The sequence below is a fragment of the Chrysemys picta genome, chromosome 4 (genome assembly GCF_011386835.1).
Source record: "Chrysemys picta bellii isolate R12L10 chromosome 4, ASM1138683v2, whole genome shotgun sequence".
NCBI classification, from domain to species: domain Eukaryota; kingdom Metazoa; phylum Chordata; order Testudines; family Emydidae; genus Chrysemys; species Chrysemys picta.
Window position 1 is genome coordinate 57,383,961 of NC_088794.1, and position 141,387 is coordinate 57,525,347.

General features: G+C 53.3%; 2 protein-coding genes across 2 annotated transcripts; one reads left to right on the forward strand and one right to left on the reverse strand.

The window, feature by feature from the left end:
* Positions 1–5,076: 5,076 nt before the first annotated feature.
* Positions 5,077–7,603, reverse strand: LOC135983040 (uncharacterized). Its single transcript, XM_065592345.1, has 2 exons — positions 6,633–7,603; positions 5,077–5,638 (listed from the first exon to the last, which is right to left on the reverse strand). The coding sequence occupies exons 1-2, from the start codon at positions 7,207–7,209 to the stop codon at positions 5,163–5,165; spliced, it is 1,053 nt and encodes a 350-aa protein (XP_065448417.1). The 5' UTR covers positions 7,210–7,603; the 3' UTR covers positions 5,077–5,162.
* Positions 7,604–28,010: 20,407 nt separating this feature from the next.
* Positions 28,011–73,304, forward strand: LOC135983263 (kinesin-like protein KIF21B). The gene is made up of 31 exons (XM_065594072.1): positions 28,011–28,069; positions 29,751–29,973; positions 30,336–30,518; positions 35,814–35,963; positions 37,895–38,029; positions 38,253–38,408; positions 38,830–38,945; positions 39,688–39,883; positions 41,519–41,708; positions 41,873–41,936; positions 43,148–43,369; positions 43,834–43,909; positions 44,613–44,712; positions 45,186–45,377; positions 46,387–46,586; positions 46,729–46,839; positions 48,126–48,194; positions 48,916–49,145; positions 49,434–49,581; positions 49,712–49,906; positions 52,257–52,355; positions 52,722–52,887; positions 53,354–53,412; positions 54,001–54,146; positions 57,290–57,426; positions 57,924–58,104; positions 59,157–59,321; positions 60,143–60,260; positions 61,328–61,498; positions 63,028–63,227; positions 64,590–73,304. Exons 1-31 carry the CDS (start codon positions 28,011–28,013, stop codon positions 64,642–64,644), a joined length of 4,512 nt encoding a protein of 1,503 aa, XP_065450144.1. The 3' UTR covers positions 64,645–73,304.
* The last annotated feature ends 68,083 nt before the right edge of the window (positions 73,305–141,387 follow it).

The following is a 141,387-nucleotide window of genomic DNA, read 5'->3' on the forward strand; positions in this document are numbered from 1 at the left end:
TGGCCCAGCGCCGTATTATTGCCTACGCCAACAAGGCCTAGGCCTAGGGCGGCAAATTTGCAGGGGCGGAAGTTCCCTTCCGCGCCCCGCCCCCCTGCTGCAGCCCACCTCCACCTCCTCTGCAAGCACACCGCCGCGTCCTGTTTCTCTCCCCTCCCAGCGCTTGGTCAGGGAGGGAGGGGGGAGGAGGGGGAACGCCGCGTGCTGGGGGAAGAGGCGGGGCTGGGGATTTGGGGAAGGGATCCAATAGGGTAAGGGAGGGGGCAGAGTTGGGGCGGGGACTTTGGGGAGGGTGTTGGAATGGGGGCGGGAAAAGGGCGGAGTCGGGGCAGGACCAGGGCGGCAATTATTTCCTGGCCTAGGGGCGGCAAAATTATTGATCTGACACTGGAGTGGCCACATTTTGGGATGGCGCTAGGAAGTCTGGGATATGGGTGGTTGGAGTCAGGCCCGCATAATGCAGTATAGATGCTGGAGCCCCAGGTTGGGACCTAGAGTTCAGCACTTCCTAAACTGGGGTTAGCAATGAATGTCGATGCTCCAGCCCTAGGTTAACAAACCCAGCATCTGCTAACTCAAGTTCTACTAACCCTGGGTTTATATTACAGTGTAGACATAGATCATATGTCCTGGTTTTTCATCTGAGTCCCTGGAACACCTGGGATGGATGTGTCTGTGTCTCAGTGAAGGTTTTCCCCCTACTTGTTTTTGTTTTACATTAGATATTCAGGGTTTTTTTAAACCCAGAAACTCTCTTGGAGATTGGAGGGCTATTGGCCTTGTAGAATCTATGGAACTCAAATGTGGGAGAAACACTTGGGACATCTTTGTTAAAGATCCCACACCTTTCCATTGAGGAGTGGGGAAGGAAGAGACACTTCACATTACACAGTTGAGATCTCCAAAGAGTTATCCACCAAAAGCAGGAAGGAACTTTCCATTGCTGCTATTGCCAAGGTTAAAAAACAAGCAGAGCCAAACCTCCCCCAACACCCCATGCTCCGTGCACTCCCCCACTTTTTTTTTCCCTAAAGGGGGAAAATGTTCTGAATGTGAATGTGTGATATAAGTGACATGTTGATCTCCCCTCCCCTGTCCTGCAGAGCGGGGGTGCGAGTACCGACGATAGAGCTGAGAGGGTTTCGTTTTTAGGTGGGTTTGGGCTTTATGGCTGCTTCTCCAAGGAGCGGATCAGCCAGGGGGTTTACTCCACTTGTGCTGAATCTGCTGTTGAGGGAAGGGAAGAAGGCTTTCTGCTCTACGGGAGGGGTGAAGTTAGAGGCTGTGCATGGGACCCTGCAGCAAAAGTTTGCCAGCCCCAGGGAACTTGCTGGGGTGCTGACTTTAGCCTGGCAGTTCCTACGTGGTGCTGGCTGCCTCCAGCGGGGATGCAACAATTGCCAGCCATGCCAGCTAACAGGTACTTGAGCAGAGAGGCCAGTTCCTAGACTGGACCATCTTTCATAGAATCATAGAATCATAGAATATCAGAGTTGGAAGGGACCTCAAGAGGTCATCTAGTCCAACCCCCTGCTCAAAGCAGGACCAATTCCCAGCTAAATCATCCCAGCCAGGGCTTTGTCAAGCCGGGCCTTAAAAACCTCCAAGGAAGGAGACTCCACCACCTCCCTAGGTAACGCATTCCAGTGTTTCACCACCCTCCTAGTGAAATAGTTTTTCCTGATATCCAACCTGGACTTCCCCCACCGCAACTTGAGACCATTGCTCCTTGTTCTGTCATCTGCCACCACTGAGAACAGCCGAGCTCCATCCTCTTTGGAACCCCCCTTCAGGTAGTTGAAGGCTGCTATCAAATCCCCCCTCATTCTTCTCTTCTGGAGACTAAACAATCCCAGTTCTCTCAGCCTCTCCTCATAAGTCATATGCTCCAGACCCCTAATCATTTTTGTTGCCCTCCGCTGGACTCTTTCCAATTTTTCCACATCCTTCTTGTAGTGTGGGGCCCAAAACTGGACACAGTATTCCAGATGAGGCCTCACCAATGTCGAATAAAGGGTAACGATCACGTTCCTCGATCTGCTGGCAATGCCCCTACTTATACAGCCCAAAATGCCGTTAGCCTTCTTGGCAACAAGAGCACACTGTTGACTCATATCCAGCTTCTCGTCCACTGTGACCCCTAGGTCCTTTTCAGCAGAACTGCTACCTAGCCATTCGGTCCCTAGTCTGTAGCAGTGCATGGGATTCTTCCGTCCTAAGTGCAGGACTCTGCACTTGTCCTTGTTGAACCTCATCAGGTTTTTTTCTGCCCAATCCTCTAATTTGTCTAGGTCCCTCTGTATCCGATCCCTACCCTCTAGTGTATCTACCACGCCTCCTAGTTTAGTGTCATCTGCAAACTTGCTGAGAGTGCAGTCCACACCATCCTCCAGATCATTAATAAAGATATTAAACAAAACCGGCCCCAGGACCGACCCTTGGGGCACTCCACTTGAAACCGGCTGCCAACTAGACATGGAGCCATTGATCACTACCCGTTGAGCCCGACGATCTAGCCAGCTTTCTATCCACCTTACAGTCCATTCATCCAGCCCATACTTCTTTAACTTGGTGGCAAGAATACTGTGGGAGACAGTATCAAAAGCTTTGCTAAAGTCAAGAAATAAATAAAGTCTCTGATGACTTTGGATCAGGACCTTTGTCCAGGACACTACACTTTACCATTGTCCAGCAAGTAGTTCCACATTATGGAATTTCTCTTCTGTATCAATTTTCTTTTCCTCTCTCTCTCAGGCCTTGTCTACACTACGAGAGTAGTTCGATTTTACTTGCATCGAATTTTTGTAATCGATATTGCAAAGTCGAACGTGTGTGTCCACACTAAGGACAGTAATTCGACTTTGTGCGTCCACACTAACGGTGAAAGCGTCGACATTCGTCGACATTCGAAGCGGTGCACTGTGGTCAGCTATCCCACAGTTCCCGCAGTCCCCTCTGCCCATTGGAATTCTGGGTGTAGCCGGCAATGCCTTCTGGGTAACAAAATGAGTCGAGGGTGCTTTTGGGAAACTGTCGTCATCCGTCCATCACTCCCGCCCTCCCTCCCTGAAAGCGCCGGCGGGAAATCAGTTCGCGCGCTTTTCCAGTCATTGACAGCGCGGACGCCACTGTACTCCGAGCATGGAGCCCGCTGCGACCATCGCTGCAGTTGTGGCCGCTCTCAACGCCTCGCAGCTTATCATAAAGGTTTCCCTGAGGCAGATGCAGAAAAGTCAGGCGAGGAGGCTACGGCACCGCGGTGATGTCCTGAAGTCTGAGAGTAGCACAGACCTGTCAGAAAGCAGGGGACCCAGCGCCGAGGACATCACAGTGGCAATGGGTCATGTTGATGCCGTGGAACGGCGATTCTGGGCACGGGAAACAAGCACTGAGTGGTGGGACCGCATAGTGCTGCAGGTCTGGGATGAATCCCAGTGGCTGCGAAACTTTCGCATGCGGAAGGGAACTTTCCTGGAACTTTGTGAGTTGCTGTCCCCTGCCCTGAAGCGCAGTGACACCCGGTTGCGAGCTGCACTGAGTGTACAGAAGCGAGTGGCCATAGCCCTCTGGAAGCTTGCAACGCCAGACAGCTACCGGTCAGTCGCGAACCAGTTTGGGGTGGGCAAATCTACCGTGGGGGTTGTTGTGATGCAAGTAGCGAAGGCAATCGTTGATGTACTGCTGCCAAAGGTAGTGACCCTGGGAAACGTGGAGGCGATCATAGATGGCTTCGCAGCGATGGGATTCCCAAACTGATGGAACTCACATCCCTATCCTGGCACCGGACCACCAGGCCACCCAGTACATTAACCGAAAGGGCTACTTTTCCATGGTGCTGCAAGCACTGGTGGACCACAGGGGATGTTTTACCAACATCTACGTCGGATGGCCGGGCAAGGTTCATGACGCTCGTGTTTTCAGGAACTCTGGTCTGTTTAGACGGCTGCAGCAAGGTATTTACTTCCCGGACCACAAAATAACTGTTGGGGATGTGGAGATGCCTATAGTCATCCTCGGGGACCCAGCCTACCCGCTAATGCCCTGGCTCATGAAGCCCTATACTGGCGCCCTGGACACTGAAAAAGAACTCTTCAACTACCGGCTGAGCAAGTGCAGAATGGTGGTGGAGTGTGCTTTTGGCCGTCTCAAGGGGAGATGGAGAAGCTTACTGACTCGCTGTGATCTCAGCGAAACCAATATCCCCATTGTTATAGCAGCTTGCTGTGTGCTCCATAATCTCTGTGAGAGCAAGGGGGAGACCTTTATGGCGGGGTGGGAGGTTGAGGAAAATAGCCTGGCTGGTGATTACTCACAGCCAGACAGCCGGGCGATTAGAAGAGACCAGCGGGAAGCGCTGTGCATCCGGGAGGCTTTGAAAGCAAAGTTCCTGAGTGAGCAGGGTAACCTGTGACTTTAAAGTTTGTGTACTGAGAAGCTAAACCTGCCCCCGTTTCTTTACCCAGTTAATGTTGACTATCCTATCCAGTTACATAACCCCTTCACCCCCCCCCTCCAACACACGTGTCGAAATAAAAATAGTTCTACTTTGTTAAAGCACACCGTTTTCTTTAATACTGTTTTCGCGGGAATTTTTTAAAACTGGGACGCAGACTGTGGTGCGGAGCGGGTGTAGTGTTGTGACGCGAATGCAGCTTCTAAACTCAAGGATTGACAGGCTCCGCTGCGGTGGGATGCTTGTTTCAACGGAGCCTGTCACCCCTCCTGATCGGGACTGTGTGTATGGGGGGGTCTATGTGACTTTGTGGCAGGGGGAGGACGGTTACAGATCCCATGCTGTGTGGCTCTGTGATCCTGCCTAAGGACCGGCACTTAAGATCTGTAACTGCCCTCCCCCGCCACAAAGTCACAGAGCAACCCCCCCCCCCAACATTACATCAAAACAACCTCCCAGACTAACCAGGGTAACTAGTCACTGCATCACTGCACTGTGTATGTGCCCTGCTGCTGTGCCTGCCCCCGACTATGTACCCTGCCAAAGGAGACTGTCCTGTCCAATTACCAACCCCCTTTCCCCTCCTCCTCCAAAAGAACATGATTGAAACAGTAGTTAACAGAAACAAATTTTTTATTATCAACTACACATGGCATTGGGAGGTGAAACTTGGACGTGGGCTTGTGTCAGGCGGGAAGGAAAGAACTTTTCAAATTTTGGGAAATGAGAGCCTTCTGCTACTAGAGCTCTCTGCAGGGGTGGAGTGAGACTTAGCAGGGACTCTGCCGCCTCTCCTTCTTTGCACTTTGGGTGAGGTGGGTATGGGACTTGGTGGCGGGGGAGGGCGGTTAGAGATGGACTGCAGCGGGGCTCTGTCCTCCTGCCTCCGTTCCTGCAGAACATCCACAAGGCGCCGGAGCGTGTCCGTTTGCTCCCTCAGTAGTCCAAGCAGCGTTTGAGTCGCCTGCTGGTCTTCCTGCCGCCACCTCTCCTCCCGATCCATGTTGGCTTGGTGCATTCGGGTCAAGTTCTCCCGCCACTGGGTCTGCTGTGCTGCCTGGGCTTGGGAACAGGCCATAAGCTCAGAGAACATGTCCTCCCGTGTCCTCTTCTTCCTACGCCTAATCCGCGCTAGCCTCTGGGAGTGTGATTCCAGGCTAGGTTGTGAGACAGTCGCAGATGGGGCTGTGGAAATGGGAAAAAGGGAGTGAATTCCTCAGAAAGATAAATGTAGTTGTGAACAAAGAACATAGTCTTTCTCTGTGAACAAGACCATGCACAGCACCTTTCACATGCGCACTCAGCACAAGGTCGAATTCTCGGCCTTCGCATTCAGTGCCTGGGGTCTTGAACAGCACATTTGAGAAGCGAGGCAGCACAACGGAATTTCTGTTGCAGGCAGACATGGTAAGCCGTACACTTGTGGCAGTTTAAAACTTTTATATTACCACTGGCCTCATTTCACATTTAAAGCAATGTCAGTCCCTGCTGCCAGCAATCCGGCAAGCGGGAACTCTGCCCCTGTCCCACCCCCTCGCGGCTGTCCCCGGGAACGATCCCTTTCGGCTGCCCCTCTCCCGCCTCCACCGCGTGGCTGCAAACCAGCGGTTACAGTTCTGTAAAGGAACGGGAAAGCAGTCCCAACACTAACATTCCCCTACCTAATTAAAAGCAGGTCACCATGGCCGACATCACCCTGATGAGGATCTCCGAGAGCGACAAAGAGAGAATGCTCCGGGAAAGCCTCCAAAGACCAGGGCCGTATGCCGCCCTGCTGTGCAGAGCAATGATCCCCGAGTACTTGATAATCTTGTGGCGCGGCAACATGTCGTACTTCGGAGGACCCAATAAGGCCGCTCTCCCCAAGAACCTCATGCAACGGCTTTCAAATTACCTCCAGGAGAGCTTCATCGAGATGTCCCAGGAGGATTACTGCTCTATCCCCGGACACATAGACCGCATTTTACTGTAGCTGCAGTAGCAGGGAATAAACAGTAGAGCGGCTTGTGCAGGACAATCACTGAAAACCGGACATTGCTAGATTTCTTTTCAAAACTTGCACTGCCCATTACTAAACCGTTAAGCGCCTAGGGCACACTAATCATGAACAACCCATTCTTTTAATTGTTAATATTCCTGTTTTGTTAAAAATAAATGTTTAGATGTTTACAACACTTACTGGCTGATCCTTCACCAGATTCTGTGTCCGGGGTAACAGCTGGGGACGCTTCGTAGGGGATCTCTGTAAGGGTGATGAAGAGATCCTGGCTGTCGGGGAAATCAGCGTTGTGAGCGCTGCCGACTGCCTCGCCCTCCTCATCTCCTTCCTCATCTTCCCCGTCCCCTAACATGTCCGAGGAACCGGCCGTGGACAGTATCCCATCCTCAGAGTCCACGGTCACTGGTGGGGTAGTGGTGGCGGCCGCACCGAGGATGGAATGCAGTGCCTCGTAGAAACGGGATGTCTGGGGATGGGATCCGGAGCGTCCGTTTGCCTCTTTGGTCTTCTGGTAGCCTTGTCTCAGCTCCTTGATTTTCACGCGGCACTGCGTTGCATCCCGGCTGTATCCTCTCTCTGCCATGTCTTTAGAGATCTTCTCGTAGATCTTTGCATTCCTTCTTTTGGATCGCAGCTCGGAAAGCACGGACTCATCGCCCCACACAGCGATGAGATCCAAGACTTCACGATCAGTCCATGCTGGGGCTCTCTTTCTATTCACAGACTGCACGGCCATCACTGCTGGAGAGCTCTGCATCGTTGCCAGTGCTGCTGTGCTCGCCACGATGTCCAGACAGGAAATGAGATTCAAACTGGCCAGACAGGAAAAGGAATTCAAATTCAAATTTTCCCAGGGCTTTTCCTGTGTGGCTGGTCAGAGCATCCGAGCTCGCACTGCTGTCCAGAGCGTCAACAGAGTGGTGCACTGTGGGATAGCTCCCGGAGCTATTAGCGTCGATTTCCATCCACACCTAGCCTAATTCGACATGGCCATGTCGAATTTAGTGCTACTCCCCTCGTCGGGGAGGAGTACAGAAGTCGAATTAAAGAGACCTCTATGTCGAACTAAATAGCATCGCAGTGTGGACGGGTGCAGGGTTAATTCGATGTAACGGCGCTAACTTCGACATAAACGCCTAGTGTAGACCAGGCCTCAGAATAACAACAAAACCCAACACTGTAAACATTGCATTACAATCTCTGTGTTCACGAAGAGAACACAAATGCTGCAAAGCCAGGCACCCAACGCCGGGGCATGCCAAAGTGAAAGTTTCCTAGGCACCCTTAACGCTGTCCCTGGCCTGGCTGCATTATTCGCCAGCTTTTCAAGCCCCCAGCACTCACGATGGGTGCCAAAGTTTCCTGAGAGCTCAGCTCCCGTGTAGACATCTAAGGAGGGGGCCAGGTTTGCAGACATGCTCAGTGCCTGGCAGCTCCCATTGAGAACCATGGCCTCTGCTTTTGGGTGTCTAAATAGAAGCTGAGCTCCTTTGAAAATGGACCCTGTTATACGATGTTTAATTACATGATCCCCTTGTGGGAGCTCAGAGCCGCTAAAAATCAGGTCCTAAGTCTCCCAAGGTGGCCACTTTTGAAAATTTGGACCCAGGTTTATTTCTCCTACCTCGTTTTGTAAGTAAATGAGAAGGGGTGGTTTGGCTACTAAAGCAAAAAGCTGGCCGCTGGGCCTCCGGGGCTCTCTGTCATAACCTTCATCTGTGCACTGGCCTCGAGTTTGTTCCTTTGAGTCAATCAAGTGTCAAAGTTAGACTCAGGACTCATAGTTTGTCAGACCACTCTGTTTTATTAGCACAGCGCTCTGCTAATACATTCAGATACTGTGAGCCCCCATGCAAGATTCAAACAGTCTTATTTATACAGATAAAAGGGTGCGAACTAAACAAAGGGACAGAGAGAGCAAAATTGTAAAATTTGCATAGGGCACAATATGCATATCCTGCTTCCTTATTAACTCTTATCGATCTAAGGCTAATGCTTCACCAATTGCCCTTAAGTGGGGCAATTCATTAAGCAGTTAATGTCTGCTTTCCTGCCCCCCTGGCTTGCAGCATTTCTCATTTCTACTTAAACGTACATACAGCATTCTTTAATTCATTCTATTTCTTTAATATAATTCATTTCACTTTCACAATCCCTCCTTTTGGTCAAGCTTACGCAAAGACCAACAATTACTGGGTTCCACATATTAATCGTTCTTTATCTCTTCGTTCATCAGTGATATTTCAAAATCATATTAGTACTCTCTTTTGGGGCAGTCACTTGGGTGGCATACCTTACACAATTCTGGATACAACAGGAGATTAGCTGAAAGCATACAAAAATCATTAGGATTTCAAACAGGATAGTTAGGGCTCCCTGAAACAACCAGTTTCCTATGCCAGAGAAATTTAACAGGTTACTTAGCCACTTCCATAAAGAACTCAGCTCTTCATGGGGAAGATATGCGATTTGTTCTAAGTGACTAGCACGATCTATTACTTCCTTGGGTTCGTCAGGTATGAACACACAACATTATTTTCCAATGAGAGCACAGGTCCCTCCTTTGGCCGCCAGCACAATGTCCAATGCCTGACCGTTTTGGAGGGCCATCTGTCAGATCGCCCCTGTTTCTTTGGCCAGCGTTTTTTAAACTCTCTCCGATTTCATTTGCCATTATTTCAACTACTGCTTGTAACCTTAGGAGCCTTTTTGCATGGTGTTGAAAGATTGTATTGTTTTCACTAAGGTTACTGTAGGGGGAACATGAAATTGATTTTTTTCTGTTTGATCCTCAGGTCAAGAAAAAAATTAATATCCCCATACCCAGCCCGCCACTTTTTAGTTTTATTCGAATAATCCCATACACTATTGGCCACAATATGCTGAAGGCAACGGCTTTTTCCCAGATCCAGCCCTGTCCATTACACACTCAACACCAATGACCTTTTCCCTCCATCACACTTATCCATTTAGATACATTTATTCCCACTGCTTCCCAAGTGTCATTATTGTTCCATGTTTTGTTAAACGGACAAGGTCCTCCAGGAATTGAGTGGGATTGCCAGGACAGGAACACCAGCTTGAGAGTGGGCTGGGATGTGGCTGCAGACCCAGCAATTAGAAATATTAAGAGTCTGAGCTATCCACACTTGCTGCTGGATAAAAGAATTGTCATTGTGGACTCCCCAGACCTTAAGACACCAGCAGCTGAGGAACAGGCGCCACCAGAGGCTCATGTTGGAGGCAAGGCCCTTCCGGTTCTGACAACCTCAACTGAGGGAACCGCAGTCACGGTTTTACATCCACCGGGCAGCAGGCGCTAGGCTCACTACTGCTTCTTTTTGGGCCTTGCTTTAGGTCCTCGTCTGCTTCTGGCAACCCTTACGAGAGCGTGGATGGTAAGGTATTGCAGGCTGTTCCTCTACGTCTTCTTCTGGAGTCAAAATTGACTCTGCGTGGTCCTGAGGTGATTGGTTTGCTGGGGGGTGCTTTCTTACACTGCGAAGCATGTATGCACGCTGTGATGCCAGACAGTTTAACAGCCATCTGGATAGTAAGCAGTACCTGATGATTCTTTGATGTCCTTTAAGTCTCTTTACTTCTTCTTCCTTGACTCTGGCTATAACAATGGCCTTCACACCTTATCTTTTCCTGATGCATACATTCCTTATTCACACAGATTGAGAATACAAACAGTAGTATTTTATATGGAGCAAAAAGGCATTGCAAATTAAACATTGCTAAGTTTTACAATCAATAACCAAGACAATTTACATTGAGACCCAGGCCTTCAATGTTCCTCTAATCTACTTAACATAGACACAATAGAGAATCCTGTTTCTTACTTACTAAACCTTAAAACAAAGAAATGTATATTTAACTAGAGGCCTACTTTGTAATACATATAGGAAACCATAGTAGACATTATAACTTATTCTAAAACAAAAGGGTGACCATAATCAGTCATAAGGATTGTTCTGGTCTGTCATTCCTTTCTGCTATTCAAAAAGGGTGGCTGACAGGGATGAAATCAAATCATACATTAATTCTTATGGGACATTATAAAATCCTGCTCCTACATATCCCCCTTTTGACACCAAGATTATTAATCGCCAGTGTCACTTCTTATTTAGTCCACGTAATAGAAAATACAGGCAGGTGATTTGGGCCTGTGGCTCTAGCTTTGCATACATTTGTTTTATCCAACAGCACATTTCAAACGTTACAATTAAACACGCACAATTTAAAATAAAAAACAATTAGGGTTAGTAACATTAGTATGCCAGTAGTTGTGGGAGACCATTCAGAAAATATATTATACCAATGGTAAGCTGTTATGTCTTTCTGCAGTGGCAATTCTTAACATGTTGCCATTTGCGTGTATAATATGAATGGGTTGGTTTCCCACATTGCCTTTTTGTTTGTTTTAGGAACTATGTTACCTTTTTACCTTTTTGTAAACACATTACTTACATTACATTTACATTTGTCTATTGGAAGGTTGCTAACACTTCCATTTTTTTAAAACACTTTCCCCCCCAAGAATTAACACATACACATAGCCCATTATACAGTACTTTGGTCTCATTATTCATTTTATCCCACATACAGGATCCTAGTGAGATGTCTTTACTACAGGGCTTTGGAGCAACAGGCATGGATAAGCATACCCACTTTTATTTGTTTCTTATTAGGTTGTCCTGTAGCTGATATTAGCTTTTTCTGAAAGACAAAAATAACATTTTTCTACCCCTTTTGGGGTGGCATTCATTATTGCTTAAAATATTCCTTTCTTTTACAAATACCCTTGCTGATTGCAGGCAAAACAAGAGAAATTACCTCCATATTTTCCTGTGTTTTTGTTCTATAGGCAGGCCAGGTTTTAATGGCTTCTATCTTTTAAGAGTTATGGGGAAATTATCCCACTGTTCAGTCATTAAATCCATGAGGTGGTGTACCTCAGTTTTCCCTTTACAGCAGACCAAGGTTACAATGTCTTTCCTGCTGTGTTAAGCTTTAAGTTTGTTCACAGGTAACAGCTGAAAAGCATCATTACCATAAAGGATTTCCCCCCCCCAAAATCATACACACTATACATTGTTACAGGGGTACTTATTAACATTAAATTTATTTTAATTAAAGGTATCTTGTTATACGTGCCTTTTATTTAGATAATTTGTTTGCTGACCAGGTATGGTCTTTATCTGCAACTTCTTTGTGCTGGCAGTTCTCTCACTTCCTTTATCAGTTAGATAATTTGCATCAACACTGGCTTGGCTTTTGGATTCAAAACCATTAGCAGAGCTCAGAGACTCTGTCTTAAAAGGAACACAATTAACTTTTACCAGAGTTTTGATTACATTTAACTCTTGCTTCCAAAACACACACAGATCTGAAAAAGAAAACACAATCTATTGTGGCTCCTTTGGAGCCCTAATAGGATTTTAATTAAGTAGCATGTTTCGTTTGCATTTCTTTTACCCCCTCTATAATATACACTGCACACGTCTGCACATTCCTTCTATACTTTAACTTTTAAAACATTAGCCATATTAATTTTTACATAAGGTGTAACTGTTTCTTTTGTTCTTAGAGTTTTATGTACCCTTATCAAAGTGACAGTCTGATTACACAGAGCCATTTTAAGGCTCAGTGTTTCTAACATTGCTTCTTTTTGTTTTGTGCACCTCACCCCTGCTGTTGCTTCAGAGGGCCACTGTCTTTATTCTTTTCCTACAGCTTTCATTTGCTATTTTGTTACAAAAACAAACAAATAAACAGAATCCAGAATCTCTCCCTATTTTTCTGATTTTGACTGTCCTGCTGCAGTCATGACTTGGTCTTTATTTGAAAACATTTAAATTTTGTAAAGAATCAAGTTACCCCGTAAGGGTTAAATACCAAATCTCAAAGTCAACCAACACTGATTACCTGTGTCTGGCAAAAAGGTCTGTCAGTTTTGCAACTTTGAATTAAAGAGTCAAATGGATTTTTAGTGGCATTATAAACAAAACAAAACCAATTTATCTTAAACTTACAAAACAGGAGTTTTACAAACCTCACATATTCCCACAGACAGACAGATACATACACATTTTCTTTCCCTTAACATCCCTCTTACACTGCTTTGTTTTTACATAGCTGTACATAGATTACATTACCTTTATACATTTGGGGCAGTTAAGTTCCAATAGAACCCCCCCTATGTTCTTTTAGCAAATTTGACTCAATTGTTCATAGTCAAATTATTTTAATTAGATAGTCTCTTTACCTGGATTATTTACAGACATTCCTCTGGAAAAGGGCCCATTTTTCCTTTAGAATGGCTGCAAAGAAACCAAGAATTCTTTTAACAAGATCCTTTTTAACATTTTCACAAAGTTTAACTGTTTAATTCTCTCCAGCCTCTGTAGAGTTAACTTTTCACTCTCTTTCCTTAAATCACTTGTTTATTTCCCAAAATGACACCTTTATCAACTCAGATTTCACCATTTTAAGTATTGTTCCAGGAGTTCATACTTGCACTTACTCCTGACACTATGCCCTTAGGGCTTCCAACCTGTTTTTTTTTTTTTTTTTTTTTTTTTAGTTTCTTTATCTGTTGCTTGCCTGCTTGTCTGGGCCCAATCCTGCTTTTTCCAATGAACCATTTTTGTGAGTGATATTGTGGTCATTTCACAATTTTGAAAGAAATGCTTAAGGAAAGGGACCAGGAAGGGTGGGGGCTAGTTGAGGAGCCCACCCTCCTTGCTGAATTGGTAATGGAACACTAAAGAATCAGTTTCTGAGGCAGACAACTAAGGGGAACACAACAAGGGGCATTTTATCCTTTTTACAATGAGAGGGGAGTATGAAGGGAGTTGGGATCGATCCAGGGTTGTTTTTTTGTCAGAGAACAGGGTGAAGGGGAGCACTAAGTCTGGTGGTGGGAGAGGAGGCTTTTAATAAAGCTTTTAACTTATTATTTGAATATTTGAGAGAGGCGAGTTTTGATTTTGTCCACCTACGATTTGCCTCTTCCCACCACTGCATGAAACAATTAACCTCTCCTTTAGCCAATTTAGTTTTAGGCTGGCCGAGTTTGTTTTTTAAGATGTCCACTCGGTCCTTGTTCCGGGGTTTTAACAGTGGCCACTGAGTTTTGGGATCTCCCTGAGTTAGCCTAGACTATTTTTCCAGAAATTTACAGGAGTCCGGACCCTTCCTAAAACTGAGCCAGCGTTCCTTTAGGGAACTGTCCCGACTTAGACGTCTGGTTACCAATACAGGAGGACTTTACACACATCAATCACACAAGAAGGAAATTCGGGTTCGTCAGGGCGATGCCCGGTGCAACACACAAAAGAGCCCAGAGGCTACTGACTCAATCGCCCTTGCTTTCACACCAAGAGTTTTACCCAAGGTGCGGTGCGGCTGCGATTGTGCAGATTTCACTCACTCAGACCGCGGGGACAGGAACCCCTTGGTCGGCCGATCCCCGGACGGAGATGGCACCCAGACTCAAACACTCCACAGGAGGACAGATAGACACAGAGACACAGAGATAGTCCACAGTCCGGACAAAACACAGAAATAATTACCTGACCAGATTCCTCATATCAGATCCCGGGATCCCTACCAGAACAGAGTGGGAACCAACAGGTTCGATGGCGTAGACCTCACTGTGGTCGTGCACCCTTCCGTTCAGGAGGAGGACCGCTCGGGCCAAATGCCCAGGTGCCGGCTACCACAGTCGTCCTACAAAAACGGTCAGGAATCACACAGCCCCAGTGAAGACGGTTGCCATCTCGGTGGAACCTCCAAATTGTCAAAGTTAGACTCAGGACTCATAGTTTGTCAGACCACTCTGTTTTATTAGCACAGCGCTCTGCTAATACATTCAGATACTGTGAGCCCCCATGCAAGATTCAAACAGTCTTATTTATACAGATAAAAGGGTGCGAACTAAACAAAGGGACAGAGAGAGCAAAATTGTAAAATTTGCATAGGGCACAATATGCATATCCTGCTTCCTTATTAACTCTTATCGATCTAAGGCTAATGCTTCACCAATTGCCCTTAAGTGGGGCAATTCATTAAGCAGTTAATGTCTGCTTTCCTGCCCCCCTGGCTTGCAGCATTTCTCATTTCTACTTAAAGGTACATACAGCATTCTTTAATTCATTCTATTTCTTTAATATAATTCATTTCACTTTCACACAAGGCAGCTAAGACCTTTGCGAAGGCCAGTCTGGACCCTCCCTAAACCAGTGAGACTCAGACTAAGGCTTGCAAGCCACAGGTGATTCTTTAATGGGTCTCCCGCGGCTCTTTGCAGCACATGATGTTAAAACACTGTGTGATTGAATTATTAGTCAATCTAAGTTATTAACGAGTCAGGATGCTTTTACTATGTTATTAACCTATTGAGTTATTGACATGCACTAAGTTATTTGCTGTGAGAATAATATATATATTTCCGCATCATTCACACAACTGTGGCTCTTTTGGGTAATGTTGATTGCTAATTTGGCTTCTGAACTACTGAGGTCTGAGTATCACTGCCCTAAACTTTTGTTACAGGCTGATAACAAACTCTACAGTAAACAAACATTTGCAATTCTGGAACATGTATTTGGGGAGCATTCAAACTAGCCTGTGCAGACATATATTAATTACTGTGATATAATTAGCAATCAATTTATTCAAGGTTAAAACTCAAGTGTCAACTTGTCCGTCTGACTGTGGGCAAGTCACTTCCCTGCCTTGTGCCTCAGTTTCCCCATCTGTAAAGTGGGGATAATAGTACAGACCTGTGCCCAGAGAAGTCGAGAAGATTCCTTCAATACTCTCAAAAGTGCTGTGAAGACCTGAGAAGGAAGGTGTTCTAGGTGGGCAAAATACTATTATTTGTGTAAAAATTCAAGAAGAGAATGGGTCTGATTCTAGATTTCCCTGCACCATGCGTGGTCACTTACACCAGGGCTAAGTGAGCAGAAAGTCAGTATAAACTGCTGGCAGGCTGCTTTGCTTGCATCGTTTGCCCACTGTGCGTGAGTCTGAATGATTTACACAAGGTGTAAGGTGAAGGAGAATGGCCCCCAGTGTTTCTCTTTAACATTCAAGTGAGGCGAGGACGTGTCTTTTTTAAAGTTAGACAGAGATTCCTAGGACCAGATTTTCTAGGGCTCAGCAGACACGACTGGGGTCAGATTTTCAGAAGAGCCAAGCACTGAGCACATGAAAATCTGGCTCTTACTTTCGGTGCCTAAACGGGACATGCTAACACCAGAGGGCAGTACAATTCTACAGCTGATAAGAAGCCAGGCCACCTACACCACCCTGCGTTACACCTTACAGAGCTTCTCTTTTCTCCTGAACCAGCCACCCCCTAGGTGCCAGCAGGAGCCTCCCAGCTGGAAGTGGGCCAAAGTCAAAGGCTAACTTTCGATTCTGAACAAGACTGAAAGTGAAGTGACAAGAATCAGTTCTCCCTCCTGTGCCCAGCCAAGCAGGGGAAGGAATTTAAAGCCAAGTGAAAGTTGAAAGTTAATTTTGAGGCTCTCAGCTGCAGCGAGATCAGCCCGTCCAAGGCAGGGGCAAAGTGGGGGGCACGCGTGCTGTCTCTTGAGTCCTATTAGAACAGAAAGGTTCAGAGTTTCATACTTCCATAGCCTTTAAAGTCAGAAGGGACCATTAGATTACCCAGTCCAGTGGTTCTCAAACTTTTGTACCGGTGACCCCTTTCAGATAGCAAGTCTCTGAGTGTGACCCCCCTTATAAATTAAAAACACTTTTTATATATATTTAACACCATTCTAAATGCTGGAGGCGAAGCAGGGTTTGGGATGGAGGCTGACAGCTCGCGACCCCCCATGTAATAACCTCGCGACCTCCTGAGGGGTCCCGACCCCCAGTTTGAGACCCCCTGACCTAGTCTGACCTCCTCTATATCATGAGTTCACAACTTTTTTCTTTCTGAGGCCCCCACAACATGCTATAAAAACTCCTCGGCCCACCTGTGCCGCAGAGGTACAAAAATAAAAAAAGGGAATATTATTTTTGTTTTACTTACTTGGTGTGAAACGCGTTGCTGGTGCTGACCCACAGGCTGGGTGGCCCGCTGAGTTGAGTAAAAGGGTGGAGGTAGCGCTCCCTCCCCCGAGTCCCGCCGCCTGGGGCAGATCCCCTTGAAACCTGCTCACGGCTCCCCAGGGGGCTGCAGATCCCTAGTTGGGAATCACTGCCCAGAGAATTGCAGTTACTCTTGTACTGATCCATTAACTTGTGTTTGGCTAAAGCATGTCTTCCAGAAGGCACCCAGGCCTGATTGGACAACATCAAGAGATGGAAAATCCATCCCGTCCCTTGGCCGTTTGTACCAATGATTAATCACCCGCATTGTAACAAATGCGTGCCTTAATTCTAACGTGCCTCGTTCCTAATGGGACAGGTCCCGATTCGTGACGTGGCTCACAGGCACTAGCAGCAATCATCATCGTGATGTCTTACATAGAGGTCAGCCTGAGTCACTGGCCCCCGCCTCCAAAACCCCAACATCTGGCAGTCTGCATCTCACTTTCATAAATGGCCCTTCTCTTTACAATGGGCTGGAAAAGACTTAAGATCAAAACGCATCCCCCCCTCCAAAGATTAGGTTGATCAAAATCTGCAACCAGCTTTTGCAGCTGGAGCTCAGCTTTCTCTTCCATCCGGTTAGCAAACTCCCAATGCACCGTAACACAAATCATGTCACCGAGAGACAACACAGCTTTGCTCCAGTAGCAGAGGCGCTCATAGCCCTTGGCAAACCACGAATGCACTAAACCTCACAACTTCACAATCAGCAGGAGGTCAGATCAATATCACTAGTCCTGGTTTGCAGAGGGGGAAACTCTGGCACAGCGAGTCCAAAGGTCAATGTTTTCTAAAGCGGCGAACGATTTGGGGCACCTCCAGTTATGGGACACCTTGGTGCCTGACTTTCAGAAGCATGAAGTGCCTCTAAGTGCAGCAGAAGCCAATGGGGGCTGTGAATGCTCAGCATCTCTGCAAATCAGGCCTACTTACTCTGGCCCGGGGAACTGAGCCACCCTGAATCTGTGGACATGCTTGAAAATCTGGTCTAAGTGCTCAGGGTCTGCTCCAACTCCCACTGAAGTCTGTGGAAAGATTCCTTTCCATGTCAGCGGTCACTGGATTGGGTCCTTCACAATCCATCTGTTCCATCCAGGCCTCAGGATAAGGAGATAGAGAAAATTCCCTCTCCCTGGGCATTTTACCTCTGGCTTCTTCACAGATTGGCCCCACAGGCTTTGTTCCTTGGGGAAATTGTTTGGGAATGACTCAGATGAAATCAGCCCTAGTTACAAGACATTCCCCTCCTCCCTGATGGGCTAAGCCAGCATCCCAATTACTGCCCCCCAAAGAAAGGTGAAGCCCAGGTTTTAACCCCTTACTTGCCATCTCGCAGTGGGGTGGGAGAGGAAAAGTTTGACTTTAAGGTTTTATTCTGCCCAAATCATGGTTTTCCCATGAAAGGTGAAATGCACCCCAGGGCAGAGGGTCCACATGGGGCTAGACCAGCAAATGAACGCAGGGACAGATAGTCAAGGACTGAGTACCTGCAACTGGGACATGGTTTTCCAATAAGCTCATTCAGGCACCTAAGTTAGGGTCAGATTTCAGCAGTCCCCAGTCCCCAGTGCGCAAACGTGTCGGAAAGTCCTGCCCTTAAGGCCTATTTTGAGGACTTAAGTAGTGCCAAGGCCTCGGACGAATGTCACTCTAAAATGATAGCTATGGAGTCCCGCTAGCATGTGCCAATGACGCACATAGAGGAAGGCATGAGCCAAGCAGGACAAATATAGGGCAATACACAGACTGAGGGAGGGGATGAAATGCCATCTGCTGCCTGAGGGGACTGTCTATTCACTCAATAAATAGTCAGCAAGCTGAGGAAAGGCACCAATCAGCAAAGGGAGCCAGGATCCAGCTCTCTGAGGCCAGCTCCCTATTCCTGTGTGACATGAGTTTGGTGGGACTCAGCCCAACTCCCAGCAGCCAGGTATTCACCTCACACAAGCATCACAACCAGCAGTGACTCAGGCCGCCTGGTCAGCAGCCTCAGCGGAGAAGGCAAGGCCCTATTGAGACTAAATCCCCCCATCAGGCCCTCCACAGCTGAGTCTCATTGACAGAGTAGGATGGGAGGAAGCTGGCCATGGGCCGAAGCAGAGCAAGAGGGACGGGAGGAAGCCCCCATTAAAAGAACCAGAAGTCCTAGAGATGACTCCAGCCATCAGCTCAAAAGCCTCACAGAACCCTGAGGGCGTTCGTCTCCAGCCCAGGTCTGTCACTAGTAAGCACAGAGCAGGGAGGGAATACTACAAAGTTTATGGTAATACTGGTTCTGGGGGTAACCATGGTAGGGAGTGATGGGACAGAATAAAAAGTGTGCGAGCGGTTAGGGAGCTCCCACTGGGGTCAGGTATCTACGGCTGGGGGTGGGGTTTGCAAGGGCCAATGGAGGAGTATTTAGGGAAACTGGTGCTGCTCACCCAGTGTGGCAGGGATGGGTATGCTAGGCCCGATTGTGCTTTCAGTGCCGCTGGTATAAACCTACAGGTGAAGAGGAGCTCTGGCTTACATACTATGTAAGGCGAGAAGGCTCCAGCACAGCGCGACGCCAGCGAAGTTAAGAGTTACTCCGGGCTCACGCTGGCCCAGGGTTTGCATTGAGAAGGATTCTGAGACGAAGCTGACGAGACATGGTCCGGGAGCTAAGGGAGCACAGGTGCGAGTGAGCGCACGTCCGCTCATGATTATTAGTTATTATTGGTACTGTGGGCGGGGGCGCACCCAGGGAGCAGGGCCCCCCTGTGCTAGGCGCTGTACTAGGGTTACCATCTGTCTGGGTTTCCCCGGAAATGTCTGGCTTTTTCAGTGTTAAATGGCCGTCCGGAGGAGATTTCTAATCAAGAAGAAATGTCCAGGATTTCCCCCTTCCCCTCCTGCGGAGTGTGGCGCAGCTGATTGGACGCCTGGCCTGATTGAAAGCCGCTCGCAGCCACTAGGGCCTCTAGCAGCCAGAGTCCCTCCCCCTCCCCCTCTCCCTCCTCCCACACAGAGCAGCCGGCAGTGTTTGATTCCACGTGGAGCCTGCATTTCTCCCTCTGCCGGGTGAGCGGGGGGAGCAGGGCAGGCGGCGGGGGGCCGGTGTGTGTAGAGGCTGCAGGGGCAGGGCAGGCAGGGGGCACAGAGGCTGCAGGGCGAGTGGGGAGCAGGCGGCACAGAGGCTGCAAGGGTGGGGGGACACAGAGGCTGCAGGGTGAGGAGGAGCAGGGCAGGCAAGAGCATAGAGGCTGCAGAGGCTGCGGGGCGAGTGGGGAGCAGGGAAGCACTTAGCAACCCCCAACCAAGATCAGAGCGGGAGGGAGGAGGGGTGCTCAGAGGAGGGGGCAGAGTTGGGGCAGGGACTTTGAGGAAGGGGTTGGAATGGCGGTGGAGAAGGGGTGGGGTTGGGGCGGGGAAGGGGCGGAGTTGGGGCAGGGCCGGGGGTGGGACCAGGGCCCCGTGGAGTGTCCTCTTTTTTAAATGTTTGAATATGGTAACCCTATTTTATTTAATGATTCTGTCACTCTGCCTGCCCTGCTGTCCAGTGCAGGGTGACCCTTGGACCTCTACAGCCTCATCCATACAGCAGCTGCTCTGGGCAACTGTGCAAACAGCATTAGCAGGCCCTAGCTTGAGCTACAGGTTACCAAGCCCCCGTGTGGACGTGTGACCAGACAGCATGGCAAACTCTAATGCTACTAGTGGGCACAGCTCGGTGGGTGTCTCGGAGGGTTTTGGGGTGAGATCTTAAAAACTGTCTGCTTTGCGTGGGTGATAAATAATTCTTCCCCCTGTGATAAATGGGGGGTAGCTCCCTTTTATGAACACCCAGTCACTTAGTTATAAAATCCCTCATAGTAGTTGTTCTCTACTTGCTTTACCTGTAAAGGGTGAAAAAGTCTCCCTGCATAGGTAAAAGGAAGGGAGTGGGCACCTGACCAAAAGAGCCAATGGGAGGGCTAGAACTTTTTAAAATTGGGGAAAACTTTCCCTTTGTCTGTCTGTTCTCCAGAGAGAGGGGACAGAGCAGAGACAGGGCTGGAGCTATGCTGTAAAAAGCTGTGGGCCAGGTATGGAAATCACCAGATCATACCTAGAAACTTACTTATTTGAAACCCCAGATATGTAAGTGGATCAGGAAATGTCTAGGAAGATGCAATCAGGTTTATCACTTTTTATTTCTTTATGGCTTGTGGACAGCTCTGTGCTAACTCCAGGTGCTTTTGTTTTGCTTGTAACCTTTAATCTGGACCTCAGGAGAGCTATCTTGATGCTTAATCCTTATAATAGGCTTTTTGCTAGATTAAACAACAAAGTTCCAAATGTATTTTCTTTCTTGTTTGTTTTTAATAAAATTTACCTTTTTTAAGAATAGAATTGGATTATTGTGTCCTAAGAGGTTTGTGCACATGTTGTTTAATTAGCTGGTGGAAACAGCTGATTTCCTTTGTTTTCTTTCTCAGCTCTTTCCTGAAGGGGGGGTGACAGGGCTTGAGGGTACCTCACAGGAAGGAATTTCCAAGTGCGCCTTCCTGGGTTCCAAAAGTGGGGTGGAGGTTTGCACTTGGGTGGTGGCAGCATCTACCCATCCAAGGTCAGAGAGAAGCTGTAACCTTGGGAGTTTAATACAAGCCTGGAGTGGCCAGTATTCCTTTTTAGAATCCTTGCGGGCCCCGACCTTCTGCACTTGACATGCCAGAGTGGGGAAACAGCCTTGACACCCCCCCATGTCACCTGCCTGGTGGGATACTTCTCATAAGAGCAGAGGGTTTGCCCAAGTGTCCAAGGTTGTGTTTTTTCTCTTCCCCCGTTCATGCTGCATGCAGTCTAATGGTGCCTCTGCCCCAGAAGTGGCTGCATTTCCATGTTGCTGTACACTTACCATGCTGGGGTTGGGGGAGAGGGAGGAGGAGGAGGCAGTGGAGATTTAATTTAGTGCCAGATTTTCAAAACTGCTCAGCTCCCAGTGGGTGGTGGGGACTGTTGGGAGCTGAGATCTCTTGAAAGCCTAGGCCAGGTCTGTGATGGACTGTTCAAGTGTTAATTGGCAAAGTACTGTGGGCAGAACGGAGTCTGATAGATGTGAAATATTCCCATAGAGAGAATTTAGCAATGGAAGGGGAAAGGTGACTGGAGAGGTGACTGGACAGCACCCTTTCTAGAACTTCGGCAGATCATCTGGGTTTGTGCCCTGAGCTTCAGGGGACCCAAGTCCTAGGGTCTGAGTTGCACAGACTTCATCTGCAATGATGCTGTGCGCGAACACGGCTTCAAAAGACTCGTATCAAATCAAACGCTTCTTAGTGGCTGCTGATCAGCTGTGTACGGCGAGACAAGGGGACATACCCTTTTTTAAATGCTGGTTTCCTTCCCTGTCTGGTCCATGGTGCGGTTGGGTTATTGATTGACACCTGGAGTGCTAGGTGCCATACAGAACATTTGGGGAATGAACCCCTGATCTTCCAGACTATCCCATGGAGCCTGGGACCCGTCTGACGCGGTTCTGCGGAATCATAGTATCTTTCTGGACTAGCTATTTCTCTGCAGTGGGTCGCTGAGGCCTCTTACTAGGAGGAAGAGAGGCGGGGGAAGGCTCCCTGAATCGCTCGCTGCTGGCGTGGGGACTGCGCACTCGCTCTTAGGCCAGTGCCCATTTAAGACTTTGGACGCCAGCCCAATTGGTTCCCCCTCTGTAAATGTTGGCTTATGGTGACGGAACTGAACAAGCCGGCCATTGTGCGTCTCCGGGCCACTGAAGAAATTGACCGGAGATTTTTATAAGTGTGTGTGCGTCAGTGTCAGTCAAAGCTTTTCACCCTTTCGGGTTCAGTGTCCCGCTCCCTCCTCCTCTCCCAGCAGATGCTTGGTTGCCATGACAATCTTGCCATGGTGACAGCTGCTTTCACATCCTACCAGCAAAGAAAGAAAAGACAGAGGCTCCCAGTCGGGGAGCCCCCTGTGCCACCTCTCTTGCTTTATAAACTGCTCTGTCTCTCTCTTTCCTTGTCTAGTCTGGCTCCGGCGCAGCCCGGATGCAGGATAGGGGCTCCCTGGCACACAGTGCCACTTTGCGAGGCAGCAGCCTTCTGGCTCTGGGGGCTGTCTGTCAGTCATTGGCCCAGCGAGAGTTCCCAGTTGGAAAGGGCACGATCTCTCGCCCTGCCCATGTCTCTGTCTCTACCAGTGTGTCTGTCAGCCTGCAGTTCTCTGCCTTGTGTGTTCCTGGCTCTCTCAGCTGGCCCAAGCCTAGGTTTGCAAATAGACCAGCCCTGCAGGAAGGATCTGCAGCTCCGTCCGGCCATGTCAGTCAGCCCTGGTGCTCCAATGATCCTTGCTTGGACCAGATCTATTTGCTGCCTTCCCATCACCCTCGCCTCCAAACAGTTCAGCCAACTGGATGTGCCTTAGTGGGGCGGGGGACTCTTGTCCTCTCCTCTTCCCCCAACCCCTCTTGCACCCAGCTTTGGCATCCGTCACACCCCCTCCTCTTCCCTCCGGAGGGTCAGGAAGGCTCCAGCTGGAGTGTCGTGCAGGACTGTTTGCTAACAGTGAACGCTGTGCGGTCCTTTGTGTCCATCTCCTTTCCCTCTCCCCCTCCCTGAACCCCCGGCACCGGTGATCCCACAGTGAACAGGTCTGTCTATGGGCTTGTCGGCCAGTTTGACTGCACCCAGCCCCAAGAGTTGCTGTACTCCCAGAATGCACTGGCAGCGCCTCCTGGATGCTGTTGGTGTCATGTCTCCTGTGGGGCCATCAGCAGGAGGGAGCAGGTGCTGAGCCAGGGCTGGTCTCACACCCCACTCCTAATAGGGCTCTGGGATCTTTCAAGCCCCTTCTACCCTAGAAAAGTGGCTGACAGCTGTTGTGCCCCTGAAATAGAGACTGGAAGCGGCTCGTGTGGCCGGAACAAGCCCCGTCCTGTGTTCCGGTGTAGAAGGTGCAACTGGCAGTAAAACCATTCTCAGCACCAGTGCAGATGGGGCTTGGGTCCGATCATTTCTGGGCAGTGCCTGCAGGAGGCTGCCTCCCCTCCGGCCCGATGGATGATTTCCCTGCCTGTGAAGCCCTGGTCTGTTTTAGGTGCCACTTTGTGACCACTGGGTAACTCCCTAACTGACAAAGGGGCTTAGGCATCTGGGCGGACAAGTGTGATGCTTGATGCATTTTGGAGCAGCCCCTGCAGTTACTGGAAGTCTTGACTCTGACTCCTGTGGGGTTGGGAGCAAAGTCCCCGCCCCGCTTTGCTGTTTGGGCTGCATGGATTCTGACGGGACTTCTCCAACGTCCGTAGCATCCCGCCACTCCTCAGCACAGCTTTAATAACCAAGAGGGAGCCGCATGGAGGCCTCACGCCACTCAGTGGGCCAAATTCACCTCTGGTGCAACTTCGCTGCTTTCATTACGAACACTTTCCTGGCCTGGGGTCTCAGTGTGCTTTGCAAACACTGCTGGATCCAATTTCCTGGCTCTGTGTGAGGCTGGTCAGTGTGATTAGCCCCATTGAGCGGGTGGGGAAACTGAGGCATAGCGAGGTTGAGGCAAGGTCACATGATGGGTCAGTGGGATTATAACCCTGAGTGTTGATTTGTAAGGGTCTAGTCTTGTCCCTGGCTTTATTTTAATCTTCTGTGAACATAGATCTGCCGGGCCTTATCCTACCCACCTGAGGCATGACAGTAACTGACTAGAATGGCACCATCTGTCTGGCCTCATTAGTGCTGTAATACTGTAACCGTTAGACACATGATCAGGCAAGTTCGTTAGTTATACAGGGTAATCGTGTGGCTATTTCCGTCTCTAATTTGTTATTGGGAGCTCTCAAGAATGCAGCTGAGACAGGCATGGAGTGAGCATTACAGGGGCTGTGCAAGGTGGACAAATCTGTGCTCTGCTAATCCTATTGGAGGTTTCTTCCATCTCTAATGTCAGTAGGTCTGGTCCCATCCATCTGCCTGCTCTCCGGCCAGCACAGGTTTAGGAACTGGCATAGTCCAGTTTCCCATTTCCAATAGGGGGCAGCTCCAGCTGCTTCAGAGGAAGGTAGAAGTTGGAAATTAAGGAATAACCTGCCCACAGAAAGTTTCTTCCTGACCCTCATCGCTTAGAAGTTGGCTCATGCCCTGAAGCATGAGGATTTATAAAAAAAATTTAAAGAACCTTCTCAAATTATCACTATCTTTGTAAATATCCAGCCCTCTTTTGGGTCCAACTAAACTCTTGGCATCTGGGCTATGTGATAGCCTGTGGAACTCATTGCTAACTCTGTGCTGGGTAATAAAGGGTTATTCTTATATTCTTCATGACTTTTGTTCTGCATTTCCTGATGTTCAGTCTCGATTTTCTTTGCTCAGTTTTATCCCAGTGCTCCTAGCTCTCATGCCTTTGCCCCATCCTTCCCTGTCACACTGAACACATCCCCTGCCTCTTCATTTTACACCACCTTTCAGGTCCCCTTGGTTTAAAAGATCTCTGGTATGGGGTGCTGTGCTAAGTGCATTTGCCTGGTGAAGTTGTGCAGCACCTGCCTCTGTAAGGTTGTCACCCGTCCGGTTTTTGGCTTCTGTGTCTGGGTGCCATTTGACAAGCCCTGGTGGTTTTTTGTTTTTTAATCTGGGGAAGAGACGGAGAAGGGGGCGGGGCCTCGTGGAAGAGGCGGAGAAGGGGGCGGGGCCTCAGGGATCCGGTTACCAGCCATTAGAAAGGTGGCAACTCTGCAGTCACTACAGGGTCTCTATCCTGACTTGTACCTCTAGGCACTCCCAGAACTTCAGTGTTAGCTGACACCAGGCATTGGCCTGAGGCAGGATTCTGAGTGGTTGGGTATCTAGGGTGACCAGATGTCCCGATTTTATAGGGACAGTCCTGATTTTTGGGTCTTTTTCTTATATAGGCTCCTATTTCCCCCCCCCCCCCCCCCCCCACCGTCCCGATTTTTCACATTTGCTGTCTGGTCACCCTACGGGTATGTGGTGGGATCAGGTCTGAGGACTCAGCCAGGAATACCTTGCCTAGCTCAGACCCTCTGGCTCTGCTTATTGGTTTAAGCTTGAGCCCTGCAACACTGTGGGTCCTGTCTGCCTCCCTTAGCACAGAAGCAGAGCAGCGAACAGCAGGCATGGTGCCAGCTGTACGGGGTGGCATAGGGAAGCAGGGCAGGGGAGGGGAAGAGCAGGGTGCTACTGGGCATTAGGGTGAAAGCCAAAGCATTTAACAGTAGCTTCTTGTGACTCAGGAGAGATCTCAGGGGGGTGCAGCTGTCCATGCAAAGTTGCTGTCGGCCAGAACATTCAGAAGAGCTCGGCAGCCACAGCTGGGGCTAGCTATTCCTGCTGCTCCCATTGTGACACTTACAACCAGGCTTTCACGCAAGTTGTGCATGTTGGGTGCTGGTTGAAAGCTACCCATTCTTTTTGCAAGAAATATTTGAAAACATTTTACTACTCTCCCCCCCCCCAACCCCCAAGAAACAATGAAAATGTTGACCAAAAATGTTTCTCTCTCTCTCTCACACACACACACACACACACACACACACACACACACACACAGCCCCTCCACCCCCATCATTTTTGTCAAAAAGCCTTTTTTTGTTGTTTTTGGTCCAAGGGGACAGGGAAGGAAACGTCTTTGGGGAGAAGGAACCCGAGCGGCCCCAGTGCTGAGCCCTTCTGAAAATCTGAACCTTGCTGTGGTCGCTGAGCTCTGTCTGGAAATTCTGGCCCAAAGGGCCCAGTTGAGCCTTCTGCTGTTTGTAGGCTTTAAACAAAGTGCCAGCCTGGGAACCCTGGAGAAAAGCCCCCACTTAGTGAGACTCTTGTGCTGGCATAATCTGATACCCTTTCCCATCCTTCAGTGATACACAAACTATCCACAGAGGATTCTTTCCCAGGTGTCTGGCTCGTGGGTCTTGCCCACATGCTCAGGGTCTACCTGGTCACCAGATTTGGGGTTTAGAGGGAATTTTCCCCGGGTCAGATTGGCAGAGACCCTGGGAGGTTTTTGCCTTCCTCTGGAGCATGGGGCACTTGCAGGTTTAAACTAGTGTAAATAGTGGATTCTCTAACTTGAAGTCTTTAAACCATGATTTGAGGACTTCAGTAACTCAGCCAGTGGTTAGGGGTCTATTACAGGAGTGGGTGGGGTTTTGCGGCCTGCGATGTGCGGGAGGCCAGGTGAGATGATCAAGATGGCCCCTTCTGGCCTTAAAGTCTGAGGCTACATCTTCACTACAGGAGGGGGGGGAGGTCGATTTAAGATACGCAAATTCAGCTACGCGAATAGCATAGCTGAATTCGACGTATCGCAGCCGACTTACCCCGCTGTAGGGACGGCGGCAAAATCGACTTCTGCGGCTTCCCGTTGACGGTGCTTACTCCCACCTCCGCTGGTGGAGTAAGAGCGTCGATTTGGGGATCGATTGTCGCGTCCCAACGGGACGCGATAAATCGATCCCCAAGAGGTCGATCGGCGGGTAGTGTAGATCCAGCCTGAGTCTATAACACCTAGCGCTTACACAGTGTCTTTCATCCAGAGATTTCAAAGAGCTTTACAAAGGTATTTGATATCATTATCCCTGCTTTACAGATGGGGAAACTGAGGCACAGAGTGGCCATGCAGGATTTGCTTCACCTGTGGCTAAAGTAAATTAAACAGTAGCTGAGGATAATATCGGACACTATTTGATAAGCCCCACTTAGTGAGAGGGTGGTGGTATTAATCATGTGGTCCATTCTATTGGCTTCCATGGCTTTAAAGGAATTAATATAAGTATTTATAAAACAGCCAATGTGGGAAGTTTTGTCAACAAGTCTCCAAAAAGAGTTTTTATCAGGGTATTTGGTGTCATGTTTTTTCTCCCTGATTCTTCCCAGGCAAGCCAGCTTCAGAGCTGCCAGGCCGATCCCCTGAAAATAGGAGACTTTAAAATCTCAGCAAAAGCAGCTGTTTTGCCAAGCAAAGCTGCAGGTCATTTTGTTAGCAGTACGTTTCTCTTTGTTGATTCCCGTGTAACAGCAGAATTTTAGGTGTGTGTGTGAAATTACGACTAATTGATCTGATTTGGGTTGTGCGGATGCTGGGGTGGTGCTGATGGCCCGTGAGCTACAGAGGTCAGACTGGCTCATGGTCTCTTCCGGCCTTCAGCACTGTGATTTAGAAGGTAATCAAGAACTTGAGAGTGAGTACTGAAAAGACCCATAGCAGAGCTCTTCCCTTCCTGGCTCAGATTGGGTTGATTTTCATCTCTGGCTTCCCCGGTCTCGCTCGTGTGGGGTTTGTATTGTCTCTTTCCCTTGTCTGTTTTGATTAGCAATATTCGGATTACCCCGGGGTTTATTTTTAATGACTCTTTTTGGGCAAAAATGTTTAAGCCTCGAATTTGTACGATGGGAAACTGCGTCAAGGGAGCTTTTAATGATGTGGATTGAACATGTGCACTGCAGTAGTCTATCTGACAAAGGAACCATGAGTTATTCAGGCTGGGAGCTGACATCAGATGAATTCAGGCTGGACATAAAGCACAGGTTTGTGTTTTATTTGAACAGTGAGGGTAAGTAGACACCAGAACCACTTACCCAGGGCTGTGGTGAATATTCCATCCCTTGAAACTTTGAAATCAAGAATGTGCATCTCCAGTACATCTGCTTTAGCTCACCCACATGTCATGGGATTGATTCCGAAGTTACTGGGGAAAGCCTGTGTTATGCTGGAGATGAAACTGTATGATCAGAATGGTCCCTCTAGGAATTTATAACGAACATTTTAAATGAGTGAGCATGCATTCTTCTAGATCCCTGAATTGGGTATGCAGTCTGGGGCTGTGCACAGATGTGGGGGCTACGTACCTATGCCTTGCAGATTGAGGAGCTGCATGTCTAAACCAGGTGTCACCCGTCCTAGTAGTTTGTATGTGCCCAGGTCATCCAAACCCGCATTCCAGTTAGGACTCTCGGATGCACCCACTGCCATAAATTAGCAGCTGGAACCCCTACGTCTCTAATGGGGTGAGGGGTTGCAAGCAGTAAAGGAGTGGGAGAGAGCTCTGGAAGGAGAAATAATCCACCCGAGGGCTCAAGTTGCCCTGGGAACAGTCTTTAGGGAGCATCCAGCATCTTCTGACCTGACCCACTTATTGTGCAAATGAAAATGGGAGCTGGTCAACACAAACTTGCAATAGCAGCCACGGATTTGGGGTGCCTCTGCTTCTGGGGGGCCCAGCCTGAGACACAGTGGGCCTTGATTATTTTTTTTTCCAGAAGGTTTGAGCACAAGGAAATCCAGCTGACGTCAGTGGGAGCTGCGGGACAGTCAGTACCTCTGGGAATTGGGCCCCAATTGTCTCAAAATGGGCTCCCCAGAAAGAGAAGCCTCCAGAATCAGAGGCCAGTGCTGAAAACATGGGTCTTGCTCTTTCTAGCAGAATGTGAGGAGGAGGAGGGAGAAAGGCGTCTGACTAGGCCAGGGAGCCATTAATAAATAGGAAAGGTGCTTCTAAGACTTCTGTTAGCCTTGGGCAGGGCTTCTGTTTCCTTGTGCTCGTCGTCTGTCAGCCGCCGCCTGTGGTCTCTTGTCTCACAATTGATCATCAGCTCTTTGGGGCAGGGACCCTCTTCTTGTTCTGTGTTTGTACAGCGCCTGGCCCCAGGGGGTCATGATCCATAACTTGGGCTCCTATGAGCTACTGCAAGACCAATAATCATAAGGAACTATTTTTGTAATAGCAGAAGGATATTTTCCATAAAACTTCCCCCACAATTTACTGTCCCTCATATACCGGTGTGTGTATATTGGGGCCCACCAATATCACTTGCTACGGGCCAAGCAACCATCACATGGGAATTGCTGTCAGTAGCTACTGACCGGGGGGATTTGAACCAGCAACATTGAGGTGACAGTAACACCTCGGTCCCTACCCTTTGTGTGGTCTCTAAGTATCTCACTGCATTAGTCTCAAGAGTCAGGGGGCCACCCTGACCAAATTCCAGCTGCCTTTCTAAAGCCTGCATCCCGCAGGTTCACCTGGGTGTGGTATTCCTGTTCCAGACTGTTACTTTGTGTGGTTAAGCAGCTGTTGCCAGGTTGCAGCCCAGAGGTGGCTGCATTTCACTGGTGGGCAAGGTGGTCCCCCTTGCTGCAGGGATGCAGGGTGCTCTGGGAGAAGTAAGATTGTTGTGTCCTCAGTTGTCTGTCTTCTCCCGCTGGCAGGATCCATCCCCAGCTGTCAAAGGAGAAGATTGAGGGATGCCACATCTGCACTTCAGTGACGCCTGGGGAGCCCCAGGTGCTGCTGGGAAAGGACAAGGCGTTCACCTATGACTTTGTGTTCGACCTGGACACGTGGCAGGAGCGGATCTACACCACCTGCGTCAGCAAACTCATCGAGGGCTGCTTCGAAGGCTACAATGCCACTGTGCTGGCGTATGGCCAGGTACCGGCTGTCCCCATCCTGTGTCTCGGCGGTAAACCTGGGCTGTTGCACTGAAGCCAGGCTCGGCTGTTAGTAGTTGTGGGCTATCTGGCTGCACCAGCAAAGCCATGCGGGAAGGTGCTTGGCTGGGCCTGCAGGTTGGAGTTGAGGCTCGTTGGTAGGGTGCAGGGGAAGAGGCCCAGGGCTGGAATATTGGGGGGGCTGTGGGTTGGGATTTTGGGGTATCAACAGAGCTGTTGGGGAATAGTCAGGGAGGGGTGGGGGCAGGTTGGGTTTGGCAGCCCAGGGCTGGAGCTGCAGGGGGCTGCTCTTAGGCTGATGCGCCCTGGGGCTGTCTAAGTGCCCGTCCTGTGCCCTTTCAGACCGGCGCTGGGAAGACGTACACCATGGGCACCGGCTTTGACACAAACATCTCGGAGGAGGAGCACGGGATCATCCCGCGGGCCATCTCCCACCTCTTCAGCGGCATCGAGCAGCGCAAGCGGGCAGCGCAGGAGCGTGGCACAGCCGTGCCAGAGTTTAAAGTCAGCGCCCAGTTCCTGGAGGTGGGTGTGAGCGAGGGGGGAGCAAGCTGGGGCCCCGGAACATGAGGAGCTGCCATTCCCGCACCCTGGAACAGGGTATGGGTGGGGGTGTCTGTCCCAGCAATCGCAAGCCACAACTACTCATGCACTGCTTCAGGGGGGCACGTGCTGTGGGCCCTACATAAAATGGTGCTGACTGTTTATGTTCTGGCTTCTCTGGGAGGCAGTGGTGCTGGTTATCTGTGCCCCCTCTGTGTCTGGGAGCTGGAGGGCTGGCTCCACTGCAGTCCGTGTACTCTGCATCCACTTGTCTGCATCCAGATTTGGGCCAAAGTCCAGTTGCTGTACAAAGGATGTAGGTTTTCCCAGCCTTCCCCAGCTGAGCAGGAATTCTCAAGCGCCTTCCACCCCATCTATTGCTTCAGGCTTTCTCATCACCTTGAAAGTAACGTACTGGCCCTTCCCACCTCTTTGCCCTGTTTCTCAGTCTCCAGAGCCTGCTTTTAGCATGTTCCTATCATTACCCAAACCTTTCTTATTGCACCTTTCACCTAGAACGATCCCATCATGCCTTGCAGACTGTGTACTTTGTGATTGCTTCAGCTCTTACCCACATGCAGCTAGTTCTGGGGTGGAATGTGAAAAAAACAAATGCAGCTTCCATCAGCAGTTCAGGACAGGAATGGGTTTAGAATGACTTATCCGGGCGAATGCAGGAAGGCTGTATATAGCTAGCCCCACTGTTCTGACAAAGTTTCTATTTTGGTAATGCCACAAACGCATGTGGAAAAGCCAGGAGCTTTTCAAAGGGTTGGCTTTTTCAGATCATGTTGATAGAGAAACGTGTGCTGTGGTATAATCGATCCAGACTATGCCATCCTTGGGTTTAGTGACTAGAGCTGGCTGAGAGGGATTTTTGTGAAATCTCGGAAAACCACCGTGACACTATTTGGCAAATCACTTTTGAGTAATTTCATGGAATCCTGAAACTTGAGCTTTTTTTTAGAATATATTCCACTCGATATGCATCCGAAGAAGTGGGCTGTAGCCCACGAAAGCTTATGCTCTAATAAATTTGTTGTCTCTAAAGTGCCACAAGTCCTCCTGTTCTGTTTTTAGAATGTGTAACATCTCAAGTGATCTGAAAACTAGTCCCACTTCAACATAGAAATGCCTCCCCTGTTGGAAAAGTGTAGAGGAGAAAGCATCTGCTGTAAGGCTATATAGCCTAGAAAGGACTGAAAGACTGGGAGCACGGAGGTCCTGAGTCTAATCCCACTGCTGACACAGTGCCCTCAATGATCCTTGTATATCTATCCCTTCAGAGGAGTATTTTCTTGGGCTTCACACCACCTTGATGAATTAGATAAATACCAATGGTCCATTTTACAATGGAGGTACAGATAGTGACTGGCCAAAGATCAGGCAAGCCTGGGTCCGAACCAGAAGTGGATTGCACATCTCCAGATGATCAGGCCCAAACCACTAGAGCACAGAGTTCCCCCTGGAAAGTCTCTGAGCTCCATTTTCTCCATCTGGGCAAAGAGTTGAGACCCGTATGACTTCAGACCCCTATACCTGGCTGGGTAAGTTACCCCAATAGGAAACCTTCCCGGCTTCCATGACGCCCTCCTCATCTCTTCTGCCCCAGATCTGAAGCAGCCGGAAGCGTGACCGTGTTCCCAAGGATCTCTAGCCTTGGCAGGGCTTTGGCTCTTCCCTGAGTCCCTGTGAGCTGGCACGGAAGCAGGACACAGGAGGACTTCCTGCTCATTGGCACCTCCTTTGAAATCCCTTTGTCAGGGCGAGGCTATTCTGAGTGGTGGTTAACCCTGCTTCTCGTTCAGTACGGCGGGGAGTGCCCCTCCGCCAGCAGTGTTGTGTGACTGCCCAGCCCCGGGCGTGAGCTATAGGATCAGACACAAGTGCTGCAGTGAACCCTGTGAGATCCCGTCTCCCCCTCCTATAACATCTTCCCCAGAGCCAGCCAGTCCTGCTTGTGAATGCCACAGGGTGCCGGGACTCCCACCGCGTAAGTCGCCAAAGGAGATCTCCCTGTTGTCGAAACCTCCTGCTATTCAGCCTACGTTTCCCTTTGCTCGATCCCTTTCCTCCCAGCGACACCCACTTTGGGAACGCCCTGTTAGAGTTTATGGGCTTGGGTAACTCCAGTGACTTCAATGAAGCTATGTCTGAGGATCTGGCCCCACTGCACTGGCATGTGGAGAGTTTGTGCAAACTTGGCCATCGCCGTGGCTGCCCCGGGGTGCCTGGTGGACCCTTTACGTGGACTGAACCATCCCACCTAGGCTAAGAGGAGCTACATCTGAAAACCCTTCTCCTTGGCCTTGCTGCAGCTCTGTAGGTTCAGCACCAGAAGCCGTCCAGTCTGAAGGCCGGGCTGGCAGATGCTAGCTTCTTGGCTATAGAGAAGCTTTGACAAAGCCCAGAGGCTGCTGGGGCGACAGCAGAGACTCCAGCACTGCAAGGGTTAATGACACTGGCAGTGCTGGAGCTGGGGGCTGCCTGCTGAGTTTATTGTGTCCTGTCTGTTTTCCCGTCAGGATATTTTTGCCTGTTAAATAGTTTCAGAAACTTAGATGTCTGGGCTTCTGGAGCCTCCAGTCCCAGCATGAGGCAGGAGTTTCCTCCAGACAAACCCCTCTGGTCTATTTCAGAGTCGCCCGTTCGTATTCCCCCGGCAGGCTGTGTCCAGCCTTGCTCGCTCCAGGCGATCCGCAGAATCACAGTGACCGCGAAGGCCCTAGTGTAAGCAGAGCTCAGGCTTTACTGTCGCATCATCAAGACCCAGCTGGTATCTAGCGCTTTGCCTCAGGAGAGCTCAAGGTGCTTTACGAAGGAAGATCAGTATCATGATCCCATTTTACAGATGGGCAAACTGAGGCACTGAGAGGGGGAGTCACTCACCCAGCAGGCCAGTGGCAGAGCTGGGAACAGACCAGAACCCAGGTCTCTGGAGTCCTAGGCCCGTGCTCTAGCCACTAGGCCACACTGCCGGCTCCTGTGCAGCTGCAGCCAGCCAGCAGGAGATGGCCAGGGTAGATAAGGCCTTCTTTAGCTGCCTGCTTGGCTGCTTTGCCAGTACATCACTACGCATGCAGGGACTGGCTCAGCTGGCCTATAGCCCTGTCGTCTCCACGCTGAACACCCATGCTCCCTGCAAACCCAGCAGGGCAGCGCAGTCCTGTGGGAACTGGTTTGCCCCAATGTCTCCTCTCCCCCAGTGGGGTGTGCTGATAGCTGCCCCCCACCCCAGAGGTGGCTGCATCTCGGCGCCGTGGTCTGCACAGCTGGAATAAAAGGTGCTCTCGTTGGGGGGTGATAGTGGGGATCCGTTAAAGCTCCCGAGGCTGCCAGCATGCAAGGTAATTACCTGGGCTGCTGTTACTGCTGTGCTCTTCCCCGTGCCCTGGGACCTCTCCGGGCAGGTTCATTAGAGGGGAGGCTTTACTGCTCTGGAGCTAACTTCCAGGGACAGTGGAACGGATTAGCCTTCTCTTCAGAGCCGCTCTGCGGTGCTTTCCTGCTAGCCCCTGAGCTGGGATCCTTGCAATGAACTGCGTACGGGCCTAATGCCAGCCAGGTGCCAGGACTCCTGGCTTCTACCCCTGGTTCTGCCCCAGACTTGGCATGTGGCCTTGGTGAACTCACTGCTCCACTCTGTGTCCTGGGCCAGGGCCCAGACCCTGTGATTGGAACATGGCCTCACAGCACCTCTGGCGAAGGCCGGGTGGGCGAGAGGCCCAGGTTGAGATCTGCAGCCTGTCTAGCACCACAAGCAGTGAGGCCCCAGCCCAGCTTCCTTCTGGGACTTCAGTGCACCACCCACCCTGTTAATGATTCGCTGGATTCTCGTCACTTACGCAAATGGGCAGGTCCCAGCCTGTGCCACCCATAGAACTGTCAGCCAGCCGGGCCAAGGAATGGGAGGCCAGGCACGCCCACCACCCCAGGGCAGGATCCCATCTGCAGGTGGTGACTGGGGAAGGGGGACGGCCGGGTCACTTTACCTATCCCTCGTGTAGGGTCACAGCCTGGATCAGCCCTACGGCGGGATTTCGGAGACCTGGGTTTTTCCTCCCTGCTCTGCCATGCACGCCCAGGGTAACTCTGGGAACGTCCCTTGGTCTCTCTGGCCTCCGTTCCCCATCTGTACAATGAGGCGTGAGGATAAATACGGTAGATTGTTAGGTGCTTGCATATTAGGGTAAAGAGGGGCCTGTTAATATCGTAGATGGGGTGAAGCCTGTCCGTTCTACGCTGCTCTGCCAAGGAGGAGCCACTGCATAGCCCCTCTGGACCTGGGCCTTCAGGGGGCTCCCTCTGAGCCCACCCGTTCTCCTGCCCTGTAGTGACTGGGCTGGGCTCAATGCACCTGCCCTTCTGTTCTTGCCCCTTCCCCCGACTAGCCACCGGCACTAAATCCATTTCTCCTCCGCCGCCGCCTTCTGCTCAGTGCTTGCCCCTTCCATGCTGCACCCGCTCCCGGCAGGGGAGCAGTAGCTGGGCTGGCAATACACGGCTTGCTTGCAAAGCTAATCCAGGGCAAGGTGCAGAATTGGCTCTGGCTTCCCTGCCTTTGGGGACCTCCCGGCTCGGAGCCCTAATTAGCCCCTTTCTCCACTGGGGCAGGTCAATCTGTCAGTGACGACATCCCCCCGCCCACCCGGGCCAGGACTGACTTGCTGGGCTCTGGATAATTACCCTGCTTGGACTCTAGTCCCAGATAACTAGGGGGACAGCAGGGTCCCCAGACGTACGGACAGTGCTGGGTGACTGACGGACATGGCGATGGGGGGAACGCCAAGTGCGGTGAGCTGGCTCCTCGGCCTCCTGTCTGCTCTCTGAGAGCTTTTAAGGAGAGAGCAAGGCCTAGTGGGCATGGCCCAGAGCTAGGATGCCTGGGTTCTTTCTATTCCTGGTTCTGCCACTGGTTTGGTGCATGGCCTTGGGGAACTCACTGCTCCAGTCTGTGCCCTTAGCTAGGGATCATTGGGACAGCACGCTGGCACTGTGCTGCTCTGCGTGTGCTGGGGAGGGGAGGCCTTGAGGAGGGGGGGACCCAAGAGGCATTGGGGGGAGGTTGGGAGTACCTGGAGGAGAGGTAGGGGGACGACCCAGGAGGCATATGGGGGAGGTTGGGTTACCTGGAGTGAGCCAGGAGGTCCCAGGGGTCTGAGCACGGCCCCTGTGCACCCCGCAGTGGCGGGAGGTAAGTTGTGAAGCCCCGTGCCAGGCTCTGCAGCAAGCCTTGTGCCGCCCAGTAACCCGCTGCCCTGTCTCCCTCCCCCACAGCTCTACAACGAGGAGATCCTGGACCTGTTCGACAGTGCCCGAGACCCTGACTCCCGCCACCGCAAGTCCAACATCAAAATCCATGAGGATGCCAGCGGCAGCATCTACACCACAGGCGTCACCTCCCGCCTCATCAGCTCCCAGGATGAGGTGGGCGACGCCCGGGACCTGGCTGCTGCGGGGGGGTCGGCTGCTCTGGATCGCCGGAGAGCGGGCAGGGGCACAATGGAGGGGCCGGGTGCTGTGAGGGGCAGAGCCCCCAGTGACAACAAGGGGAGTCAGGTGCTAGCGTGCCCCAGCCCCAGGGCAGAAGCTCTCCTAGCCAGCTCTCCGAGGCTCTGGCTGCTGCCGCCCTGGGACAGACACACTCAGGGTGTGGCATTGACATGTGCCCGGCTGATGCGCCCCTGGGTGGCATCAGGGCACTGCACCAGGATGCCGAGCGCTTTAGATTTTCCTGTGGCGGCTTCGCGGTACAACTGTGCCCCTGGTCCCAAAGCTGGTCTGGAGTTGCGGAGGGGGATGGACTGTGAATGGATTTTCCCTCCCGCCCCCCCCAAACTGCTCTACTAGCCCCCCCCCCCTCGAAGGAGAATTGTCCCCCTGCTGATCCCAGCCTTCTCCTCTTGCCCACATTCAGCAGCCCCCCTTGCAGCAAGAAGGGAGCCCAGCTTGGACAGAGTTAACTGTCTCCTAGCAAGTCCACAGAGGGGAGGGATAGCTCAGTGGTTTGAGCATTGGCCTGCTAATCCCAGGGTTGTGAGTTCAATCCTTGAGGGAGTCATTTAGGAAACTGGGGTAAAAATCTTTCTGGGGATTGGTCCTGCTTTGAGCAGGGGGTTGGACTAGATGACCTCCTGAGGTCCCTTCCAACCCTGATATTCTATTATTCACTCCCCACCCCTTCAATCTGTGTGCTTGGATCCTTCCTTCTCTCCAGGCCCCCGCTTCTGCCCTCTGTGCCATATGGTGCAGGGCCTAGCGAGAGCCATCCCACTGGCATCCTCAGTGCCCATGTGCTCATCCCCTGCTACCCGAGGGCAGGTGTCTGGGCTCTATGCCCAGCCCTCCCATGCCCCCTTGTGTCGTTGGCACGTGGTACCTGTCTCCCATGGGAGCAGCGTCCTGGGGCGAAGGGGGGGTGGGAATGCAGCCCCCATCCTGTAGCGCCAGGGTGAGGGAAGCGCTCGCCTAGCACGCAGTACGAGACGTTAGTTAACCACGCGTCGCTGCAGGAGGCTCTGGTCCCGGGGGAGACGAGTCAGGCCCAAAGGCAGGACTGTGAGCACGTGAAGCCGGGACGCGTCTCTACTGCTGCCTCAAGCGGGTATCTCCTGGCACAAGCGCATGGAGGGGGTTGGTCCTGGAGAAGCCCTTGCCCCGTGCGTTGTCTGTGAGTGGGAATGTCTCCCAGCCATTGGGGATAGTAGAAACGACCCTCAGGACCTGGAGGTCAAATGCCTCCTCTGCTGCCCCTGGACACTTCGTGTGCAGCAGAGAGCACGGGGGGCAGCATGGATCAGTGCTTAGGACTCTGGGCTGGGCCCTGGGAGAGTTGGGTTGTTACCCACCGGGCCACTTGCTGCGGCGTAACCTTTGCAAGTCCCTTCTCTGTCAGCTGCGTGGGGCTGGGGCTGGGGTGGTCTCTCAGCGTTTGTACAGCACCTAGCACACCAGGGCCTCAGTCTGTAGAGTGTCACGTTACTCGCCATGGCTGTGCACGGATGGGTTCCCAATCCCTTCTCCGAGCACACAGACTCTGAGTTAGCCTCTGCCCTGGCCTCTTGCCTGGGGTTTGGCTTTCCTGGTAACTCGTGAGCGGGGCTGTTCCAGGGTCTCCCTGCAGTGCCTGCTCCCTTGTTCTCTGTGGCCACTGGGCAGGGATCTCCCACCGCGGGGCCCTGGCACCCAGGCCTGGATGGCTCGGCAGGAGAGCCTGCATGCCATGCAGGGGCTCGGCGGCCCCCATCCCAGGGTGACTATGGCACATTGACCTAGGGGGCCTTCCCCACTCTGGCATCTCCCCCCCTCCCAGCAGGCTGGGGTGGAAATTTCTTGGAACCCTTTCCTTGTTGTTGCAGCTGATCCAGTGCCTGAAGCAGGGAGCTCTGTCCCGCACAACCGCCAGCACCCAGATGAATGTCCAGAGCTCCCGCTCCCACGCCATCTTCACCATCCACCTGTGCCAAATGCGAGTCTGTGCCCAGCCCGACCTGGTGAGACTGCGCGAGAGGGACAGGGGAGCGCCCTTCGCCGCACAGCACGGCAGACGTGAGCCGCTGTCAGGCTAGTTCCTACATCTCCCTGCCACGTGCTGGTTGACAGCGGAGCCGCAGCGGGATGCTCTGCGAGGGGGCGGGTTGGGATCTATCTTAGCAGAGGGATAAAGCCCTGTTCCCCTGCGGGAGGCACTGACGCTGCAGCGTGTCTGCTTGCCAGGTGACCGGCCTTCCAGAGGGATCCCAGGCCACCAGCGAGTACGAGACCCTCACCGCCAAGTTCCACTTCGTCGACCTGGCTGGCTCGGAGAGGCTGAAGCGGACGGGAGCTACGGGCGAGAGAGCCAAGGAGGGCATCTCCATCAACTGCGGCCTGGTAGGCTCTTAGCGGGCAGAGGAGACTGGGACAGGCTGCAGTGGATATAAAGGGGCTGCTGGACACAGACAGACCCTGCCTGGCTCACTAGCTCCCAGACTGAACCACCATGGGTCACCACTAGGGGTCGCGCGGTGGACTCGGTGGTGAGGGATGGGACCACTAGCTGCGCTACCCAGCACTGTCCCCAGTAGGGGTAGATTCCTGGGTCTGGGGGCTCTGGAATAACGTGGAGGCAGGAGAGGGGCTGCACACTGGCTGGCTGGTATAGCTGCACTGACTGGCTGCTAGTGCATTGGTCCAGAGCCCCCCCGCTCCCTGGAAAGAGGTGGCTCTGATCACCCTGAGCTTTGTTTTCTACAGGGAGGGGCTCTCCCCAGCACGGGGGGAAAACTTAGTCCCTTCCATTTTTTGTTGGCAGCTGGCATTGGGAAACGTCATAAGCGCCCTTGGAGACCAGAGCAAGAAAGCGGTGCACGTACCCTACCGAGACTCCAAACTGACCCGGCTCCTCCAGGACTCCCTTGGGGGGAACAGGTAACAGGCACCCTGAGCCAGGGCGTGGGGTCACCCAGCGGGTGTCAGCTTCAGCTGGGTGTGTGTGACCCAGAATGGAAGAGCTGTGCCCTCGCTGGGTCTGCACCCTGGGAGTGTCGCCTGAGGCGGGTGGGGGATTTCTGAGTAACAGGAGGGCCGGTCGGGCTCAGGGATGGACCTGAAGTGCCGTGTGGGTTTCCTGGGGTGGTGCGTTGCTGAGGGTCCGGTGGAGTTTCCATGGTGACTTTTCGAAGGTAATTATCTCGGCTCTCTTGGTCCTGGGCCCCAGACGCAATTAGGCAGCTTTCGTGGAATTAGCTCTTGCAAAATGCGTCTGAGCCCTTCGTGATCTGGGACTTGGCAGCTGAGTTTCCCAGCACGGGATTGCTCTAATCCCTCCCCCTTCCTGTCTCAGTGATGCCCCGAATGCCCTGCCATGGGCTGCCCGGGGTGGCGACTCCCTGAACACCACTTTGTAATGAGCAGGGGAGGCCACCCAGGGTTCTCTTTGCCAGCGCAAAGCAGGCTGCTGCCTGAGCCACACTCCCAGCCTGTGCCGGCCCAGGGTGGAAGGGGCCAACGCCCCGTTTATAAAGTAAATAAAGGCCAAAGGGGGTTGTGGCTGGAGCTGCCAATAGGCACCCATGTGCCAGTGTTGGAAGTGGCTGATCTGACGTGGCCCAGGTGCTGCATTGTTTGATGGCAGCTCCAGCTGACCCCGTTGGCTCTCCGTCCTCCCTAGCCAAACCATCATGATCGCCTGCATCAGCCCCTCTGACCGGGACTTCATGGAGACCTTAAACACGCTCAAGTACACCAACCGGGCTCGCAACATCAAGAACAAGGTGGTGGTGAACCAGGACAAAACCAGCCAGCAGATCAGCGCCCTGCGGGCCGAGATCGCCCGCCTCCAGATGGAGCTCATGGAGTACAAGGCGGTAAGGGGCGGCTGAGCAGGTGAAGCCTCGTGTGTGTACGGCCCACTCGGGTCACCAGCGAGGATCGAACCCAGGACCTTCCACGCCGGCCCCTGCCGCTTGGGCTAATGGAGTAACTCCACTAACTGAGTTTGTGGCAGGCTGTTGTGGTTGCTGGGGCTGGCTGCTAGAGGGAGACCTACTTGCATGTACAAAGCCTGGGTATGACCTGGACTCCTTGCCGTCACAGGTTCAAATCCCAGCTGCAGCAACACCACCTCGAATGGCATGGGGAAAGTATTCCTGCCTCCCCTGCACAGATCTGGCCCCATGCTGTGTGTACAGCTACTCCTCTGCTGGCCTTGGCCAGCTCCATGCCCTCCTGGGTGCAGTGTATGCTGTGGCACTGGGCTCCACCCCAGAGATGACTGTGTTTCAGTGGTGCTGTAGTTTGTGGGTAGGATGCAAGGGACTATGGCGAGGTAGGCTGTTAAAGGGCTGTATGTCATGTCTGAACAGGGAGAAGGCTTCAGGGTATCTTTCGGAGCTGGGAAGGCACCTCCTGCTTTATATCCCTGTCCTGTGCGGCATATCCGACATCCTGCTTCATGCTGAGCTTGGCTGGACTGGTTTCCCAGGAGCACCAGCCCTTAGGCAGCCAGAGGTTGCTATTGAGCTGAGTCATGTATCTCCCCAGCCCGAGAGGAAGGATGGCCCAGTGGTCATGGCACTGGCCTGGGACTTGGGAGCCCTGTGGTCAAGTCCTTGCTCTGCCACAGACTCCCCGTGTGACCTTGGGCAACTCCCTTAGCCTCAGGGCCTCAATCCCCATCTGCCCAGCCGGGGTCAGAGCACTGCCCTGCCCCCTGGGGGTGCATGAGGGTAAATGCATTAAACTGGGAGGTGCTCAGCTCCTGCCATCATGGGGCTCAGATCAGTACCTTACCTGAGTAAAAGGCACTTACAGCATGTCAGCTGCTCCCTGTTTCTGCCTTCCCACGGGCACGCCTGCCATTTTTTGAGTCTCTGCCTTTTCCCTGCTCCTCTTGCTGTGACCCATCTTTAAGGTGACCATATTTCCCAAAGGGAAAACAGAACACCCCGTGGGGCTGGCCTGAGCCCCTCCTCCTCCGCACCCCCCACGGGGCTGCCTCGAGCCACTCGCCTGAGTCCCTCCCCCCATGTGGGGCTGGCCTGAGCCGCTCACGCGAGCCCCCCTCCCTATGTAGAGGGTAGACAGGGCTGGGGCGAGCAGCAAAGCACATACGGGATAGGCCGACTATTTCCCAAAGGCTGGGGCCAGCGTCACTGCTCACCCGAGCCCTGCCTGCCCCCCCGCTGGATCCCGGCCTCTCCCCCACTGCATGGGGCTGCTCGCCTCCCCCACGTTCCTCTGCACCCCACTACCTTGACAAAACTGGGTGTTTGTCCCGTTTGCCCTTGGAGACAAATGCCCACTTTCGCCAAAAAAAGAGTCAGGACGCCCGGGACATGGCTTAAAAAAAGGACTTGTCCCAGCCGAAACGGGACGTCGGGTTACCCTACCCATCTTTCTCAGTGTGGCACCATTGAGCGCGTGGCCGGCTGGGTTCCGCCAGGGCTGATGGACTCTGTGGCTTTGCCCTCTCTGCATCTCCCTTTCTCCTCTCCCCGCAGGGCAAGCGTGTGATCGGGGAGGACGGCGCCGAGGGCTACAGTGACTTGTTCCAGGAGAACGCCATGCTCCAGAAGGAGAACACCACCTTGCGCATGAGGGTGAAGGCCATGCAGGAGGCCATTGATGCCATCAACAGCCGGGTCACCCACCTGATGAGCCAGGAGGCTAATTTGATACTGGCTAAGGCAGGTGAGGATGGGCATCTCCGGAGAACGTGTATGCGAGGTGGGGCATGAGGATCGGTCCCACAAAAATTACAGCCACCCCAGAGCTCAGGTCCAAGGGCAGCTGAGTGGCAGCCCAGCTGCTAGGTGTTTCTGATCTAGTCCGTGATCCTAATTCTGTCCCTCCAGGTGATGGCAACGAGGCCATCGGCGCCCTGATTCAGAACTACATCCGGGAGATCGAGGAGCTCAGGTGGGTGTGGGTCACGTTCTCTCCTTCCGCCCATCTGGGGGGGCCGCGTATCGCGTGCAGCTTGAGAGGACCTGCAAAGAGGCAGTGCGGGCTAGCGGGGGGGGGCTGCTGACCTGGGGCTCTGGAGGCCCAGATTCCCTCTCTGGCTCTGCCGCTCCCGGCTGGGTGACTGGTGCCGCGGGCACTGGGTTCAAATAGTAGGCTGGCATCGCAGCTCTGCCAATGACCTCGGGCAAGTCACTTCCCCCTCTCTTGCCTTTGGTCTGATGCGACCATTTAGATTGTCGGTGCTTTGGGGCAGCGCCCGTCTCACGGGTGTGTGCAGCACCTGGCACAACAGGGACTCGATCCCGTCTCTCTCGGTGCTGCTGAAATATAAATAAAAGCCCACATTCGAGATGGAAATGTCTCCATCCTGTAGGGCATCCTGTCCGGCCCTTGTGCTCCCAAGCTTTCTCTGGAGCCTTGGCTGATCCAGACTTAAATGCCTCCCAGGGGTACATTGAAATGCAGTCTGATAGCTAGTGCTGCTCATAAATGTGGATTTCGTGCTGGAGAAACTGACAACCCTGGAGACAGGAATCCCCTTGCTCGTTCTGGGCCAGATTCTCAGCTGGTGTAAAATCAGCGTTGTCCCACTGGGGTCCCTGGAGCAATGCCGATTTACGCCCCTCCCGCTGAGGATCCAGACCCCCGTCCGTAATGCTAGAAAACAGAGGTTCCCCACCATGTCTAGCGCAGCCGCTGCTGAAGATTAACCCTTAGGCTGCCATGTCAGCGTATCACCGTGGCTGTTGAGAACTGGCTGTCGGCCATAGGGTTGCTTCTCTCCCGTTAGCGTTCAGACCTGGTGGGAAGCCCTGGGGCCTTTGTGACGTGGCCTGGGCTGCATTGCCATCTAAGTGAAGGCACTAAATCCGTGAAGTGGCATCTGCTGTGACTCTTTGCTCCCACGAGAGGCATGCAGATGGTTAGTGGTGGCCATGCCAGCTTTCCTTCCCTGCGATGTCCTTCTGCAGCACCCCTCCCCGGGAGCAGAGCCCTGAGCCCCTTTGACCGAGCTGAGCGAGGGCAGTTTAGGTTCCAGAAACACACTCTCCCGGTCACCCCTCCTTAGAGGTTGGCGGGCAGGGGGTGTATTTTCCCCTGGGGTGTTTGGACATCTGCCCAGGGCAGCAGATCTCGTAGCCAAAAGCCCCTCCGATCTCCAGGACAAAGCTCTTGGAGAGCGAAGCCATGAACGAGTCGCTCCGCCGGAGTCTGTCGCGGGTCTCCTCCAGGCCCCCGTACTCCCTGGGCTCGTCTCCAGGCCCAGGCCTGGGGGCGCTCAGCAGCCCCGTGGTCTCCATGGAGGCAGAGGCCACTGAAGTCCTCCGGCGGGCCAAGCAGGACCTGGAGCGGCTGAAGAAGGAGACCAAGCAGCGGAGGAAGAGGTGATGGCCAACTCCTTGCTGGGAACAGAGCGGGGAGGGGGGCTGTTGTGGGTGCTCCCACCCCTGGCTCTTCATTATTATGGCAGGACCATAGTTATTGGGATGCCCACTTCTCCCTTGGCTTCCAGCCCTGGCACCCTCCAGCCCCCATCAGCCCTGCTGGTCCAGACATTGTCCTGCCCCATCCCTAGGGGAAGCCAAAGCCATACAGCAGAGAATCAGGACTCCTGGGTTCTTTTCTCAGCTCTGCCTCTGACGTGCCACCTGACCTTGGGTGAGTCCCTTCCCCTCCTTGTGCCTCAGTCTCCCCATCTGGTAACACTGCCTGGCCCGTCTCTCTGGAGGGCAGTGAAGCTGGGTTCCTGAAGGGCTCTGAGATGGAGGGTGTTGGGGATGTATGGTCTAAGGGGACCGTGTGCCAGGGCTCCCCTGTCACCGGGGTTCATCCCGTCTCTTCCTGGCAGCCCGGAGAAGGAGGCCTTTAAGAAGAGGCCAAAGCTGCAGCAGGAGAACGGGGAGGAGACGGACGAGAACGAGGAGGTGAGGGAGGCTTCCCTCGTGGAGTGGGGGGTGGGAGCCCGATTGCTAGCCAGAATGCCAGCGACCTTCTCTGTGCCTCGCCGGCACTTGGGGCAGCTGTGTCCTGCCGCACCCTGGGAGGTGGGGCAAAGCCCAGCCTGTTTGTGGTAGTCGCAGGGGATCCGGGGGGCAGGGGCAGGGTTCATGACCACCCCCCATAGGGCAGCCAGTCTGCTGCTGTTTGGCCCCGCCTAGGTGTGGAGAGTGGGGGCAGGGCATGGCCGAGGATGGCGGGTAAGACAGTCCCCTCTGCCCCCTGGCAGTGCCCTGTGCCATCTGACACCCTGGCAACAGGTGGGGCAGGGCAATTAGCCACAGGCCTTTCCATGCAGCTGGGCTTTGTCCCGTGAACCGTGTCCCCTCTGCCCCAGCCGTCCCGGAGGTTCTCATCAGGTCCTTCATTTTCAGCTGCCATCTCAGTGGGGAGGGTGGGGGGAGCTCCCCAGACATGGCCCATTCCCTTTGCACACAGGGATCAGCCCTGCCCCTGGCCCCGGGTCAAACGTCCTCTCTCCTGCCTCTGCCTGGCACTGGTTTCCGAGGCAATCGCTTTAATTCACCCACATCTGGGGGTGGCGGATGGGGAGAGGCCTGAGCCCCTGCGACAATAGGAGAGGGGCCGAAGGCTCCTGATCTCTGCCCTAACCCTGCGCTTGTTTCCCAGGAGGAGGAGGAGCGGGAGGAGAGTGGCTGTGAGGATGAGGACGAGGATTCGGGCAGCGAGGAGAGCCTGGTGGACTCGGACTCCGATGCGGAGGAGAAGGGTAACTCGGAGGGCACGGCGCCCAGTTCTGTGCTTAGGCTGGGGCAGGGGATATCTGCAGTGACTCAGGGCTGTGCCCCTTTTGGGGAGGCGGGAGGCGGCTGCAGTGGGCCTGTAGGGTGAGCTGGGCAGGTCTTGGCTGGAGGTGCACGAGGTGCCAGTCAGGGTGCTAAGGTGGTCCGGCTCAGCTGGTGCTCAGTGGCACAGGCCTGGCTGCCAAGCTCTGTCCCTTCCTCCTCAGCCCCCCGCATTCGCCTCTGGGTACCCAGGCAAGGCTAAGACCGCAGGAGCGAGATGCCATCCCCTCTGAGTCCTGCCTCATCTGCCTCCTTTCCTCTGCAATGCCAGAGTCCATAGGGGACCCGTGAGCCAGGCACTGCCCCTCCCCTCTCCAGGCTGGCCCAGGGCTGCCTGGCTCTCTCCTCCTGACCTCCCGGGGGCTGCCTGGCTGACTGACTCTCCCCCCACCTCTAGTGGTGAATTTCCAGGCTGATCTGGCCGACCTGACCTGCGAGATCGAGATCAAGCAGAAGCTGATTGAGGAGCTGGAGAACAGCCAGCGGCGCCTGCAGACCCTCAAGCACCAGTACGAGGAGAAGCTAATCCTGCTGCAGAACAAGATCCGCGACACCCAGCTGGAGAGGGACCGGGTGCTGCAGAACCTCAGTACGGGCAGTGCCCCCTCCACCTCCCGGCTCATCCCACCGCACGGGTCCTCTGAGCCAGCGCTGGCAGGAGAAACCCTGGGGTTCTCCCGGCGCCCAGTGAGGCCCAAACTGGGCTGCTGCCCCCTGCATTCCATGTCCCTCTTGTGGTCCCCAGAGATTCCCGCTGGCTGCTCAGTGTCTGGCTTCCCAGCTCCTGGGATCAATCCTTCTCCTCGGCTGTGTGCCACTTGTCCCGCCTCTTGATCAGGGCTGGGCCTGGTGACCCCGTGACCTCCCAGCTGTGCAGCCCTGTGGGGAGACAGTGGGTGTAGGGTCCAGGGAAATTCCCTTCTCTCGGAGGAGCTCCAAGCTCTGACACACGTTAATGAGCTCTGCCCCCTTGCGAGACTGGGCCAGGCAAAGAGGCAAAACCATCTGGCATCTGCGGCCAAGCTCCCAGCTGCTCCCGACTTCCTCCCAGTGAGGAAACTGTGGCTCTCCAATGCAGGAGCAGCAGCGTAGCCTGCCCATGCAGAGAGCTCCATCTCGAGGGCTTTTCAGTCCTGGGCATCTTCCCCGAGTGGGGCAGCTGATGCTATAACTGAGACTTTAGTGATTGAGACACCTGCCCCCAGCTGAGTCCCACCAAACTCCTCTCAGCAGCATCCCCCTCTGGGCTGAACAGCAATGGCTGCCTGGAGGAGAACAGTGTGCACCCAGTCCCTGGAGCGGTGTGGTCCCTGGCACATGCCTGGCACTGCTCTGCTACCGGGGTTATTGGTCTAAAATAGGCCCATGGTTCTGGCTTGCAGGCAATGACTGGTCTGGGCTACTCGGCCATTGAACATCTCCTGAGCTGCTGGACCAGGCAGGCTTGTCCCTGGAGGCCAAGAGTTAATCTAAAGTGCCCCCCACTGAGGGTGCTTTCCCTGGGGGCCTGGTGGGTCCAGGGGGCAGCTGGGTGGGATGGAGCGTGATGGGCTTGGCCTAGCCTGGCACTCTGAGCGTCTCTGCGCCACCCCCTTCAGGCACCATGGAATGCTACACGGAGGAGAAGGCCAACAAGATCAAGGCGGACTACGAGAAGCGGCTGAAGGAGATGAATCGGGACCTGCAGAAGCTGCAGGCAGCCCAGAAGGAACATGCTCGCCTGCTCAAGAACCAGTCGCGCTATGAGCGGGAGCTCAAGAAGCTGCAGGCTGAGGTGGCAGAGATGAAGAAGGCGAAGGTACCTGGCTGGGCAGAGGAGGAGGGGGCTGGAGGGGCATGGCCTGCTTGTGCTAGCTCTTCAAACTGGGGAGGGACGGTGGATGGGCACAGCCCCTTGTGCACACTCCTTATGCTGGGTGTGGCTGTCGGGGGGCCCGCAGGTGGCACTGATGAAGCAGATGCGGGAGGAGCAGCAGCAGCGGAGGCGGCTGGTGGAGACCAAGCGGAATCGGGAGATCGCCCAGCTGAAGAAGGAGCAGCGCAGGCAGGAGGTGAGAACCCAGCTCCTCACCAGGGCTCTGCAGATAGGGCAGCTCTGGCTGGGGCCTGCGCCCCTCACTCGGCTCTGAGCTCCCACACCGGCTGGCCAGGGTGCAGTGGGGAGTGCGGGTTCTCCAAGGGGTCTGGGCCTTTCCTGGGGAGATGCCCCAAGCCAGGCTCCTTGGGACCAGATGGGGAGGGTGCTGGAGAGCCCTCGCTAATGCATGATGTGTCAGGTCCCCTCTCCTGTGCACAGGTGAGCAGTTACCTGGGTGAGCCAGCCTGCACCCAGAGTCCCTGACGCAGGGTGGGGCAGGGGCAGGGGAGCCCCTGTGACGGGGCAGGGCTGAGACAGGGAGTGGGGCCATTCAGGATATGGGGCAGCAGGGGAGCCCTGCAAAGCTGGGGCTGAGCCGCAGGGATGGCTGAGCAAGGCGATGGGAAATCTGGAGCAAGCGCTGCACCAACAGAGGACCGGATTCCACTCTCTATTACGCTCGTTGTAAATCTGGAGTAACTGCATTGACATTAGCGGAGTCGCTCCAGATTTGCACTGCTGCTGCTGCGATGTGAATCCAGCCGTCACCTGCATCAAGAACATTCCACGTTCAGTCCTGCCCTACCTCTGCTCGACAGTGTGTTAGAGCTCTTCCGGGTGCCTGGCCGCTGGGATCAGTGCCCGGCTTGGCCCCCAGGCCCGCTCCTCTCAGAGCCCGTGTTGGGCCACTGGCCGGCCAAGGCCTGCAGGTCAAGCCAGGAATGGGGCCGGCAGCATAGAACAGCGTAAAACCCTGCCTGGTTGGGGAGCTGCGTGCTGAGCACCCTGTGCGGAAACCAGCCACCCCACCGACTGTCTGGGGACTCCTCCTCCTGCTGAAGGCGCAGCATGTCCCCTCTCCCAACCACTGTCCATCTGTCTGTCTATCCCTTGAGATCAGCACCTGGTGGGGTGGCAGGTTCCGCCTTCCCCAGGTCAGAGGAGGTGATTGCTTCCTCTTGCATCTCTGGTTGCTGCTCAGGGCAGGTACAAATGCCACAGTGCTGCCATCGGTTACAGCAGAATAAATCCCGATTAGCCCCAGTTGCTCCAGGTTTTATACCGCTGCTGGTGAGATCAAAATCTGGCCCATGGCCTGCACTGAGAACATGCCATGTGCTGGCCCCAGGCAAGGGGGTGGGGGAGCCCTGGGTCCCCTCCCCTTCCCCCATTGCTGCCATGACCCCAGAACCTGGGTTCCTCTTTAGCGGCTCATGCCCGCTCAGGACTCGACTGAGGCTCGGCTTCTCTCCTGCGCAGTTTCAGATCCGGGCGCTGGAGTCTCAGAAGCGGCAGCAGGAAATCGTGCTGCGAAGGAAAACCCAGGAGGTGAGTGCCAGCCCCTGCACCTGCGGGCGTCTGGAGAGCCGCTCGTGGGGCTGTGACTGGGTGGGCGCTGAGGCCTGGCTCCTGGATCGGGCCGTTGACAGTGCAGGGCCCTGGGGCCTCTCCAGACGGAATAGTCCCCTCCGCTGTCCCAGTGGGTTGTGCTCCGCCAATGCTGGGTTGTTCCCAAAGCGCTGGCCCTGGGTGGGGTGGATTTCCCACAGAGCCTGGTGGTTTTATGGCCAGGAGTAACCAGGCAGGAGATGACAGTGATTGTGGGGGAGGAAACGCCTGCCTCCGGGGGCAGCTGATCTTCTGGGGTCACGAAGGAGGAATTCTCTGCATGCCATGTGCGACCGTGCACAACAGGCTGTGTCCCCCTCCCTCCTTCCTGGAGCTGGGTCCTGGCAGCCGAGTTGGTCACGTGACTCGTCCAGGCTGCCTCCTGCCCCAGCACCCGTACAGCTTGTGGGACGGTGCGGTGCTTCGATCCCAGCCTCTTCCCAGCCCCTCCTGATGCATGGTGGGAAACTGCTATCCACGGGTACCGGACCTTCACCCAGCCCAGATAGGCTCAGCTCTCTTGAAAGGTGCTCAGCTGCTCCCAGGCTCACTTTGCCACCTGAGAAGCGTTGGAGTCGCTCTGCCACTGGGGTGGCTGGGGGGCGATGCCCCCTGCGGGTGTTCCCAGGAGGCCCAGCCCTCAGGCACTGCTCTCACCCAGGTCTCTGCTCTGCGCCGCCTGGCCAAGCCCATGTCGGACCGGGTCTCTGGGAGGCTGAGTCAGAAGCCAGCCATGCTGGACTCAGGTGCGGAGGTGTCCGCCAGCACCACCTCCTCGGAACCGGAGTCCGGCTCTCGCTCAGTCTCCAGCATCGTGCGCCAGTGGAACCGGAAAATTGACCACTTCCTGGGAGACCCTTCGCCCTCCATGAATGAGGCTCGGCCCATCAGGTCAGACCAGTGCTTCCGAATCAGTGTCCCCCGTGGCCTCGTTCCCTGCTTGGCCCTCAGGTCCCGGGCTCCTGGGTGTTAGATGGGAGCGGAGTTCTGTGGGAACACGGGAAACAATCGCTCTATCATCGTGGGCGACTCTGCCATGTGATTTGACACGTGAGACTCTCCATATTGGCTGGAGGCAGACCTGATGTGTAAATGCCCCTCTGTCCTGAGCACTAGCGGGCGTGATGGCCGAGCGCCCGCCTGGTGGAAGCCCCCTGACCATGTCCCATCCCACTGCAGGAAGAAGTTCCCAAAGAAGGGGATGAGCCAGACCTTCAGCAAGGCGGCCCGGATCAAGTGGCAGTCGCTGGAGCGGTGCATCTTTGACGTCGTCATGCAGAGGATGACCATCGTCAACCTGGAGGTAGACATGGAGCGGCTGATCAAGGTGAGGTGTGGCGGGCAGTGCCCTGGTGGGGATTGGGCGGCCTGAGCATGACCGAGGGCCAGGAGTGCTGGGAGGCTGCTGGCACCTGGACAGCGCCGGCTGAGGCGTTTCCTTCCCACCCGCCCCCCAGAAACGCGAGGAGTTGGCGCTGCTGCAGGAGGCGCTGCAGGGGAAGAGGGGAAAGCTGCAGGCGGAGAGCCCGGAGGAGCAGAAGGGCCTGCAGGAGCTGAACGAGGAGATCGAGGTGCTGACAGCCAACATTGACTACATCAACGACAGCATCGCCGACTGCCAGGCCACCATCATGCAGCTGGAGGAGACCAAGGTGCCAGGGGAGGGGGCCTGCGGGCGGGGGTGAGGTGCAGGGGGTCTGTATATGGGGAGTTGGTCTCACGGGAGGGGGAGCAGGGGAGATCACCCCAAGGCATTGTATGCTGTAAGGGAAAGGGGGTGCTCTGGGGGCTGGTTGATAGTTGGGGTGGGGACTGGGCGTGAGCAGGAGGCTGGCTGGCTGGACTCTTCCTCTAGGCAGTTTAAGCATAAGGGGTGCAGGAGGCAGGTTTGCAGGGTCCTCTTGCTTTCTAAGCTCCAACTTCTGGGCTGAAACGTTGTGTCGTGGGTCACGCAGGGAGTCAGGGCCGAGCTGGCTCCCTGCTCTTAGCCCCCAGAGCTTGCCCCCTCCCTACAGAAACGTCACAGAGCAGCTGTTGCAGTCTGGCTGCTTTCTCTGCTTGTTTGCTGATGACGGCTGTATAAGGCCCAGTTCAGCAGGTGCCTGAGCACTCATGGGGCTGGTGCGATGGGCTGCTGTAGGCCCATGGGCGCCAGGCTAACGGACATGGCTGTGGCTTGGCTTGGACCAGCAGAGGCCAAGAATCAGCCGTCTTCAGCTGCACGGTCTGCAAGGCCGGGGCCAGGATTTAGGAAGCCCCTTATATATTGGTCCGTCACCGTCAGGGTCTCCATCGGTGCTGGATGGTTTATTTGTGGAAGGGACGGCTGCGGAGAGCATGATGTCCACCACCAGCTGCTAGGCCCAACAGCCCTGATGGGAGTTCTGCACATGCTGGAGTCAGTGGAAGCCCTGTCCGTACCATGGGACAAATGTACCCATGGTGTATCCAGTGCTGCGGGCAAGGCGTGGTCTAGCCACGCTCAATCCTGTCTGTGTGCACAGAAAAAACCAGGTCAGCACCAGGCTCCAGCCTGGGTCGCCGCCAGGCTCCAAACATGCTTAGAACATGGGCTTTCTCCATTCCCTGCGTATACGGCAACACAACCTCCTGTGAGAAACTGCCTCGACCCAGCCCAGTTCCACAGTGGCGTTCCTGTAGCCTAGACCGAAGCCAAGCACGGGGGGCAGCCCGGTATTCAGAGCCAACTCCAGGTGTAGCCAGGAGAGAGGGTTGAATATGCTGTTTGCTTTTGTAGGAAATCTCAAACCCTTTTAGTTTTTCTTTTGAAATTTCCCAGGGGGAAGAAAAAATCAGTTTCTCTCTCTCCCCGCCCCGCCCCCTGAGAAACTGGAATTTTTGTGGTTTTTGAAAATCAGTTTTGATGGTTTAAGGCGAAAAAATTGAGGGTCTTGGGAAAGAGTTTCCCTTTTCTGAAACCGCGAAGTTGTGCTGAAAGCTGTTGTCAAACATTGAGTCTCTTTTCTGATGTCAAATTTTTGTAAAGGGAGGGTGGGATTTTGACCAAAAAGGAAATTTTTGTTTAATCAAATATTTCCACAGAGAAACAATAGCCTAATAATGAGGCCTTTCTCCCTGGCACCTGTCGGGTGTCTGTGCTGCAAGGCAAACCCCACAGTACAAGTCTCAGAGCCTGGATCCATTGCCTTGGCTCGCAGGGCTACGGGGCTAAAAGGAAGAGTGTAGACATTCACACAAGGGCTGGAGCCTGGGCTCTGGAGGGTCTTGGAGCCCATGAGCGGGAATGTCTACACTGCTACTTTTAGCCCCGTAGTGCAAGCCCGAATCCTTTGGCCAGAGGCTCGCTGCTGTGGGTTTTTCTTTGCTGTGTGGACGCACCGTTAATGACATGGGGGGTCTGACCCAGGTTCAGCACAGTGTAGCTCTCTGCTCCTCTCCTAGCAGCTGGAGGTCATAAACAGGTTTTTAGTATATGTCTACGCTTAAAACCTTGCAGCTGTAGCAGATTAGGTGTAGACGCTCCCCGTCGGAGTAGGTAATCCACCTCCCAAGGAGGTGGCTGTTTAGTTTGGTCAGCAGAGCTACACTCTCCGGGATGGGGGCGGGGGGCGGGGGGGCAGGATTTTCATATCCTGGAGAGACATAGCTATGCTGGTATAAGTTCCCAGTGTAAACCTGCCCTTGGTCTGCTCTGGTCACCTGGCTAGCGAGCAGCTCCTGCCGTCCAGGCGGTAGAAGCTCCTCTTCTTTAGATCCGCAGGTGTGTGGTTCAGTCCCCATAGATGGCCCAATCAGGGGCCTGGTTCCAGGCACACATCCAGTGCGAGTGCTCATGCACAATATTGGCATGCAAGTCGTCGTCCCCGCCGCCTGCTCGCAGAGCGCCGGCGTCAGCCAGTCAAGAAACGCCCCCTGGTTCCATGGCGCTGGTGTCTCTCCTGGCCTTCTGCTTTCTGCCCTTCACCGCCCTCAGCGCCGTTCTAATTCCCCTCCCTCGGGGTCTCTCCTGCACCGTGGGAGGAGCTGGACTCCACCGACACCTCCGTGGTGATCAGCTCCTGCTCCTTGGCCGAGGCGCGCCTCCTGCTGGACAACTTCCTCAAGGCATCCATCGATAAGGTCAGGCAAAGGGCCTTCCAGTGGGGGTGCAGCTCTGGAGGGCGGGTCGCAGAACATGGGATCCCAGGAGGCCCCCTGTTAGGGTGGGATCACAATTGCTGCAGGTCAGGTTTGGAGCCAGAGCTATTTGGCTGCGCCTGGGGCATCCTTTGTGCGTGGGTGAGGGAGACTGAGAGGCCTGCCTGGCCTGTGTGCTGCTGGACCCAGGGAGGGGAATGGGGTACAAGCAGCAGCTGAGTGAGGCTGGTGTGGAACCTGCATCTGTGCCCAGGGACAGGGACTGAAGCCAGGAGCTGATTTCCCGTCCCACCCACTGGCCCGTCCTGTGTGCTGGACGGAAGGTAACCTCCTGCTCCCGCCAAACAGGGGCTGCAGGTGGCTCAGAAAGAAGCCCAGATTCGCCTGCTGGAAGAGCGCCTGAGACAAACGGATGTGACCGGCTCCTCCCAGAACCATGTGATCCTGGATGCCCTGCGGGAGAAAGCGGAGTCCCACCCCGAGCTGCAGGCGCTCATCCACAACATGCAGCAAGGTGGGTGCTGGGCTTTTCCCTCCTGGGGACCCCCGTGAGTACTGGGCATTGGCTGGCAAAGCAGCCAGCAGCGCTGATGTGGGGCCTGGGGCTGGCAGCAGCTGGGAAGGCTTGGGGTGTTTCCCTGCCCATACAGATGGCACGTCTGCCCATTGGGACAGATGGAGCCCACCCCAGGGCTCTTGGCATTGCTCTGACCCTGTGGGCAGGAGTGATAGGCCCGCTTCATCCAGACGTATCAGCCCACATGGTCACAGCCTGTCCAGCCGTGAGGATGCACTGATGGCGCTTTGGTGGCAAAGAGTTAATGATACGATAGCAGTGGTCTGGGGGAGTCCCAAGGACCTAAAGGGCCACACGCTGATTGGCGACCGCCTGCTGGCTGGCTCTGATCAGACCAGCCCAGTGCGGTGCCCTCCCACCCTCTGTCGTGTTGACGCACCCTTGTTGGCCGTTCCTTGTGCAGAGAACGGCTACGCCAGCACGGATGAGGAGATCTCGGAGTTCAGCCTGGCCTCGGAGCGGGTAGGGGGGTGAAGCTCCAGGGAGCCCAGCCCCAAGAGCAGTGAATGGCAGACGGTGACTCCCATGGCTGTCCCCAGGTACCGTCCCCGCTCTGCCTCAGGCCCGGCAGTCCCAGCTGGAGTCAGCCCCAGGCTCCTGCTGGGCTCGTGAAGCGACCAGGGCGAAGGCAGAGAGCTGCGATACCGGTGCAGTAGAACTTCACATGGGGCAGCATCTCCCTGGGCAGGGGCCCTATGCCAGACCTGTCTATAACCCCATTGATATGGAGGGGGGGTCTTTGGTCCCCCTCTACTGGCTGGACTTTGTCTCGGGGCTGCCCCTGAGCTGCCAAGCCTGGGCCTTTAGCTCAGGCAGAAGCAGCTGCTGTTGAGAGCCTGGGGTGGCAGATGCCCTCCCTGTAGGTGATCCAGCTGGAGGCTCGTCGTTACATTGCACTGCTAGAGCCCTCAGAACAGGCATGAAGCGGTGCCCTGGCCTTTAGCGTTGTGTGCGCACACGTGGCAGTGCCCGGTCCCCCGCTGGGCCCGTGGGGATCCCCTGGGGGGCTGGGTCTGTCACAGGCCCCACTAGCGGCCCTGGGCTCTTTAGCTCCTGCTGCTAGCTCTGGAGGGCCCTGGTTCAGGCCCCAGTGTGTTGGCCAAGATGGCGGCTGTCACACTGGCTGCCGGCAGAGGAGAATTTCACCTGCAGGGACGCTGCTGGGTGGGTTTGGCTGCAGTTATAAAGCGGGTCAGGTGAGTCCAGGGGGCTGCTAGCTGAGGACACTAAGCGGTCCCCAGGCGGTGGGGAAGCCATTTCCCAGTTGGCCCTACCCCAGTTCTGTGTGGCACTGGCTGTGCCATCGCACCTGCCCCTTCTGGGCCCTGCTCCCTCTCCCACTGTGCTCTGTGGGGAGATGCTGGCTGCTCACAGGTCCCGGTCCCCCTCAGGAGGTGACATGGCTGCTCTGGGTGGGGTGAGCTTTCTGCCAGGGGCCCGTAGGTGCTCCGATTGCTCCTGGTGCCAAGGGCTGTGACCCTTTGGAGGTGGGGTGGGGGTGCTCTCCAGTGGCAGCCTGTGGTTTCTATGGAGGAACGAGCCCACCTTAGGACTGCCTTTGATCGTCACGGGCCAGCCCCTGCACGGGTGCAAATTGGCCTAGCTGCCGTGGGGGCAGCAGAGCGGCTTTGATTTACAGCCCCCGAGGGCCTGGCCCTGTGGGAGCTGGTAGCAACCACCTCCCATCTGCCTCCCTGCAGAATCCCAGTTTGGCAGCGATGTTCTAACCTGGGGGAGCCCATGGCGCTGCCTGCAGCTCAGGACCAGCCTCTGGTCCCCATCCCGCCTGCTATCAGACCGCACGATAGCACAGAGCCGGACCGTGTCAGAACGCCCCAGCCGTACCCCAAAACCAGGAGTGCGGAACCTGAGGGGCTAGGTTGGATGGCTGGTGGCAGTGATGACAGGGGGGACCATGGGAAGATTAAATGAAGACTGGATGCAGGAATCCCCGGGCGAGGCCTCAGGCGTGCACTGTACTGGTCAGACTGGGTGATTGTAGCAGTCCCTTCTGGCTGAATGACTCCAGTCCAGCCTGAAAGATCTTGTGTTCGAGCCACGTGTCCCTTCCTGCTCCTCTGCCCCTTTCCTCTCTGGTTTTCTGTGTCCGCTCCTCCCTCTCTACCCCGCTAGCTTGGATGCAATAACAACACTCCACTCTCTGACTCCGCTGCTGCCTCTCTCATCCGGGATTTTTTCTCCCGTAATCCTGCTAATTTTCTGTCCCTAGGTCTGACGACAGCGATTCCTCTGTCTCGGAGGTACATACAACTTTCTATTGATTAGAACTCTCCTGCTTCTCGCATTTCCCTCCCCCTGCCCTGCATGCTGAATCCGTGCTGGCCAAACTCTGGGCCTTGCTTCTTTGCTAAATCTATTGGGACTCTGTCCTGGTGTTGCTCTTGCTCGCTGTGTGTCCCTCTTTCCTTCTCTCTGCTTCCCTGCATGGCCCTGGCATGCCGTGTCCGGCTGTGGAAGTCCCTTTCTGCCTCTGGTCTCCAGTGCCTTAAGGTCTGAGCCATCGTCTTGAAATGCAGTGCTGGGGGTTTAAGCGGATAGCGTACGGTGCTTTCACTGAATGGGGGCAGCTGCATGCTCTATTCTGCCTCGAGGGCAGGGCGGGTAGTGATGATATCTCGCGCTGTGTCTGGCCTAGCTGCAAGAGGCAGGGCAGGCCAGCTGTTGGAGCCGGTGGATGCTTGGAGGGTCCAGGCTATGATGCGCTTTTTTTTTTTTTTTTTTTTTTTTTGTCTTCTCTCGCACCTTCAGTTCAGACATCTCCAAGCACTTGACAAACGTGGCTTCAGCCTCCTAGCACCCATGGCGAGGCTGGTCAGGATTGTTATCCCTGGCTTGTGCCTCAGTTTCCCCATCTGCAAAGAGTAAACACCTGGGGTGCAGCCTCTTGGCACCGAGGATCCTGTGGCTGCTGCTGAGGCCTGTGCAGCCTCCCAGATATATTAGAGCAGCCTTGGGGTTGCTCTAACTCACTGCAACCTCCCAAAGGGCTGCTTGCCGGCTATGCCACAACCCAGAGTTCCCCTAATGGGGTGTGCTAAGGCCCTGGCTCTGCCCCCAGCATGCCTGGGTTTGCAACACGAGCCACATAGAACCAATTACGCTAGCCCAAGGCAGTGTCTGTGCCAGGACAACTCTCCTTCCCCCATTCCCTGCACATCAAAAGGGCCAGGCTGGCAGAGGAGCATCTCCCCACTGGCCTTTGGGTGCCTATTTGAGACACTGTGGGCCTGACTCTGACACCCTGAGCACCATCAGCTGGAGTAGTGGGTGCTCAGCGCCCCTCAAAAAATCCATTCCAACCATGCCACAAATGTGCCGTGTGACCCTGGGCTAGCCCTTTCCCCTCCCTTTGCCTCAGTGTCCCCACCTGTAATCCAACCCTGCTGGGAGGAGGGGAGGTGCTTAGAGATCCTGGCTGGGAAGCTGCTTTGGGGCTATCAACCCTCTCCATGATGGGCTCTTCCACCTGGGCTCTTTCCTCAGGGGTGTCGATTCTCATGTGCTCAGCGCTCTAGAACCTCCCTCTGAACTCTGCTCACAGCCCCATTGGCTGTTGCTGGGGCAAAGCCTAGAACTGGTTTGAGACAGGATTGTCTCCTGGCCAGGGAGCCAGGATTCCTGGGTTCTCTCCCTGTTCTCGGGGGATTGAGAACTCCTGGGCTCCGTTCCCAGCTCTGCCATTGATTCGATTGTGACCTGTTAAAAAGCCCTTCCCCATCTGCCAAAACAGGGTGAAGTTCATTGCAAAACTGGAATGGGTCAGATGGAGAGAGGGCGCTTCCCCCCCCGCTGGTCACAGGGTGGTGCCCTTATGCCCCACATAGCACGGCTGGAGCAGGGCCCCAGTTTGTTCAAGCCTGGAGGTTCGGTCCGGAGCCAGCCTGTCCCTGCTAGTCTCTGACTCCACAGGGGATGGGGCAGCGTGTGCCATGCAGCAGCCTGGACTCTGTTGGCTTCGGGATCTTGCCTGGATGGGGCACAGGGGCCACCCACAGCTCTCACGGCGGGAGGGGGGTAGCTCATCTGTGCCAGCAGCGAGATGGCCAGGGGGTGAAGCCCGTTTCGTTTCCAAGCCCCTGCCCCAAGCCAAGGCAGGGTCTGCACGAGTCCCTGAGCCCTTAGCACCAACGGGGTGTGACCTGCCCCGGGGGACCTGTCTGGGGAGCAGGCTGCCCGGCAGCTTCTGTCTGTGGTTTGCTTTGCTCCGGAGCCCCACTAGCAGGCCCTGGCAGCCTCGTGGGGCGGGATCTGGCTTCGTCCTGGGTCACCCAGCCAGCACCCTCCTGCTGACGCCCTTGCTCTCTCTCTCCCATGGAAGGGGCCTCATTAACCCCGTGGGCGGTGCCAGGAGCACCCGGACAGCCCCGCTGCAGTGCATCTCCGTGGCGGAAGGACACTCCAAGCCCGTTCTCTGCGTGGACGCCACCGACGAGCTGCTCTTCTCCGGATCCAAAGGTGCGCGCCTCAGGGGCGGGCCGGCTCCTGAGCTCTGGGTGTGATCGTTGGGGAGTGAGCCTGTTACCCAGGGGAGGGGCTGAGCCACCCCAAACTGCGGGGGCAGGACAGGAGCCTCTTGCTCAGACGGCACCGGCCTGCCTGAAAGCCACAACGGGCCGGTGCAGTTCTGGGTCCGCCCAGAAGAGTGCAGCAATGCTGCACGAGTCATTAGGCTGAACAGCTGTGTGGTGACATCCCTGAAGCGAGTTGTTGGGGCCTCTGCCCGGTTCCTAGTGGCCGAATGTTCACCTCGCACCTGGCACTAATAGACCCTCCCCCCGTTGGCAGGTCTGGCAGAGGTGCCAGGGGCTGGATGGGCCACAGGGACTGAGCTCCCCTGGGGCACTTGTGGGAGCAGGGGGAGGTGGGGTGGGGGGATAGAGGAAGCCATGAGGGTCCTTTGCTGAGGACGGGAAGGGTCCTGCAGTGTCATGTGCTCCTGCCTCCTCCCGCAGACCGGAGCTGCAAAATGTGGAACCTGGTGACGGGCCAGGAAATCGCCTCGCTGAAGGGCCACCCCAATAATGTGGTATCCATCAAGTACTGCAGCCACTCAGGGTTGGTCTTCACTGTCTCCACCTCCTACATCAAGGTGTGGGACATCCGGGACTCAGCCAAGTGCGTCCGCACCCTCACGTAAGTACCTGACGCACCGAGCTCAACGTGCTGCCCTGCCAGCGTTCTGCACTCAGGGCAGCATTGCAAAGGCCAGGAGGCCGGGCCGGTCTGCAGGGCTGAGTCTAGGAATGCTGCAATGCTGGTCGCTGTAGCCTGGCCTGGCTTGTGGAGGCTCCGTGGCTTGGTGCTCTGCTCTCAGGGCAGTTGCTCCTCTCGTCTGTTTCGGGGGGCACTGTGCACCCTACAGTTGCTTTGATCAGGGATGGGTAATGACCCATCTGCAGCTGCCAGCACCGTTTCCAGACCCCAGCAAATCAGCCCCTCTCTCTGGTGCCCAGCCACAGACTGAGACTTCTCTTTTAGGCCTCCCCAGGCCTAAAATCTGACTGGCGGGATCAGGAGCGGCGCCAGGGTTTTTGGCGCCCTAGGCGGGGGTCCTTCCCTGCTCCTGGTCGTCGTTGGCAATTCAGCGGTCGGGGGGGTCCTTCCACGCTCCCGGTCTTCGGGGCACTTCGGTGGCGGGTCCTGGAACGAGTGAAGGACCCACCGCAGAATTGCCGCCAAACACCCAGAGCGCGGAAGGACCCCCTGCCACAAAATTGCCACCCCCCCAAATCCTGGTGCCCTAGGCGACCGCCTAGGTAGCCTAAATGGAAGCGCCAGCCCTTGGCGGGAACATGCCTGGGCTGCCTGTCAACATCAACTCCAGGCCAGGGGTGAGGTTTGTGACGCTGGCACACCTGCTGGTATGGGTCTGGCTGGCTGCGTGGCAAGGCACCTCCCTTGGGAGCACCCCCCGAAAGCTGCTGCCTGGGTCACCCTTGCTGTGCCATTGCTCCTGGCTTGAGGGAACATGGGGCTGAGCGGGGATCTCATCCTGGCACCACTGGCACTGCATGTGGCCAGGAAGGGGCGTTGCTTCCCCCTATAGATGGCTGGGGACAGACGCTGTCCAGCCTTCTAATCAGTCCACAACGGGCTAGATCTTCCATTCAACACTGTGTAAATTGCCCCCTCCCTCCCCCGAGGGTCTCTGCCTTGAGGCTCACCTGTTTGTCTCTTCGGCTTAGCTCTTCGGGTCAGGTGATCTCCGGGGACGCCTGTGCCGGGACCACCACCCGCACCATCGCCAGCCTGCAGGGCGAGCACCAGATCAACCAGATCGCGCTCAACCCCAACGGCACCATGCTCTACGCTGCCGCCGGGAACTCCGTCCGCATCTGGGAGCTCAACAGGTCCGGGCGGGGCTAACTTGGGCCTCCAGGCGAGGGCAGCTCTTGTGGGGAGGCAGACGGGTGCTGCGTAGGCAGAGGGAGCAGTCGTTCTGGGCTGAGCGGGGGCCCGCTCCCTCCCAGCTGGAAGTTGTGTTATTGAGGCAGGGGCGGATTTGGACTGGCACCGGGGGAAGCTGCATTGGCACAAACCCCAGCGTGGAGCAGCTTAGCCTGTTTGCTCCTGGGCTTTGCACTACATCAGCCTCAGCAGCTGCTGATCACGCCCAAGGGTGGCTGAAAGCAGGACCCAGTGCTCCTCTCCCAGCTGCAGCCCCTAGGGCAGGGGTGGGGAACCTTTTCTCTGTCACTGGCCATTGACCCACAGAAAAAATCAATCACGGGCCACTCACCTGCCAGGGGGGCGCGGAGGCTTGGGGCTTCCCCTGCAGCGGGTGGTGGGAGAGGGCGCCACGGGCCAGATGAAATTAACCAACGGGCTGGATCCAGCCTGCGAGCCGTAGCTCTCCCCGCTCCTGCCTTAGGGACTCAGAGGACAAGCCGGTCACCCCCTGACACTGCACCTGAGCCCAGCTCCCCGCCCCTAGCCCAAGGCCACGATCACGGCCCATGGTGCTGAGGGGTGTGGTATCCCCAAGATTGCTCCGTGCTCTGCACCCCGGAGCCCGAGGTTCCCACTTCTGCTTGGGATGGTGGAGAGGGGCCTGGGGCTGGGAGGGTCCCTGCTGGGAGCCTTGGAGACTGGGCCAGCGAAGGGCCTGCAGGAACAAGCGCCTCCTGCTGAGCGCACCCCAGACCCTGACGCCCCGGGCTCCTGCTTGTAGGTTGCAGCCTATCGGGAAGCTGACCGGCCACATCGGGCCTGTGATGTGTCTCACTGTGAACCAGACTGCGAGCAACCATGACCTGGTCGTCACCGGCTCCAAGGATCACTACGTCAAGGTACCCTGGGACCCTCCCTCCCTCCCGCTCACAGGCAGCACAAGGGGCCTTTGAGCCCAGGAACTGCTGCTTGTGCCAGCCCTCCCCACCCCCATGCATAGCCGCTCTCCCGTAGGTGCCAGCTACAGGGGCTCGCTGCCCACCAAAGGCCTGGCGAGGAGGGGACATGCTGGGTGGGGTTGTCCAGAGCGCCCAGCGTCGGCCTAACTCTGCTCCCATGGGGGGCGGGAAGGAGCCGTCCCGTTGATCTCAACGGGTGCAGAGGGAGGCCAGTACTGAGCACATTTGCAAATGCCACCAGGGTCTGAGAAATGCCATGAGCCCCCCAGCGCTCGTGGCCTGAAGGACCTGGTGGCTTTGCAGCTGGCCAGCGTTCCTGTCCCCACACCTGCCAGGTGTGTCTGTGGGTCACGGGGAGCAGGGTCTGTGCACTGCCCCTAAGAGCGTCCTGGAACCCAGATCCGGGAAATGCTGGAGGAGCTGCCATGTCTCAAAGTGCTGGGCAGCTCGGCAGCCGTGGAGACCAGAATTCCAGGTGCCCGGCCCAGGCCTTCCCTCGCACCCCCCGCTTCCTCCTGACGCCTCACGCGTGGAAGGTGGAACCCACCTCCTCCTGCCCTCTGTGGCCTCTGCTGAACCTGCTGCCAAGGAGGCTATTTTGTTTTTGCAACGTGGCCCCTGCCAGCCGGATGCTGAGCTGCGTCCGCATGTTGGCCACCAAACCATTGGAGGAGGCGGAGATTTCCAGTCCCAGCTGAGCCGGGCGAGGTTCGAACCCACGACCTGTATCTCAGCCCTAGTGCTGAGCCATCGTGTCCCCACATGGCCTCTGCCCAAGGATCCCAGCGTGGCGTAAGCAGGCAGAACCCTGCCGCTGCCAATCCATCCCTGTCTCATTTCACTGGGCCGTGGCTCAGCATCCCAGTGGTAGCTGTGTGGTCGGACGCTCTCGCCATCCCCCTGCCTTGCTGAAAGGGCTGTTGCTGGCCTAATGACCTGAGAGCGGCTGGTCTCCTCCTTTGCCACCGGGGTTCACAGCAGCTGCCCTCCTGGCTGTTGCCTTGCAGATGTTTGAGATTGCAGACAGCGTGGTGGGGAACGTCGGTCCCACCCATAACTTCGAGCCCCCGCACTACGACGGCATCGAGTGTCTGGCCATCCAGGGCGACGTGCTCTTCAGCGGCTCCAGGGACAACGGGATCAAGAAGTGGGACTTGGAGCAGCAGGAGCTCCTCCAGGTACGGAGGGGGACGAGCAGGAAGGCCCTGCTGCTGGGCGGGGGGCAGAGAGATGGGCTAGACCCGCAGCGTGCCGTTTTGAGGGCCGGTGCCAGGGTCTGGAGCGAGGACTTAGAACCTGCTGGAGAGTCACTGTCCAGTCTGGAGCGTGCTCCCGCCATGCTGGGGGCAGAGGATCAGAGAGCAGACACAGGGACCCCATGCCTACGTTGCACATGGGGCCTCCAGGCAATGGAAGAGCCCCGGGGGTTGCAAACGACAGTGGCTGGCAGGGTGGGTCCCGAAGGCAGTTTGCAGCCGTGGGCAATGCACGGTAGCCAGTTCTATAGGGCTGGGCCCCACCTGCTGTGGCTAAAGGGCTCAGTGGCCTATGGGGAAGGGGGACAGGTTGGTCTGGGGGGTAGATAGCGCTCGGCGTTGTCCCTGTTTCTGACCCCGGTGAGTGTGGCTGTCTGGTCTCCGGGCCCCACAGGCCGCGGTGCCTGGCTCTCCAGGTCAGTGGTGGCGCGCAGCAGTGCCGGGACGGCCTCCGGTGGGTCTGGGATAGAGCAGCAGCCGAAGGGGGCGTGCAGGCCAGTGCTGGGAGGCAGGAGGTCTGGCTCTGCCATGAGACTTGGCTAACATTTCAGAGGCCTCCATTGATTTTTTTTTTTTTTTTTGGTGGCGGGGGGGAGCCTCTGTTGTGGAGAACCTACCGTGTGCCCGCCCAGGGCCGGGTTGTTCAGAGGAGCTGGGCACTGTGGGAGTCAAGGGGAGCGGTGGGGGCTCCACCCCTCTGAAAATGGGGTGGTCGGGGTGTCCCCCAAAATGGAGCTGCCCAGAGCTAGTCACCATTTGTGGCTGTGTGACCCTCCCCCACAGTCTCTCCCCTATGAAATGAGGCTAACGCTCATTTTTCTTCCCACTGGAGCGCTGAGGATTGATGGCAGACAAATAATTAGAGAGATGGGGGGGTGGAGGGGAAATCTCTTTTATTGGACCAGCTCCTGTGGGTGGAAGGGACAAGCTTTCAAGCCCCACCCTGGAAGAAGAGCTGAGTTTGCAGACTTGTCCCTTCCACCCTCCCTCCCCCCACACACACAGAAATTGGTCCAATCAAAGAGATTCTCTCCCCCATCTTGTGTGTCTCGTATCCGGGTTGCCAGCACGGCTTGGATTGATCAGAGCTTGGAGATCCCCTGGTCAATCCCAATGAGCAATTGTCTCCTGGGGCGGAGCCCTCTTCTCTCCTGCTGAGCTGCTTCTGTAGCTCACCAGAGTCCCCTTGTCTTGAATTCAAATCCTCGGCTGCTGCTTGATGAGAAATCGAGCGGAGCTTAAAAATTCCAGCTCTCAGCCACGGTACAGATGTGGGGGGTTTGCATCAGCCCATTACAGAGCCAGCAGCCAGCTGCAAACCCAGCATCTGGCTCTGGCTGCTGGCCTGACCCTGCCCTGGAGCTCAGGGGGCGGTTTGGGTCTTGATGGCCCCGGCTGGCAGCGTGGCTCGTGGGCGCTCACTGGCTCTGCCCTGTCTCTGTGCCTGCCAGCAAATCCCCAACACGCACAAGGACTGGGTCTGCGCTCTGGCCTTCGTCCCCGGCCGCCCCATGCTGCTGAGCACCTGCCGCGGGGGCGTGGTGAAGGTCTGGAACGTGGAGAACTTCACGCCCGTTGGGGAGATCAAGGGCCACGACAGCCCCATCAATGCCATCTGCACCAATTCCAAGCACATATTCACTGCTTCCAGGTGAGGGCAGTGGGCTGGGCTAGGCCCCTGAGGCATGGGGGAGGGAGGTCTGACCCCTAACTCACCCCAGTGCAGCAGAGCTGCAGGAGCTCTCCAAACCCACTGTTGCTCCCCCCATGTGGCAGGGCCTGGAATGGCACAGGGAGCGAGGGACGGGAACAGCCCTGAGCTGGGCTGCAGGCGGTTTGGTGTGGGGCAGCAGTCGGCTGCAGGGCCCCCAACCCCTCCCCATCTAGCCTCTCGTCTCCTCCATCTCTAAGCCATTGTTAGGCTGCCCCACGGTGAGGCTCTTCTGCCCCATCCCATTATGCCAAGCGCTGGTCATGCTTTTGGGATGCTCTTGCCAGTTCCGTCGATGTGCCGGGACTAGCCAGACCTGGTGCTGCTGGCCCTGCCACCCTCCGCGCAGAGAACGGGCTTCCTGCCAGCCGGGCACCAGCTCCTCCTTGAGGGCACCTTGTGCATCTCCAATGAGAGCGCCACCACCCCTCCTTCCGCTCCCTGGCCCCTGCGCACAGCCCTGGCCCCTAGAGAGGGTCCCCGGGCTCACAATGTCTCTGGCACCGTCTCTGATCTCCTCTTTTCCGACCATGTCCCTTTTCTCCTTTCCTTTCTCTTCCCCCCCCCCCCCCCCCCCCCGTTTCTCTCTGTGCCGCAGTGACTGCCGGGTAAAGCTATGGACTTACGTGCCTGGGCTCACCCCCTGCCTTCCTCGCCGCGTCCTTGCCATAAAGGGGCGTGCCACTAGCCTGCCTTGACCCTCCTCCTGCTCTCTCTGGCTCTCACCCCCTCTCCGGCTCTCTCTCCTTTTCTCTCTCTGTCTCTTCTCTCTCCGCTCTGGTCTCAGCTGCTTCTTAACGGTATGAGATTCTTTTGGATTTTCCCCCCATGTAGAGCTCTCTGCAAGAGGAGACTGTCCTCTTGGCCCTCCCCGGCCCCCAGGTGATTGGATCCAGCGGCCAGCTTGGTGCTGCTTTGGGTTTGCCCATCTGACTACTGCTCCTCCTGGGCCACTGCTGGGGGGATCCCCGCCCCATCCCCACCCCCCACTGCGTCACTGGCCACTGCCAGTGAGGTGCCACTGGCTGAGCCTGCGCTCTGTCCGAGTGCCCCGTTACTGGCGCTCTGGGGGATTATCCCGCTGGCGGGCAGCTGGGTGCATCTGCTCCCTCCTTGCGCCGGTGCCCGCCTGCCTGGGGCACAGCGGTCTTGCTCTCCTGCGCTGCAGCGTTATGCATTTTGGGGTGGGGGAATTGGGGGCAGGGCGTGGCCCGTAGCTGATTGTACTCACTATGCTGCCTCTCCCAGCTGGGGTGGGGGCAGCCCCTGGCCTCACTTCCCCTCTCTCTCTTCCTTCCCCAGCGACCTGACGGTGAAGCTCTGGAGCCGGAGAAGATTCCTGAACGGCCCGACCTAGGCACTGGAAAGGCCGGAGCCAGGGCAACTCTCAGGCTCCCTGCCAGGCCCAGGCCCCAGCCCCTCTCCCTGGCTGTGAAGAGCTGGGAGCGGCCTGGCCTGTGTGTGCTCCAGTTTCCAGGACTCTGTGGTCACGGCATCTCAGCTGGGGCTTTGTGAACTCCCAGCTCCCACAGCTAGGGGGCGTCGTTCCCGTCCAGCCCCACGCTGGGTTTCCATGATGCAGAGGGCTTTCTGCTGACCGGGGCGTGGCCAGGCAGTGCTTCGGGACATGGCCTTGCCAGCCACGGGGAGGACCCCAAGCTGAGAGACTCAACGGGATCATTCCAGTCTGTCCCACAGCCGGTTCAGCACTCCCCACGCCCCAGAGCCTGGATGTGTGAGAGGGATACTGCCACCTGCATCCTGCTGCTGGCCTCTGCACCTCCCGGGTGCCAGGGGTCTCCTTCCCTCTGGAAGCAGCTGCAGGCCCCGCTCCACACCTCGTCGTTCAGCAGAGCTGGGTTCTGCCGGCCGGTACCGAAATATGGAGAGGGCTTGTGTGCTGCCCGAAGATCACCCCAGTGCCACGCTCAGGGCCGACCCCAGCCTGGCACCAGCAGGGTGCATGGAGCACCGCTGGGGAATGACCCGCTCCCAAAGACAGCTTTCCAACCCCGGCACTGCACTGGGGCTCCTTGCAAGGGGTCTCTTGACCAAATCTGCATGCTGCTTGGCAATTGTTGACCTCTGCATCTGACCCACCTTGTTCAGAGCCAGGATGCCCCCCCCTTCTGCCCCGGGGGTGGAGAGAAGGAAGCTGGCACATCAGGAAAATCCCTGTGGGCGTCTCCAAGGAAAAGTGAAATTTCTGGATCTGTTCACTCTAGGTACCCCCTGACCTGACTGAGCCTTAATCCCGCACTGGTCGGTTAGCTCTTCCCTGTGGTCCCCTCACTGCCCATTTGGACACCCGGCTTGGTGCCATCTCTGCTGTGCATGGGACAAGCTCGTTCCCAGCTGCTGCGGGAAGGGATCGAAGCTTTTAGAGTGGGGTTTTAAAGAATGTTTTAAGCACCCTTGAGAACGGATTGGGACCTGGGGATTTTTAATAGCTGGGAAAGGCTTTAATGCTGGGAAAAGGGCTAAGCTCTTTGCACCATCACAGAGGAGGGGTTTAGGTTTGCTTGGGGCAGTTCCCTGCCTGCCGGCCTGTGGGTCCTGGCTTGGGAGAGGTCTGGGATTAGAGTAGTGGGTGGAAGGGCGGGTAGGGAGCGGTTATGTAGTCAGGAGAGAGGTGCGTTGGCAAAGGCAGAGGGCATGGGGCGCTCTGGACGGGATCGGTAGCAGGGAGCGGGGCAGGGCTAGAATGGAGCTGGATGAAGGGGAGGATGGGATTAGCGGGAGGGGCCCACATGAGACTTGAGGTGCATTAGCAGAGCTGGGGGGGGGGCAATGAGGGGTTGCCCATGGCCTGCCCATGCTCTGCTTGCCACCCATCTGCACTTCCAGTCTGGCACAAGACACTAAATCACCAAGGTCACCCCAGATTTGGGTTTTATAAAGGTCAAAATTCCGTAAGGTCTCTCACCACCATCTTCCGCCATGCTTGGGTGCCCCCCTTCCTCCGGGGCATCTGCAGCCAAGTGCCTGCGGCTGCCAGAGCCACGTGGGCACCCCACAGCGCTGCAGTCCCCAGAGCACATGGACTCACTTTCACTGGGGTCTTTCGCTACCTTCACTCCCTCCTCCCCTAAGGACTGGCTAAGGCATCCCAGTCCCACGCAGCCAACGCCCAGTGCAGTCGCACCCTTGGTCAGCCAGCTTCTCGCTGCTGCTTAATGCCCTGGGGGTGCATAACTTGCCGCGAAACGGACCTGAGGGAACCGCAGCAGGCTGGCCGTTTTCCCCAGGTGCATTTCTTGTGTCGCTCCACACATCACGTAGGAAGCGGCGGTTGGAGTCTGGTGATATGGATTGATTCCCGTTGATGTGCTGGGGGCGGTGAAGTGTTGGCTCTTCAGCTAACTCCATCAGCCATGGATTGTTTGTTCTCTGGGATCCAAGAGCGTCAGTATCTTTGGTTAACAGGTGATTTCCCCTGGTGTCCTTCTACACGGCAGCTCGAAGGACAACACCAAGGGGTTCTTACCCCAGATTTGACTTCCTTTCAAACTTATAAACTGGATGGGAAATGTTTCCACTTTCTAAACATCAGCAGCCTCTTTATTTATTTGTTTTGCCTTTTGATAATCCAGCCGCCCTGTCTTGCAGTAGCAAACCCTACAAAAACTGATTGATCGCCCCCTGCTGGACAAAGTAAAAATTGCCTCCAATCGCTGCTACTCTGTGGAAACAAAGCAGTGTTTCTGAGGTGGGAAAACGTGTTCATTTCCATCATGCCTCTGAGCATCTGGCTACTCACCGGGATGGGGAGCTCGGAAGTCCTGCCAGGGTGCTGGCTCTGGGGGATCCAAACACAGTGACTTGGTTTGCTCAGCTACGCATGACAACCACCCATCATTCTCCCACTCCTGCCACCAACGAAAGGAGAAGCATCCCCAGGGCTCTGCCGATGCCATGGGGGAGGGGACCGCAGGTTAAAGTGATGCGTTCCAGCCACCAAGAGAGTGGGTTATATCCAAGATCTCCCCCCCCCCCCCCCCATGGAACAGGATTAAACTGGCTGGGAGAGAAAAGATGGATTTTTTTTCCATTTGGCAACAAGAGGGACAAGCAAACGTGAATTGTCTGAAATGAAGAGGATGGGAGCTCATGTCACTGGTGCGTGGGTGGGGGGTCTGTACCCTGGAGGAGGATGTCTGAGTCTCTGCTTGTCACAAGGGCTGTTGAATGCAGCTGCTGTCATGGGGTAACACTTGACATCCGCTCTGCCCTGGCAGGTGTGACTGGCTCTGGGGGCAGGAGGCAGCCAGGGCAGTGGTGTCTCTGCTTTAATGGGGCTTCATCTGCTCTTTAAGAGCCTGATCCGAAGCCAGCCGAAAGTCTCCCATTGACCTCCATGGAGTTTGGATCAGGCGCTCAGTGGGGGTCGCTGCATGAGAAGGGAAGATTTCACTGGCATGTAGCCCAGTGGCCACTTCTTGGGATTCCCCGATTCTTTCCCTCGGGGCTTATCCCAGGCAACGCCGCTCCAGTGACCCGCAGCACGTTGCAAGACCGAGCGCTCATGGGGGCTGGGCCTCTGTCTCGCACCAAGCGATTGCATCTCGTGGCGTTCCCGGCCAGCAAAACCCCACAGGAGGTCAATAGGAACAAGCAGGTTGAAAGATGGAAATTTCCTCCTAAGTTGTCCCGAGGCCATGGCTGGCGCCCAGCCAGCCGGCATCATATGATCCAGTTCAAAGCACCTGGCGTGTGTCCACTGTCAGCTCCCGTGTGCTGGGCAAAGCCCTTCCCCTGAGGTGCCCCTGCCGGCTCCTCTCCCTGTGTGGCAGGGAGAGCAGGCGGGGGCTGTGTTGTACTGTAGTTGTGTGTGCACCTGCGGTCTTTTTTCATTTGGGGGGGGGGTGTCATATGGGGGGTTCTTTTGGTTAAGCTACCTCACGGTCTGAGCCTTTTTTTTTTTTAATGATTTTGAAACTTGAATTTGTCCTGGAAACGCACAGTCTGCTGACACCTGCGTTGCTGAACCGCTCGGGTCCTGGCGGCTTGTCCTGCCTTAGAATCGCAGTGTGACATACCGCACCTTGCTCTGCTTGAAAAATGCCCCCCTTGGCCTTTGAAAAAGGGCTTCTGATTGTTGGAGGGCCCAACTTGACACTTGATGGGGCCTGACCTCCAGACAGGGGGTGCTCAGGGCTTTCTCTTTAAGGGGTCATGGGCTGGGCCCCTGAAACAACTAGCCGCTCTTGAAAATCATGACCCTGACTCTTACATGGGGACCCTGTCTGCAGGTTGTCAAGAGGAGTCCGAATGCCACCCTGAGCCAGCGTGGGCCGGGCGGACATCGGAATGCCTCTCGAACCCACAATAACCCTGCTGTGAGCCCAGAAGGGCCTGGGCCAAGCCCCCGGCTGCCTGTTCTTGAAAGCACTGACGTAGCCTGACGCTGATTCGGCTGAAGCTGAGGACCTGGGAAGTGGGGCCCTCTGAGATTTAGTGAAATCGATATGCGCCCTCATGACCCTCCTGGTCCTGATGCTGGCTGTGGCCACCTGGGAATGGCTCCTTGTCTGGAACCATGCAGTGACCGATTTTACCATGATCTGGCTGCACTTAACCCTAATTTAACAAGAGCCTCCTGTGGCATCATATTCAGGACCCATGGGAGAGCAGGGGTATGGCGTTTCCCCTAAGCTCATGTTGTATACAGCTTGTGTTTGGCTGAAATGGCCCCTAACAGGGACTCTTTCCCAGCCGCTGGATTAATGTCCATTTCTTTCTGAATCCAAAGGCCCTCGGGTCAGATTCTCAGCTGGTGAAAATGGTCACAGCTTCATGGATGGAGCGAGGATGGTTTACAGCAGCTGAGGATCTGCTCCCTGGATTTTTAGCCACAAAACTATCCTTTCTCGTAACCAGGGAGCAAATCCTGGACCAGCCCCAGCTGAAAGCACAATGCCACTTAATCATGGGAATAAGGGGCAGCTTTGTAACGTACAATCAAAGAGGAAGCACATTCCCCTAAACTATATATGCTGCACCCCTTCTGGGGGCCAGTAACTCAAAGCACACCCCCGATGTACCCCTGCTGTCTTTGGTAGCTGGGCGCATTAGCCTCTTGGAAGAACTAAGGAGTCATATTTTGTTCCTTGTCTTCAAAATCTGCCTGCTCGTGATTGCACGTGGTTGTGCTTTCAGGCAGCAGCACAGGCAAAAGAACAGTACAAATCAAGAGGTCCCTTTGGATACAATCATCCTGATGTTACCATGTAAGGTGGGGAGATGGGGAACAAATGCCTCCATGCAGGGGCAGTGGGTGACAATAATGGTGACCGTGTGTGAGCTGGGAGAGTTTAATTGGGTGTGTATTCTGGGAAGCAGCTAACAGGGCAGGACAGCGAGGGCTCAGGAGATAAATTCACCCCCACAAGTCTCCTTGGTGTTGGCACCAGCACCCGGGGGTGGGGAGTGAGCGGGGCTGTAGCCCAGTAACTCAGGGGCTGAAAGGAGCCCAGCGTGGATGCAGGCCTGGGAACTGCAGTCAGCTGCGTCTCCCTAGCCCTGATTCTGATTCTGCCCTGTCACTGCAGAGTCTGTGGGGCCACCAGAGTCAGGCCCAGAGACACACACTCATTTATGGATGCGTAACCTACACCCTTACAAATGGCGTCTGCATCTGACCACCAACCTCTCTCCACCCTGCTCCCACCTCCTCTCTCTCCATTCCCCTTTCTGGCCCTGAAACCATCCAAGACTTGACAGGCCATTGGCTGCCTTCCCCTACGCACTGCACATGAAGGGGGTTTGAATTCAGGGAGTGGCTCCACTGGCCTTCAATGGGAGGGACAGGTCAGCACAGGTAGCCCTCAAGGCCACTGCAGCAATGGTGCCTCCTGCAGACGGATGGTGAAATTGACCACTGGGGAGATGATGTAAGTTAAAGTCTGAGCTGCCTGGAATGACTTTCCTTTTTGTTTACACTGCAGGGCACTGCATGTACCCCTAGCGTGGCACCCAGGGGCCCTGTTCCCTCACCTGCTGTCGGTGCAGCCTCTGCTCATGCAGATCTCTCCAGGGGGGCCAGGCCCTGACAGTGGAGACAATTGAACTCGCTGTTGCTGCACTATTTGCTCTGCTTTCTCGCTAGACTCCTGCCAGATTCTCCCCACCTCCCCCCCTGCCCCCAAATGCTCCACCCTTGTCCTCTCCCGGCTGTACGGGCCATGCAGCCCCGTTCGCAGCACTGGCTGCGGTACCCTCCTGGAGCTGGGACTCACTCTGTCCCATCTGCTACCATGTGTGCTGCAGGGGCAGGGCTGACTAAGGTCTAGCACCCCACGGCTCACCCCTTTCAGGCCCCCAATTAGCTGTTAGCACTGTAGAGCCAGAGTGCTAGCCCGGTTCCCACTAATCACTGGTGACAGGGCACAGTGTCCAGTTCAGAAGCCGACTCCTTTAGCCCCCAAAGCCTTGGGGGAAGCCTGTGATTCCGACAGGTCCCATCCCTTATGCTCCTCAGGACACAGTAGTAACCCCCCTGCTGGGGGCTCCATTCTGCAGCCCTTATGTTGGGCAGGGATGGGTGCCTGAGGCAGGGGCCTTCACTTGTCAGTGCTCCCCAGCGTAAGGGTTACAGACCTGGAGCCGTACTACTTGGAAGGTGGAGTCTCATGAGCAACGGGATGGCCTGGCACTGACCCTCTCCCAGGACCCTGCTTCCTTCCTGGTCCTTTACAATCAGCCCTTCCACCCCATCGCACTGCCGACCGCATTCCCATCATGCCTGCCGCTGACCCCCGTTTCAGGTACGATTCCCCCAAAGAGCACAAGGGTCAGATTTCTCTCTGTTGACTGGTGCCATCACATGGTCAGTGTCTCCCCTTCCCTTCTCACCCTTAACAGCAAAGTTGCTTGCTATAATGTTCCTGGGCAAAGCTTCTCTCCTGGGGGAGCTGGGTTGCGAGACCCAGGGGAGTAGGACGAACAGCCTTCATCAGTGGCCTCGTGTCTCTGCAAAGGCAGTGGGCCATTGGCACTGGGACTGACCCAGAGCAGGGATCCTGCCACCCCTCCCTGCCATGCCCCAAAGTTCCACCAGGAGATTCTTCTGGTGCCCAGCCCTGCAACTCCTAGCTGTATTGTCCCATGCCTCACCCTGTTCATCCAGGGTGTGACAATGCGGTTCTGGCGGAACCCAACTGAGAGTGCCAACTCAGGACAAATTGCTCAAATAGGGCAGTTACAGCCCAAGGCTGGGGTTTTTCCACCTCTAAGGCAAACCAAACCAGCCAGACTAAGACTTCGGTCTCACCCCACTGGCTAACCGCAAGTCTCACAAGCAATCTCCTTAGACACTCCAGTTTCCCAGTATTACCACCAGTGCCACACGTTATGGGGACAAATGGTTATAAAAACCAATACCCCAGTAAAAGAAAAAGGTTCTCCTGATCCCAAAGGACCAAGCCCCAGACCCAGGTCAATGTACAAGTCAGACCTTACCCACAAATCACGCTACTGCCAATCCTTTAGAATCTAAAATCTAAAGGTTTATTCATAAAAGGAAAAAGATAGAGATGAGAGTTAGAATTGGTTAAATGGAATCAATTACATACAGTAATGGCAAAGTTCTTGGTTCAGGCTTGCAGCAGCGATGGAATAAACTGCAGGTTCAAATCAAGTCTCTGGAATACATCCCCAGCTGGGATGGGTCATTCAGTCCTTTGTTCAGAGCTTCAGTTTGTAGCAAAGTCCCTCCAGAGGTAAGAAGCAGGACTGAAGACAAGATGGAGATCAGGCATCAGCCTTATATAGTCTTTTCCAGGTGTAAGATCACCTCTTTGTTCTTACTGTGGAAAATTACAGCAAAATGGAGTCTGGAGTCACATGGGCCAGTCCCTGCATACTTTGCTGAGGTACAAGGCGTATCTGCCTTCTCTCAATGGGTCCATTGTATAGCTGATGGTCCTTAATGGGCCATCAAGCAGGCTAGGCAGAGCTAATCTCAGCTTGTCTGGGATGTCACCCAGAAGCATAGCATAAGTTTGCCATACAGACAGTATAGAGCCAATATTCATAACTTCAACTACAAAACTGATACATACATATAGACAGCATAATCATAACCAGTAAACCATAACCTTGTCCTAGACACCCCATTTGACCCCCTTTATACAAGATTTGGGTGCCACTACAGGACCTTGGTTGCAACAATGATCTATATGGTCCCAGTTTATGTCAATAACGTCACACAGGGGCTCCTCCATATTACACTACAGCACTGCTTTACCCTGGGATGATACCTGGCCTTTAGTGTAGCCATCTGCGTGATTTCTCCCCCATCCTAGGCACAGGAAGGAGCACTGCTTTACATTGAGGTTCTTTTGGTGATGGGATAGTAACTTTATCCCTACCCTGCATTTTGAGGGTGAACAGCTGTGTATGGAACCTCAGACAGTAGAGATGGAGCAGACCTAACACTGGTCACTGAGTCTCGCCCTCACCCTGTGTCTATACTGTACAAGTGTTGCAAACAGCAGGTGCCTTTTCTTGCCCTGAGATGTTTTTAGAGATGTCAATGCTTGCTGAGGCTTTTCTGTGTATGGGTTGTGGGACCCAGCGGCGCGTTCTGTGTTCTGGGTATAGGACAAGGTGTGTATAGATTTTATACCTCGATGTATTACTGTAACTGGGGTTATTTAAGCCTCATGCAGTACATGTTTTTTTCCAATGGATGTGTCTGTTCCTTGCGCTATCTTCATAAATAAACGCATCAAAATGAAATTGAGGATTGGGGCTGCTCTGTATGAGGAGGGATTGCACACAGTGGGGCAGGTGGCCAATGGGGAAGAAGCCAGAGTGGTGGGGTGGTGGGAAGAGCCTCCCCCCTAGACACCATGTGTTTCACCCTGCTCAGGCAGGCTCACGAAGCCCCAAAGGAGGGAGGCTGGCTTTTAGCGGAGCAGGGGCAGCCGGCAGCTCCAGTGACTGGGCTCTACCTAGCACACATCCTTCTGATCCTGCGGGCGAAGGTCTGTAGTTGCAGCCGGAGGGGGGTTGGTCCCTGAAGGCATCTAGGATCAGGATGGTCTGAGAAGCCAGGCAGCAGACCTAGGACTTGCTGTCCTGTTGCAAGCCTTTGAGGACTACGATTGAAAGGAAGGAAGCAGAGGTCAGAGCCGTGGCGCTCAGGAGAGCCCCGGCAGACCAGGCCAGTGCTGTACCTCTCGGCCCACGACAAGGAGGCAGCAGGCTGGGATGGCAGGAGGCAGCAGACTAGTAGGAACAACCAGCAACCCTCGTTAAATGTCCCCTCCACAGCTGAGGGGGGGCCTCAAGCCACAGTCAAGAAGTCACAACAAATCCCATTCACTCACTATTTGTAGGACTCCCCCATCACTGCAGTATCTGAGTGCCTTATCCCTGCCTGTATTTACCTGTAACCCACACACCTTCTGGGTGTGGTGTTCTGTCCGCTCTAGTGACACTGAGACCAGTTAGAGACAGAGAGGTAAGCTAAGGCTGTAGCGCAGACTTGAGAACCATACACTAAGCTCCACAGGTCCCAGGTTCAATCCCGCCTGCTGACGACCGGGGTCTGTCACCGTTACACATGGGGGCTTGTCCGGGATGGAACCTGGGACCTTGGAAGCTTAGTGCATGAGCTAAAAGCCAACTGGCTCTTAGCTAAGGCTGTAGAGCAGACTCATTTCCACACACACACCCCACCTTCTAAGTGGGCTCAGTGTCACTAGCTGGGCCAGAACTCCACACCAGAAGGTGTGTGGGTTACATACCCTCCCCCTGCCCCCCAGTGCACAGATGGGCACTTAGGTGCAGCCTGACAACACCTGAGCCCCCTTTGTAGATCTCCCCCTCCCTGGGCCTAAGTGTAGGTGCCCTCCTGCTGCCACCCAGGCTCCGGGGAGGCCAGCCTGCTGAGCGACCCCTCAGAAATGCCATGGGGAGGGCATGCGCTAAGCCCGGCCTGCCCGGGGAGCTCTGCCCTTATCTAGCTCCAGTTGGGAGGCCCAGCTGTGAACCTGCTCCAGGAGTCAGGAGACTGAGCTATATCATCCCCTGATTTCTCCAACAAATGTGGAGGAGACGCTGGCCCAGGGCTCCGGGCACACAGCAGGGAGGTGGGAGATCGGCTGTCACCTTGTGGCCTCATTTGGAGCAGTGGCTTGACCCCAGGCACCCCACATGGAGGTGACTGCTCCAACCACTGGGCTAGTGAGTGCAAGGGGGGAGGCAGCACCCCACCTCGGCTGTGTTTTGGAGGGACCCAATTGTGTGCAAAGGCCAAGCAGCTGAGGCCCAGTTTGGGGATCTGTCAGGCCGCAGGCTTTGAGGTCAGGACTCAGGTGCCTGGGCACATGCCCACACACGCAGGCATCTACAGGGTGAGGGGGCAGCTGATCAGGGAGCTTGGGGGATTTACTTTTGCAGTTAGGTACCTTAATCCCTCTGTGGTTTCTTCTATCCTGGGTGATGGATAGGCATCCTTTCTGGTAATGCTGTTCAGTTTTCTATAATCCACCACTATCCCAAGGGCTCCGGTCTTCTTACGCACCAGCACGTGTTGTTTGTTAGTCCCACAGCCGAACTTTGGGAATCATATCTTCAAGGTTATGTATCCCAGGTATGGAACCATTTGCCCTCCTGCCCCTTCTATCTGAACTATACTGCCAATTGCCTGTAACTTTCGATAAGATGAATGCTCATTACGGAAAGTTTCACATATGCAAGTAACTTGAGAACCAGTATCTGTTAGGCAGGTACTCTTTACTCCACCTAGGTATACAGAGCCATGACCAGCAGGTCCCCCTAACTGCCGGATGGCCTCACTGACACCCATTTGGGTAACATCTGTCTCCTGAACCCATTGACTAGCAGCCTTGCTCTGAGAGGAGTTAGTTTCTTTTCTTGCTGGCTCAAACTTGCTCTGATTTGAATGTCTACCAGTCAGCTCCTGATGTGTTAAATGGGGGTTAGGAGAATTCTGACATTCATTTTGAAAATGTCCTATTTGCCCACAGTTAAAACATAAAGGATTTCTTCTGTTAAATCTTGGTATTGCTTGTTTATTAAATTCTTTGGGTCTTTGAGGAGTATATCGTGTATCTGCAATGGACATTTCAGAACTTGGCTGGGTCAACTGCAGTCCTTCCAACTGCTGCTCAGCCTGCAGATATTTCTTCTTCCAGTCTATTGCAGTGACTTCTTCATGGGCACTGGGAGTATTTTCATAGGCTTTCATCAACTGCAAACTACTCCTACTCAAAGGCCTTCCTTTTTCGTCTAGTTCTTGTTGAAGTTCTCTCTTCTGTTTATCAGAGTGCTCCCTTTCAATGGATCTCACCTCAAAAAGGAGTGTGGCATAAGAGATGCTCTTTTTTCTACCACTACAATTAATCCCTTTTAATAAGAGTGCATTTAATAAGGATTCATGCCAACCACCACGGAAAAATTGATTTTGTATATGAGTCCAATTCAGTATCTTTTACCCCACTGGCCTCCAAAACTTCTTGGACTAATGTGTGTAGTCCAGTCAGGTACGTAGAAGGTGGTTCTCTAGTGAGTCTCAGAAAATTGAGCCTTAAGCTCAGATGCGTTTGACACTTCCATATGCCTTTAAAATATCAAAGCATTCTACACCGGATGCCTTGTTACCAGCTCCTAAAGCCACCTTCAATGCTGGAGGGTAATAAACTTTCAATAATCTTCCTCCTTTTGACTTTGTCAGAAATCTCACTGTCTTCCGTCGTCTCTTTGGCTTGTGCTCGCCAAGTAGGATAATCTTCTTCTCCACTGGGTCTGGGTGAACTACCCAAAACCATATGTAACCCTTCTGCCCATCTAAGTTGGCAGCAACAAGGGCCGGGTTCTGTATCTAGGGGTTCCGTTTCAATAACGCAATGCAAAACCGGCTCGAGCCCCCACCCAGTGACCTGGGACAATTACATACCACCCCCTGGGCGCCTCTAAGAGGCAATACTTCCCCTCTCGCAAGCACGGAGTCTGAGTGTAACAGAAAATGTTTAATAACATGAAGTAGACGACATCAGCATTAAATTGGAAAAACACCACAAACAGGCTTCATGAGCAAAAAACCCACCCCAGCAAATTGGGCTGTGTCCTTTCCCTTTGGTTCTTGAAACCAGCAACCCAAGAATCACCAAAGTCCCAAAAGTCCAACAACCCCCCAAAGTCTCTGTCCCTGGTCAGTGCAGCCCCAGAGTTCAAGCAGGGGGCGGGGGAAGGCACGCAGGGTGTTAAGGGGCACCTTACGTGATCCGAGGCTGACCGGCTGCCTCTCCGTGGGGTTCTGCCGCAGCCTTCTCCACGAGCCACTCCACTCCACCAGCTGTCCCGTGAGCCGCTCCCGCCGTCCACAAACTGCTCTGGCAGCTGCTCCGCTCTGCTCACCGACCTGTGAGTCACTCAGCTCCGCTCCAACCGTCCCCGTGAGGCTCCACTCTGCTCGCTGCTCCACCAGCCGCTTAGCAATATAGCTTCAAGTTCCCCCACTAGTTAACACAGTCTCAGTGATCTCAGCTCTTAGTAACTTTAGCTCTTTTGTGATTTCAGCTCTTAGCAATTTCAGCTCATAGTAGGGAGCCCCAGTGCTAGTGCACCATTGGCCCAAAGTGAATTCAGCTCAGCAGCCTGTAACTAGACTCCTAAGGGAATCAAAGTTAGCTCTGACATTCAACAGTGGAGAGAGGAGGTAGTGCAATTGGTGTTTCATCCTCTCTCAATTCACTGGGTTTTGTAACCCATGCCCCTTGTCAAGCAAGTGCTACTTAGGTAATGGTGAAGGACTCACTCAGTCCTTCTGTCATACAACAGTTCCACTGGCCTTGATTCACAGAATCAGGGTGTGACAATGCGGTTCTGGCGGAACCCAACTGAGAGCACCAATTCAGGACAAATTGCTAAAACAGGGCAGTTACAGCTCAAGGCTGGGGTTTTTCCACCTCTAAGGCAAACCAAACCAGCCAGAATAGGACTTCGGTCTCATCCCACTGGCTAACCGCAAGTCTCACAAGCAATCTCCTTAGACACTCCAGTTTCCCAGTATTACCACCAGTGCCACTCGTTATGGGGACAAATGGTTATGAAGACCAATACCCCAGTAAAAGAAAAAGGTTCTCCTGATCCCAAAGGACCAAGCCCCAGACCCAGGTCAATATACAAATCAGATCTTACCCACAAATCACGCTGCTGCCAATTCTTTAGAATCTAAAATCTAAAGGTTTATTCATAAAAGGAAAAAGATAGAGATGAGAGTTAGGATTGGTTAAATGGAATCAATTACATACAGTAATGGCAAAGTTCTTGGTTCAGGCTTGCAGCAGTGATGGAATAAACTGCAGGTTCAAATCAAGTCTCTGGAATACATCCCCAGCTGGGATGGGTCCTCAGTCCTTTGTTCAGAGCTTCAGTTTGTAGCAAAGTTCCTCCAGAGGTAAGAAGCAGGATTGAAGACCTGATGGAGATGAGGCATCAGCCTTATATAGTCTTTTCCAGGTGTAAGAACACCTCTTTGTTCTTACTGTGGAAAATTACAGCAAAATGGAGTCTGGAGTCACATGGGCCAGTCCCTGCATACTTTGCTGAGGTACAAGGCGTATCTGCCTTCTCTCAATGGGTCCATTGTATAGCTGATGGTCCTTAATGGGCCATCAAGCAGGCTAGGCAGAGCTAATCTCAGCTTGTCTGGGATGTCACCCAGAAGCATAGCATAAGTTTGCCATACAGACAGTATAGAGCCAATATTCATAACTTCGACTACAAAACTGATACACACATATAGACAGCATAATCATAACCAGTAAACCATAACCTTGTCCTAGACACCCCATTTGACCCCCTTTATACAAGATTTGGGTGCCACTACAGGACCTTGGTTGCAACAATGATCTATCCGGTCCCTGTTTATGTCAATAACATCACACAGGGTAACAAAACTTTATTCTTCCTGCCCCCAATAATAGAGAAACTGGGGATCCCACACCAGCCAAAGTAACCACTTTCAGTTGCTGTTGTTTCATGCCAGGCGAGTGGGTGTGCCTATGCAAACCAGATCAGCCCCTGGAGTTCTTTTCCACACTCCCCATAATTCACCACCAGATGTCAGGATAGAGCTCATCTGACTCTGCTTACACATATTTCAGTTTAATTTTCACATCAGTCACAATTTCATTGGCAGATTTCAGCACCCTCTCTAACAAAAACTGTTGTGTGTCAGGAGGGAAACTCACAGCAGGAATAGAGGCTTCTACTGGATCGTGGTCTATAACTGGTGTAGCATCAGGCTCTCCAGAACCAAGAACACTGCACCCGGAAAAGACAGCATCCCCTACAGCCTCCTCAAGAAGCGAGACCCCGGCTGCCTCCTGCTCTCCAACATCTTTAACTTGTGCAAGCGATTCGGCCGATCCCCCACCTCCTGGAAGAAGGCCATGACCATCCTGATCCACAAGAAGGGCGAGCGGGATGACCCCAGCAACTGGAGACCCATCTCCCTCTGCTCCACCATGTACAAACTGTACGCCAGCTGCCTGGCAGCCAGGATCACGGAATGGGCGACGACCGGGGGAGCCATCAGCCCCGCCCAGAAGGGCTTCATGCCGTCGGAGGGGTGCTACGAGCACAACTTCCTGCTCCAGACCGTCATCCAGACGACCAGGAGAATGCGGAAGCAGTGCTCGATAGCGTGGCTCGACCTGGCCAATGCCTTCGGGTCCATCCTCCACCATCACATCTTCGACACCCTACAGGAGTTTTGGATGCCAGAGACCTTTCTCCACCTGATCCGGGAGCTATATGAGGGCTGCAGCACCACCATCCGCTCGGTAGAAGGGGAGACCGCAGAGATACCGATCCACAGCGGCGTGAAGCAGGGTTGCCCCCTCAGCCCCATCGTCTTCAACCTCGCCATGGAGCCGCTCCTGCGGGCGATCTCCGACGGCGCCGACGGCTTCGACCTGCACGGCGAGAGGGTGAGCGTCTTGGCCTACGCGGATGACCTGGTCCTGATCACGGACGACCCCGAGAGGCTCCAGGGCATGCTTGACACCATCGGCTTCGTCCTGAGGGGATCCGCCGTGGCAAAGGTGCCCCTCAACGAGGCGGACAACGCCATCCGGAAGCTGGTCAAAAACTGGCTGTCCCTGCCCCGAGAGCCAGCAACGAACTCGTATACATCAAGCACAGGCACGGTGGTGCCGGCGTCCCCCGTATGGGAGACCTCTGTAACATCACGGTCCTCACACAAGCCTTCCGCCTCCTGACTTGCCCGGATGCCAAGGTGAAGAACGTTGCAACGACCACCCTACACGCCGCCACCAAGAAACGAATTGGCAGACCTCCCTCCGACCGAGATGTGGCCACCTCCCTTGAGCGACTTCGCCCGGGACAGGGGCGATTTCGCCTCACTGTGGACCCGCGCCCGCAATGCCACACGCCGGCTGGGAAAGCGCCTGGGCTGCCGCTGGGAATGGAACGAGGAACGGCAGGAGCTGGGAGTCCTGATACCGCGAATCGGAACAGAGGACAACATCATCGTCACCCCCGGAGCCAGAGACGTGCTGGAGAGATCCCTGAAGGCCGCCGTCCACGCGCTCTACGTGGACGCCCTGAAGAAAAAGCCGGACCAGGGTAAAGTCTTCGAAGTAACCAGCAAGTGGGACTCCAGCAACCACTTCCTCCCCACAGGCAGCTTCACCCGGTTCGCCGACTGGCGGTTCATTCACCGCACCCGGCTGAATTGCGTCCCTCTCAACGGTGCCATCCGCCACGGGAACCGGGACAAACGCTGCAGGAAGTGCGGGTACGTCAACGAAACCCTGCCCCACGTCCTATGCTGCTGCAAGCCCCACGCCAGAGCCTGGCAGCTACGCCACAACGCCGTCCAGGACCGTCTAGTGAAGGCCATCAAGCCGCGTCTGGGAGAAATCACTGTCAACCGCACCGTCCCCGGCACCGTCTGTCAGAATACACAGAATATCCCAGATTCCTGCACTGAGGTACTCTGGGCAGAGAACCAGTGGATATAAATGGCAAAATCTCAAAATGAATAGGAGTCACATCCTGTTTCTGCCCTAGCTTCTGCAACACACATGTCCTTCCTAGGTGTGTCACAGAAAAAGTCTTCAAATTCACAGAGAATCGTATCTTTTTGTTCTCTGTTCACCCGCCTCATTGGTCACATGACTAAAGATTCTAATAGCCCTCTTCATTTCTGCTGTACTATCAACAGGGGACATATCATTGACCAAAATGGTCCTATAGGGATCTAACACTAACTGTGTACAAGTTTCCATTATCTTCATAATATGAATACAGTGCACAAATTCAATACTATTCAATGCCACCTTCTTTTATAAGTAACGGCACTATTCCTCAAAATAATTCAGAGGTGAGCTTTGAGCAATCCTCAAGTCCCTGTCTGTTCGGGTGCCAATTTGTAACCTCACTTCATTTCCCGTCTCCAGTGCCTTAAATAAAAAATCCCAACTCCCATAGAAAGTAGCTGAAGACCCAGAGTTCAGTCTCTAAGGATTTTCAAGCAAGGATTGCACAGGGTCAACCTCCCCACATTCAAGTCCCAAAAGGAACTAAAGAAATGAATTTAATTAAATAACTTGATAAAATCTTATGACAGAGACAAATAATCATCTAATTGTTACAGCATGACATGGCTATTTTATAATCCACAGACATTACCTTCACAGTTATACATAAAGAAAACTAATTAAAATCTGAACAGTTCAGTCTCCACAGAAATACAGTGAGAAGAAACTAGGGGGACCAGACAGCAAGTGTGAAAAATTGGGACAGAAGGTGGGGGGTAATAGGAGCCTATATAAGAAAAAGCCCCAAATATCGGGACTGTCCCTATAAAATCGGGACATCTGGTCACCCTAGAAGAAACTGAAAGTTCCCAAAAGCTTTGGTTTTGTTCATCTAAGTCTCAGAGTCGTTGATCACCAAATCTAGACAGTCTGCTGAGTCTCAAACAACATCTTCCCTCCATTGCTTGTAGGAATCTTCAGCTGGAATCCAGGCAGACTCTTCTTCTGCTGAAATCCCTGCTAGCCAGCCAGCTGACTGATTAACCAACCACTCAGTTACCGGTCTAGATTTAAAGAAAATCCCGTTACAAGAAAATACAAAACTGAGAAGAGCAAACTAGAAATGACTCTTTCCCTATTACTGCATTTAAAGAAAAGTTGTCTCAACTCGTCTGAGTCACCAATGTAACTAGAACAGTTTGGCTAAAATCAAAACAACATTCAAAACATACAATTAAAATTGAAGTTATTTTCCCTCCCAGTTTCCCCTGGCTATAGCAGCATTGCCCAGACTTCCCTGTTCAAGGGTTCACAAGATCACTCAATTGCTGCAAAATGCTTCAGAGTTCGGGGTACCAGCCTGCTTCCTGCACTGACTGCTCGCCCTCCTGGAGTCTGACCCCAGCAACGGGGAACCTATTGGTGCACACCCAAAACTACCACCCCCAATTCCAGAAGCTTCTGGATGTGGAGTACTTAATCTGTCTAGCAACAACTCCTCACTCCTACCTCCCCCCAGCGGATCTCTTAAAGAGATATCTCCCTATTAGGCACATGGGTTACACTGGCAGACCACTGACCAGAGAGTCTGGAAGCCCTGGGTTCCCTGGCTGGTGGTGGGACTGCCTTGGGGCCACAGACCCTGGGAGCCAGGCTCCCAGCTCCATGGAAAGGAATCTGGCAGCTCTGAGCCCCTGCTTGAGCCAGGGCACTCAGGGTTTCTAGGCTACCGCACCGCAGCAGAGAGCTTGGCTGAGCTAGGAGCCTAGCCAGCTTTGAGAGCCCTAGCTCCAACCCCGCTCTGGGGGCGGGCAGGCTCCCTGCTGCAGATCAGGGAATGTCACAGCTGTGAGAACTCCTCCTCCAGCCAGTGCTCTGCTGTGGGGCTGTCCACCGGAACACCAGCAGGTTTCCATGGAAACCTGCCTATGTTTTGTGGAATCTGCAACAGTTTTGATAAAACATTTTGCTCCAGCAAAGTGGAATTTTCCAACTCAAATAAGTTTCCCGCCCACTCTACTTGGAAGCCCTGTCAATCCTAGACACATTAATTACTAGTATTACAGCAATTGCTATCAGTCGTTCAGCTGCACGGGCAGTAGCAACAGCATGAGCACTAGAGCAGACAGGCTGTTTTAACCGCTGTGTCTGGGAAACCATCTCTGCGCAATTTTCCATGACATGGTGGTAATAACTCCTTTGAGCGCTGCCTGCATTAGTGCCTTAGTACCTGTTGCTGCCGGACCGTTCCTCAGTGTAGAAACACCTAGAGGGATGACTGTTCCTTTCGGAGTCACAAATACTAGCTTTTGTAGCTCCCTGGGTTGCCTCTGAACTATTTCATCACAAGGATTGTGTCCAGGTCATGTGGAGTGAAACTATGTCACGGAGCACGTTTCCCAGAACAAACCATTCGAGAAGAGATTCTCTAAAAATCTGCAATAAAGATTTTAAAGCCAATGGTAGGATTGAATTCAAAACAATGCAAGAACACTGTGACCTAGAAGGGAAGGCGGACCTCTTTCTTTCTACTTCCTTCAACACGTTGTTTTCTAGCTCAGATCTTGAAGTAGCACATGAACACGGATGTCATGTTCACGAGGGGTGTTCTGGTGCAGTTTATTCCTGGCCTGCTCCTCACAGGAGTCTCAAATCTCTCCCCAGTTGCAAGGAAATGATGTACTGAGAAGTAGCATGTGTATCCATTGGGAGTTCTTACTGGGCCAAGCAGCTGCAAGGATGTGTGGTGCTGAAGTAACTCAGCAAGGCAATCTGGATGCGATGCATTTAAGATGACTGGATGACAACAGTTCTTTGTCTTCCCTTCTGTTCCACCCATCAAGAAAAGGTGGCTAGTATCCATCACACTACATGAAAGTCAGAATCATTTTAACCTGGGCTTCTCTTGGGTTTAGCTTTAGGGCAGCTGTTTCAAGTTTCTTATTGGAATTTTAATTCTTCGTTCCTTCCCTCACCCAGATCTCTTAAATATCTTTATTTTTCTGACCATAATGTTTAAAAACTGCATTCGAGTTTTTAATCTGTTATAACAAAATGCTGGTCCCTTAAGACTTTAGGGTTCTGTCTGTCTAGGTACTAGCAGGTAACGCCCGCTGAAAACCATCCGAAGCTCAGATACTGCAGCAAAGGTGGTCATTACGCTGTACTAGGTGTGGTCACTTAGCATTGACAAGGACAGCAAGAATAAATCCTGATCCTCTTGCTCCAAAAGCACAGGCCCCACCACTTGAGCAAAAGTTAGCTAGTGGGTTTGCAGGACCTATGGTTTACAACTCAGCCGTTCTGGTTTATTCCAGGAGAGGGCAGTGATAACACATGCATATTAGCCTATCCCTTCTAATATTTGTTAAATCAGCATTAATGCAGTATTCCTCTGTTTTTTTTTCCCAAAAAACCTTTTAAAACTGAGCATAGAAAATACTGTTTTCAAACAATAAATAGTACACTGTATCCCTTTGATTTATATTTAAACACAAAGGTAGTTTTTCTTGCACACAAATGCAGTGAAAAGCAGTGTACATAACTGGACTGTACCTTTCAAAACAGCTAACTTCTGGAATTCCAGGCTTATGAAACAGATTCTTATCTGTATTCTTATTCCCCCCCATGAAGGTGCATTTTTGCACAGATGGAAGGGGAGCACACAGGTGGGGAATTAGATATTCTGTCTATGGGCAACACCTACAGAGGTGCTTGTTGGAGCCTAGATAAAGGAGTGGGGGGGGGGGGGGGGAGGTCCCAGGATAGGTGTTAAGTCTTCTTTGTCAGTTAAGGGATGGGAGAATAGGGGGTGTGATGGGTTCGGTCACAGAGACCGCCTTGAGGCTGTCACCTGACGTGCTGGAATTACCTCTGAGCGCGTTTTCCCTGCCAGCTTGGGACTCCAGAACCCTGCCTTGTTGAGCCAGACACGCTAGTCTGCTGCAACACAGACCCAGGTCTGGTCCACGCCCCCAAAGCTGCTCAGCAAGTGCTCCTGTCTCCAGCACCCAGACACTTAGCTCCCAATGGGATCCAAATCCCAAATAAATCCATTTGACTCTGTATAAAGCTTATACAGGGTAAACTCATAAATTGTCCACCCTCTAGAACACTGAGAGAGAGATATGCACAGCTGTTTGCTCCCCCAAGTATTAATCACTTACTCTGGGTTAATTCATAAACTAAAGGGATTTTATTAAGTATAAAAATCAGGATTTAAGTGGTTTCAAGTAATAACAGCCAGAACAAAGTAAGTTACCAAGCAAAAGAAAAGAAAACAGACATGTCTAAGCCGGATACATTTAAGAAACTGAATACAGGTAAATCTCACCCTCAGTGATGTTCCAATAAGCATCTTTCACAGACTAGACTCCTTCCTAGTTTGGGTCCAATCCTTTCCCTTGGTATAGTTCTTGTTAGTTCCAGCTTCGGTAGTAACTAGGGTTTTTTTCATGACTGCAGCCCCCTTTATTCTGTTCCACTCCCTTTTATAGCTTTGGCACAAGGCAGGAATCCTTTGTCTCTCTCTGGGTTCCCACCTTTCCTTCTAAATGGAAAAGCACCAGGTTTAAGATGGATTCCAGTATCATGTGATATGTTCACATGTCCTGTGCGACTTCATTACCCACTGGCTGGCACACAGGTAGGCTTACAAGTAAACAGAGCCATTTACAACCAATTGTCCTAGTTAATGGAAGCCATCAAGATTCCAAGCCACCATTAATAGCCCACATTTTGCATAGTTACAATAGGACTTCAGAATAATACTTCATATTTCTAGCTTGGAATGCTCTTCCCTGCCATGCCGCCAGTCCTGAGAGCTGAGATCCAGACCCCATCCAGCCCAGGACATCTTCCCTGGGCCCGGCCACTGGAGCACAATTTCATGCCCTCCATGAGCCACCCCTCACCCTGTCTACATCTGGGAGCTCAACAGCTCGGGGCGGCACCGCCAGGGCCCGGACGGGGCTAGCTTGGGCCCCCAGGTGAGGGCAGCTCTTGTGGGAAGGGAGACGGGTGCTGCGTAGGCAGAGGGAGCAGCCATTCTGTGCTGGGCAGGGGCCCGCTCCCTCCTGGCTGGAAGCTGTGTTATTGAGGCAGGGATGGATTTGGCCTGGGACTATTGGCCTCAACGCCAAGGCTCTTCAGAGGGACCCCAGAGCCAGAATCCCAGTGGAGGGGGAGCAGGAGGGTGGCCCCCAGCATAGACAGGGTGAAGGGCCAGAGACAGGACTGACACCGGGGGCCGCTGCCCTGGCACAAACCCCGAGCAGCTTAGTCTGTCTATGCTAGGGCTTCGCACTACAGCAGCTGCTGGGGCAGGTCCCCGGGGTAGATGATCAGGCCCAAGGATGGGTGAAAGCCGGACCCAGCGCTGCAGTCTTTGGGGTGACTGGCTGGTGCGCTGAGCCCCTCTGACACTGCTCCTAAGCCCAGATGTCTGCCCCTAAAATGAGGCCAGGATCGTGGCCCATGGTGCCCAGGGACATGGTATCCCAGGGTGCTCTGTGTTCGGGCCCCACAGCCCAAGGTCACCACTGTGATGAGCTGCACCCTTTGGGGAGTCACCTGATGTGCTGGAAATCACTGAGTTCCCCCTCTTTCTGCCAGCCTAGGCTCCCTATTACCTGATCTTCCTGGGTCAGGCTCACTAGCCTCTCCCAGCCAAGCACATAGGCAGGACCACGCCCAGCTGCACAGACAGAGACCAGCTTTAGGGCTTATTACAGCACCCAGGGACTCCCCCTTTAAGGGGTGCAGACCCAAAGGTTTTATGAAAGTTGCCCCCTCCCTCAGTGTGGAGAGAGATGTGCACGGCTCCCTGCCCCTGCCCAGATATTAATTGCACAAACTGGCTTATAGCATAAACAAGAAAAGTGTATTAACTAAAAGAAGGTAGATTGTAAGTGGTAACAAGCAGAATCACTTCAGTAAATAAACAAAACAGGCTTGCTATCCTTAGTACACTACAGAAATTGGCTACAACTAATATTTCTCACCCTAAATATTGTTCCAGGCAGATTCTTTCACAGGCCAGAAAGATCTTTCCAGCCTGGATCAGCAGCTGTTTCCTCCCTCAGTCCAGTCTTTTGTTCTCAGGTGTTTTCCAGTGTCTCTTTGTGCTGGAGTCAGGGGAGGAAGAACTGAAGACCCTGATTGCTTATCTTCCCCACCTTAAATAGAGTTAACATAAAGTGGGAACTCTTTGTTTGTTTCCCCCACCTCCCAGTGGAAAAGTTTGGTATTCCAAGATGGAGTCCAGTATCAGGTGACCAGACCACCTGCCCCTATAGCATCACAGAGTCCCTGAGCCCAGGCAAGGCCACAGGAAGGCTAGACCTTTTCACCAGCTATTGTCCTTGTTGATGGGCCATCAGCACTGGCTGGCTTCTCCATTGTTATACCTGAAGTGTTAGCAGGGGGTGTCACCCAAGGTAGCAAAGTTTGAAATACAGATAAATAATTAATATTCTTAACTTCAGGTGCAAGGCTGTTACATGTATACAAATAGGATAACCATATTCAGTAAAACATAATCTTTCCAATGAAACCTTTGTGACAAAGTGGGACTGTTCTTAATGGTTCCTCTGAATACTGTGTGGGTGCCTCAGTTTCCCCTATGCATTTCTTAAGTCTCCAGTGTGCATAAATGGCCAACACTCTGTATCCTGGCAACAAATGGCCAGGGCCCTTCCCCCCCGCAAGGGAATAGCTAAAGGTGAACAAAGAGATCAGGTGACCTCCTGGCCCGGGAAAGAGACAAAGGCCATAAAAGAGGGGCTGGAGGGGGTTTCAGTTTGGGGCTGGCTGGGGACGAGTAATGAGTGCAGATGGGTTTGGCGGGTGGGAGGGAAGGCACCGTTCTGTTGACCTGAGTGGGAGCAGAAGGAGGCCAGTGCTGAGCACATCTGCATAGGCCACCCAGTGTCTGAGAAATGCCACGAGCCCCCCAGGACTCGTGGCCTGTACCCGTAGTGCTGGGCAGCTCGCCAGCCCTGGAGACTGGAATTCCAGGTACCTGGTCCAGACCGCACCCCCCACCGACGTGCCTCATGCGAAGGTGCAAATCCTGGAACAGCCCCAGCTGAAAGCACAATGCTGCTTAATCACGGGAATAAGGGGCAGACTTGTAATGTACAATCAAAGGGGAAGCGCATTTCCCTAAACTATATATGCTGCACCCCTTCTGTGGGGCAGTAACTCGTAGCACACCCTCTGGCGTACCCCTGCTATTGGTTGTAGCTGGGGGCGTTAGCCTCTTAGAAGAAATGTGGAGTCATATTGGTTTCTTGTCTTCAAAATCTGCCTCCTAGTGATTGCATGTGATTGTGCTTTCAAGGGGCAACACAGGCGAAAGGACAGCACAAATCAAGAGGTTCTTTTGGGTGAGGTTACCATGTAAGTTGGGAAGACAGGGAACAAATGCCTCCATGCAGGGGCAGTGAGTGACAGTAACTGTGACACTAGGAGAGTTTAACTGTGTCTGTCTATTGTGGGAAGCAGGTAACAGGGCAGGACAGCGAGGGCACAGGAGACCAATTCACTCCCAAGAGTCTCCTCAGCATTGGCACCAGTGCTGGGGGGAGGCTGTAGCTTAGTAACTCAGGGAGAAATGCAGAGAGGAGCCCAAGATGGATGTAACCTCTCCCCGACCTCCTCTCTCTCCATCCCCCTTTCTGGCCCTGAAACCATCCAAGACTTGACAGGCCATTGGTTGCCTTCACCTACCCACTGCATAAGAAGGGGGTTGAATTCAGGGAGCGGCTCCAGGCCCTGGCCTTCATTGGGAGGGACAGTTCAGTGCAGGTAGCCTTCAGGGCTTTTGCAGCAATGGCGCCTCCTGCAGAACGATGGTGAAACTAACCAGTGGGGAGATAATGATGTAATTTACAAGTCTGAGATGCCTCCCTGGAATGGCTGTGGGCACTGCATGTACCCCTAGCGTGGCACTCAGGGGCCCTGTTCCCTTACCTGCTGTCTGTGCAGCCCCTGCTCATGCAGAGCTCTCCTGTGTGGCTGGGCACAGGGAAATCCGCCCTAATGGACACTGGAGACAATTGAGCTCAGTTGCTGCAGCCCTGTTTCTGTGTAATTCGCGCTACTTTGTCTCTGCCAGGCTCTTTTCTCCCCCACGACCACCCTTGTCCTCTCCCAGCCGTACGGGCCGTGCAGCTCCGTTCGCAGCACTGGCTGTGGTATTCTCCTGGAGTTGGGACTCACTCTGCCCCATCTGCTACCATGTGCGCTGCAGGGGTAGGGCTGACTAAGGTCTAGCACCCCACGGCTCACCCCTTTCAGACCCCTGTGACGTTATTGACATAAACTGGGACCATATAGATCATTGTTGCAACCAAGGTCCTGTAGTGGCACCCAAATCTTGTATAAAGGGGGTCAAATGGGGTGTCTAGGACCAGGTTATGGTTTACTGGTTATGATTATGCTGTCTATATGTATGTATCAGTTTTGTAGTTGAAGTTATGAATATTGGCTCTATACTGTCTGTATGGCAAACTTATGCTATGCTTCTGGGTGACATCCCAGACAAGCTGAGATTAGCTCTGCCTAGCCTGCTTGATGGCCCATTAAGGACCATCAGCTATACAATGGACCCATTGAGAGAAGGCAGATACGCCTTGTACCTCAGCAAAGTATGCAGGGACTGGCCCATGTGACTCCAGACTCCATTTTGCTGTAATTTTCCACAGTAAGAACAAAGAGGTGTTCTTACACCTGGAAAAGACTATATAAGGCTGATGCCTGATCTCCATCTTGTCTTCAATCCTGCTTCTTACCTCTGGAGGGACTTTGCTACAAACTGAAGCTCTGAACAAAGGACTGAATGACCCATCCCAGCTGGGGATGTATTCCAGAGACTTGATTTGAACCTGCAGTTTATTCCATCGCTGCTGCAAGCCTGAACCAAGAACTTTGTCATTACTGTATGTAATTGATTCCATTTAACCAATTCTAACTCTCATCTCTATCTTTTTCCTTTTATGAATAAACCTTTAGATTTTAGATTCTAAAGGATTGGCAGTAGCGTGATTTGTGGGTAAGGTCTGACTTGTACATTGACCTGGGTCTGGGGCTTGGTCCTTTGGGATCAGGAGAACCTTTTTCTTTTACTGGGGTATTGGTTTTTATAACCATTTGTCCCCATAACGTGTGGCACTGGTGGTAATACTGGGAAACTGGAGTGTCTAAGGAGATTGCTTGTGAGACTTGCGGTTAGCCAGTGGGGTGAGACCGAAGTCTTAGTCTGGCTGGTTTGGTTTGCCTTAGAGGTGGAAAAACCCCAGCCTTGGGCTATAACTGCCCTATTTAAGCAATTTGTCCTGAGTTGGCACTCTCAGTTGGGTTCCGCCAGAACTGCATTGTCACAACCCCCGATTAGCTGTTAGCACCCGTACAGCCAGAGTGCTAGCCCCGTTCCCACTAATCACTGGTGACAGGGCACAGTGTCCAGTTCAGAAGCCGACGCCTTTAGCTCCCAAAGCCTTGGGGGAAGCCTGTGGTTCCGAGTGGTCCCATCCCTCATGCTCCTCAGGACACAGTAGTAACCCTCCTTCTGAGGGCCCTGTTCTGCAGCCCTTATGTTGGGCAGGGCCGTGGGCCTGCAGCGGGAGACTTTGCTTGGCAGCGCTCCCCAGCATAAGGGTTACAGACCTGGGGCCGCACTACTCGGAAGGTGGAGTCTCATGAGCTGGGGTGTCCCAGCACTGACTCTCTCCCAGGACCCTGTTTCCTTCCTGGTCCTTTACACTCAGCCCTTCCACCTCCCGCTGACCCCCATTTCAGGTACGATCCCCCAAAGAGCACAAGGGTCAGTTTTTTCTCTGAGCTGACAGCATCTCCCATGCCACCACCCCCTTCAGCCCTAACAACAATGTCACTTGCTTTAAGATTCCAAGGCAAAGTTTCTCTCTGGCCAGAGCTGGGTTGTGGGACCCAGGGGAGTAGGACAAATGGCCTTCATCGATGGCCTCTTCAAAGGCAGTGGGCCAATGGCACTGGGACTGACCCAGAGCGGGGCTCGTTCCACCCTTCCCTGCCATACCCCAAAGTTCCACCCGGCAATTCTTCTGGTGCCCAGCCCTGCAACTCTTAGCTGAATTGTCCCATGCCTCACCCTGTTTGTCCAGGGGCTCCTCCACCTTCCACTACAGCCCTGCTTTACCCTGGGACAATGCCCAGCCTGGGGTGTAGTCTGTCTGCATGATCCCCACCAGGCACTGGCAGGAGCACTGCTTTACATTAAGGTTCTTTTGGTGATGGGCTAACCTTACCCCATCCTGCATTTCCAGTGTGAATAGCTGTAGATGGAAACCCAGACAGTAGAGATGGAGCAGGACTAACCGTGGTCACTTTGTCTAGCCCTCAGCCTGTGTCTATACTATAGAAGTGTTGCAAACAGCAGGTGCATTTTCCTGCCCGGATAGGATTTTGGAGATGTTAACGCTTGCTACGGCTTTCTCGCTGTATGGGTTGTGGAATCCATTGGAGCGGTCTGTGTTCTGTGTACAGGAGAAGATGTGTAGATCTTTTATACCTCGATGTATTACTGTAATTACAATTATTTAATCAATAAAATGAATAAAAGCATTAAAGTACATCAAAATGAAACAGAGGATTGCTATGTACAGGGTGGGGGATTGCATGTGAGTGATGTTCGTCCATCGTTATCGATGAAGACCTCAACCACTCATTCTTTCGATGACCGGGCTCTGTATGTTTGAAGATGACTGATCAGTCCGATTCAGGCGTGGAACGTCCTGTCACACGTCCGGCAGACATGTAATGGCACTGTCAATGATGTACAAGCAGCTCTGGACTTGCGCAGCTCACGCTTTTTTCCAGCCTCAGCAATACGCCTCGCCTCAGAGGTATTACTGCTTGTGTGAATGAGGCTGCGCCATGGTGGATGGTTCAGTGCGAAGGTTTCCCCATGTGGCGGTGTTGATCTCGAAGGACTTCAAAGTTGTCTTCAGCGTGACCTTGAACCGCTTCTTTTGTCCTCCATGGGAGCGCTTTCCCTGAGTGAGTTCTCCGTAGAAGAGCTGTTTAGGAATGCGTTCGTCTGACATTCTCACGACATGTCCGGCCCACCTGGTCTGGGCTCTCATCAGCAATGTGTGAACTGACGGCAGACTGGCTCTAGTAAGGACATCAGTATTGGGCACTTTGTCCTGCCATCTGATTTTTAGAAGCTTTCGCAGAGAGGAAATGTGGAAGTGATTGAGCCTTCGTGCATGACTCCGATAGACAGTCCACATCTCGCAGGTGTACAGCAGAGATGGAAGTACCACTGCTCGGTAGACCTTCAGCTTCGTTGGTAGGCTGATCCCTCGATGTTCCCAAACGTTGGAGCAATCGGCCAAATGCAGAGCTGGCTTTAGCAATTCTGCAGTTTACTTCATCATCGATTGACACTGCTCGGGAAAGGGTACTGCTCAAGTACCCTTTGAACTACTGTCTGAAGTCTCTGTCCATTTACAGTGATGGACGGTTCTGAGTATGGAGCGTGGGGAGCTGGCTGGTGCATTACATCAGTCTTCTTGATGTTAATGGTGAGACAATCAGAAGTTGTTGCATGCAGTTGAAAACTTGTCCATATTGGCTTGCATTTCTGGCTCTGTACTAGCATTCAGAGCACAATCATCGGCAAAGAGAAAGTCTCGAAGTACAGTTTCCTTCACCTTGGTGATGGCATGCAGTCGCCTCAGATTGAATAGTTTCCCGTCAGTTCTATACTTCATGCCTACTCCTTCAGAGCAGTGTTGAAAGGCATCAGACAGAGTGGCAGAGAATATCATGCTGAACAAAGTGGGTGCTAAAACACACCCTTGCTTGACGCTGTTGGTGACTGGGAAGGCCTCAGATGTTTCACCGTCATCCAGGCCACGAGCCATCATACCGTGATGAAATTGACGTACCATTTGTATAAATCTGTCTGGACAGCCAAATTTCGACATGATCCTCCACAGGCCCTGGCGACTGACAGAATCAAATGCTTTTGTGAGGTCCACAAAAGTTGTGTAGAGTTCACGATTCTGCTCTTGACTTTTCTCCTGTAGCTGACGCACAGCGAAGATCATGTCAATAGTCCTACGTTCCTTGCAGAAGCCACCCTGTGATTCTGGCAGTAAGCCCTTCTCCAGGTGAGTGATCAATCGGTTCAACAGAACCCGTGCAAGAACTTTCCCCGCTGTAGAAAGCAGCGAGATTCCACGGTGATTGTCGCATACCTGGCGACTGCCCTTCCTCTTATAGAGGTGCAAGATGGATGAGTCTGTAAATTCTTGTGGAATGGTTCCCTGCTTCCAGAAGGACTGAAACAGCTCAGTGAGTTTCCGCAGCAGCACGGGTCCACCAACTTTGTACACCTCTGCTGGTATAGCATCTGACCCTGGGGCTTTGCCACTTGACAGCTGATTGATAGCTTTCTTCACTTCGTCCTCTTCTGGTGAAGCATCCATGGAGTCATTGACTGCAACCTGGGGCATCTTGTCAATGGCCTCATCATTGATGACTGAGGGGCGATTGAGAATTGCTTCAAAGTGTTCAGCCCATCTCTGGAGAATCAGCGTCTTCTCTGTAAGGAGCACAGTACCATCAGAGTTCAGGAGGGGAAAGCTCCCAGAAGACTGTGGACCATAGAGTGTGTTGAGGGCTTCATAAAACTGCTTATAGTCGTTCCTGTCCGCATATGCCTGTATTTCATCTGCTTTGACGCTCAGCCACAAGTCCCGCATTTTGCGCAGTTGGTTCTGTACTGTTCTGTGAGCGTTAATAAAGGCGGTCTTCTTTGCCACTGAGGATGGATCGTTTTGATATGCACGATGCAGGCGGTGCTTCTCAGCAAGTAAGGCCTGGATTTCTGCATCATTTTTGTCAAACCAGTCTTGCTGCCTGCATGCGGAGGGCTCCAATATCTTCGATGCAGCTGTATGGACAGTGTTGCGGAATCGCTCCCAGTCTCTCTCAGCGTCATCCTCAATACGAAGATCAGCAAGCTCATTCTCTAGGTCTTCCGCTAGATTTTCAGTGATGCGGCTGTTCTTCAGCTCCGACACGTTGATCCTTTTGAGAGCCTTACAGCCTTGTGGTCGTCTCTTCAGCATGATACGGAGCTTCATTTTGGATACTATGAGCCTATGATCCATCCAACAGTCAGCGCCACACATAGTTTTTGTAACCCTGACATCTTGTCTGTCCCTTCTCCTGATGACATAATCGATCAGATGCCAGTGCTTGGAATGGGGATACATCCACGAAGTCCTGTTACGGGTAGGAAGGCGGAAGATCGTATTGCTGATCAGAAGGTCATGTGCTGCACAAGTTTTCAGCAGTAACAGGCCATTGCTGTTACACTTTCTCACTCCATTTTTCCCGATGACTCCTTCCCAGGCTGCGGCATCGCATCCGACCCTTGCGTTAAAATCGCCAAGCAGAATCAGCTTGTCTGTGTGGTGCACTGACGATAGCAGAGTATCTAGTTCTTCGTAGAATTTATCCTTCACATCCTCTGGGCTGGTCATTGTAGGAGCATATGCGCTGATCAAAATAGCTTGTTTTTCTTTTTGAAGCGGAAGCTGCATTGTCATGAGCCGGTCATTCATACCCTTGGGGGAACTGGCAAGTTTCCAAACAAGATGATTCTTGATGGCGAAGCCAACTCCAGATTTGCGACGCTCATCACTGCTGCGGCCACTCCAGAAGAATGTATAGCCACAGCCTGACTCAGACAGCTGTCCTTCATTAGCAAGGCGAGTTTCGCTAAGGGCTGCAATGTCAATGTTGTAGCGTGCGAGCTCTCTAACGACAAGTGCTGTTCTTCTCTCCGGTCTATCTGCCGTGATGTTGTCCAGTAACGTGTGCACATTCCATGTGCCAATAGTGATCGGTGTCACTCTAAGTTTTGTTTTTGTACGACCGCTTTTGTGGGATCCCCGCCAGCCGCGGTATGCTGGCCAGGGTAAGGTGAAGCAGGCAATGTTTAAGGCACCTTTTCTAGCCCCCTCCTCATTCTACGGAGGTGAGCAGTGCAATCCTGAATAGGGCTGCTCAGTCGCTCAAGAAGATGCCGAGCTCCACTGCTGCTTCGGTCAGTGAGGAACGACCATTATGCCTGAGCCGCCTATGTGCAGGTCCGCAGCTACAGCTCCCAGTGTATCCACACCTGCTGCTTCGTCGCTCACCCATCGCCACAGGACTTAATATCGGATCATATTACATCATATCATGTCGAGACTTGCGCATGAATTGGATTAAAGTGAGGGAGAGTTGCGCGACGTCAGCCTCACTCTCTTCCCAGTTCCTATCTGTATCTAGTGGCAAGACAGAAGTCGAGACGGCTGGAGATAGGGCAGGGCGCAGTGGATGACCAGGACGCCTACGTGTCTTGTCGTGCTCTTAAGCGTTCCACAACGCTTGCTGTCATCGCCTTCCTGACCATTGAACCAGGTTGAACCAGGTTGCCTCAGTCAGCCGGATCCAGCCTTCGCATGCAATGGGTAGACAGGCCCTAACTCACAGAGAGTCTCATACTCATCGGCTACCCTCACCTGGTTTAGCCCACCGGTCGAGACGGTCTCCGGGATGTGGCCGCTGTCGCATGCTGACAGCTACTTGGAGCCACAGGTGAGAGCTGGGTGTTGTCAAGTGGGGACCAAAGTGGATGAGCTACTCCTAGGAGTACGACTGCTCCCCCATCAGAGGTACTACCCCTCCCTGACAACCCCATGTGAGTAGGTAACCGCTCGATAGCTTTCATCACCATATAGTTTTTGACAGGTTACCACACCCCATCCCCATTGCCGGCGCCGTCCCCATTTTTCTGTGTTTGGCCGGGGGAAGGTTGCGTGCTTGTGTTTTGACATATTTAGAGAAAAAGTATGAAAGACTAGAAAGAGAGGCTGTAAGGGGTTTGCAGCTCCCTCCCCGTCCGTCTGGGCGGGAGACAACGCCCCTCGCTATGATACCTTGGTTCAGGGGAAAATTAGCTCAGTGTTAATGGTTCAGGCCTGCAGTCAGACCGAGCAAAGATAGAGATTCTGTGTCGCAGGGCAACGGTGAGGGATGATCTCTTCCGGCCTCTAAGTGCCCTCTACAGGCTGGTGTCTCGCCTGCCGCTGGTCCCGGTGTACCTCCCAGACCCCGGTGCCCCTCTACGTCAGGGTCCTGCCCCCGGCAGTAACCCACTATCTGGGTGTCCAGGGGAACCCCCAACCCTCTAACCACACCTTGCCTCAGTGGCTACTGCCAGTCACTGTCTAGCCCCCGCTCACTGGGGCGGACTGCAGTATATAAACCACGCATCATCGGCAAGGGGGGTTGGACCAGCTGCCTCTGCCTATCTCTCGGGTGCCCCTCTGCAGCCCGAGTACCTTTTGTAGATGTAAGAGTATCCGGACTCACCCCTGCGGCGCCTCCTGCTGGTCGTCCAGGGAATTAGCTCTCCAGCCTCTGGAGCGCCCTCTGCAGGCCAGTGATCCGCCTGTCCTCTGCATGCAGGCTCCCGTGTCCTTCCCAGGACCCCGGTGCCCCTTGCTCTGGGTGCTGCCCCCTGGCAGTACCCACACACGCTAGGTCTCCCCTCCCAGGGGAACCCCCACCCACTAACCCCACCTCACCTCAGGATAAGGCCACTGCCAGTCACCAGCTAGCCCCCACTCTCTGGGGCAGACTGCAGTATAAGCCACTCATCATCGGCAAGGTTGGGTTCGGACCTGCTGCCTTGGCTTGGGCTGCCCTCTGCAACCCCCAGTACCCCTTGGCCTATTACCAGGCCACAGCCTGGGGCTATCCAGGCTGGAGCTCCCCAGCCTTTCCCCAGCCCTGCTCCACTCAGGTACCCTGTCTAGCTCCCTGCAGTCAGGCCCTTCTCTCTCTGCACTCAGAGAGAGACTCTTGAGCGCCTGGCTCCCAGCCTTCTTATACAGGCCAGCTGGGGCCTGATTGGGGCATGGCCCAGCTGTGGCTACTTCCCCAATCAGCCCAGTAGCTTTTCCCTTTGCACCAACCCTCTGCCAGGGCTGTTTTAAACCCCTCAGGCAGGAGCGGGGTAGCCACCCTGCTACACACCCCCCACCTCAAGATCCCCTCCACCGGGGGGGTAGGGTGTCTATCCCTAACGCCCCAGCATTCCTCTCAGCTGGGCCCGCAGGAAATCCCTCTCTGCTCGCAGGCTGTCCAGTGCAAGGAGCAGCCTGCTCCCTTCCTCCATAGTTTGGGTTCCCATGGTTGCTTTTTCAGCTGATCCTCTGGCCTCCCCCTCCGTCTCTGGGGGCTAGGCCGCTTTCCCCGGCGCCCCTTGTGGCAGAGGAGGCACAGCCAGTGCTCACCCCTGCCCACCTCAGGGCTAGCCTGGGCCCTGCGAGTTCCGTGAGGGCACTCCCCCTTCTTGTGCCCTGGCTCCCCACAGGCCCAACACAATTGGAGCCCCCCTCTTGGCTTCACAGGGGGCACTTGGTCCATGGTCTGTCTCTGGCACAGCCCTTCCTTCAGGGCTCGCCTGGGCCCTGTGAGGGCACACTCTCTTCAAGTGTCCTGGTTCCCCACAGGCCCAACAGTTCTTTGACCTTGGCACCGGCCTCCTGCCCAAGGTGCCTGGCCCCCAATGAGGTCCTTGTGCCCTCCCCCGCAGCAGCTGGAGCAGCCTGGCTTGCTGCTCGGCGAGACGGGCCACACGGGCTCTCCAATAATAGTCCTTCATGGTTTTCTCCACCTTCGGTTCTCAAGTCTCTGCATTGGGCAATAGTCCACAGTCCTTGCCTTGGCCCCTTGTGTCACGGGTGGACCGCTATACCCACATTCTCCACCATATGTAAGAGTATCCGGACTCACCCCTGTGGCGCCTCCTGCTGGTCGTCCAGGGAATTAGCTCTCCAGCCTCTGGAGCGCCCTCTGCAGGCCAGTGATCCGCCTGTCCTCTGCACTCAGGCTCCCGTGTCCCTCCCAGGACCCCGGTGCCCCTTGCTCTGGGTGCTGCCCCCTGGCAGTACCACACACGCTAGGTCTCCCCTCCCAGGGGAACCCCCACCCACTAACCCCACCTCACCTCAGGATAAGGCCACTGCCAGTCACCAGCTAGCCCCCACTCTCTGGGGTAGACTGCAGTATAGGCCACTCATCATCGGCAAGGTTGGGTTCAGACCTGCTGCCTTGGCCTAGCCCTGGGCTGCCCTCTGCAACCCCCAGTACCCCTTGGCCTATTACCAGGCCACAGCCTGGGGCTATCCAGGCTGGAACTCCCCAGCTCCTCAGCCTTTCCCCAGCCCTGCTCCACTCAGGTATCCTGTCTAGCTCCCTGCAGCCAGGCCCTTCTCTCTCTGCACTCAGAGAGAGACTCTTGAGCTCCTGGCTCCCAGCCTTCTTATACAGGCCAGCTGGGGCCTGATTGGGGCATGGCCCAGCTGTGGCTACTTCCCCAATCAGCCCAGTAGCTTTTCCCTTTGCCCCAGCCCTCTTCCAGGGCTGTTTTAAACCTCTCAGGCAGGAGCGGGGTAGCCACCCTGCTACAGTAGGCCTTTATCTAGGCCTGCAGCCTGGGGTTTTGCCCAGTGCCCTCAATCAGGGCGGGGCGGCAATTGAGAAGGGGCTGTGGCCTACAGGCAGGCAGGCAGAGCAACAGAAGGTCCATTTGCCTGGCCACTGATCAGGGTGGGGCAGCAAGCAAGTAGGGGGGCTCTGACCTACAGTCCAGCAGAGCTGTGGCAGTCTAGGGGAGGTTACCTCTCTGGTGGGAGAGTCAGCACAACTGTCTGGCATTCGGATTCAGGTGGGAGCCAGACCAATGCAGGCCTCCTGACAACCAGGTGGGGAGGCTACCACTCCTGACGTTGGGTTGCTGGGGGTAGGGGAACCCAGGCCCTCCCACTCACCTACGTCCCATCCCAGGGCCCTAATAGAAGCGGAGTGGCCTGCCACTGGGTCAGCGGGGAAAATCCAACTGCAACACACTGGCCGGCTTGTAGTCAATGACACAGCTGAATCTGATTTGGCTTCCCTGGGCTCCTTCCTACACGACCATTCTGTGTGTACATGGGTTCCAGGGTTGTTGTTTGCTTTGGACCACGAAAAAGTTCAAGGAGCTGAGATTACAGAAAAGTCCCATAAAATGTAAAAGGGCTTAAAGCCAATGGGGTTCTCTCTCTCCCTCTTTCTCTCTTCACATACACCACATCTATCTATCTACCCCGATACACCCCCACATCTATCTATCCCCATACACCACATCTATCTATCCCCATACACCCCCTCTATCTATTTATCTATCCCCATACACCACATCTATCTATCTATCCCCATACACCCCCTCTATCTATCTAGCTACATACTCCATAGACTCATAGACTCATAGACTTTAAGGTCAGAAGGGACCATTATGATCATCTGGTCTGACCCCCTGCATGCTGCAGGCCACAAAACCGTCCCTACCCTTCCCTTGACTCTGCTGATGAAGTCCCCAAATCCTGTGTTTTAGTGACTTCAATTGGCAGAGAACCCTCCTGCTAGCGATCCCTGCCCCATGCTGCGGAGGAAGGTGAAAAACCTCCAGGGCCTCAGCCAATCTACCCTGGAGGAAAATTCCTTCCCGACCCCAAATATGGCGATCAGTAATACCCCGAGCATGTAGGCAAGAGTCTCCGGCCTGACCCTTGTTAGCCATTATACTATTTACCTACCATTGCTCGGTATTCCTCAGCTAATATGTTTTATCATTAAACCATTCCCTCCATAAACTTATCTAACTTAATCTTAAAACCAGACAGGTCCCTCGCCCCCACCGTTTCCCTCGTAAGGCCGTTCCAATATTTCACCCCTCTGACGGTCAGAAACCTTCGTCTAATTTCAAGCCTAAACTTCCCCACGGCCAGTTTATATCCATTCGTTCTCGTGTCCACATTAGTACTAAGCTGGAATAAGTCCTCTCCCTCCCTTGTATTTATCCCTCTGATATATTTAAAGAGAGCAATCATATCCCCCCTCAGCCTTCGTTTTGTCAGACTAAACAACCCGAGCTCCTCCAGTCTCCTTTCATACGACAGGTTTTCCATTCCTCTGATCATCCTAGTGGCCCTTCTCTGCACCCGTTCCAATTTGAGTTCATCTTTTTTAAACATGGGAGACCAGAACTGCACACAGTACTCCAAATGAGGTCTCACCAGCGCCTTATACAATGGAAGCAGCACCTCCTTATCCCTACTAGATATGCCTCGCCTAATGCATCCCAAGACCGCATTGGCTTTTTTCACCACCACATCACATTGTCGACTCATAGTCATCCTCCGGTCTACAAGAACCCCTAGGTCCTTCTCCTCTTCCGTTACTTCTAACCAATGCGTCCCCAGCTTGTAACTAAAATTGTTGTTAGTCATCCCTAAATGCATCACCTTACACTTTTCACTATTAAATTTCATCCTATTTCTGATATTCCAATTCACAAGCTCATTCAAGTCTCCCTGCAGAATATCCCTATCCTCCTCCGAATTGGCAACGCCTCCCACCTTCGTATCATCCGCAAACTTTATCAGTCCACTCCTGCAATCGGTTCCGAGGTCAGTTATAAATAGATTAAATAAAATGGGTCCCAAAACCGAACCCTGAGGAACTCCACTGGTAACCTCCCTCCAACCTGACAGTTCAACCTTCAATACCACCCGCTGCATTCTCCCCATTAACCAATTCCTTATCCACCTCTGGATTTTCATATCGATCCCCATCTTTTCCAGTTTAACCAATAATTCCTCATGGGGTACAGTATCAAACGCTTTACTGAAATCCAGGTATATTAGGTCCACCGCATTTCCTTTATCTAATAAGTCCGTTACTTTCTCGAAGAAGGAGATCAGATTCGTTTGGCACGATCTGCCCTTCGTAAAACCATGTTGTAATTTATCGCACTTGCCATTAACCTCAAGGTCCTCAACTACTTTCCCTTTCAGAATTTTCTCCAGCACCTTGCACACTACAGATGTTAAACTAACAGGCCTGTAGTTACCCGGATCACTTTTTTTCCCTTTCTTGAAAATAGGAACCACATTAGCTATTCTCCAGTCTAACGGAACTACCCCCGAGTTTACAGATTCATTAAATATTATCGCTAATGGGCCTGCTATTTCCTGCGCCAATTCCTTCAATATTCTCGGATGAAGATCGTCCGGTCCTCCCGACTTAGCACCATTAAGGCATTCGAGTTTTGTTTCTACCTCGGATACGGTAATCCCCCATTCTGTTTGCCCCTCTGTCACGGTGCTAGTATCCCTAATACCTTCATTGGCCTCATTAAACACCGATGCAAAATATTCGTTGAGATATTGCGCCATGCCTAGATTATCTTTAATCTCCTCTCCGGCTATAGTCTTCAGCGGTCCTACTTCTTCCTTCCCCCCTCTATCTATCCCCATACACCCCATCTATCTATCTACACACTCCCCCTCTATCTATCTATCTATCTATCTATCTATCTATCTATCTATCTATCCCCATACACCACATCTATCTATCTATCTATCTATCTATCTATCCCCATACACCAAATCTATCTATCCCCATACACAACCCCTCTCTCTATCTACTCCCATACACCTCCTCTATCTATCTATCTATCTATCTATCTATCTATCTATCTATCTATCTATCTATCTATCTATCTATCTATCTATCTATCTATCTATCCCCATACACTCCCCCATCTATCTATCCCCATACACCCCCTCTATCTATATATCCCCATACAGCTGCAAGGGTAAGTTCTCTTCCCCACCCCCACCCTCCCTGCCCTCCCTTCAGCTTTCTATACTTTCCTTCTCTCACTAAGCCAAAAGGATCTCTTGCTGTTTTCTATACTCTCCCTCTCTCAGGTCTGGTCTACACTAGTAGTTTATTTCAGAATTAGCTGAGTTAATTCGAAAAAAATCATTCCGTCCACACGATCAAACCGTTTTCTTCGATTTAAAGGGCTCTTTAATCCGATTTCTGTACTCCACCTTGGCAAGTGGAGTAGTGCTTCAATCGAGATCGCAATCCCGGGTTAAAGGTATTGTGGACGCAATTCGACGTTATTGGCCTCCGGGAGCTATCCCAGAATGCTCCCTTGTGACCGCTCTGGACAACACTCTCAACTCTGATGCACTAGCCCGGTGGGCAGGAAAAGCCCCGGGAACTTTTGAATTTCATTTCCTGTTTGGTCACCAGCAGCACAGGTGACCAGCAGCACAGTCCACCATCACAGGCGACCATGCAGAGTCCACCATCACAGGAGATCATGCAGTCCCAGATTCGCAGATGAGATCCAGCATGGTCCGAACGGGAGGTACTGCACCTCATCGCATGTTGGGGAGATGACTCTGTTACGGTAGAACTACGTTCCGAAAAAAGGAATGCAAATATGTACGCTAAAGTCTCCAGAGCCATGACGGAAAGAGGCTACTCCAGGGACACAGAGCAGTGTCGTACAAAAATCAAGGAGCTCAGGCAAGCATACCTATAAGCCAGGGAGGCGAATGGGCGCTCTGGGTCACAGCCCCATACATGCCGCTTCTACTGTGAGCTGCATGCAATTATGGGGGGTGACGACACCACTACCCCACCACTGTCCGTGGATACCTCCAAGGGGGGAGTTGAACGGAGCGAGGAGGATGAGTTATTGGAGGACGAAGAGGAGGAGGAGGACAGTGCACAGGCGGCAAGTTGGGAATCCATTTTCACCCCTAGCCAAGAACTATTCTTAACGCAGGAGCCAATAGCCCATCCCCCAACTCCCAAGGTGGGCTCCTGGACCATGACCCTGGAGAAGGTACTTCTGGTGAGTGAGCCTGATCGGAGCCATGCGGTGGGGGCCTGGGGGGAAACACAGCCACGCTGGGCTGTTCGCATTTAGTTTAAAGGGCTCATCCCTGCTCAGAGCCTCGTCGGAGCCACGCGGTGGGTCCCGGGGGAGGGGGGGGGCGCGGGGGGTTGTGTGAAGCGATCATCCCAGAGAGCCCGCAGGCCCTCCTTTTATATTGCAAACCCACCAGGCATTGCTTGCTATGGGAAAGGCAGTTTGAAAGCATTGAAATGAATGTGGAAGAAGCAGAACCCCGCGTGCTCCTAGGGCTTACCATGGCTGGCTGCAAGCTAAATTCTGTTGCCCGGCCATGTGTGATGTGCTGTGTACTATGAATTGCCCGTTTCACTGAGAAACAGTGTGTCTTTTGTTCTCTGAAATGTATCTTTTAAAATACTACCCTCCCTTTTTCTCCTCCCACAGGTGCAGATGTTTCAACGAGATCCCTATCTACTCCATCCAAGAGGCTGGTCCAGATTAGAAGGTGGAAAAAACAAACTCAGGACAACATGTTCTCCGAGCTCATGCAGTCCTTCAGCATTGATAGGGCCCAGCTGAATGCATGGTGGCAAACAATTGCGGAGTCCCATAAAGCATTACAGGAACACGAAGAGAGGAGGGCAGGACGCTGTGGTCAAGCTCATGGGGGAGGAAACTGACATGCTGCACTGTATGGTGGATCTAATGCAGGAAAGGCAGCAAGACCACAGATTGCCGCTGCAGCCCCTGTTTAACCGCCCTCCCTCCTCCCCAAGTTCCATAGCCTCCTCACCCAGACGCCCAAGAACACGAGGTGGGAGACTATGGGGACCCACACACTCAACCCCAGAAGATCGCCCAAGTAGCAGAAAGCTGGCATATGCAAACTTTTGATTCGGTTTCTGGACTTGTCCTTCCCTCCTCCTCCACCCCCATAACCCCCACCCCATCTACCTTCTTATTTCTCTCAATGTGTTGTGCGACAAATAATAAACAATGGTTTTTAAACAATTGTGACTTTATTTCCTTTCATATATATAGGGGGCGGGTAACTTCAAGATAAACAAACACAACTGTCACACCGTACCCTGGCCAGTCATGAAACTGTCTTTCAAAGCTTCCCAGATGCGCAGTGCGCCCTGCTGTGCTCTTCTAATTGCCCTGTCGTCTGGCTGTGCGAAATTGGCCGCCAGACCAGTTGCTTCAACCTCCCACCCCGCCATAAACGTCTCCCCCTTACTCTCACAGATATTGTGGAGCACACAACAAGCAGCAATTACAACTGGAATATTGGTTGTGCTGAGATCTAACCGAGTCAGTAAACTGTGCCCGCGCGCTTTCAAACGTCCAAAAGCACATTCTACCACCAACCTGCACTTGCTCAGCCTATAGTTGAACTGCTCCTTACTACTGTCCAGGGTGCCTGTGTACGGCTTCATGAGCCATGGCATTAAGGGGTAGGCTGGGTCCCCGAGGATAACTATAGGCATTTCAACATCCCAAACAGTAATTTTCTGGTCTGGGAAGTAAGTCCCTTCCTGCAGCTGTTCAAACAGACCAGAGTTCCTGAAGATGCGAGCGTCATGCACTTTTCTCAGCCATCCCACGTTGATATCGGTGAAATGTCCCTTGCGATCCACCAGTGCTTGCAGCACCACGGAAAAGTACCCCTTACAGTTTACGTACTGGCCGCCCTGGTGTGCCGGGGCCAAGATAGGGATATGCGTTCCGTCTATTGCCATGCCGCAGTTAGAGAAACCGAGAGCATTAAAGCCATCCACAATGGTCTGCACATTTTCCAAAGTCACTACCCTTGATAGCAGCTGGTCAATGATTGCGTTGGCTACTTGCAGCACAGTAGCCCCCACAGTAGATTTGCCCACTCCACACTGATTCCTGACTGACCGGTAGCTGTCGGGCGTTGCAAGCTTCCACAGTACTATGGCCACTCGCTTCTCAACTGTGAGGGCTGCTCTCATTTTGGTGTCTTTCCACTTCAGGGCAGGGGACAGCAAGTCACAAAGTTCCATGAAAGTGGCCCTATGCATATGAAAGTTTAGCAGCCACTGGGAATCATCCCAGACCTGCAACACTATGCGGTCCCACCAGTCTGTGCTTGTTTCCCGGGCCCACAATCGGCGTTTCATGGCATGAACCTGGCCCAACGCCACCATGATCTCCCAATCGCCACATGCCGTGCTTCTAGGAACATAGGTGTCCATGTCCTCATCAGTATAGTAATCGCGCTGTCGTTGCTTCCTCGCCCATTTTTGCAAATACTGCACATACTGCTGGATAATGTGCGAGGTATTTACAATGGTCAAGACTGCACTGGAGATCTGAGTGGGCTCCATGCTTGCCGTGCTATGGCGCCTGCACGGGTAATCCTGAAAAAATGGCGCAAAACGTAGGAGAGCTGTTCGGTTCAAGATGGCTGATAAAAGGCGGGAAATGGTTGCCTTCTGTAGCTTCCACATGAGCCCAGCACTGACAACATGTAGAAATTTGCTAGCGATGCAAGAATGGGGGAGCAGAGTTTGTGGCGGAAGCTGTGCTGCTCGGTTCACGATGGCCGAACAACGGCGGGAAATGGTAAGGGTCTTTCTCTCTTTTGCACAGTTCTGTTTTCTGCTTACTAACAAAAAAGGATCGTTCTCTTTCTTGCTGTTTTCTGTACTTTATACAGCCCTGTGTCCCTGACACAGGATCTCTTGCTAATTTTTCTGCCATTTGATTTCTTTTGCCCAACCTTCTCAACCTTCCTTTATATTTCCCTTTTATTTAATTAGCCTTTACTTTTTAAAATTTATTTCAACTTTTTTACTCTTATTATTTTTTAGTCCCAACAAAAATAACCTTTTACCACATTCTTACTAATCTATAAAACAAACTCCTCTCTCTTGTTGCTTTCTCTAGTTTCCCCTTTTTCTTCTATTTAAAATAACCTTTCTTTCCTTTTTTTCCTCTAAGCCTAACCAATCTTTCTTTTTTTAAAACTCCTTTCCTTTAAGGCCTCTGTAGCGAGGGGGCGTGGCCTCCCGCCCAGACAGACAGGGAGGGATCCATGAACGCCCCCTGTTGGGCAGAACCGGGACTTCCGCGGCCACCCCACCGGAAGCAGAAGGGCGGGACAGGAAGCGGAACTATAAAAGGCTGGTCCTCCAGCTCAGTCGGGAGAGAGCTGCCGGAGGAGCAGGACGTCTCTTCCCCGCTGCGTGACCCCAGACCTAATGGAGACAGCTATCCTGACAGAGACCCAGAGGGGCTGACAGAGCTGCAAGACGCTGGGGTCTCCGACGAGCTGGTGGGGCTGCCACTAGCCGTCTACCCCAGCGAAGCAAACAACAACCCTGGAACCCATGTACACATGGAATCGAATGTAGGAAGTAGCCCAGGGAAGCCAAATCAGATTCAGCTGTGTTATTGACTACAAGCTGGCCAGCATGTTGCGGTTGGACTTTTGCCGCTGACCCAGTGTCGGACAACTCCACTGCAGTTAGGGCCCTGGACTGGGACGCAGTGGAGCGGGAGGGCCTGGGTTCCTCTACCCCCACCACCCCAACGTCAGGAATGGTAGCCTCCCCACCTGGTTGTCAGGAGGCCTGCATTGGTCTGGCACCCGCCTGAATCCGGATGCCAGACAGTTGTGCTGACTCTCCCACCAGAGAGGTAACCTCCCCTAGACTGCGACAGCTCTGCCGGACTGTAGGCCAGAGCCCCCCTACTTGCTTGCTGCCCCACCCTGATCAGTGGCCAGGCAAATGGACCTTCTGTTGCTCTGGCTGCCTGACTGTAGGCCACAGCCCCTTCTTGATTGCCGCCCCGCCCTGATTGAGGGCTCTGGGCAAACAGACTCTCTATCATTACTTGGCCTGACTGCAGGCTAGAACCATTAACACTGAGCCACTTTTCCCCTGAACCAAGGTACCCGGAAGTATCATAGCAAAGGGCATGGTCTCCCGCCCAGACAGATGGGGAGGGAGCTGTGAACCCCTTACAGTCTCTCTTTCTACTCGTTCATACTTTTTCTCTAAATATGTCAAAACACAGGCACACAACCTTCCCCCGGCCAAACACAGAAAAATAATACAAAATAAATTTTCAAAATGGCTGACGGCACCAAAAACATACACAACTGGAAATGGGGATGGAGGGCGGGACGTAAATGCTACACAGTGCATGGAAACCTATCAAAAAGTACATGGTGATGAAAGCTATCGAGCAGTTAACTACTCACATGGCTGCGCAGAGCAGGCAGCCAATGGGGAAGAAGCCATGGTCTGGCACGAAGCTCCCAGGGAAGGGAGGCTGGCTTTTCCCAGAGCTAGGGCAGCTGGGCAGCTTCAATGACCGGGCTCTCCTTAGTGCACATTGTTCTTATCCTATGAAAGCATGTCCATAGGCTGCTGTGGGCTGGCGGGTGGTTCTTGAACGCCTCCAGGATGAAGATGGTCTGAGAAGCCAGGCTTTGGACCGAGGAGTTGCTGTCCTGCTGCAAGCCTTTGAGGTCTAAGATTGAAAGGAAGGAAATGGAGGTCAGAGCCACAGCGCTCTGGAGAGCCCCAGCAAACCAAGCCAGCGCTGTACCTCTCGGCCTGTGACAAGGAGGCAGCAGGCTGGGAGGCGGGAGGCAGGGGACTAGCAGGAACAACCAGCAACCTTCACTAAACATCCCTGCTGCCCTCCACAAATGAGGGAGCCTCCAGACACAGGCAAGAAGTCCCAATGAACCCCATTCACTCACAATTTCTAGGACTGCCCCATCCCTGCAGTATCTGAGCACCTCATCCCTGCCTGTATTTACCCTCCGCCTTCCCCCCAATGCACAGATGGGCACTTAGGTCCAGAGAGGGGGAGAGTCATAAAGGGGGCTTGGACATTGTTAGGCTATGCCTAACTTTAGGTGCCCTGCTGCCTTCCAGGAAATGCCGAGGAGGGAGCTCAGCCATTCTCTAGCTCTGGTTGGGAGGCCCAGCTGTGAACCTGCTCTGGGAGTGAGAAGCCTGAGCTATATCACTCCCCCCCCGCCATTCGCCAACAAATGTGGAGATGCTGCTCTGCCCTGCACTGCCCAGGGGTCCGGGCACGCAGCAAGGAGGTAGGTGACCGGACGTCACCTCTGCCTCATTTGGAGCAGTGGCTTCACCCCAGGCACCCCACGTGGAGGTGACTGCTCCAAACACTGGGCTAGTGAGTGCAAGGGGGGAGGCAGCACCCCACCTCGGCTGTGTTTGGTGGGGGGGCAATCGTCTCTGAAGGCCAGCCAGCTCAGGCCCAGTTTGGGGATCTGCCAGGCCGCAGCTCTGAGGTCAGGGCTAAGTGCCTGGCACATGCCAACCAGCAGACACGACAGGGTGAGGGGGCAGCTGATCAGGGGTTTGGGGATCTACATTTTGCATCCATTTGTGGCTCTCGCCCGAGATCATGTTGCTGGCGTCGGAGATTGAACCCAGCCCACGGCCCTGGGCCGTTCATCCCCCTAGCGCTCAGTGCTCAAAGCAGGTACCACCCACCGTTGCAGATGGCATCCAGCTTGTCCTGGCTCCTCTGGTCCAGCTGCCGGGCAGCAAGCCCTACACATACAAACAGCTCATCACATCCCCGCATCCCCAGCGAGGGTGTCAAATGTCACCCTCCAAGCAACCCCTAGCTTCCCCCGCCCCTCGCTGGCCAGGACGCGCTCCCGAGTCCCCAGGGGAAAGGGTGAGTCCCCAGGGATGGTTACAGGGATGGTTGCCAAAGGAGAGCACAGCACCTTGAGGGTTCACTACCAAGAGCCCATGGTGGGGTATGGGGGGGGGGGGGATGGGGACTGCATGGGGAGCAGTGGGGTTAAAGGGGGCCCATCAGTCGATCAGGGCAGTTTGGGGTGAGCTTGCTCCTGCGGACTTCTGACACTCTTGATCCTGCATTAGACAATCAGGAGCCCAAGGGTTACTTATCGCTGCTGGCAGGGACTGAGGAGAGCCTGGGACCGGATCCAGCCCCCCTGTTAAAGGGACCCCTGCTCTGTGGTTACCTATGAACCTGATGGCCGCTTGTCTAAGTGGAGTCTGTGGGTTCTCCAGAAAGGCCATGGTCTGGCACAGAAAGTTGTTGGCTGTCCCCTTGTAGCGCGTCAGCTAGGACCAGAACAAGGGAGCACAAGGTTATTAAAGGCCTTTCCGTCCCGCAGGCCGGGTTCCAGGTGTGTGGAGCGCACGTCCTGTTTTCACCCCTCTTTCCTGTGCCGGGGGGATCACGCAGAGGGACTACACCCAGGGCCAGGAGTGGTCCCGGGGCTGGGGCTCAGTGTGGGCACAGAGCCGGGCAATGGGGGGTGCCCTATCCACCGATTCCCCCACTCCTACCAGCGAGGGCTGCGCAGTGAATGACCTGAGGGCTCCCTCACCAGGCAGTCACAGCTTTGCCAGGTATCCTTGCGCTGGATGAAGCCACCAAGCTGGTGCCACTTCAGGAATTCTGCCGCACTGCTGAGGGTGTCCCAACACACCTGCAAAACAAGTGGGGCCAGGGCGAGCCGGCCACGGTTACGGGAGCTGGAAGTCACTAGCCTCGTTACCCGGAGGTGGGGAGGCCGTGCGTGCTGAATGCTTCCCGGCCCCAAGTTGCTTGCGGAAGGGCGGCGGTGTGGCTCAGGCAATAGCTGGAGACCTGACTCAATTCCCAGCTCTCCCTGCAGGAACTCAGGCAAGTTGCTTAGGCCCAGGGCTGCAAAGGGATTTAGGTGCCTAATGCCTATGGGTGATCAATACTTTTGAGGCGCTAGGCCTCATGCTGTGCCTCAGTTCCCCACCTCATGGTGGGTAGGAGGGTGAATTCATTAGTGCTGGTGGCATTTGGCTCCCAAGTGATGGTGGCCATGAGCGCTAGCATGTGCAGAGACACCTGGGGCGGGGGGAGGGGAGGCAGCTTGGGCATCTCATGTCTAGTACGGGCTGTCCGGGCCGCTTGGCCAAGGGCACACTGGATCCTGCGCACCATCTGGAGACTGGGTAGCCCTGCTCCTGGTAGGGGCCATGGCCAGGGTTGTGCTCTTCCCACCAGCACAGCCAGGGAATGTGCGGAGGCCAGTGGCTGTAGGAGTGGTGAGGCGACCCCTCCCCCGACCCAATCTCTCAGCCTGGCTGCAGGGGGGGAGTGTTGGGCTCAGAGGATGCAGGGAAGACTCAGCAGTTGGGTGGGGCGCCATGGTCATGGCGCTACTGCACTCAACGTTCAAGTGATTTTGAGCGCCTGACTGTCACAGCACTGAGCACCTGCCCTCTGTCAGCGAGACCCTTTAAAGAGGGGGTGTCACATGCTGCCCCCTCAAAACAAATTACTGGTCACTCTGTAACGGTATCCGCTGCAGGCTCCAGCTCGTGGCCTCACCTGGGACACGTTGGGACGCTCATCATGCACGAGGAGGAGCAGCGGGACCAGGTTCTGGAGCACAGGCTCCTTCATCCGCCTCCTGTTGAGCCCCCTTACAAGCTCCAGCAGGTGTTTAAAGAGAGTGATGGAGAGCACCCGGAGCCTGCTGGACACCTGCAAGAGACGACGTGGGGAGGAGACGCTGTGACAGTCATTCTCACCCAGCGGGGCGAGCGCTCACTGTGCCAGAGATGTCTGCCCTGCAGGGGGTATTGGTAACTCACCCCCAGCCATACAGCCACAGCTGGGGCCAGACTCTCATGGGCATAGCGCCATTGAAGGCAATAGAGATGCAGATTTCCACCAGTTGAGGGGCTGGCCTGGTAACTTCTTGGCCAGGGAGAGCAGTAAGGTGGGGTGAGACTGCCCCTGGGCTGTCACAGCCAGCTCTGGGCACACTGACATCAGCACACACCTGTGTCAGCCAAGGGGGAATGCTCAGGGCAGAGCAGTGCCAGGACAGGGGCGGCAGAGAGGGAGTGATGAGGAAAGATTCAAAGAGCGAAGGAGGGGGTGTAGTTTGTCCTCCCGCTTTGCGGGCCCAGCTCACACTGCTGTTGACCCACAGCGGCCCTCTAGCCAGGCCAAGGGGGCCAGGCGTTGGGGGCAAATTCCTACACTGGTGTTTGTTCAAGCCATGCACAGGGACCTGGGGTGGATTTAACCAAGGGCCAAGGAGTGGTAAATGTGCAGGAGTTCCCAGATAGGGGGCCTTGGAAGCCATGACTGGAAGCCACCCAGCCTCCAGGGGCTCGGGGTGGGCTGAGGGTTGCCCCACTCCTGTGCATGGGTTTCTTGTTAACTCAGAGCCGGCCCCGCTTGGTCACATGGTGCTGCTGGGCCCCCACCCTGCATGGCTGCTGGCAGAGCTGAACCAGTCCAGTGACCAGGGAGGCTGGGCGAGCTGTGCCAAGCAGGGAGAACCAGGAGCAATAGCTGGATGCTGTAGGGAGGGGCCACTGCTTTCTGGGAGGTGAGGCTGAGGGGGTAGCCTGGGGACGGGGTGACTTGAGCTGTTCTGGGAGTGGCTGAACCTTTAAACGGTGACCCCCAATCAGCAGTTACGTCACCTCCGGGCAGCAGGTTCTAGACCAGGCAGGTTCTCTGCGTGACATCTGTTGTAAAAGTGTTCATAAGTTCACCTCACCTCAGTCCCTGGAAAAATCATGGAGCAGGTCCTCAAGGAATCAATTATGAAACACTTAGAGGAGAGGAAAGTGATCAGGAACAGTCAACATGGATTCACCAAGGGGAAGTCGTGCCTGACTAACCTAATTGCCTTCTATGAGGAGATAACTGGCTCTGTGGATGAGGGGAAAGCAGTGGATGTGTTATTCCTTGACTTTAGCAAAGCTTTTGATACGGTCTCCCACAGTATTCTTGCCACCAAGTTAAAGAAGTATGGGCTGGATGAATGGACTGTAAGGTGGATAGAAAGCTGGCTAGATCGTCGGGCTCAAGGGATAGTGATCAATGGCTCCATGTCTAGTTGGCAGCCGGTTTCAAGCGGAGTGCCCTAAGGGTCGGTCCTGGGGCCAGTTTTGTTTAATATCTTTATTAATGATCTGGAGGATGGTGTGGACTGCACTCTCAGCAAGTTTGCAGATGACACTAAACTGGGAGGCGTGGTAGATATGCTGGAGGGTAGGGATCAGATACAGAGGGACCTAGACAAATTGGAGGATTGGGCCAAAAGAAACCTGATGAGGTTCAACAAACACAAGTGCAGAGTCCTGCACTTAGGATGGAAGAATCCTATGCACTGCTACAGACTAGGGACCGAATGGCTAGGTAGCAGTTCTGCAGAAAAGGACCTAGGGGTCACAGTGGACGAGAAGCTGGATATGAGTCAACAGTGTGCTCTTGTTGCCAAGAAGGCTAATTTCATTTTGGGTTGTATAAGTAGGGGCATTGCCAGCAGATCGAGGGATGTGATCCTTCCCCTTTATGCGACATTGGTGAGTCCTCATCTGGAGTACTGTGTCCAGTTTTGGGCCCCACACTACAAGAAGGATGTGGAAATATTGGAAAGAGTCCAGCGGAGGGCAACAAAAATGATTAGGGGTCTGGAGCACATGACTTATGAGGAGAGGCTGAGGGAACTGGGATTGTTTATTCTCCAGAAGAGAAGAATGAGGGGGGATTTGATAGCTGCTTTCAACTACCTGAAGGGGGGTTCCAAAGAGGATGGAGCTCGGCTGTTCTCAGTGGTGGCAGTTGACAGAACAAGGAGCAATGGTCTCAAGTTGCAGTGGGGGAGGTCTAGGTTGGATATTAGGAAACACTATTTCACTAGGAGGGTGGTGAAGCACTGGAATGCTTTACCTAGGGAGGTGGTGGAATCTCCTTCCTTGGAGGTTTTTAAGGCCCGGGTTGACAAAGCCCTGGCTGGGATGATTTAGTTGGGAATTGGTCCTGCTTTGAGCAGAGGGTTGGACTAGATGACCTCCTGAGGTCCCTTCCAACCCTGATATTCTATGATTCTATGATTCTTTTAGCCTGTTTATCTGATTTGGCTGCGCTCTTCCTGTCTGGCCACTTCGTAGTAGGTTCTTGGAACAGTAGTTCTGAGTTGTCTTTCCATGAGGAGTTGTGCTAGACTAGATGCAGGAGCTGCTGTTGGTGTTGATCTGTAATTCAGAGGAGCAAGGAATGGATCTTCCTGCTGTCAGATTTTTTGGCTGTCTGCGCGGCTCTCTCAGCCTCTCCATTCGCTTGTGAGTAATGTGGGCTGCCAGTGATATGAGCAAAATCATATTTCATTCAGACTGACTTAAATTCTGCTGCAGTGAATTGTGGGACATTGTCCATCACTAGTTGTTCTGGATACAGAAATGAGCAAACGTACACTTCAGTTTCTCAATAACACTGCAACATGTTATGTCTTTCAAGTACATTATTTCTATATAGCTGGAAAAGTAGTCCACAATGACCTGGCAATGATGTCCTCTGAATTCACAAAAATCTGCAGCTAGTCTTTCCCAGTTCTCTCTCTTGTAGAGGTGGTTGTTCACTGGTTCAGCATTGCCTCTTAAGTTGATTTGGACTAGATCACCTTTCAAAAGCCCAATAGCATCAGATCCTCAAGTTCTTCCATCTTTCTCACTAGGCCCATCATGGCTGCTACACTGCAGCTGAGAAGGTTGTTGGTCTTTGATCTCATACACACGGAACGCAAAGCGTTTGTCTTTGTAAATTGGTTCGGTGATGAACTGGCCCATGGAGTTCAAAATCCCTTCAGGGAGGGTCAGAGCTTTGTGACATCAGCTCTCGAGTCAACTTTAAAGTCAATAGTCTTGCTTTGAATATTCAATGTCACTCTCCAGGCGGGCGCCATGTCATCACAAGTGATAGATCCCAGAATCAATGGGTCTTGATTGTCTGCAATATGAGTCATCTCCCTGACTGCTTCAGTGCAATGAACAGCTGCAAAATGTCCGTATTTCAGGCATTTATTACATCATGCGCCTCTGGCTGGACATGTATCATCCCTTGGGATATGACTTTTCCACACCTTGTGCATGTAGACTGGCATTTGTCCCTCTTAGCCTGTGAATTCTCTCTCCTTACCTCAGGGATTTTATGAGAAAGACTTTTAACACTTAAGTGTCTGTTTGTAGCTTTTAAGCTAGTTGCAGGTTTTTCAATTTGCTTTTGCCTGTTGTTTGACTAATTCTGACTCTTGCTAGCTGTATAGCTGTGGGTAGAGTTAAATCTCTCTTCGGCGGTAGCTACTGTGAAAGGTTTTTTGCAGTGTTGTTGTAGCTGTGACAGTCCCAGGATATTAGAGGTAGGTGAGGGAATATCATTTAGACCTCACCTGGCTTGTCTCTATGAAAGGTTTTTATCTTTTAACCCAATAACCAGCCTGTTTCTGAAATTTTCATGTTTTACATTCCCCAAATCACAGTTTTCAGCCAGGGGATGCAGAGGTCTTCTAAAACTTTCAACATTTTCCCCTGGTTCTTGAATTCTTTGCTGAAAACATGCTCTTTAATAAACCACATTTCCCTTGGTTATAAAGTGTGCATCAATCCTAACCACAACCCTTGCATAGTTGTCTTTGTGATGGTCTTCAGTAAAGTCAAAGGAGGTAAAGATATGCTCTGCGTGCTTCTCCATAGCCTAAATTAAAGTCAATACCTGTATATCCCCAGTTCCTTTGTGCAGCTTGTTTGCAATGCAAAATCGTGCAAAACATTGTTTCCAGTCTGTCCATTGTGAAGGGTTATGAAAGGTGACGTTCTCTGGGGAATCAGAGTGGGGCATGTTGATGAGGTCCTGCAAACTTTGTTGCTGTTCCTTCCGTCTGCAACCTGTGTTGCTGTTTTCCTTTGGTTTCTGTTCTTAGTTTACTCCTGACACCATATCATGTTCTGTACCAGATATGTACTGCCTACAGAGCTTGTTTACACACACCAGATGGACAGTGCTTAATTTGTAATGAAAGAGGTGCTGGGGCTCAAGCAATTTTTTTACAATCATAACTAATGCAGCAAGCCCAGAGGTGCCAGGGCTAAGCCCTGGCAAGCCCTGGCACAAGTTGAGCACTGCAGATGGGTTCATCATAAGAACCATTAATGCTCTGCTGGATACAGCTGAGGTTCATTTAAATAAAATATTTTACAGAGTGTCACCTAGTAGTCGAACAGTATCATACAGGGTAACATGCCATTACACAGGTAGCCTGGCTTGTTTGCTAGACTCCATCCCATGTTTATCTTACTAGCCAGCTGCTCCTGCCCCCGGTGTCAGCTCAGAGCAGCCGGGCAGGCTCTGCACAAAACTTATGGGAGCGGTCTGGGGGCATCAGAGCTGCACTGCAGTGGGTATAGGCAGATGTTGAATTGGCACCTCGCTGGTCTTCCCTCCAGTTGTTGAGGCCTATTTGCCTTTCCCTGGTGATGGGCGTTGTGTTCATTAACGCTATTTGGATTTAACACCCCCCCCATAAAGAACCTGTTCTGTTCCCCCCCCCAGGCCCGAGAGGGGTTTGGTTTAAAGGGCTCACCCCAGGGTGAGATCCTGCAGCTGGGGTCCAGGAGACCCTGAGAACAGCTTGAGCCGGGCCTGTGCCACTACTAAATAAAGAGCGGCAGGGTCCCAGCAGAGTTCGGCAGGGCTGAGGGTAGTATTTAGTGTTGTGAAAGCTGGGGAGGTGGGTGGACGCTGCAGGAGCCCCCACTGGGGGGTTACCCCTAGAAGGCAGTAATGGATGGGCCCCTTTCTCCTGCCCGCTTGCTGGATCTCACCATCCAGTGGGGGACTGGACATCAGTCTGGTGAACGTGCCGGCGGGGGCTAGTTTGTGGTTATGAAAGGCCTGGGGAGAACTAGACCCTCCTTTGACGCTGCACTGCCATGAGAACGAAGGGGAGAGGAAAGGGTGGTAGCTGCAGAACCTACAAACGGAGCCGTTTCCTTATGGAGCTCCCAGGCCAACAGGCCAGCTGTGGGATTCCTGGCCAGGGAGAGGAGGGGCAGGATTTTCACCAGGGTACCATCACTTGTCACCCTGGAAGCCAGCAAGAGCATTGCAGCACCCTGTGCTGCAGAGGCCCCCTCACTGCATGCAGACTCAGGAATGCATGTCCTTCCACAAGGGGAGCCTTGTCCCCAGGCTGCCCTGATCCTTGTCAGCAGGCCTGCAGGACACAAGGGTTCCCATTCTTTCTGCCATACGCTCTGATGGAGAGTGAGGTAGCAGAGGAAGGCGGGAATGGGCTCACGTCATTTACAACAATCCTTTTTCTGGCTAGGACCATACACAGGCCCTGCTAGCCCACCCGCCAGCCCCCATTCACAGATCCGCAGTTTGAACGGTCTCCCATGGGCCACCAGGCCTTACATCATCAATGAAAGGCAGGAGCTTCTCAGCCACTTGCACAGCCGCGCGGCTGGCGCTCTGCCTGTCCATGCCGGCAAGGATGTTTTTCAGCACGGTGATGGCCTCGGCGATGATGTCCCTGTCTACCTCCTGTAGTTGCTCCAGGACCTCTGGCAGCAGATGCTGGAGTTTCCCTACCTGCGTGAAATGAGGAGCTGCTTTACAAAACACCCTCCAGTGACCCACAAGCCATTTCCAAAACAACAGAGGGTCCTGTGGCACCTTTGAGACTAACAGAAGTACTGGGAGCATAAGCTTTCGTGGGTAAGAACCTCACTTCTTCAGATGCAAGTAATGGAAATCTCCAGAGGCAGGTATATATCAGTGTGGAGATAACGAGGTTAGTTCAATCAGGGAGGGTGAGGTGCTCTGCTAGCAGTTGAGGTGTGAACACCAAGGGAGGAGAAACTGTTTCTGTAGTTGGATAGCCATTCACAGTCTTTGTTTAATCCTGATCTGATGGTGTCAAATTTGCAGATGAACTGGAGCTCAGCAGTTTCTCTTTGGAGTCTGGTCCTGAAGTTTTTTTGCTGTAAGATGGCTACTTTTACATCTGCTATTCTGTGGCCAGGGAGGTTGAAGTGTTCTCCTACAGGTTTTTGTATATTGCCATTCCTGATATCTGACTTGTGTCCATTTATCCTCTTATCCTCTTGCGTAGTGACAAAACAACGTCCACCTCCCCTGCAGACAGAGGCACGGGAACTAAGGGGGTACTGCAGCACTCCCAGGTTTTACAGGGGGCTCTGCTCCTGGCCCCGCTCACAGGGTCCCAGCTGCCAGCCCTGCGCCAACCCCTATCTGTGGCCCCAGCCTCGGTCCCCTTGCTCCATCCACCTCCCCCGCCTGGCTCCTGGAGCCATGGCCCTGCTCCTGAGCCCAGCTCTAGGGGTGGCAGGGGGTGTGGGCAGGGGTAATGGGGGGTGCAGCACCTCCACTATAAAAAGTCTTCCAGCGCCCCTGCCTCCAAGTGACATGTTAGAGCCTCAAAGCCTTTGCACAGCCAGCTAGGATCATGGGCAGCAGCGCCGGCTACCTGAAACATAAGCAGCTGCTTCCTTGTACCCCAGATCTCAGGGGATGGTATTTATTAGCGGGTATCATCTGTGGAAAGTTCTCTGCACAACACGTTGACCCCAAATAAATCAAGTCTATTATTGTTATAGGGGTTCAAATAGCACCTCGAGGGCCTATCTGCAATCAGGGCTTGTGCTGGGGGATTTCCAGGCACAGTAAGAGACGTCCCCTGCCCTAGAGCTTACAGGCTAGGCACACAAAGGAAGGATTTCTATCCCCATTGTACAGACATGGAACTCAGGCACAGAGAGGCTACGTGACTCGCCCATGGTCACCCAGAGAGTCTGGCAGAGCCAGGAACCGAACCTGTCCTTACAGCCCAGCCTAGAGGAGGGAGGCAATTTTGCACACAAGTTTTAGGGTTGGTCTGTTACTAAAAGCCAGATTCAATCATTTCTGTATTTGGTTTTTGAACCTTTCAAAGACAGCGAAGAGCTTGAGAACATGACCTATGAAGGAAGGCTGAAAGAATTGTGTTTGTTTAGTTTGAAAAAGAGAAGACTGAGAGGGGACATGATAGCAGTTTTCAGGTATCTAAAAGGGTGTCATAAGGAGGAGGGAGAAAACTTGTTCACCTTAATCTCTAAGGATAGAACAAGAAGCAATGGGCTTAAACTGCAGCAAGGGATGTTTAGGTTGGACATTAGGAAAAAATTCCTAACTGTCAGGGTGGTTAAACACTGGAATAAATTGCCTAGGGAGGTTGTGGAATCTCCATCTCTGGAGGTATTTAAGAGAAGGTTAGATAACTGTCTATCAGGGATGGTCTAGACAATATTTGGTCCTGCCATCAGCACAGGGAACTGGACTCGATGACCTCTCGAGGTCCCTTTCAGTCCTAGAATCTATGAATCTATGAAAATCTCAACCGGCATCAGGGAAAAAAATGTGTCAAATACAGGCTAACCGGTTCCGGAAGAAAAAATGAACCACAAGCAAGTGAAAACCAGGCTGAGGCGCATGGAACGGTGGGAAGGGTGTATGACAAAGAATTACAGTTACGCCCTCTCCATGTCTGATAGAATCGTAGTCCGGGTTTAATAAACCGGACTGACCCGCTATTCTCAGGGTAAGTAAATTATCATTAGTGAGAGTTGCCTTCAGATTGTCTCCTCTTTACCAGGCTGCCAGATCTGTGTATTTAAGCCCCAAGGGTTTTCTCTGCCTTCACTATAATGTGTGTATCAAACTTGTTATGAGATCTTAACAGCAAAAGGCCCCTGTAGAGCTCTTCAGAGGAGCAAGTGCTGTGGGACAGAGCTGTGACGTCAACAGTTAAAACCTATGAGGCTTTAAAAGGGGATTTGTAGGAAAAAATGGTTCCTAATTGAAGCGAAATGGCTCTGTCTGAGCGTCCCTGATCACTGGTGTCGCCAGCATTCCCTGGGGTCTAGAGTCCACAGCTCTGCTGCTAATCTAGTGCTAGGGTTCTTTGGATCACAGAGACCCCAGACACAATCAGGCCTGGCAGTGCCAGGTACTGCACACACCCCGCAGGAGCCAGGCTTGGAGACTTGCCCAAGGTCACCAAGCAGGTCAGTGACAGAGCCAGGAATAGAAGCCAGGGCTCCTGACTCGAGGCCAGGGCCATGTCCCCATGGAAGGTTTCAATGACCCCAGCCCTGCAGCAGCTCCCTGCGGTTCTGAGTTTATCCCCCAGCCCTCCTCCCCTCTCACCTTCTCTGGGCACAGGGACAGGTTCAGGAGGCCTTTGAGCGCCAGCCAGCACACCACAGTGTTGCGGTCTCTCAGCTGCCCACTCAACTGGTCCAGGATGGCGTCTTCCTGCTTATTGCCAAGGTCAGGGCACTGGAGGAGCTAATACACCAACAGCGAAACAAGCTAGAGAACGGGGCTGGACCCTCACGACTCATCTCTGTCAAGGGGCCCTTAGCTCCACCTGCCACGGGCACAGCATGCGCTGTACGCCGGGCACCACAATTGGTCACCGTATGTGCCCCACTGAAACGCTGCTAGCGCAACGGGCCCTCGAGGCTCCAGCCAAAATCAAGACCTACCCTGCTCCCTCACTAAGGCTCAGCTGCATGCGGAGCAGGGAGGGAGGGGGCTGCAGCCTTGTGTTCCAAAGGGCCGCCCGGTCTACGGGGGGCAGGTGAATTGGCCGTGGATGGGCCCGGCCTGCGCATGGCATACGGACGTCAGAGGGGGCTCGAGGGCCGAGGTCACACAAGGGACCATTCTATGGAGCTGAGCCTTGGGGAACAAGAGACACCCGACCCTGGGCTTTGCTCCAGCCCCGCAACACCAGCTGGGGCCGGTAACAATGTCCAGAGTCAGTGACTCCACCCCTAGGGCTTTAGGAGCTTTCCCTGCCCCTGGTCACCCACCCACCCCCAGAGCCACCTACCCCTCTCCTGGCCATAGGCATGGGCGGCGAGTTCTATGGGCCCCCGGTGCCTGGGCACCATGGGCCTCGGCCCCGCCTTCCGCCCCCGCATCTCCCGGGCCATTTAAAAGAGCCCAGGGCCCCCACTCACCACCCGCAGTGCAGCGGAGCTGAGCGGCTTCCTGCCTGCTTGCTCCACATGGCTGCCGGCCCCTCCCTGCGGCCCCTGAGTGGGGTGGGTCTGTGTCCGACTGTCACGGAGTGTGGGGGAGTCAGGGCCCCGCACCCCCCATTTCCTGCGATTCACCGTGACTCTCACCAGCCAGTAAAACAGAAGGTTTATTAGATGACAGGAACACAGTCCCAAGCAGGGCTTGTAAGTACAACCAGGACCCCTTCAGCCAGGTCCCTCTGGGGGGCAAGGATCTTAGACCCCAGACTTGGGGTTCTCTGCCTCTTCCCACCCAGCCCAAAACTGAAACCAAAACCCCTCCCGCAGGCTCTCTCCTCCTCCTTCTCTCCCCCCCTCCCTTTGTCCAGTTTCCAGGGCAAAGGTGTCGACTTGCCCCCCCCCCCCCCCTTTCTGGCTCAGGTTACAGGCTCAGGTACTGTCCCTCACCTAAAGTCATCCCCTGCTCTCCCATCCCCCATGCAGACAGTCCAGTAAAACTAACCGACATACCCAGGTCAATCCACCCCGCTCCCTACTGCGTCGCACCCACCCCAAGCGCCCCTGCAGCCAGTAGGAAGCTGCGCGGGCAGTGCCTGGGGGTAGCAGCACACGGAGGCCCCCAGGCCCGCCCTGCCTAGGAGCCCCAGGTAAGCGCCGCACCCTCCCAACTCCTCCCAGAGCCTGCACCCCCACCCCTTTCCCACACCCCACTCCAGCCCCCAAACTCCCTCCCAGAGCCTGTACCCCCTCCCTCCACACCTCCTCCTGCCCCCAAACTCCTCCCAGAGCCTGCACCCCTCACCCCCTCCTGCACCCCCACCTTCTGCCCCAGCCTGGAGCCTGCACCCAGCACCCAAACTCCATCCCAGAGCCTGCACCGCAAGCCCCTTCCCCCACCCAAACTCCCTCCCAGGGCCTAACCTCTCACCCCTCCTGCACCCCAATCCCCTACCCCAGCCCAGTGCCTGTACCCCAGACCTCCTCCCCCTGCCCAAACTCCCTCCCAGAGACTTAGGCAGGTGGAGGGCAGAGTTTGGAGGGGCGGACTCTACTGGTCACCACCAAAATTTCTACAAACCTGCCGCCCCTGGCCATAGGTCAGCCCCATGCCACAGTCACCGCTGGGCTAGGGCTGTTCTCACGACCCTCACCCGCCGGTGAGGCTCACCTGAATGAAGAATGCCATGGCCGGGATGTACTGCCTATCATCCCTGCAGTTGAGGATGGCCATCAGCTCCTGGAAAATCCAGCAACGCTCCTGGAAACTGCCCGAAACCATGGCCCTGGCATGGGAAACACAAACACCACATCATTGAGGAGAGCAAGGACTGGTTCTCCATTTACAAATCTAACCAGACCAGTGCCACAGGACAGGGGATCCCGGGTGACTAGTCACGTGCAGCTGGCATGGACTAGTTCCTGCTGGCTTAAAATGCCCAGCGGCCTAATTGCTAGAGACCCAGACCCTTAATCACTCCAGAGGGAGCCCTTCCACGAGGCCAGCTTTGAGCACGCAGCGCTGGGGCTGTGTGACGAAGTGGGACCATTCTTAATGTTTCCTCTGAATACTGTGTGGGTGCCTCAGTTTCCCCTATGCATTTCTTAAGTCTCCAGTGTGCATAAATGGCTGACAATCTGTCTCCTAGCAACAAATGGCCAGGGCCCTTCCCCCCTTGCAAGGGGATAGCTAAAGGTGAACAAAGATCAGGTGACCTCCTGGCCCAGGAAAGAGACAAAGGCCAGAAAGGAGGGGCTGGAGGGGGGTTTCAGTTGGGAGCTGGCTGGGGACGGGAAGTGAGTGCAGATGGAGTTGTCTGCCTCGCTGGGCCCCACAATGGATCCGGCTGAGGGGTCCCGTTTGCTGTACCTACAAGCTCTGTTTTAGACTGTGTTTCTGTCATCAAATAAACCTCTGTTTTACTGGCTGGCTAAGAGTCACGTCTGACTGCGAAGTGGGGGTGCGTGCAGGATCCTCTGGCTTCCTCAGGACCCCACCTGGGGGGACTCGCTGTGGGAAGCGCACGGAGGGGCATATGCTGAATGCTCCAAGGAGAGACCCAGGAAGGTGAAGCCGTGTGAGCTTCTTGCCCTGAAGACAGTCTGCTACGAGGGAGAGGAGGCTCCCCAAAGTCCTGACTGGCTTTGGGGGGAGCAGTTCCAGAGCATTGCCCGGGGACTCCGTGATAGGCTGCAATAGAACTGCAGACAAAGAAGGGCGTCGGTGGGCTCGGTGGCCTTTCTCATGTGCCCAGATATTGGGTGATGAGAGACAGAAGGTGGGTTAGGGAATATCTTAGATTGGTCTAAGACAAGTGTTAGAGCTTTCTGTGTTAGCTTCTCTCTCTCACACACAGATGCTGGGCCAGCCAAAGACATTCCCTCCCCCACCTTGTCTCTCTCATGTGCTGGGCCTGACAGGGCTACACCAACGCTGCAGACAGACATGACGGAGGCTGTCTTTGCCCAGCCACGCCTGCCAGAGCTACGCAGGAAGCGGTTTACGCCAGGCAGCGCAGGGTGGAGAAGTAGCCGACTGACGCCTCGGCCAACAGCACAGAGGCTGTGGCCTGTTCCACGCAGGCGATTGGGAGCCGCGTCTCACCCAGTGGGGAAGGCGATGTGGCCGTGTCCTGGGCCCAGGGAGGGGAGATGTTGCTGCGGTCAGTTCTGGGCAGCAGCCCAGGGACAAGACACTCACCGGGCAAGCAGCAAGACGCCTTTGTGGTGCATGTCGGCGTTCATGAGCATGCCCCAGCCACCGTGCTTGTGGATGAACGTGGTCTGGTCCCTGTAGCCAGCACATTGGAGCAAGGCTTGCATGGCATTCACCGCACACCTGCATGCAGAGCGAGCCTCTTGTTACTGAGCGAGCCCAGGCCAGGCCCTGCCGCGTGCCTGCGGGCGACGGTTCAGAACTGAGGCGGGGTGTCGGGCTGGTGGTACCTGACAGGGCTGAGGGGTGCGGGCGTGTCCTCCTGGTTATGCATGGACGGCTCCACTGTGTATGTGATCTGGAATAGCAGGGCTATGGAGAGCTGAGGGAAGAGCTCCTTCACCTGCTGCCTGCAGTTCTGCTCCTTGAAGATCTTGTACAGGGCTCTGGTAGCCTGCAGCCAAGAACAGGAGACAGATGTCACTGCAGGGCTTTCCTCCTTCCCACACTCCCCCAAGGCACCTAGAGAGGAGGGGTGGGCTGGGGGCTAAGGCCTGGGATGCTGGGTTCAATTCCTAGCCTGTGTGACCTTGGCTAGAACCACAGAAGGGACTTCGGCTCAGCGTTGCCATACCTAGCTTCATGTGCCCTGCTGCCCAGTGGACTCACAGCCCTGAGTTAAGTGCCCAGGCTCCATATACGCTCCAGAGGGAGAGTCAGTTGGGCCAATTGTTAAAGAGGGTAAACGGGATGGCCTGGGTAATTTCAGGCCTATCAGCCTGACATCGATCCCAAGCAAGATAATGGAGCGGCTGGTACAAGATTAAATTAATAAAGAATTAAAGAAGATAATTTAATTAATGCAAATCAACATGGGTGCATGGAAAATATTTCCCGCCAAGATAATTGCGATCTGTTTTTCGATGAGATTACAAGTTTGGTAGAGAAAGGAAATAGCATTGGCATAATGTATGTAGACTTCTGTAAGGCGCTTGAGTTGGCGCCGCACTCCAGTTTGATCGGAATCCTAGAAGGATACAAAAGTAATATTCATGTGGCACACATGAATTGGTTATAAACTGGCTGACAGGTCTCAAAATGTAATTGTAAACTGGGAATCAGCATTGCATCCCAGCGTGGTCCCCGCAGGGATCGGGTCTTGGCCCTACGCGATTTAACATTTTTATCAATGACCTGGAAGAAAACATAAAATCATCACTGATAAAATTTGCAGATGACACAAGAATTGGGTGAGTGGTAAATAATGAAGAGGACAAGTCACTGATACAGAGCGATCTGAATCGCTTGGTAAACTGGGGGGCAATCAAACAGTATGTGTTTTACTATGGCTCATTGTAAATGAATACATCTAGGAACAGGATGGGGGATTCTCTCCTGGGAAGCAGAGACTCTGAAAAGGACCTGGGAGTCCTGGTGGATAATCAGCTGAACAGGAGCTCCCAGTGTGGCGCTGTGGCCAAAAGAGCTCATGTGATCCTGGGATAAATAAACAGAAGAATGTCGAGTGGGAGTATTTGGCACTGGTGTGACCCACTGCTGGGATCCTGGGTCCTGTTCCAGTGCCCACAATGCAAGAAGAATGTTGATAAATTGCAGAGGGTTCAGAGAAGAGTCGTGAGAATGATTAAAGGATTAGAAACCATGTCTTATAGGGTGACCAGACAGCAAGTGTGAAAAATTAGGAAGGGGGTTGGGGGGTAATAGGAGCCTATATAAGAAAAAGACCCTAAAATCAGGACTGTCCCTATAAAATCTGGTCACCCTACACAGTGAGAGACTCAAGAAGCTCGATCTATTCAGCTTAACAAAGAGAAGGTTGAGGGATGACTTGATTACTGTCTATAGGTATTTCCCTGGGGAACAAATATTTAGTAATTGGCTTTTCAGTCTAGCAGAGAAAGGTCTAACATGATCCAGTGGCTGGAAGTTGAAGGTAGACATTCAGATTGGAAATAAGGCATACACGTCACAGTGAGAGTAATTAATCATTGGAACAATTTACCCAGGGTGGTGATAGATTCTCCATCACTGACCATTTTTGAATCACGATGGGATGTTTTTCTTCAAAGACCTGCTCTAGGAATGATCTGGGGGCAGTTCTCTGGCCTGTGTCATGCAGGGGATCTGACTAGATGATCACAGAGGTCCCTTCTGGCCTTGAAATCTATGAAACTAAGAGTGGGGAGCTGCCTAAACCAGCCAATAGGAAATGCTGAGGAGAGGGGTGTGGCCTAAGCCCCACCACCAAAGGGAATTCGGTATCTATCTCTACTTGGGAACACTTAGAATCATAGAATCATAGAATCATAGAATATCAGAGTTGGAAGGGACCTCAAGAGGTCATCTAGTCCAACCCCCTGCTCAAAGCAGGACCAATTCCCAGCTAAATCATCCCAGCCAGGGCTTTGTCAAGCCGGGCCTTAAAAACCTCCAAGGAAGGAGACTCTACCACCTCCCTAGGTAACGCATTCCAGTGTTTCACCACCCTCCTAGTGAAATAGTTTTCCCTGATATCCAACCTGGACCTCCTCCACCGCAACTTGAGACCATTGCTCCTTGTTCTGTCATCTGCCACCACTGAGAACAGCCGAGCTCCATCCTCTTTGGAACCCCCCTTCAGGTAGTTGAAGGCTGCTATCAAATCCCCCCTCATTCTTCTCTTCTGGAGACTAAACAATCCCAGTTCTCTCAGCCTCTCCTCATAAGTCATGTGCTCCAGACCCCTAATCATTTTTGTTGCCCTCCGCTGGACTCTTTCCAATATTTCCACATCCTTCCTGTAGTGTGGGGCCCAAAACTGGACACAGTATTCCAGATGAGGCCTCACCAATGTCGAATAAAGGGGAACGATCACGTTCTTCGATCTGCTGGCAATGCCCCTACTTATACAGCCCAAAATGCCGTTAGCCTTCTTGGCAACAAGAGCACACTGTTGACTCATATCCAGCTTCTCGTCCACTGTGACCCCTAGGTCCTTTTCAGCAGAACTGCTACCTAGCCATTCGGTCCCTAGTCTGTAGCAGTGCATGGGATTCTTCCATCCTAAGTGCAGGACTCTGCACTTGTCCTTGTTGAACCTCATCAGGTTTTTTTCTGCCCAATCCTCTAATTTGTCTAGGTCCCTCTGTATCCGATCCCTACCCTCTAGTGTATCTACCACGCCTCCTAGTTTAGTGTCATCTGCAAACTTGCTGAGAGTGCAGTCCACACCATCCTCCAGATCATTAATAAAGATATTAAACAAAACCGGCCCCAGGACCGACCCTTGGGGCACTCCACTTGAAACCGGCTGCCAACTAGACATGGAGCCATTGATCACTACCCGTTGAGCCCGACGATCTAGCCAGCTTTCTATCCACCTTACAGTCCATTCATCCAGCCCATACTTCTTTAACTTGGTGGCAAGAATACTGTGGGAGACAGTATCAAAAGCTTTGCTAAAGTCAAGAAATAACACATCCACTGCTTTCCCCTCATCCACAGAGCCAGTTATCTCATCATAGAAGGCAATTAGGTTAGTCAGGCACGACTTCCCCTTCGTGAATCCATGCTGACTGTTCCTGATCACTTTCCTTTCCTCTAAATGTTTCATAATTGATTCCTTGAGGACCTGCTCCATAATTTTTCCAGGGACTGAGGTGAGGCTGACTGGCCTGTAGTTCCCCGGATCCTCCTTCTTCCCTTTTTTAAAGATGGGCACTACATTAGCCTTTTTCCAGTCATCTGGGACCTCCCCCGATCGCCATGAGTTTTCAAAAATAATGGCTAATGGCTCTGCAATCTCACCCGCCAACTCCTTTAGCACCCTCGGATGCAGCGCATCCGGCCCCATGGACTTGTGCACGTCCAGTTTTTCTAAATAGTCCCGAACCACTTCTTTCTCCACAGAGGGCTGGTCACCTTCTCCCCATGCTGTACTGCCCAGTGCAGCAATCTGGGAGCTGACCTTGTGCGTGAAGACAGAGGCAAAAAAATCATTGAGTACATTAGCTTTTTCCACATCCTCGGTCACTAGGTTGCCTCCCTCATTCAGTAAGGGGCCCACACTTTCCTTGATTTTCTTCTTGTTGCTAACATACCAGGAGTTTGCCTGGGAGCTGTCCAAGAGGAGGTACGCTAAGTGCTGCATTAGGGGGGCTGTGTTGGTGAGTATCTGAGTGCCTGCTGCTGGGACAGTTGGTCAGTTTGACCGTGTGCTTGATTGCTTGCTTGTTTGTTTGAAAAGTGTGAATTGGGAGTGCTTTGTTCCAGGTGGGCCTTGAGTGGGCCTGACTGGTATATAAGGGCAGTCAGCAGCGAACCAGCTGAGCGGCGAACAGCAGAGGCTAACAGCAGGAGTTTGCCTGGGAGTTCGCGTGGGGAGAGCACACTGAGGCTTTCATCTGTAGGTTTCTCTGAGTAGTTCCTGCAACAGTTGAGGAAGCTCCTAAGAGGACGGTGATATGGAAGGTGAGCGATCAGCTGTTGTAACCTGCACAGGTTGTGCCATGTTTGTCTTTCTTCCGCAGGACAGAAGTGACTTTGTCTGTACAAAGTGCAAGCTGGTCTCCATATTGGAGAAGAAGGTTCGAGGGCTGGAGAAACAAGTATCGACTCTGCGTTGCATAAGGGAAAATGAAGATTTCCTGGACAGACGTCAGGAGATGCTTCTACGGCCGCAATGGTCTGAAGATTCAGAGCAGGCGCAGCAGGGACAGAAGGATTGTGAGGAGGTTTGGCAGCATGTGACCTCCAGAAGAAGAAAGAGGAGCGTCCATGCACCAGCAATGGAGATACAGGTGAGCAATCGTTTCCATGTTCTCTCTACAGGTGCTAATGCGGAGAGTGGACTAGATGGCCCATCTGAGGGAAGGGAGCAGAAGGAGACTCCACCGATTGGAAGGCAAAAGATGCACTGTCCTAGGGATGGGGGTTCCACGACCACCACTCCCAAGAGGAGGAGGAGGGTGGTGGTGGTCGGGGACTCCCTCCTCAGGGGGACTGAGTCATCTATCTGCCGCCCTGACCGGGAAAACCGAGAGGTCTGCTGCTTGCCAGGAGCTAGGATACACGATGTGACGGAGAGACTGCCGAGACTCATCAAGCCCTCGGATCGCTACCCCTTCCTGCTTCTCCACGTGGGCACCAATGATACTGCCAAGAATGACCTTGAGCGGATCACTGCAGACTATGTGGCTCTGGGAAGAAGGATAAAGGAGTTTGAGGCGCAAGTGGTGTTCTCGTCCATCCTCCCTGTGCAAGGAAAAGGCCGGGGTAGAGACCGTCGAATCGTGGAAGTCAACGAATGGCTACGCAGGTGGTGTCGGAGAGAAGGCTTTGGATTCTTCGACCATGGGATGGTGTTCCAAGAAGAAGGAGTGCTAGGCAGAGACGGGCTCCACCTAACGAAGAGAGGGAAGAGCATCTTCGCCAGCAGGCTGGCTAACCTAGTGAGGAGGGCTTTAAACTAGGTTCACCGGGGGAAGGAGACCAAAGCCCTGAGGTAAGTGGGGAAATGGGATCCTGGGAGGAAGCACAAGCAGGAGAGCGCAAGAGGGGAGGACTCCTGTCTCATGCTGAGAAAGAGGGACGATCATTGAGTTATCTTAAGTGCCTAAACACTTAAATAGTCATTGGAGCAGAGTTTGGACCCCGGGTCTCCCAGTTGGGTGCCCTAACCACTCGGCTAGAGACAGTGGTGTAGTCCAAAATCTGAAGGTACTGGAATGCCACTAAAATATTGATTTTCATAAACATGAATTATACAAATTCACATTTTATTTGTCTACTGAATTTCTGGTACAGTAATACTTGGCTAAACCAGGCATGGCTGGAGACAGGCTGGCTGTCCAAAATAACAAGGTATTGGATTTTCTTTTTTTTAATTGTATACACCAGGGGTCGGCAACGTTTGGCACGCGGCTCGCCAGGGTAAGCACCCTGGCAGGCCAGGCAAGTTTATTTACCTGCTGACGCGGCAGGTTCGGCCGATCGCGGCCCCCACTCACCGCGGTTCGCCGTCCCGGGCCAATGGGGGCGGCGAGGAACCGCAGCCAGCACATCCCTCGCCCGTGCCGCTTCTCGCCGCCCCCATTGGCCCGGGACGGCAAACTGCGGCCAGTGGGGGCCGCGATCAACCGAACCTGCCGCGTCAGCAGGTAAATAAACTGGCCCGGCCCGCCAGGGTGCTTACCCTGGCGAGCCGCGTGCCAAACGTTGCCGACCCCTGGTATACACGCGCACACACACACACACACACACACCTATGGTAGCTATTCAATTCATTTTAACTGTTGAAATCATTGTGCTGAAATGCCATTAATGTGTACACAGCACACTATGTAAAAGATATAAATCTAGACAGTACAGTGATAAAAACCCAATGAATGCGTAGCACGTTTTCTTTTTACTTTAGCCTATAGGCTAATGAAAATACAAAATAAATCATGCTGCTGCACTATAGACATTACTCTATCAGGCAGAAATAATAAAAGTTTATTTTAAATTGAAACTAGCTAGTAGGTTACACAAGTAACACAAAATACATCAAGGCATAACAGGGGCTGTAGTAGCAAAGGCCTGCTGTAATGCATTTATCTAATTTCTACAAGTATTTCCACAAAGTGTCTTTCTCCATCTTGTAATTTATGTGTCTGTGAATCAGAGGGAGAACAAGGATGTCTGAGCCAAGTTCTGGCACAGCTGAGAGGATGCCACATGGAAAATGAAGGGCCACGTAGCTTGCTAAACATGAGCAATGACATATGCGAAATAAGCCGCTTGCTACATTTGCCATTCACAATCATAGTCATGTGGCTAAATCCACGCTCACACTCAGCCTTGCTGCATGAAATCACACGCGTGGAGCTGAACAGAGGTTTCAGCTGAGCTGGCACTTCTGACCAGTATAGTCAAGAAAGTCACGCTAGGCATTGACTATTCCTGTCACTGGTAGACCAAATCGGTTGCATAGCTGCCCTACCTCCTTTTCACTTTATTTAAGAATAATGGGTCACTACAAAAAGTAATTTTCCCTCTGCTGATACTCACACCTTCTTCTTGTTCTTTCTTGGTTTCAGGTGACCGGCAGTAAAGCGTATACAGTTTGTCAAAGAATTCCAAGTGATTTACAGCTCTTACTTCACTTAACGTTTCAGCAGCTGCCAAATCCAACCTGTGATTCACACACTACCTCGCTAGAACATTTGGGTACTTCTTCACAATACAACTCGCTACGCCAGAGTTCTTCCGAAGCATAACACTAGCACCATCACTCGCAAATACTACAAGAGTAATTGTAATCAGAATTCAATTTATTGAGGCATTTCAGCTCACAATCTACAGTGCCTGAAGCCGTCTGATGTGGAAGTGCAATCAGATCAAGAAACATGAAGTGAGGATAATCATCCTTCAAAGTGTCACATTTTAAATAGATTCTAACTGTTGATTCATTGCTCAGAGTAGTTGATTCATCAACAGACATGGCTATCTTTCCGTCACTCTCCGGCATCTGAGCGCACATTCGTCATTTGCAAGGCTTTCGGTGCATTGCAGATGAGATAGGGTCTAGCATGTCTGTAGCACTGAATTGTGAACACAGACCGATACCAATATCTACACCATGCAGTATATGGAATTCAGTTAAATCGGGACGATCCGAGTAGGGTCTGCCATGTTTAGCAATGTAATATGCCATTCGCTTTACCTGCACAGTTGTGTCAAGTTCTGATTTTGTCATGTTAACCACTTCATCTTCAAAAGTTGAGGTTTCTGCTTCTGTTGAAAGCTGTAAAGCTACCTGCAGTTGAATCTTTGTGTTCCTTTATCTTCATTGGCAGAGATGTTAATCTGGACTCTCAGCTAGGTCCATAAGGAGAAACAGAAAATTACCACCACCCTACTGCTATGGAGAGACCCTGATGAAACTTTGCTACCGTTAAGGCATCCAAGCTTACCATCATGGCAGGACAACCAAGGATAATCCCTCTTCTTCAGCATCCACTAACCAGAATTCATGCCAGCTGGTCTTTGGCTGTTGAAGGGTAATCTTCACAGTTCGTTCTCACTGCAATAGCTACCTCAGTGAACTCCATTACAGGAAGAGCTCTGTTTTTGTGTTTGTGTCTGCAGTCGATGCACGGCTGCTGCTGTCTTCGTCAGCACCTTTAGCCTTCTCAAAGAAGTAGTTAGGAAGAGAAGAATTTCCTAATGCTCTTTTCACTGCATCAGAGGACTGCTGGCTGTAACAGACAGTTGTGCCGGAGATGTGAATCATGTCATTTAGCTTGCCTACTATGTGCGTTCTGGCTCGATTACAATATTGTTGTCTGGTGTTGTTTCACATCTTTATTAATGACCTGGATGTAGATAGAGAGAGCAAACTGGTCAAGTTTGCAGATGACACAAAGCTAGGAGGAGTCACCAATACTTTAGAGGAAAGAGCTAAAATTACGAGGGATCATGGTAAATTGGAGGACCGGGCTATAGACAACAAAATGAAATTCACCAAAGACAAATGTGAGGTGCTACATTTAGAGAAGAAAAATCAAATGCACAGATACAGAATGGGGGATAACCAGCTTGGCCGTGGCACTTCTGAGAAGGATCTGGGAGCTGTGGTGGATCACAACCTCAGCATGAGTCAGCAATGCGATGCTGTTGCAAAAAAAGCAAATGCAATTTTAGGTTGCATTAACAGAGATATAGCATGCAAGTTATGGGAGGCGATAGTACCACTCTACTCAGCACTGGTTAGGCCTCAGCTGGAGGACAGTGTCCAGTTTTGGTCACCAATGTCTAGAAAGGATGTGGAGAAACTGTAATGGATCCAGAGGCGAGTAACAAAGATGATCAGAGGGACGGAACACAAGCCATACGAGCAAAGGCTGAAGGAACTGGCTATGTTTAGTTTGGAAAAGAGGAGATTAAGGGGGGACTTGATAACGGTCTTCAGATACTTGGAAGGCTGCCATAAAAAAAAGATGGAGAAAAGTTGTTCTCTCTTTCCACAGAGGGCAGGACAAGAGGCGATGGGGTCAAACTACAGCACAGCAGATGTAGATTAAACCTCAGGAAAAGCTTCCTAATGGTAAGAAGAGTAGGACGATGGGACAGACGCCTAGGGAGCTTGTGGAAACTCCTTCGCTGGAGGTTTTCAGAAGGAGGCTGGAGCCATCTGTCTGGGGTGGGTTAGACACAACAAGTCCTGCCTCGTGGCAGGGGGCTGGACGAACTGACCCTGCGATCCCTTCTCACGCTGTGGTTCTAGGAGTGCTGCTGAATAGCACCAGGAGAGCGTTTCGGCGTGTTCCGGCTCGACTATAGCACTGGCTAGAGTCACGCTCTCTCTCTTCGGCCCAATGACTATACCCAGTGGGAGACTGAGAGACACCCTCAGGCAGTGATGGGGACACACGGCGCTCCTTCCCTTGCTGCAGGGGCTGATACTTACAGCCAAGGGGGCCTCTCTCTGAGAGACATGATGGTGGTGCAGCGGCTGCTCCCGCAGCGTGTTGAGCAGCTCCTTTAGGACCTTTCCTATGGTCTGGCAGTGGGATGCCAGCATCCACCACATCTCCGCAGCAACGCTGCAAAGGGAGAGAGCCAACGGCACTTGGTCAGAGCCCCGCCAGCCTCCTGCACCATACCCCCCCCCCCCCCCCGCCGGCACCGGCACCCTGCTGGGACTCCTTGCACCAGCCAGCTCTTTGTTGCCCTCCCGCTGCTGCTGGTGCAGGCTGCCTGGGGATCGGGTCTGAGTGTCAGCCCCAGGGGAGGCTGAGGGATGCCATACAGGGTTTTACAGGCTGGCCTGGCTCCAGGGCAAGCCAGCCTGCAAAACCCTCCAGGAGAAGCAGCAGCTCTGCAGGGAGAAGGAGATCTCTGGAAGGTTCTGCACTCCCCTGTCCCTGGCAGCGGGACCAGTCCGGGGGACCCGGAGCGCAAGCGACGGCAGCCCCAGCCCCGTACCTGTCACATGACAGCGAGCAGCCCAGCAGGGTTCTGACCACCTCCTCGCTGTACTGGTTGCCCAGCACGAGAAGGGTCCTGAACACCTCCTTCCAGGACAGCGTCTCGCTGATGGAGTCCAGGTTCTTGTAAATGCTCATCACAGCTTCCGACACCTGGAAGGGAAATGAGGAGATGGGGGCCTCGGCTTCCTCGCACTGCTATTGATCTGGGGTGCCAGGGCCCTGCTGCACCTGAAAGCCATCTGCCCTCCCAGATCCTCTTCGCCAGCCCCAGACCTAGAGCACAGGACCAGTTCCCGGCCTATCGATTCACAGACTGCAAGGCCACAAGCGGCCATGGTGATCACCTAGACCAGGGGTCTCAAACTCAAATGACCACAAGGGCCACATGAGGACTAGTACATTGGCCCGAGGGCCGCATTACTGACACCTCCCCCCCGCCGCCCTCGGCCCCACCCCTGCCCTGCCCCCATTCCAACCCCTTCCCCGACTGTACTTACCCATGTGATATCTCTGGTGTTGGTGAACAAGATGTCCCAGGAGCCGTACGGGATTTGCTTGTCCTCGAGGAGCTGCCAATACTCTTCACTGTTCGCCAATGTCATAGCTATAAAGGGAAGGGTGTAACAGCTGTCCTGTGTACAGTACTATAAAATCCCTCCTGGCCAGAGACTCCAAAATCCTTTTCCCTGTAAAGGGTTAAGAAGCTCAGGTAACCTGGCTGGCATCTGATCCAAAGGACCAATAAGGGGACAAGATACTTTCAAATGTTGGCGGGGGGAAGGCTTTTGTTTGTTCTCTTTGTTTGGGAGTTCGTTCGCTCTTGGGACTGAGAGGGACCAGACATCAATCCAGGTTCTCCCCATCTTTCTAAACAAGTCTCTCATATTTCAAACTTGTAAGTAAAAAGCCAGGCAAGGCGTCTTAGTTTTACTTTGTTTTCTCAACTTGTAAATGTACCTTTTACTAGAGTGTTTATCTTTGTTGCTATGCTTTGAACCTGAGGCTAGAGGGAGGTCCTCTGAGCTCTTTAAGTTTGATTACCCTGTAAAGTTATTTTCCATACTGATTTTACGGAGATGATTTTTACCTTTTTTCTTTAATTAAAAGCCTTCTTTTTAAGAACCTGATTGATTTTTCCTTGTTTTAAGATCCAAGGGGTTTGGATCTTGATCCACCAGGAGTTGGTGAGAGGAAGGAGGGGAATGGTTAATTTCTCCTTGTTTTAAGATCCAAGGGGTTTGGATCTATATTCACCAGGGAATTGGTGAAGGTCTCTCAAGGCTATCCAGGGAAGGGAATTAGCTTTGGGATGGTGGCAGCGGACCAGACCTAGGCTGGTAGTTAAGCTTAGAAGTTTTCATGCAGGCCCCCACATTTGTACCCTAAAGTTCAGAGTGGGGAAGCAGCCTTGACAGCCACCATCATTGGGGCTGAACCAGGGAGGGGAAACAGACAGCAGGCAATATAAATCAGATGTTCGGTTAGCAAACGGGAGTTTTGCAAGAAAGTTTAGAGAGGGTGTATGAGAGACAAGTACATCTAACAACCATACTGTAAACTCAGGCCAATAACCCCCTCCCCAAAACCAAAATTAAACAAACTAACCCCCCTGGAAGAGTAAAAATAAACCAGGTAGAAGGGCAGCAGCAGCATGGGGCTCGCCAGTTGATTGCACTGAATGCAGCATGTATGATTACCAGCCCTATGGGCAGGTAGCATATGTGGGCATTTGGCCCAAGGAGCTACTGGCCCTCGGAGACCAGGAGGCCAGAGAGGCTGAACTGGTGGAGCCAAGGGAGACAGCGAGGTACATAGAGGAGACTTTTAGGGACACAGTAGAGTGGTCCCACCCCCAGTCTGACAGCCTCTGTGCTGCTGAGGAGGGTGAAAGTTTCGGGGAAGGAGAACATCGAGCTAGAGCAGAGGGAGACGATCCCATAGTTGGGACCCACCTTCCAGATGAAGTCATGATGTCCTCTCAAATTGAGGTAGGAACCCCAGTTACAAAGAAAAGCCTGGTAATAATAATGGGGGATTCAATCAATAGACATATAAGCAGTTTGGTTTGTGATGGCTGGGAGAACCACATGGTAAATTGCCTGCCTGGTGCAAAGGTTGCAGCTCTCACGAGACATCCAGACAGACTTATGTGCCCTGTGGTATGTAACCTAGCGTTTAAATCGGCCTCTGTATGAGATAGCTAATGTGACAGTGAATTTTAAAAAAGTCTCCAGATGTGATCCCTGGTAAGCCTGACTTCAGTACCAGGCAAATTCAGTACCAGGAAAGAACAGAATTATCAGACACGTCGGTGAACACAATTTGTTGGGGCAGAGTCAACATGGCTTTTGTAAAAGGAAATCATGCTTCACCAATCTACTAGAATTCTTTGAAGGGGTCAACAAGAATGTGGAGAAGGGTGATCCAGTGGATATAGTGTCCTTGGACTCCTTTGACAGGGTCCCTCACCAAAGGCTCTTAACCAAAGGAAGATGTCATGGGATAAGAGGGAAGGTTCTCTCATGGGTCAGTGGTTAAAAGATAGGAAGCAAAGGACAGGAATAAATGATCAGTTTTCGCAGTGGAGAGAGGTAAATAGCAGGGTCCCCCCCAAGGATCTGTGTTGAGACCAGTGTAGTTCAACATAGTCATAAATGATCCAGAAAAAGGGGTAACCAGTGAGGTGGCAAAATTTGCAGATGATACAAAATGACTCAAGATAGTTAAATCCAAAGCAGACTGCGAAGAGCTACAAAGGGATTTCACAAAACTGGGGGACTGGGCAAGAAAATGGCAGATGAAATTCAATGTTGATAAATGCAAAGTAATGCACATTGGAAATCATAATCTCAACTATATATACAAAATTATAGGGTTTAAATTACCACTCAAGAAAGAGATTTTGGAGTCATCGTAAATAGTTCTCTGAAAACATCCACTCAACGTGCAGTGGCAGTTAAAAAAGCAAACAGAATGTTGGGAACCATTAGGAAAGGGATAGATAATAAAACAGAAAAATATCATAATGTCTCTATATAAATCCATGGTGCGCCCACACCTTGAATACTACGTGCAGTTCTGGTCGCCCCATCTCAAAACAGATATACCAGAACTGTAAAAGGTGCAGAGAAGGGCGACAAAAATGATTAGGGGGATGGAACAGCTTCCATATGAGGAAGGATGAAAAAGACTGGGGGCAAGTCTACACTTCAAACACTGTATCGCCTGTCAGAGAATAACAGAGTTCTCACTCTTTTGGTTGGGTACAGCGCACGCCGTAGCTGCACCGGCGCTGTAGCATTTAAGTGAAGATGCTCCTATGCCAACAAGCTCTTAATCTACCTCCCGGAGAGACGCTAGCTAGGTCAGTGGGAGAGGTGCTCCTGCCGACAGGGGTGTGGATTTTTCACACCCCTGAGCAATATCGTTATAACAATATAGGTCTGTAGTATAGACCTGGGACCATTTAGTTTAGATAAGAGATGACTAACGGGGGATATGATAGAGGGCTATAAAATCATGACTGGTGTGAAGAAAGTGAATAGGAAAGTGTTATTTACCCCTGCACATAACACGAGAACTACGGGTCACTTTATGAAATGAATAGGCAGCAGGTTAAAAACAAATAAAAGAAGGTATCTCTGCACACAATGCACAGGCAACCTGTGGAAATTGTTGCCGTGGGATGTTGTGAAGGCTAAAAGTATAATTGGGTTCAAGATAATTAGGGCATGCAAACCCATACTCTGCATGTCCCTAAACCTCTGACTACCAGAAGCTGGGACTAGATTTCAGGGGACGGATCACTCAAAATTTCCCTGTTCAGTTCATTCCCTCTGAAGCATGAGGCACTGGCCACTATCAGAAGACACAATACTGGGCTAGATGAACCATTGGTCTGAGTCAGTATGTCCATTCTTATGTGAGTTATGAAGAGTAGAATATAGATAGGGGAAGCTAAAGACATCAGGGGAAACTCCATGGCTTGCAGGACTAAGGATAATAAGGAGGTTTTTAAAAAAAAGTGTATTAGGAACAAAAGAAATCTTAGCAGTGGTGTAGGCTCATTACTAGATGGAGACTGTTTAAAAGGTTGCAGAAAAGGCAGAAGTGTTCAAGAAATATGTTTTCCGTGTTTGGAAACCCCATGTCAGTGTATTTAGGAAGGACAAGGGTCTCCAGGGCTCTTACATTTTAGCTGCAGCATGAAGGAGTAGAGGTGGTAAAATGCCTCCATAGACGATCGGCAGATCTCCTGCTTCGGATGGCACAGAGTGACACACGCCACCAGCTGGCCCAGGACTCTGAGCTTCTACGCTCCCTGATGGAGAGAGGGCGCAAAGGGAGTCACTCGCCCCTGCAGGCCTAGCGCAGCGTGTCCCCCTGGCATTGCCCTAGCAATGGGTTAGAACTGGGGGAGGCAGAGCCCAGTGCAGAGAGACTGGGGACAATGAGAGCAGGAGGAGCCGTGGGGCCCATCACCAGGGGCTGAGGAAAGCTCAGCAGGGACGGGGAAATCTGGTCAGCAAAGTCAGCAAACCTTGCTCCCAAGTGGGGACCCGGGTAACGAATGAACTAACGTCCAGTCTCCATCTCAAGGGCAAGCGCCTAATCCCAGCCCCTTCTCCCATCCCCCGCCCTCCATTGACCTCAGGCCCAGGAGCTTGGGGTCACCTTGGACTCCTCTGCTCTGCATCCCGCCTCTCTCACTCCATCCTGGAGCTCCCCAGAGCCCTCCCTTCCTGCGCCATCCCCAGCCTGCCGGCTCTCTCCCGCCGGCTCTCTCCTGCAGCCTTGTCCTCTCGTCTCCCCCTCCTGCCAAACCTTCCCTTGCCCCTCCTGCAGCACCTGCGCTGGCTCCGTGCTCTTCCCCACCTCGCACCAACCCCCTTGCCCTCCTCTCCAGGGGTCTGCACAGCCTCCCCACACCCACTCCCAAGTGCTCTGGCTCCTTTGGCCCCTCCCATCCCTTTCAGTGTGTCCCCTCCCACCTCCCTCCTTCTGTTCTGCTGCGCCAGCCTCTGGGGGCACATCATCCAAACGCCCCCCTCCAGCTGCCGGAGGGGGGATGGAGCAGCTGGAGCAGCTAAATGGCCCTGAGCACCCAGAGCAGGGGGCGTTCATCTGGCAGCCTGGCAGGAGCTGATGCCAAAGCATCCCACGGGCAACTGACAAAGGGGGTGAACAGACACCTGGGTTCAGAGGCTGCTCTCAGGGCCATCCTGTGTAAATGCACTGACCCTGTGGAGCAGACTTTGGTGCTAGGGGAACAGCGGGGAGAGTCCTTGGAGACAGAATTATGGGGCTCGACCCAAAGCCCACTGGAGTCAGAGGACAGACCCATCGACATCAGTGCTCGGTAGATTGGACTCCTACCGAGGATCTTGCTGAGTCACTATTCTAGGCCCGGGTTTTCCCTGCCAGGGAGCACCGTGAGGCTGCTCAGTGCAGTTAGGAGGCGGCCAGGGTCACAGGCTGCTCACCTTGAATTTATGTTGACAAGCCATGAATTTCATCAGGAAGGTGATCCTTTCCACTGCCCTCAGCCGCCCATGCACCTCCTTGGATGCGGTCCAGGGGAGCAGGACCTGAGAGAAACAAATTGGGACAAATTGCTGAGGAGAAGTACCAAAAAATAGCACAAGCACATAGGGAGAAAATCAGAAAGCTTAAGGCAAAAATGAGTTCTAACTGGCAAGGGACATAAAAGACAATCAGAAGCAGCTCTATAAATGCATTCGGAGCAAGAGAAAGACAAAGGAAAGTGAGGGGCCACTACTCAGCAGGGAAGGAGAGCAAATAATGGATGACAAAGACAAAGCCAAGGTGTTTAATGTCTTTTTTCCTTCAGTTTTCACTAAAAAGGTTAATGGCGACTAGATGCTTAACACAATATTAACAACGAGGGGGAAGGAATACAGACCAGACTCGGGAGAGAACAGGTAAAAGACAATTTAGGTCAGTTAGATGAATTCAAGCTGGCAGAGCCACATGATATTCACCCTAGATGGAGCTAGGCAAAGCAATCTCTGAACCGTTAGGAGGGCTGAGGTCCCAGAGGACTGGAGAAGGGCAGACACAGAACCTATCTTCAGAAAGGGGAACGAGGAGGCCCCAAGGAATTATAGACCTGTCAGCCTAACTTTGGTACCCAGAAAGATACTGAACAACTTATTAAACAGTTTGTAAGAACCTAGAGGAGATAATAGGGTGATAAGGAAGAGCACCATGGATTTGTCCAGAACAAACCATGCCAAAAAAATCTAATTTCCTTCTTTGACAGGGTTACTTGCCTAGTGGATGGAAGGAGGCAGTATATGATGATGTATATGAAGTTTAGTAAGGCTTTTGACACAGTTCCACAAGACATTCTCAGAAGCCAACTAAGCCAGTATGATCCAGATGAGATTACTATAAAGTGGGCGCACAACTGATGGAAAGACCATACTCAAAGAGGAGTTATCACTGACTCGCTGGCAAAGTGGGAGGGTGTCTCAAGTGGGGTCCCCCAGGGGTGTGCCTGGGTTCAGTACTAGTCAATATTTTCATTAAGAACTTGGTTAACGGAGAGGAGAGTATGCTTGTAAAGTTTGGGGATGACACCAAACTGGGAAGGGTTGCAAGCACTTTGGAGGACAGATTAGAATTCAAAATGAGCTTGCTAAATTGGAGAGTTGATCTCAAGTCAACAAGATGAAATTCAGTCAAAACAAGTGTGACGTAACGCACTTAGGAAGGAAAAATCAAATGCATAAAAACAAAGTGAGGGATAACCGGCTAGGTGGCAGTACTGCAGAAAAGGATCTGGGGGTTATCATGGGTCTCACACTGAATAGAAATCAACAGTGTGATGCTGTTGTGAAAAAGGGAAATGTCATTCTGAGGTGTATTAGCTTGTAGCACTGTGTCCAGTTCTGGGCACCATGCTTTAAGAAAGATGTGAACAAACTGGGGCCAGTCCAGAGGACAGCGACAAAAGTGATCAGCGGTTTAGAAAACTTGACCTGTGAAGAAAGGTTGAACAAACTGGGCATTTTCGTTTTGAGAAGACGGAGGGGGCACCTGGTAACAGTCTTCAAATACGTTAAGGGCTGTTATACAGAGGATGGTGACGAATTGTTCTCCATGTCCCCTGAAGGTAGGACAAGAAGTAATGGGCTTAATCTGCAGCAAGGGAGATTTAGGTTAAATATTAGGAAAAAGTCTAAGGGTGGCTAAGCACTGGAACAGGTGACCTAGGGAAGTGGTGGACTCCCCATCACGGAGGTTTTAAAAAACGGGCTGGACAAACACTCATCAGGGACAGTCTAGGAATACTTGGCCCTGCCTCAGTGCAGGGGGTGGAGTAGATGACCTCTTGAGATCCCTTCCAGCCCTGCACTTCTGTGTTCCCTCTTCCCAGGCTCTGGAATCGAGGAGACCGAATCTCTGTCAAGGACATTTCCCTCTTTTTGGAGCACAAACCACCCACAGAATCTACTTCCTGTGGCCCCAGAACTAGAACGTTGGGGGAATCTTGCTCTGGGCTCTGGCCAGGTTGGTGGGGCCCATGGTGAACACAAATGAATGCCAGGGTCAGATGGGGGCTCAGTGGAGAACACGACAGATCCTGCAGTCCTCCACCCCCACCCCGTGCAGATGTTTTTCAGATATAGCGGGGGCACTTGGCCCTCCAGCCCAAGAACCTTTGTATAGAACGTACTTTGAGGAGCCAAAGGCACCGGGGGTGGGGAAGGAAGGGGGAGTGTCCCATGCTTAGGATTAAATGGAGTCTTGGTCCCTGAGCCCCACCCCAGCTACAGGACTAGTCCCCTTCCTGCCCCCACGCCTCCAGACCTCCAAGATGTTCTCCACCACCAGAAGGTTGGGCTCCTGATCCTCACACACCAAGGCCTTCAGCATCTCATCCATGGCTCTCAGAGTCTGTGTGCAGAGCAGAGGAGACACCAGAGCAAGTGGCGTTACCCAGCCAGGCGCTGAACCAATGCCCTGACATGTGACACCCTCCAGACCACGGCAGCCCCTGGTATTCCAGCTCACCCACTCACTTGTACCCACAGGGGACCTACTGCAAACTCCTCCTGGCAACAGGACACCACCTGCCTTTGCTGTCCCCAGAAAGGCCACTGCATGTAGTCTAACCCACTGGAAGAGTCAGAAAGGACTGCACATTTGGAGGGGAGATTTCCAGCCAAGCTTCGGTTCCTCTGGCCTGTGTGCGTCTGAAGCAGCCGATCGCAGGCCTGTGCCCCCAGCCACACACTGGGGATGAATGTGCTTGTGAAGGGAGTGTCTGTTCCCCACTAATTGTCGGTGCATGTGAAGGAGAAATGCCTACTACTGCTAACCTATGAGAGAGTTACTCCTTTATCTGCAGTGGTGGGGCCTGTGCTTTGGTGCTGCAGGTCCTGAGCTGAAGTCCTGCCGAGGAGCTGTGATTATTACACTCATGTGCCAGTGCCAGGTTACCCAGGGGACAGGTACACGAGCGACCGGCAGGATTCCCCAGGAGCTGTTTGGGGCGGCTCTGCGTGGCCGGTTTGGGGCTTACCTTGGTGTAGAGAGCAGCCTCCACGCCCTGCATGGTCTCTGCTGGAGGCAGGGAGAAGACGCTGGAGAAGCAGGTGGCGAGCAGGCTGGATTGTTCCTGGCCCTGCAGCGGTGGCTTCACTTTGCTAAGAGAAGAGACACGTGCGGATTGGAGGGCTGATGACTGATGCGCTAATGTTGGCATCAGGCTCCCAGGACATGGAAACACCTGAGGGGGCTCCAACTGAGGGGTGGCAGATGAGAACAGGTCAGGGGGCGGTGGAGGGAGCTGGTGCTGCCTTCTCTCAAGTCTCAACAGGCAGGGACTTAGTGTAGTCTGCAGCTGTCTGCTGTGACCCCACCAGGACTCACCAGCTGGGGCAGAGAGCGCTGCGCTTCGCCGAGAAACAACATCCCGCAAACGGCATGGACGGGAGACTAGAGCCTGCTGGCACCAAAGTGCCTCTGAACCAAGTGGCCACAGTGCAAAGGAGCCTGCCAGTCCTGTCCTGCTGGGGGCAAAGAGACCCTCCCACCAGAGCCGTCTGCACTGCGGCTGCACAGTCCGGGCCAGCAGAGAGATGCTGCATCAGCCCGCAGCAGGGCAGAATCCAGGCAGGGATCCAAGCCCTGCCCCTTGCCCAGTGCTCTCAGCCTGCTGGACAGGGCACCCAGCTGTGTGCAGGGGGGGAGGAAGATGGGGACAGCCCAGACAGCATTAACCCCTTCACCCCCACTGCCAGAGCATGGCCCCAGCACATGCAATGAGGTGCCAGGTGACTACTTGCCCCCTGCAGGACAGAGCCACGCCCCTCATGGCAGGCAGCAGCCAGTGAGGAACAGCTACGCCCACTGCTGACGCAAATCACCCCCCTCCGCCCCAGCAGAGACGGGATCGTGGCCAATGCCGTCGCCTGCCCCGCTGTCAGGAACCCAGTGCCCAGTGGGGAGAGCCGCTCCAGCGCCTGCCCTGCCTCCCCCTCCCATTCCTGGGGAACCTATTGAGCCAACAGCGAGAGCCCAGCTCCAGCCCACAGCATCTGCCACCTCCGGATGCCTGATGGGCAGGCTTCTGGGAAGCTCAGAGCAGGGCACCAGCGGCGCTGAGAGAGAGCCCCCCATGGCACAGGCAGTGCCACGGGCCAGGGCTCAGCCTGCCCAACTTCTCAGCCACAGGGGGTCGCTGAGCT

Excerpts from the sequence above, each read along its gene's own strand:
- LOC135983263 (XM_065594072.1), top strand. The coding sequence starts at position 28,011 with ATGAGTTATTCAGGCTGGGAGCTGACATCAGATGAATTCAGGCTGGAC. Across the intron at positions 30,519-35,813 it reads TCAGCGCCCAGTTCCTGGAG|CTCTACAACGAGGAGATCCT; the intron begins GTGGGTGTGAGC and ends CCTCCCCCACAG. Across the intron at positions 52,888-53,353 it reads CATCCACAACATGCAGCAAG|AGAACGGCTACGCCAGCACG; the intron begins GTGGGTGCTGGG and ends TTCCTTGTGCAG.
- LOC135983040 (XM_065592345.1), bottom strand. The coding sequence starts at position 7,209 with ATGCAGAGCTCTCCAGCAGTGATGGCCGTGCAGTCTGTGAATAGAAAG. Across the intron at positions 5,639-6,632 it reads ATCTGGTGAAGGATCAGCCA|CCCCATCTGCGACTGTCTCA; the intron begins GTAAGTGTTGTA and ends CCATTTCCACAG.